At 31.5% G+C, this 144,179-nt stretch overlaps 3 protein-coding genes and 1 long non-coding RNA gene across 5 annotated transcripts; all 4 read left to right on the plus strand.

The window, feature by feature from the left end:
- The first annotated feature begins 36,259 nt into the window (after positions 1-36,259).
- LOC140044180 (uncharacterized) lies at positions 36,260-67,884 on the plus strand. The gene is made up of 22 exons (XM_072088658.1): positions 36,260-36,754; positions 37,433-37,529; positions 38,160-38,195; positions 38,559-38,810; positions 39,285-39,450; positions 40,505-40,611; positions 43,649-43,761; positions 51,444-51,518; positions 51,625-51,664; positions 51,776-51,810; positions 52,154-52,178; positions 53,865-54,016; positions 54,541-54,630; positions 55,490-55,669; positions 56,093-56,335; positions 58,240-58,437; positions 59,114-59,308; positions 63,931-64,242; positions 64,768-64,845; positions 65,168-65,369; positions 66,574-66,825; positions 67,477-67,884. Exons 1-22 carry the CDS (start codon positions 36,665-36,667, stop codon positions 67,731-67,733), a joined length of 3,195 nt encoding a protein of 1,064 aa, XP_071944759.1. The 5' UTR covers positions 36,260-36,664; the 3' UTR covers positions 67,734-67,884.
- Positions 67,885-79,798: 11,914 nt separating this feature from the next.
- LOC140045064 (uncharacterized) lies at positions 79,799-99,500 on the plus strand. The gene is made up of 6 exons (XM_072089801.1): positions 79,799-79,884; positions 87,481-87,538; positions 88,421-88,501; positions 94,497-94,595; positions 98,395-98,493; positions 98,642-99,500. The coding sequence occupies exons 2-6, from the start codon at positions 87,485-87,487 to the stop codon at positions 98,669-98,671; spliced, it is 363 nt and encodes a 120-aa protein (XP_071945902.1). The 5' UTR covers positions 79,799-79,884; positions 87,481-87,484; the 3' UTR covers positions 98,672-99,500.
- A 25,384-nt stretch (positions 99,501-124,884) lies between these two features.
- On the plus strand, positions 124,885-129,855 carry LOC140043729 (uncharacterized). 2 transcript variants are annotated; one of them, XR_011844373.1, is made up of 4 exons: positions 124,885-125,019; positions 126,071-126,141; positions 128,451-128,531; positions 128,980-129,855. It is a non-coding gene; the product is annotated as an uncharacterized lncRNA (long non-coding RNA). The 2 variants fall into 2 exon arrangements; XR_011844372.1 differs by lacking the exon at positions 124,885-125,019 and having other exon boundaries at positions 125,986-126,141.
- Positions 129,856-129,879: 24 nt separating this feature from the next.
- Positions 129,880-137,301, plus strand: LOC140044181 (uncharacterized). The gene is made up of 2 exons (XM_072088659.1): positions 129,880-131,320; positions 132,281-137,301. The coding sequence occupies exons 1-2, from the start codon at positions 129,880-129,882 to the stop codon at positions 137,299-137,301; spliced, it is 6,462 nt and encodes a 2,153-aa protein (XP_071944760.1).
- Positions 137,302-144,179: the final 6,878 nt, after the last annotated feature.

A 144,179-nucleotide genomic window follows, 5' to 3' on the forward strand; every position in this document is an offset into this window, starting at 1 on the left:
TATTGGTCAACGCGCTAGATGTTATACGCTCTACGCGCGGAAATAAAAAGTTGTTTACATTTTTGTGAGGTTATTTTTATTTTACACACAGCATGTCATTGGAATAAAAACGATTTTAATATTCAAAGTAAAGTGTTCTGCAATAGCTGTAGTGTGTATTTGTTTATTCCATAGTAAAATAGACAAGTCAAAAACAATTCACGTCATAAATTCAATTGTATTTTCTATTTTTTTTTTGGGCTAGTAGGCCCTAGGCCTAATTTTATTATGGTTGTAGGCCTACTACTACTGGGCCTAGCTTTATATTATTGTCAATAGTTTTATTTATACATTTTATATATCCAATCGGCTCTTAATTATTTATTTAATTTATTGTCCATTCCTTTAATATTAAATGTTTTTTTAAATCATTGGATTCAAGCCCAAACATCACAGCGAATCTTCCATGTTATGAAAAAAAAACCAAATGTAATCGTCAATACAGTGTATTAGCTTGCAATTAGCTGTGACTCTGCAAGGCGCCTAACTTGTCTAGACTAACGCTAGCCCCCGTGTCGATGCACCGCTGCCATACACGGCCTGATGAACACCCATCATCAGTAGGTCTTAATACAGGCGATGACGGCGAAAATCTGAATAGGCGCGCCTAGGCCTAGGCCTAGGCCTGCTTGGTTTTTTGCCGTTGATATCGTAAACACTTCCGAAACCAACATTAGCTTGGTAGTTATAATGCTGCTTTTCAATAGTGCAAAATAGTTAATTTGAGTGACTAAATAGGTTAAAACGGCGTCTGAAATCAGTCAAATTGACCATGTGTCCACGCTGCTGCTATATCGCACACACTTCCTGGTATGACGTCATTGTGCCTTAGACCAAAATAGCGCGTTGCTACGCGGAGTGAGTTTTCAGCGCGTATCAAAAAGAATTTCATTGAAAACTTCAAACGCGATTTTCTCGTAAACTAATTGAATGATTTGTAAGTTTTTAAAATATAATAACTTTTTAAATATTTACTAAATTTTTATGAAATAAACACCATTGCAAAGCTTATGATTCAAATAATCCAAATATATAAAAAAATACAAAATGAATATTTCCGACAAAAGTAGGGTTTGCCAGATCGGGTCACATATATGAATCAAAATAATAGAATTCAGCAATAACAACATATCATAGTCTTCAGTTCATGTCATAATGCCATAATCTTTTTCAGTGTGCAATATTCCAACGTATGGCGTGCACGTGGCGTTTGTCGTGCGGATAACTAACTCGTCAAAGTGACGAGTTTCATGTCTAGTTAGTTATCCGCTTCGTAGCGGATAACTCCTTGTAATCGTCCTGTTTCATCATATTTTTTTTTTTTTTCTGTATTATACTTCTTTCCTTCTGTCATTTTTGTGCGTCGCGTTTCTCTAAAACTTGTAAACAGAACATATCGTAACTTTGTCAACATATTGACATTTACGTGAACTTGTGCACCTCCTATTTTTGAATGACGTCAGAGTTGCGCAACGTGACTTACGCGCGATTTTATGAATTTCAATGATTGATCATAGACTAAAAACGAAACATAATTTTGTTTTGACACTTTGTGAAAATTTAAGTCACATCAAGCGCAAACTTTCTATGGATTAAAAATAGCATGTTTCACAAAAAGTTACGCGCGCACGCGCGTTTAAAATTTTAGAGTGCGAAAAATCAACTTCTAATCAACTTTCTATGCGTTTCATGTCATTTTGAGCATGTCAAAAATTCCCACGCGCGTGAAACTTTTTACGCACGCGGTACACACGTAGCGTTAAAAACATATTTTTTTCGCGTGATTTATGTTTTTTCAGCCTTTTATAGTAATGTTACCAACTTTTAAACAATTTCGACTTAAAATTACGTCATACGAGCACGTCGAATTAAATAATTTGCACGCGTTTCTGGTGAAAAAGTTCAAAAATTCGTCAAAATTATGCCTATTTTTAAACAGTCATAGATTCTAAACTACATGGAGAACTTTTTTTAAATTACATATTCTGGAAGTTGATGAGTTGTAGATATTGAATCATGCATTAATATGGCTAACCGGACATTGTGACGTCATCGTATGGCCACGCGAATATAAAATATAGGATTTTTGTCTCCTTTGTCATAGCTCATCACATTTAATAGAGCGCATCTCCACTTATTCGTTGTCTATTTTCACCCCGATTTTAATATATTCTAGGTCAATCAACTATCTTTTGCATGAATTAAAAATTTTTAAATTTTTTTAACGTCATCATGCCTAACAATTTAAATTACATTGGTCATTAATTTCATCTTTACAGTAAATTTTAATCTGTTATAGCTCGTAAGAATAAAATGTGATAATCACGATTAAAACGTTTTCAGGAAGCTATTGTATAGTAGATACAAAATCATGTGAAAATTTTGCCAATCGAATGTTGTGACGTTATCATATGGCCAGTTAAATACAAAAAGTCGTATTTTCATCTTTTGCGTTATATTTCATTACATTTAAAAGAGCGCGCATCAATATTTCACGTATTCCAATTTCTTCTACACGTTAATATGTTGTTGCTGAGATAATTTCATTCTGAAATTTCTACTTTTGCATTTCATTTTGAAACCGTCAAGATGTTAAAAATTACAATAAAATACGGGTCCCGTAATTTCACCTATTTTACACTGTTTGTGATATGTTTACAGATTGTACTGTGTATACTATGTATATGACACAAAATAACAGAATTCAGAAATAACAACATATCATATTCTTCAGTTCAGGTCATAATGCCTTAATATTTTTCTGTGTGCAATATTCTAACGTATGACGTGCACGTGGCGTTTGTCGAGCGGATAACTAACTCGTCAAAGTGACGAGTTTCATGTCTAGTTCTTCTTCTTTCTTTCTGTATGATTTTTGTGTAACGCTTTTCTCTAAAACTCGCAAACATAACATTTCGGTAACTATCTTAACATATTGACATTTACGTAACGTCGTCAAGCGAAGCTTTTCATGACGTTTACAATTGCACAACGTGACTTACGCGCAATTTAACGATTTTGTCGTATTTAACATAGCTCGACAACCAAATAACATTTCAACTTGAAAATTTGCAAAAGTTTAATTTATATCATGCGCTAACTTTCTGTTGAAAAAAAATTGCGTATTTTATACAAAGTTACGCGCGCACGCACATTTAGAATTTCAAAATGCGCAAAATTAATTTATAATCAACTTTCTACGCGTTTCATGTCGTTTTAAGCATGTCAAAAATTCCCACGCGTTCGCACATTTCTACGTGTGCGGTGCGCACGTAGCATTGAAAACGTATTTTTTTCGCGTGATTTATGTTTTTCCAGCCTTTTCTAGTAATTTTACCAAATTTTAAACAATTTCGACTTAAAGATACGTCATACGAGCACGTCGAATTGGACAATTTGCGCGCGTTTTTTATGAAAAGGTTAAAAAATTCGCTTAAAATATGCATTTTTTTAAACAGTCGTAATTTCTAAACTAGACGGTTAAATTTTTGTGGATGACATATTCTGGAAGTAGATGAGTTGTAGATATCGGATCAGGTATTAATATGGCTAACCGGACATTGTGACGTCATCGTATGGCCACGCGAATATAAAATTTTGGATTTTTGTATCTTTCGTCATAGCTCATCACATTGAATAGAGCGCATCTCCCCTTATCCGTTTTCCATTTTCACCCCGATTTTGATATTGTCTAGGTCAATCAACTATCTTTCGCATGAAATAAAAATATTTTAATTTTTTTGACGTCATCGTGCCTAAAAATTTAAATCACGTGTGGCATCAATTTCATCTTTACAGTAAATTTTAATCTGTTATAGCTCGTAAGAATAAAATGTGATAATCACGATTAAAACTTTTTCTGGAAGCTATTGGATTGTAGATATGAAATTATGTAAAAATGTTGCCAATCGGATGTTGTGACGTCATCATATGGCCAGTTAAATAAAAAAGGTCGTATTTTCATCTTTTGCGTCATAATTCATTACATTTAAAAGAGCGCGCATCAATATTTAACGTATTCAAATTTCTTCTACACGCTAATACGTTGTTGCTGAGATAATTTCCTTTCGGAATTGCTAACTTCGCGTTTCATTTTAAAACCGTCAACATGTTAAAAATTGCAATAAATAGCGGGTCCCGTAATTTCATAATAATGTTAATGTTGCACCACTTGCGCGGCGGATAACCAAACTCGTCAAAGTGACGAGTTACATGTCTAGTTATACTTGGCCTCTATGTTGACAGCCAAAACACAGTTATTGTTTATTGAACATAGGTCTTACAAACTAATGTCTGCATACTGTACATATCTCAAAGACCCTCTGTGCACAGTTTGAGTTTACAAATTCCCATTTAAACTTTCTTACCAGACGTGCTTTGGGGTGTGCTCATGCCCAGTTTGTGTTTCTAAATACCCATTTTTTCAGCCTCAGCAATCTATTATAAACTTCTGCATGGCTAATGCTTCCGTTCTCTTGAATGTAACCTGCCTAAAGGACTGGTGCGAAAATTATTGTTTACTTTTGAAAATTAACTTTTTTATTTATTTTATTTACTGAAGTATAAACAAGGCCAACAGCCATTAAGTCGCGTGCTACAATGCATAGTGATACCGGACCGACAGACAGACGACAGACAGACCGACCGACCGACATAGTGAACTATACTGACCGAAATTACTGAACATGTTTAAAAATGTTGAAATGTTTAAAAACATTTATATTTTTTTTAATTTACACGTGCGTAGCCTGTCACTTTTGACGTGCTCGTATAACGTAATTTCGAGTTGAAAAGTAAGTCAAGAAAACAAAAATCGGGCAAAAAGAGGGACCAACATTTAACGCGCAGTGCGCGCGCAAAAATATGCGCACTCATGGCAATTTTGTAAACGCTTAAAATTGCCTGAAACGTACTCTTATTTCATCTAAAATAAATTTTCAAAATTTTAAGCGCGCGTACGCATGCGTTACATGCGCTACGCACGTAATTGTATTGCGATATGATGATTTATGCCCTGAAATTTATGAGTACCAAATTTTATTTGATTGTGATTCATGGTTGTGAAGATATGATTACAAACGTGATTTCGTTAAATCGTGCGTAGACCGCGTAGTTTTTTATTGCGCACCGTGAAAACATAACCACATCGATTCCTGGCCATAAGGAATATACTGTGAAAAATTGACCTAGCTAGATTAAACTGATATCAAGATAAGGTCAGAAAGCGATAAAACGCATAGTGATACCGGACCGACCGACCGACCGACCGACATAGTGAACTATAGAGTCGCTTCCACGCGACTAAAAATGTTGATGGGATAAGCAATGATTATGGAACATACAGCACTTTATTTGTTTATTGGTATACTCCTGGTGAGCATGGTCTACTATGAAAGTTTTAGCCTCAGTGAATATTATTCACATCCTATACACAATATATTGAACTTTTTGTCTTCAATGTTCATCAAAATAATATATTAATATCAGATTATTTATTTTTGTTTTTAAATTAGTTATATAGGATTTATATAATTTTTTATTAGATAATTGTTAGTTGCATTAAATTTGTTTGAAATGTCAGTATGTATACATATGAATAAATAATGTTTATTATTTCTTTTATAATTACTGTATAATGTCTTATTTCCAGTGATTGTTTTTGTTATTTCCTTGAAATAAAAAGAATATAACATTTTTTTTGGTGTAAATTTTAATCATTTTAATAAGTCAATTCAAAAAATATAAAACACAAATAATAAAGATGTTATAAAATCTATTAAAATGTATAAATTTTAATATTTTTTACATTGATATGATTTGTTTGGCATCAGCCAAACCTTCACCCATTTTAAAGACAGGCTTGAGCTATCCATGGAGGTATGAAAATGGTCATGGTATTTCTAAAAACTGTCCATTTGATCTAACAAATTTAAAAAATGAAAACATGTTTATACATATATCTGTTATGTGGTTCAAAAAGATGTCTACAAAACTTGTTTATCTATTTTAGTCGTGTGCAACGTGACTCTACAGCTCACTATGTTGGTCGGTCGGTAAACACTAACTCAAATTTGCGCACACGACTGCAGCCATGTATATGGCCTTGTTTTTTTATCAGATTAAACTCAACATTAATATTGTTACAATCAAATGTGTGTATGTCAAACCTCTCAAGACAGACAATGTTTTGTTGGTACACTAACAAATCTTTCTTTAGAATAGTGCAGGCCATTATCTCTGATAATATAAAATAATAGATTTGCATTACATACAAAATAATAACCATGTGCAAGGCTTCCAATTGAAATGAAAGTACCAAAGCAATCGATAAAATAGGATATGCTACACTCACAATAACTTGTACTAGCTAATGCCACCATCACACCATAGAGCAATGAACTATTTCTTTGCTCTATGATCGCACAAAGGATAATTTAAATATTAAGTTTTAAACATGCCCCTGAAAGTAAAAGTTGGTACACTAAACCAATCCAGTAATTTAATATTTAAACAATATTAGATTAAAAAAAAGTTAAATAATTTAAATACCAGGCAACAACATTTTTATGTAAAAACTGGAATAATAATAAAAATGTATACAAAAGTAGAAATAAAATTTTTAAAAGCTAATTTGATAGTATTTGTGTGCATTGTGTATATGATCACACAGCAAATACAAGTTACAAATTGAATTTGAAAATTTGAACTTAATGGATGTATAATTATATAAAATATTAATTAACCAATAAATATGTAAAAGATGTAGGCCTAACTTGTATGATTTTATATTTTAGTTTGGACGCTCAGCTTTGCATTTGGCAGCTAGGACAGGTCACTCAGCCTGCTGTAACCTTCTGGTTGATGCAGGGTCAGACATCAATATTCAAGACATAGTAAGTTATACATTCTTTCATAGTCATATTTTTTGATATTTTGTATTTTAAATATAATGATCTTTTGAGTAGTAATATCTGCATGTTATAATGCTATTTAATGTTTTTATTTAACTGTATTGATGCTAGAATTGGCATTATTTGAAGTTTTTCAATATATTTTTTCCTCTGATATTTAGTCATAAAAATTGCTATGACACTATACATTTTGTCATATTTAAAATGGACCTGAAATGGATTTTCGATTTTTTTCATTTTAGAATGATGTTTTGGGGGCTATTAGGTGTTGCTAGAATGTATATTGTTACAAAATATAAATTGGCCCTTTTGGGGAAAGCCCCATTTGAAAATCAAAAAAATTCGCGGATGACGTCACTTTGCGAATATATTCCTATCCCTCCAATGGACAATTTGCAGTTTTTTGGCTATAACTCTTGAAATCTATGGAGTATTTTCTAAAAAAATGCTTGTGCATTTGCAGAAACGTTATTAGAATTTTTTTAGATAAAATTATTACCGTATAAACGGTTATTCATCGAGTAAATGACGATTTAAAATCTTAAAATCAACGGTTTTTTTCTGGCAATACCGAAGTTGGCCTGGCAACGTTGTCCGGGATACAACTCCGTGCGCAATGGTGCGTATCCATATTTTCCGTTCGTGTATTTTGTATCGTTCGTAATTTATACTGCTAAAATGTGTTAGTTTCTTTAGTTTTTAGTTTAGCAGAATTAAATTAGTAATATGAGATGATAATTTATTTGTCATGAATCAGGCAGTTCGAAAACGAATTTTATTCATATTTTACTTTGGCTTGACAATGAGTGCAGCAAGTTGTTGATATCGCTTTGGTCCTTGGATGATGCACATGAAACGGAGCCTCGCCGCATGATGTGGGTGGTGGATCGACTCCGCGCACTGGATTGGGGGCCTAGGCCTAGTAAAGGTTTGGGAGGTAGGCCTTCTAAATTCAGGTTTTAGAACAAACGAAGTACATTTTAGGGACCTATATTTCAAAAACATTAAATATTGAATAAATTAGTATTAGTGTCAACGCTTCTGCGTATCTTTCCAGGCCTTCGATCATTCACTGACTATTGGGCGGCATACCCCTTACCAAAGGAGAATGCTTAAATAGCCTTCGCTAACCATTCACTAGGCATTCGAATGCTAATTTACAGGTAATTTTTAGAATTTAGGCATTCATGGTTAAAACCACTTAATCGGAATGCTAAGAAAACTTTCCAAGCATTCTTTAGGAATGCTTACAAGAGTCAATAAGCATTCTGAAGCTATCCCGAATGGTAGTGTGAATGCTAAGTTCATTGGTAGCATTCAGGGAGATATTTTGAATGGTAGTGTGAATGCTGAGATCATTGGTAGCATTCAGGAAGAGATTTTGAATGGTAGTGTGAATGCCAAGATCATTGGTAGCATTCAGGGAGATATTCTGAATGGTATTGTGAATGCTAAGAACATTGGTAGCATTCAGGGAGATATTTTGAATGGTAGTGTGAATGCTAAGAACATTGGTAGCATTCAGGGAGATATGTTGAATGGTAGTGTGAATGCTAAGATCATTGGTAGCATTCAGGAAGAGATTTTGAATGGTAAACAGGGAAATAATTGAATGCTCAACCAATCAGATCAATCCTCACCAACTTCCAAAAAAACAACCACCAATTCAAATTCAAGAGACCAAATGGCTAGAGAAAGGCTGAGTTGAGTGAGTGAGGATGCCTACAGTAGACTGCAGCCTTCCTTCTTTTTACAGCTTACCTGCTGGCAACCCTGACACAGATTTTGCTGATATAAAAGGTATTATAGCTAGTAGCTATACTTGTTCTTTTATCATTCTATATTTGGCTACTAACTAGCTAGGCCTAATAATAATAGGAGGAGTATAGCCACACACAGCCTACTAAGTTGAGTTCAGCAGAGAGGGACCAGGGCTAGGCTACAGTAGATAGTGAGTGCCCTGGTTACATTGTGTAGCTGGCCTAGGCTAGTTATAGTATACTCTAGAACCACATTGTATCACTGATCAAAAAGAAGGGCTAACTAAACTATAAAAGCAATTTTAAATAAAAGCAGTTTTCACTCCATCGTTTATTTTATTATAAGACAATGGGATGGTGGAGGCATTTTTATGCCATGGCAGATTATTTCCTTAATTCCAACATTTGAAATGAATAAAAACAGTAACACAACATGTATTTATTTTAAAAAGGGTAAATATTAAATAAAATCCTTTTTATTAAACCTGAATGATACTAATATAATAGTCCTTCTACAGACTAGAGAATATAGTGCATAATTCAGTTTTATCTGCTATATACTGACTGTACATAAAGGAACATAGAAAACAAAACAAAGAGTCCAACAGGAGTGCATTGGACAAATCATCTGTTGATGCCATTAGAGGTTTTTAACTATAAATTTTAAATCTATTTTATCATGTTCATGTCTTATAAACATGCCTTCAATGATCAATTAAATATGAGGGAAAATTGAATCCCACCATTTCTCTTTGTTTTAATTGCTTAATCATTCTTTTTATCTTTAATTTTTTTTCACAGGGTGTCGGTTTTTATTTCATTAACATATTTCAATTTTTTTTTTTGCAGAGTATATCAAGGTCGTGGCAGTAAAAAATGATTGGACTCCTGTTAGCCCGGTAGAATTTAACAAGAAGTTTGTGTCTAAATGCACCAATGCACGCCGGAGTCTACATAAATAGATAAATATTTTATATATAATTTTTATTTTCATTTATCATATCTTTATATTCTCAATTTTGTCCAAGTATTCTCACTTGCACAGATAAAGTGCTAGTGTTGCCAATAGCTCTGCTAATTGATAATTTTTTAGCTTTTTGCTTACTTTAGTTTGTATCTCCATTGAGATCCACAGCATTGTCATTTTTTTCAGTAATTTGCCTTTTATATATATAGTGTATATATATATTTCTTTGAAGATGCCTCCATAAGGAAATTCATGGTGTCAATTGAAGTTTTAAATTAAATATTTTAAAGTAGTTAATTTTGATAATTGTTCATTTGTATATGGCCTTTTTGTCATATACAGTATAAGTAAAAATTAAAGTAAAGACATCTTTTATTTTAATGTCTCTTATTGTATATTTGAAGAATTTTTTCGCTTTTCATTTTAGATTAATCTTCATAAAAAAAGTGAGAAATCTGTATCACAACATTTCCCACTGTAGAATTTGAATGCTTTAGCATTCAATTCGCTCACTAGCATTCACAGTGTAACAGTTGTGTACCAATATTTGAATGTGTAGTTTTGAATGCTAGACCACGCCCACTAAAAAAGCTCACTAGCACATTCATCTACTAGCATTCGAATGCTAGGCTAGCATTCCCCTACTAGCATTCGAATGCTAGGCTAAGCCTTCCAGATTTAGCATTCGAATGCTAGTATAGCATTCAACTAGTAGCATTCGAATGCTAGTGCTACAATTCACATGCTTAGCTCATTTACATAATTCGGCTCCCTGGAAGGCTTAGCGAAGGCTTAGTGAATGCTAAGAAGCATTCGAAGGAAGGCTTAGCGAAGGCTTAGTGAATGCTAAATTCAGTCATTGAATGCTTATATACCACTAGTATTCGAATGCTAAGTATTAGCCCTTCGAATACCAATAATAGCATTCCAGGAGTAGCATTCGAATGCTTTGTGAATGGTAAGTGAAGGCATTCAGCTTTGGTAAGGGACACGCTCTCGATATCATCGTGTGTATATGTGACGTCGTGAATATAGACGCCCGTATTCTTAAACCGGACTTTAGTCGTAGTTCGAGCTAAAACTAAAAAAATGACGTCATTTTAATTCATAAACCGAACTTCAACTAAATCACTGACTAAATCAGGCCAACCTCGACTAAATCGAGACGGATTTTGATCGATTTTTTAAGATTTTATTTGTTGTTAATCAAATATACTTCACTGTTAAATTAATACTGATATTGTTCTAATAATTAACGATTACAATTATTTTTCATGTATATAGTCCTGATGCGTAAAAAGTGTTGTAAGAAATGGAAAGTGATATCAATGCGCAAAATTTTGTCTGCTCCTCAAATACTCTCTTGTCATTGGCCAATGTATAGCCTTTGTTACCCAGACGTGTGCAACTCGACTAAAAGCTCGACTTCATTAAGTCGAACTGCAAACTTCAACTACTTCGTTTTTGAATCGAATTTGAAGTAATAGCTCGAACTACGACTTTTCCAAGTCGAACTTCGAACTACGACTAAAGTCCGGTTTAAGAATACGGGCGAGAGGCTTCCGACGGCCGTTGAAATAGAATATTGCAATGGCGTGAGTAATTTTCGCTAATTTACCATGGTATCTTAAAATTTCGTTTTTACTCAAAATACTATACATTTTGTTTTTATTTGTATGGGTTTGTGTTAATTTGATACATTTAAATAACATGTGTGAATTTCTTGAAAATCGAAATTCCATTTCAGGTCCATTTTAAACATTTCCATTGAACTCTTTATAAAACAATGAAAACTACAGCAACATACTATTGAAATATAATCCTTATTCCAAAGTGTAGAAATACAGTAATTAAGTCGGAATTATGTACACTTCTATTACACAAAATTTCAATTTTTTTTAGTTCATTTTCACAAAACTGTTTAATAACTTTTGAAACACTATGATTCTACCTATATATCACATAGAGGTACAAATGATCAAATATGCTAGTTGATAGACATATAGACTATTCATTTATTTTATAATTATTATCATACTCATTTGCCATACTCTCCTTTATTCCTTTCAACAACATCACCACCAACTCCAACCACCTCCTGGTTATAGTCACCACCACCAATCCCAAGAATGATGATGCAGAATTTGGTTGAGAGCTAAAGTGATCTTTTAATACACACCACAATTATAGTTCTTTGTTATTAGGTTGTAATTATTTTTTCCATATAAAATATAAGATACAGAGAGTATATCTGCCACATTTATTCTTTCTTTATACTCAGGATTAACAAACATAAATAAAACTGAAATAGCGGCACAAATATAATTTTGTAAGTTATTTACCGTACCTAGTTTTTAACAAATCACCTTACATAATAATTACAGTATCAAACCACCATTACAATGTCATACAAAATGTAAAAATAAACAAATCATCATTAGCATGGTGATGATTGATCCATAGCAATATTTTTAGTCTATTTAAAAAAATGTTTATTTCTTAAAATTTATTTAGATATACATACACACATAGTAAATTATAGTAAACAAAAAATACATGGAAATTGTTTAACACTAAACAACCTACATTAGAGGTGAAATACCACTAAGAAACACAAGAAAGCTGAACTTAGACTTAAATGTACTACACAACTGTAACAAGTTCAGAGTGTATCCAACATTTAACATTATGACATATTTTAGACCACTGACAATGGTGATCACCAGTGCTTCGCAAAGTCTGCAGTTGCACTTTATATCATGTTTTATTCATTGATATTTATCTCCATCATCCAACTTTATCAAACAAAACATTTTTTAGGATAAACATACAGTAGCTATATGTAAGGTTCAACTTTAACAATTTTAAAAAGTTTAACATTTTCTAACATTAATGTTAAAAGATTACTTTTAAAAGAACTTATATTATAATTTCAATTTTCAGTACAAGCTATTTAACAATTTAAAAAAAATATATGCCAAGTTATTGTAGCATAACTTTATATTTTAATCAATGGATGTAAATGACTTTGCATTATATAAATGTATTACAATTGTTTATAAACTCTTAATTGTTGTAGATTCTATTTCAGTACAACCTTTTTTTAAAACTAATATTGACCTTGATTCATCCTTGTTTCAGTTTGATGGTCCTACCTTTTCAATAGAATTACATTCATGTTCACAGAGTAAATCAAGATTTATCTCCTTTAAAATTAAATTCAATAAAACTATATCCCATAACAATTTTCCTATGAATAAATAGATGGAATTATTCTTAGTTTATTGATTTGATTCAGACCAATTTCATACACATTTAGCAATATTTTTTTTCATTTTTTAACTAATAATATGCATAGAAAATGTTTATTTTACAACTACAATACCTCATTAAGTAATTCATTTATTTACTTTTTTATGGCTTTAACTAGTTGAATTCTCTCATGGTACCAATATAAAGTCTTAATCGGCAATACATTTCTATTGATCATACATTCTAATATGTTTCATAATTTTTTGGATTTTATTGTGTTACAATAAAGGAAAAATAAACGGTGCGGGAAAAAACATTATCAGATGACTAAATATATGTAATATAACGTTTTAATACATTTCTGGTGTTTTTGTGCAACTTCAAATTTTTATTTTTGTGCTATAGTTTAGTAGTAAACTAAATTTATCTTCTCATTTCCACCATTTAAGACAGAATAGTCCAACTTCCCTTCCCCTGTAGTAGAGCACCGTATCAAGAATGTTAAATAACAGACAAGAGACATAAAATTGCTTGTCTACATACACTTTATTCACAGTACACATATGGCTGAATGCATATAACAACATTACTATAAGCCCAACAACTGGGAAACCTTTAACATGTGGCTTACCTTTCCCTCGGTCATGCTTTTTAACAACCTACCTTAAACACCTGCGTTAGCGGCTAAGGTAACACCAACCCAGCGAATGCTACGCAATCCAAATAGATACTTATTGTACCCACATCTTCGTAAAATATCCTTAAACAGCACGGCAGCGTGAATAGGACATCTGTCTAGCATGTGGCTACTAGTTGATTTCACTGACTAAATAGTGCTAATGTGGTTCCATGCCTTCTACTCTCTATATCAGCATGTATAAAGACCCAGGTATCTGTGTCCAACAATAATGTCCAACCACCAATAGTTCTTGATAGTTCAAACACTGAATTATTTAATATTTTAAATAAACTAAAATTTACACTATGTAGTATTTTTGTAAAAAAATTAATAAAATATGCACTAAATGTTGATTTTCCTTTTACCCAAACCTTGTATTATTTTAGGTAAATACAGAATTTCATTTACAGTATTGTGGTACAAAACTATGGAACCAAGACCTTCTGTTTCTGAATTATTTCTTGTAACGTTAAATCTTTGATTAGTTTTACACCTTTTCACCTTCTGTCAATTATTTAAGAATTACTGACATTCAGTGATTGAAGTTTCTCCTTCATCTAATGTTCAAGCAGTATTGTTATAATGTTTTTTTATTTAGAATTGTCCTATAATTTCACACATAAATTAATTATTCCCTGAGATTTGAAATCAAAATAAAATGTACATTGACTTATTTAATAATTGCCCTGATTTAATGCACAACTATTAATTTAGATTGTATAGGCTTTTTCTTTTTATCCAAATGTACATATGAAAAACATAAGCACTCATTTCGAGGGCTTGTGATGAGTTGAAAATCAAATAACAATATTATCAAGTTAAAGTTCAAAAATTTTTTTTTTGTAATGGTCAAATGAATACAAAACAGAAAATATATTTAGGTTACATTAATTTCTTTAAAAAGTAGCATGAAAACATAAAATAAAATACATGAATAAAGGAAATAACTATACAGGAACCAAAACTTAAAATAAATAAATAAAATCAACAGAAATATAGACAATAGCATATTATTTTATCAGAAAAGTAGTTGGAGAGATAATGATTTTCAATTATTATACAAAAGTCTTTCTGATTAGAAACAAGGGTTGAATCAAGACAATTCCACCTATATTTGGGGTAAAACATTATTTTTTGTTTAAAATAATTGCCAAACTCTGCAATCATCCAAAAAACATAGCAAACCTCATTTAACTAACATAAAAGTGATTGAATTAGTGTACAACTCACTTGGTTTGTCAATTAACAAATTTAAATATATTTTTGTTAAATACTTAATTTTGTGGTTAAGCATCATTTTTTCGTTTAAAAACAATATTGATAAACCTTCACCGCCCCAAACAATGTTACAGTAATGTATAAGTAAAACATTTTATTTAAATTTCTTCAGAATACTAATATATTTAGATATTTTATTTGAGAAAAATTTTTGCCAGCCAATAATCTAATTAAAAGACCAAGGAATGATACTTCACTTTTTCAATTAATTTTCCATTAAAAAAATATAACAATTGTTGTGTCCTGTAAGTTCACTAATACAATTAGTTTTAGTCGTATTAATTAATTATTAGTTTGTAGTGAACAATTTACTAACTTACTTAAAATGGACCTGAAATGGATTTTCGATTTTTTTCATTTTAGAATGATGTTTTGGGGGCTATTAGGTGTTGCTAGAATGTATATTGTTACAAAATATAAATTCGCCCTTTTGGGGAAAGCCCCATTTGAAAATAAAAAAAATTCGCGGGTGACGTCACTTTGCGAATATATTCCTATCTCTCCAATGGACAATTTGCAGTTTTTTGGCTATAACTCTTGAAATCTATGGAGTATTTTCTAAAAAATGCTTGTGCTTTTGCAAAAACGTATTTATAATTTTTTTTTAGATAAAATTATTACCGTATAAACGGTTAGTCGTCGAGTAAATGACGATTTAAAATCTCCAAATCAACGGTTTTTTCTGGCAATACCGACGTTAGCCTGGCAACGTTGTCCGGGATACAGCGCCGTGTGCAATGATGCGTATCCATATTTTTCCGTTCGTGTACTGTATTTTGTATTCGTTTGTAATTTATACTGCTAAAATGTGTTAGTTTCTTTAGTTTTTAGTTTAGCAGAATTAAATTAGTAATATTATTTGTCACGAATCAGGCAGTTCGAAAACGAATTTGATTCATATTTTACTTTGGCTTGACAATGAGCAGCAAGTTGTTGATATCGCTTTGGATGCACATGAAACGTGGGTGGTGGATCGACTCCGCGCGCTGGGCACCGCCTAGCCTAGGCCTAGTATTAGTAAAGGTCTGGGAGGTAGGCCTAGGCCTTCTAAATTCGGGTTTTAGAACAAACAAAGTACATTTTAGGGCACTATATTTCAACAACATTATATATCTATATATAAATTTACGTAAGGGCAAAATTCGGTAAATCTCGGTTTATTTCTAGAATTTCTACTCGATGGTATATAAAGTTGGTTCATACTTTCGGTACTGATTTTAACCATCTGATGTAACCCTGTTTACTAATTAAATTGAGTTAGGTAATTAGTTATTGAAGATTAAAACGAATTTAGGTTCAACGATTTGCCCCAAATAGGGGTGTTTTCCGATCGTGGTATACACTGTCTAATGGATGTCCATCTTGAAAAATACCCGCCACAAAAATTCGAGGAGGCTTCGCATTTTCCTATCTCCTCCTACGATAATTGTTTTTAATAGCTGAAAACTGGTTGAACAGCTAGAGTACAGCATCATAATGTTGAAGACAGGCCGATTTTCGTAAAAAAATACTATTTTGATAGATTTAATATACGATTATACAAATGTATTGATTTGCGATGAATGGAACATTCCAATCTCTGTGTCGTTCCACAAGTGTCTATTCCCTCAGGCGTCGTAAAGGAAAGTACTCTATACTCATAACAGAAATTGGATCCATTTTTTTTCAATCTGTGCTGCAGAGGTTGGATATAAATTTTTTTAGACGGATAATGGTTTCAGTCGCCGTATAGTATGTACAAATCTTTATTATTGCAGTTAAACCACCCATATCATCACCCTTCCCTCTCACTGGCATGAGTAGCGTTGTAAAGACATAGTAGTACGGGGCGCCGTATGGGACATTGCTAATTTTGTCGAAATATTACAATTTTGTCTACACATAATTAATTTTGTCAATACAAAATTCATTTTGTTCAACACAAAATTCATTTTGTGTTGACAAAATTTATTCTGTGTGGACAAAATTAATTTTGTCTTGACAAACTTCATTTTGTCTAGACAAAATTAATTCTGTGTAGACAAATTTAATTCTGTGTGGACAAAATTCATTTTGTGGCGACAAAATGTATTCTGTGTAGACAAAAATTATTCTGTGTAGACAAAATTCATTCTGTGTAGACAAAATTCATTCTGTGTAGACAAAATTCATTTCAGTCTAATATGGAACTTGAATACTTTGCATCGAGTATAAGTACAGTTTATACTGATGTATAACACGTAGCCCTATATGCCTACCAATTTTGGTAATAAATATTAAAGATGGTTGAAGATTTATATCGATACCGATAATATTGATTAAGAAAATGACAACACTATTTACGATAACATCTGATAAGTTGAGTAGTAATGAAATGATTTTAGTTAATACATTTATTTTAATATAATAGTTAGTATAGGCCTATTTATTCTCATGGGAATTGCGTCGTCTATAGGCCTACCAAGTTTATTTGATAGGAATACTAAATTGCTAATAGGCCTAACTCAAGGGAACAAAACTATGAAATATCTCTTAACACGTTCACTGCCACGGCGTATTTATACGTCAAAAATTGCATGTCGCTACTTGCCAAGACGTAATACTACGTCAAAATCGTAGCACTTTTGTATTGTATGTAGAATCGCTGGCAGTGGTGATTGGAACAGGAATTATCGCATGGCAGTTTATGAATGATGTACGTAAACGATAATCTAAAAAGAAATGTCATATGTTTAATTGTGTTTATTCCCTCATGCATTGAATATGGTTGATACGATGGCGCCCTCACACTCAATATAATCATCTCAAACATGTCATAAATTGCGCTAATAGTAAATAAAAATAATAAAGGATGAAATGATTCAGTGTGGTTTACTGTTTTTATCTCTCGATGATAGGGTGGGTCAGAGGATGGGGGTCAGATATTGACCCCAGCTTGTGACCAGATGTTACACTTTCAAACTGTAATTTAATATGTAAACGGGACTTGGCACTGGGACAGAAATTACGGAAAATGCCTTGGCAGTCAATGTGTTAAGACATATATTAATTGTCTCTAATTGAAATAATAGAGATATCTTTATTGAAAAGATATCTTGGTTATAAACAGGGATATATCTCTATTGGAACCTAAGAGCTATGTAAACTAACTACATCTATTAAAATCTAAGATATTTTAGTTGCCTAAATAAATGACAGTTTGGTACGCCATAGATTATGATATTGCAAATTGTCGTTAAAAAGTTAAATTAAATTTTACTCTCGGTAGCATATTATTATATATTTACACCCTCGAAAGATATAATTCAACTTTGACCAAATAGTTATATGGATGTTCACACAACTGACATATGGCGCCTCTCAAGTATCCATTCCCATGGCAATGTATATAATCTTTCCACCTTCTCCATGATTGATTTTATTTATTATACATTGCTAATTGCAAATAATTGTTTATAAGTTTACATTGTTCTTTGTACTTTTAATGTACGTATTCAGTCTTTGGCTGGCTTGATAAGATTGATGTTAAATAAAAATGCATTTCCACTAATAAAATATGGAGTTGTATCGAGAGAGTATCGTGATTTCGGGCAGAATGGTTCTCGGTCTGGAAAGGTCATTATTACACTGTCTGGGGTGTTGATATTTATACATCGAATGTTTTATGGGCAATCAGTCCTGTAACCTAGCCAACGTAGGCTACCTGGCCTACTTACTACTGTAGGTTAAAGGTTATTAGGTTTCGCAGGGTGGATGACTGTTATATAAAACTAACGTGAGCAATCTTTTGTAGTCAGTTCTTTAAATGTTTTTTTTTTTCAAATAACGGACAGCTTTCAGCATCATTATTTCTGCAATGACTATTATTATCTTAAAGATATATTGTCCCCTGAAAAAATATTTTTTTAAATCTTTTTGTTGAATATGTTATTTTAATGTCACATAATAGTTATTCACTTTCACAAAAAATTAGGTCTGAAAAAAAATTATTTACCTGAAAAAAATGTAATTTAAAGCAAAAAATGGTCAAATTGTCTGGAAGCCAATGAGTTTTTGGGTAATTTAACTGTTTATTTTGTCTTTTTATAGGTGAAATAATTTTTCCCCGTTCTTTTTTCTTATGGAAGTGAACAACTTCATTAAAACTGCATAATGGCCTATTCAAAGTCTGATTTTAAAAATCTTTATTTTTCATGATTTTGGGAGACAATACATCTTTAATTTTAAAATAAAGTATATACATTTTATAAGAATAATAAATAATATTTTAAACGACAAAATTTTAAATAGCCCCATTACTACAATTTTACAGGGCTCTATAAAAACCATTTTCCGATTTTTTAATATAGAATACATTATGATAATAATTATTACTGACGACGTAGATATTAAATTGTCAAAGTATGAATACTGATCATATCTGATATTTTCAGGGGTCCCTGATATTATAAAATATATTAATATGATAGCAATAGAGACGGAGGCATGCTCAGCCATAATAACTGAACCAATAACAAATGTCAAAGATTCGCGCGCTGTCATCATTTATAGCTTCACCCTGTCTTGCCCTTTTCACGTTTAAACTCCGCCTTCTAATTTAAATGTTAAAACCGAGCCTACTCAAGCGTGGGACAAAATGTTTTAAAAAACGTTTTGTTCCACGCTTGAGTAGGCTAGGCTAACAAAATTCATTTTGTCGCGACAAAATGAATTTTTTCTACACAGAATGAATTTTGTCTACACAGAATAAATTTTGTCTACACAGAATAAATTTTGTCTACACAGAATACATTTTGTCGCCACAAAATGAATTTTGTCTACACAGAATTTTCGTTACAGAATGAATTTTGTCGCCACAAAATGATTTTTGTTGTTACAGAATGAATTTTGTCTACACAAAATTAATTTTGTCAACACAGAATTAATTTTGCCTACTAATTCAGTTGAGTTAGATAATTTAATATTTATTGACGATTAAATCGACTTTATGATTTTCCCCGAATAGAGGTGGTTTTCACAAATTGTTTTACATTATATAAACATACACGTCGTAGTGATGTATCGTTACATGTACTGCTATTTCAATCTACTAGGACAGTGATACTGATAGTTTCAACAAAGTATTACATCGCAATGTTTTACTGTGTTTAGTGGTATATTATTTTTAAAACATGAAAACAATTATTATTTTGTTACTAAATGGATAAAGAATATATTTAAAAATTGTTCCTCTTTGCACCCATCCTCTTCCCCATCCCTCAACCCTAATGTTACATTATTATTTCAAAACACAAATTAAGTTTGTTTAAATTTGACTTAAACAATTGGTCTCATTTTTTGACAAGTTTCTCTTTCGGAAGTAATTCCCAGGGTGCTAATTTTTGTTGAGTACATAAATCAGTGTCTATGTATTCGTTCCTGTGTAAACGACATGTATTATTGTACGTACAATTGAAATCGTCAGTTTTTTAACACTGAAATTATTATGTATTCGAGAACCATCTGTGGGCACGACCTAGATGGTACGCGAGCGAAGCGAGCGTACCATCTAGTTGAATAAATTAGTATTAGTGTCAACGCTTCGCGTATCTTTCCAGGCCGTCGATCATTCACGGACTATCGGGCGGCATACACGCTCTCGATCGATATCGCCGTGTGTATATGTGACGTCGTGAATATAGATACTCCCGACGGCCGTTGAAATAAAATATTGCAATGGCGTGAGTAACTTTCGCTATTTTACCAAGGTATCTTAAAATTTAGTTTTTCTCAAAAAATACTATACATTTTGTTTTTATTTGTATGGGCTTGTGTTAATTTGATAAATTTAAATAACATGTGTGAATTTCTTGAAAATCGAAATTCCATTTCAGGTCCATTTTAACTTTAAATTTAAAAAGTTTAACAAGACAATATTGTTATTAAAATGTAAAGTTGTATTATCTGCATAAAAAATTTGAAAGATTTACTAATTATTAATTTGAAATAATGATTACGATCTGTAAAATATCTTTTAAACCAATCTAAGAAAATACCATAACGAAACAACTTGAAAATATCATGGTTAACAACATCAACAGTTTTTGATAAATCTAGAAAAGTACTTTCAAATGCAGTATTAACCGAATTAGTGAGTTCAAGAAAAGCATGAAAAGTGGTATTGTATGCATACATTTTTTATTATTTTTTTGAAAAAATGGGTAAAAATAAGATTGGTATAAAAGTATCCGTTTTTAAATACAGGATTTACATTTAATATGATTAGGTACAGAACCCATCATGAATGATTAATTAATGGCGTATGTGAGATGGCTTATAATTAATGGAGCAACCTTTTTAAGAATCATGCTCTGAACCTTTACTAGAATTCAAATTATTAATTATATTAAGCACTTCTGTTTCAGATATAAATGAGAGGCTATATGGGAGGTGGTAATTAACAGATTAGGTCTTTGCCATTTTAGAATATAGAATTACAGAGTTTTACAAATGTGGCTATACTTTTTATATCTTGAAATATTTGAACTTTTATGAATTTTTAAAAGTTTATGCTAATGTTTACTAAATTTATTTAGGTGGGGTGTGTAGTGGGTGTCACCAATAGTTGTTTTAGTGTTTTGGGTTTTTTTTAACTTCAAAAAGTATATAAAAAAATGTATCCAACATTAGGATTAACTGTACAGTTTAGACGAATCAGTTTGAGAAAGATCAAAGCAAAATGCACCTATATCTGTAATTCAGTATCAATGGTCAAGAACGTCAACCTTATTGAAAGTTAATCATAATCAATTATTTTTGAAATAGGTAAATGATCAGAGATGTCTGAATTGTAATACCTGATAAAATATCAAAATTTGTAGGCCTATAGAGTATCATGGTGTGACGTCACAATGATAGAGGGCGCTGCATGGTTGCTAGCCAAACAAAAAATGCGTTCAACGGTACTATGTTGATAAACTGTAAAGATTTGTATTTTCTAATATTTTTGAAATAGGTAAATGATCAGAGATGTCTGAATTGTAATACCCAATAAAATATCAAAATTGGTAGGCTGGTAGTGTAAAAATAATCAATAAGTTCTGCATTTTTTTTTTGTAATTGTCATCAGTCGTAGGGAAAAACGTACAATAGTTGATAAGATGATATAAAATAATTAATAATTATGCTTATTAAATTTGATTAAAACAATAGTAAATTCTACCACAATATTACAAAATCTTCATGATTTAAATCTTGAAAACAATTAATTTATAATAACAGCAAAATGTTCCGTGTTATTGTTGAATTGTAAATAAAGCCAATTATAGTTTGTTTTATTGATTTATAAAAAGCGAATCACATATAGTTCTTTTTTCAATAATAACTGATAATATTTTGTAATAAAAAAAAAACAGTAATTGTGTTCTGGAATGTTCGTAACATTTTTATTTAAATACATTATGCGTATGACAAAGATATGGTGATTTGTTTTTTGATTTCTGAATCAAATAAATATTATGCAGAGCTATTTAAGTATGTCTTCACTCAGAGATGTCCATACTGTTCTACTACTACTAGTACTTCAATTTTACTGTAAAATAAGAATTTGAGTTCTCTACACTAAAGGTTATTATTCACATAAGACAGTATGTAATAGTGATACGTAAGAGGCATTTAATAAGAAATCATAATCACCAGAAATAGAAAATTAAACTTTTTCTGTACCACAATAAAAACTGTTCAATACAATTTAAAAGATTTAATATTCCTGGAGTATTATCACAAATAGATAATCATTTAAATTTGAAGCATTCAAAATACAGTAGGAGGGTTTGTTTATAATTTTATAATTTTATTACTTGATGGGTAGGCACCCAAAAAAATTATATGACAATTTTGTGTATGTATGCTAAAAATGCCTTAGTAAACATGTAAACTCACATGTTGTATACAAATACTATTGGGCTACTGGTTCAAATTTTGGTTTATATCTAGTAAGACTAAATAATACAACTAGATTTAATTCGTCACTATGACGAATTATAGGTTATATGCATTGATAATTAAAATAAAGATAATTTATTTTTAAAAGATATTTTGATTCATTGATTTTCTCAGATTCTTTAAATAATATATAATATATGATAGGACCTTGCTAACGCGAATACAATAGCCGGTATCACAATCCGATCAAAGATCCCTCTGCGTATAATGTCATAAACCACATTTGCTGTTACATAATAATAAAGACATAAGTTATTTTTTATCTAGATTTCATTATAAATCATGTGTATAATATATACACTAAGAAATAAATTTGAACAAACAATACGGATAATAAAAAAAAAATTTTATTTCGTTTCCCAAGGTGAGACTCGATCTCGGTACCTTGAGTGCCATAGACACGAGCACACACCACCGAGCCATACACAACTGACTAAAAATTGTAGAAAAATTCCTCCGTGTATTTACTATGCAGTAACCACTTTGGTGCAGATAGATTATTACATACCGCAATGAATTATAATTTTTTACTATGATGACATCTTTAAAAATGTACAAAAATGATGCACTGTCAAACTATATACTTTTAACTTTAATATATGAACTTTTGAAGGAAGAAAGTTAATGTTAAGTTTGTTATTTTGGCCTAAGAAAATGTCATAATTTGTTTGATTGTCGAAATGAATTTTTTTAAATTTAATATGCAATTAATTATGGCTTAATCAACTTTTGTTCCCTTAGTTTAATAATAAATCATACATAAGATACATACACTTCAAGAAAATGAAATAAAAAATATGTGTTCCCGAGCATTCTGACGATCTATATTAATTTTAAAATTTAGCATATTTTCACCATTTTGTTAACTTACACGTGCGTAGCCTGTCACTTTTGACGTGCTCGTATAAGGCAATTACGCGTTGAAAAGTGAATAAAATATGATGATATTATTAAAGAAAGGTTGTACAACCGAAATCGGACAAAAAGAGTGCGCATTAACGTATAACGCGCAGTGCGCGTGCAAAAATCTGCGCAATCATGGCAATTTTTTAAACGCTTAAAATTGCCTGAAACGTACTCTAATTTCATCGAAAATAAATTTTGACAATTTTGAACATTTTAAGCGCGCGTACGCAAGCGTTATATGCGCTACGCACGTAATTGTATTGCCATATGATGAAATATGACCTGAAATTTATGAGTACCAAATTTTGTTTAATTGTGATTCATGCTTGTGAAGATATGATTACAAACGTGATTTCGTAAAATCGCGCGTAGACCGCGTAATTTTTGATTACGCATCGTGAAAATATAACCACATCGATTCCTGGCCATAAGGAATATACTCTGAAAAATTGACTTAGATAGATGAAACTGATATCAAGATAATTCACGGACAAAATAGTGCTAAGGAAAGAATAAATAAATAAAGATTTTGACAGAATCAAGAGGTTATATGCATGATAATGCATATAACCTAATTAATGTGCATTACTAGAGTAAGCTAAGCTACAGTAGTGGCATGTTTTGAAATTAAAATGACCATTTTGATTAACTGACATATAAATGATGAAAGTGAAACTATTGTTTAATATTAATAGTGACTATGTGTGTATTCTATGTTATGATTTTCTAAAAACCAAGTGATGGTTACCTCACCAATAGAGGTAGCCTAGGCCTCTAGCCTTATAATACATAGCAGACAATATTTTTGTGATGAGAATAAATAAAATACTTTTTGTCTTTTTCTGTTTGGACATTTGGTTTAATCATAAATACATTTATAGTTCTGACTACATTACTGTAGGTGTCCTGTAAATCATTTTGTTTTTTCCTGTTACTTAGACATTTTTTCATTCATACTTCAAATTATGTCACTGTAGTAAAAGAATTGTCATGAAAGCATGTATTGTCATCCAACATGGAAATATTGCTGTTTTTGGACATGACATCATACCTCAGGTTTTCATAGCCATACAGTAAAGACTCTCCTAATATTAACCATGATTTGTATGGTTTCCTAATATCTGACATACTAATGTTGAATGTTGCACCATCTGGTAAACAATCACAATCTCTATACTCAAATGTTTCTTTAATATTTTTGAGCTGGGTCTTTAGGCTTTTACTGTTTTTAATACTGTATTGGTGTTATGTGTGTCTGTTATTTTAACTCTAAGCTTTTAACTGTTTATGATAATATTAATAAACTCCAACAGTGTATTTTCGTTTTTAAACATGTCACTAACAAAAAACCAAACTTCTTAAATTTTCTTAATGAACTCAGACTGTTACAATGCTAGGGCCTCACACAATTTTTTACATTTATTGTACCTTTCTTGCCTACCACAAGTGTCAATTGGAGTAATCCAATTGATGTGTAACTTATAGTGCTCCAGCCTCTTCTTTTTAGCATTTAAACAAAATTTCATATGTTTATTTTTTTAAGCAGACGTATATTTATTATTAGGTTATATGCATGATATGCATATAACCTCTTGATTCTGTCAGAATCTTTATTTATTTATTTATTTATTGGTTATCCGCCTCAAGCGGATAACCTTTGTTATTGTAGTGTTACTTTTTTTTTTTATTATTCTTCTTTCTTTCTCAGATTTTGTGTACGCGTTTTCTCTTGAACGTGTTAACATAACATTTTGTAACTTGGTCAACATATAGACAATTAACTGAAGATGTACTGCGAAGCTTTTTGACAATGTCAGATCCGCGTAGCGTAAGTTACGCGCGATTTTCTGAAAATCTTAAATCGGTCATAACTTCGAAACCGATAAATATTTTTTAACGAAATTTTCAGCCACGTTTTCTTCACATCAATGGCTAACTTTTTCGCTCTTCAGCAAATTTTTGAACACTAGAAAGTCTGCGCGTAAACTGCGTTTGAAATTTTAAAATGCTCCTAATTTGTGCACGCTGTTTCTCTGTAACGCGTTAACATAACATTTTGTAACTTGTTCAACATATAGACATTTTACTGAAGTTGTCCAGCCAAGCTTTTTGACGATGTCAGAGCCGCGTAGCGTAAGTTACGCGTGATTTTCTGAAAATCTTAAATTGGTTATAACTTCGAAACAAATGAATATTTTTTAACGTCATTTTCAGCCACGTTTGCTTCACATCAATAGTTAACTTTTTTAACGCTATCGCAATTTGTAACATTAGAAAGTGCGCGCGTAAATGGCGTTTGAAATTTTAAAATGCTTCAAATCAATTTCTGATTAAATTAGAGCACGATTCAGGTCATTTTAAGCGTTTAAAAAATTGCCACTGGTGCGCACATTTTTACGCGCGCACGGCGCAGGGAACAGGTATGAGCATTTCTTTTACACGATTTGTGTTTTTAAATCTTCTGTTAACAATTTTACGTTATTTTATTCACTTTTCAACTTGAAATGGCGTTCTACGAGCACGTTAAACATGACAGGTTGCGCACGAAAACGTCAACAAATTGTGAAAATGTTCCAAAATATGTCTACTTTTAAAAATGACACAGTTCATCAGAATGCAAGGTTACCCCCATTTTTTATTTTAATTTCTTGCAGTGTATGAATCATAGGTCTGATTTATTATAGTGTTGAATGCTAAAACGTGTTTGATGGCTACATTATTTGCATATTAAATATAATTTTTGAAATATTTATCATCAAACAAACATAAACTTATTCAAAGAGCAAAACAATAAACATAACATTTATCTTTTTTCTTTACATGTTAATATATAAAACTTGAAAGTATGTACTTTCATAAAATATCAGCGTTTAAAATTTGTGAAGATTTCATCATAGTAAAATTTATGATTTAAGTTTGATATGTAATAATCAACTTGCATCGAGGGGGTTCACGACATACCGAATGAACGAGGACTCTTTCTTCGGATTTTCGTCAGCAGGTGGTCATATGGCTCGATGTGTAATGCAACCGACTTTGGTATCAGAGGTACCGGGTTCGAGTCCCGTCACGGGAAAACAATTAATTAAAAGGGTTTAGTTGGTTATTACACTGAGAGGGCAGTTTTAATTTTGAATAGCCTACTTTTTTTGGAAAAGTCATAACTTGGAAGTACTTGAATACGCAAGATACGCTTTGTTGCTGGCGGATAACCAAACTCGTCCTCAAGTGACGAGTTTAAGTTCTAGTTTATTTATTTATTTATTCTTTCCTTAGCACTATTTGTCCGTCAATTATCTTGGCATCGGTTTTATCTATCTAAGTCAATTTTTCAGAGTATATTCCTTATGGCCAGGAATCGATGTGGTTATGTTTTCACGGTGCGCAATCAAAAATTACGCGGTCTACGCGCGATTTAACGAAATCACGTTTGTAATCATATCTTCACAAACATGAATCACTTTTAAACAAAATTTGGTACTCATAAATTTCAGGTCATATTTCATCATATGGCAATACAATTACGTGCGTAGCGCATATAACGCATGCGTACGCGCGCTTAAAATGTTGAAAATTGTCAGAATTTATTTTCGATGAAATTAGAGTACGTTTCAGGCAATTTTAAGCGTTTAAAAAATTGCCATGAGTGCGCAGATTTTTGCACGCGCACTGCGCGTCAAACGTTAATGCGCACTGTTTGTGTCTGATTACTGTTGTATAACCTTTCTTTAATAATATCATCATATTTTATTCACTTTTCATCGCGAAACAGCGTTATACGAGCACGTCAAAAGTGACGGGCTACGCACGTGTAAGTTAACAAAATGGTGAAAATATGCTAAATTTTAAAATTAATATATATCGTTAGAATGCTCGGGAACACCTATTTTTTATTTAATTTTCTTGAAGTGTATGTATCATATGTATGATTTATTATGAAATTAGAAGAACAAAAGTTGATTAAGTCATCATTAATGGCATATTAAATTCAACAAAATTAATTTCGACAATCAAACAAATTATAACATTTTCTTAGGCCAAAATAACAAACTTAACGTTAACTTTCTTCCTTAAGAAGTTCATATATTAAAGTTAAAAGTATATAGTTTGACAGTGCATCATTTTTTTTAATTTTTAAAGATGTCATCATAGTAAAACATTATAATTCATTGCGGTATGTAATAATCTATCTGCACCAAAGTGGTTACTGCATAGTAAATACACGGAGGAATTTTTCTCCAAGTTTTAGTCAGTTGTGTATGGCTCGATGGTCTGTGCTCGTGTCAATGGCATTCAAGGTACCGAGTTCGAGTCTCACCTTGGGAAACGAAATAAGATTTTTTTTTTATTATCCGTATTGTTCAAATTTATTTCTTAGTGTATAGATTATACACATGATTTATAATGAAATCTAGATAAAAAGTTACTTTATGTCTTTTTTATTATGTAACAACAAATGCGGTTTATGACATTATACGCAGAGGGATCTTTGATCGGATTGTGATACCGGCTATGGTGTTCGCGTTAGCAAGGTCCTATCATATATTATAAATAATTAAAGATTCTGAGAAAATCAATCAATCAATATATCTTTTAAAAATCAATTATCTTTATTTAAATCAATGCATATAACCTATAATTCGTCATAGTGACGAATTAAATCTAGTTTATTTTATTTCTTTATTTTTGTCAAATGTTAACGTTTTATTTGAAAGAAGAAATAATAAATGTTACTTGAAATGAAATAAATTTATAAATTACTATTAACTATAAAAAGAAAACAAATCAAATAGTTTATTCATATCAACGGTATTGCAAAATTAAATTCAAACGCTTTATTGAGTATGACAAAAATTAATCTATTTATCAATGTTTCCTTTTTTTTTAAGGTCATTTTTAGATTTTATTTTGCATGTGTTTTATGCACACATTATTATATTATAACTTATATTATCAAGGTTCTATCTTTTATTTTTAAATGAGATAAAATCCTCTGGATAGGAAATAGGGAAGAATAAACTCTTGAGATGGTGAAAAATGTTTGTAGAGCAAAGTTTTCAATTGAAATTTTATTTTATGACACCCCCCCCCCCACCCCCTAAAAAGTTTTAGATTACATCGTTCCTCTTGAGTTTTTTTAAGTATAAATGAAGCACGGCTTTTTGAGTACAATTTGATTCTTTCAAAGTTAAAATAATGTATTACTAAAAGGAAAATAATATGTGTTACTAAGTCACATATCCATGGTGATTGTGATGACAGGCCCCAACTCTATACTATACATGATATTACGATACTATCTGAATTAAATATTCAGCCAGTGTGCAAAAACTTCTGGATATTATTTAAAGTTGAGATTATCAATGAAGCATTCCTAAAATGCTAACACCTTTTTAATGTTTATATTATATAATGCTTTTTTTTAATATACACATTATTATACATGGATAAAAAGGTTAAAGAATAAACGAAAAAAGAAAGAAAAGGGGAGAATTATATTGGATAATAACAATTTAAACAGATTATAAAGATGCAGTATTTAGAACAACAACAAATATTGCGGATTGAATTGTGTCTTGTTGTGAATGAATGATTTTTGGTCTTTATTTTGAATATTATATGGATAAAGATATACAACAATTACGAAAAAAGGAGGATTATATTGGATAACAATGATCAAATAGATTATGAAGATTGTAGATTTAGGACAACTACAGTACTGTATTACATATTACTGATTAACTTGTATTAATCATGTCATTGAATGAATGAACAACAGTGCTGGTTCAAGCATGGAGGTATAACCTCCATGGTTCAAGCCACAAAAGAGAAAAAAAAGACAGTGCTAGAACCCTAGTGCATTTAACATCGTGTATAAAACAATGAAAGAGTATAAGAGCATGATGTCAATACAGAGAAGAGATTAGTGGTTTTCTGTAGTTTGCAACGCCCTTTTCATTAATTGGGTACGCTGTGTGTTAATAGAGCATTGTCACACATTGCATACAAAAACAAGTCATGATATTATTTTATGCTCACAAAACTGAATTCAGAAGAACATCAAACATATATTTCTAAATAAAACTGAAACAAAATGAATTAGTAGTTTCTATAATTATAAATTGCTTTAAAAAATAATTTGGGATTTACACTACCCATCTGAATATCATACACCTTAATCTGAATACCTTATCTACATGAATCAGATCATTTTTATATTGTCCTTTATTAATATTATAATATTGACAACCATTCTGATGTTTGTTCATGGTTGTGCAGAGCCATGATAAATACAATTGTCACAGCTTGAATAAGGTAACATGAAGACAATTAAATGAAAACCTTCCTCAATAATATTTCTCTGCTCAAATGCTGGTTTGTAATGAGTTTTTAATATTAAATGTGTCTATATAATTTATTGTTTGTTAAGTAGGTCTTTTACCACACTGATGTTTAATGTGAAATGGTTAAATGTATTCAGAGTGAGATCTGCCAATGTAAATTATCTTAATTAAAATCATTTACATTAAAAACTTTCAATTGTATTTCTATTATATTTTATCAATTTTAAGTGCTGTTCTTAAAATACAATTGCAGTCTACCAAATCATAGAGCTATAAAGCTCAATGATACTGAAAAACTGTTAACTTATGATGTACACAGCCTACTGTATTTAATACTTAGTTGAAATGCCATTATTAGACATTTTTAATCATTGATTTATTTAGAGAAATTAATAAAACTTCACCAGAAGTTTTAGAATGGTCATATCAGTTGTATTTTGATTATTTATACTACTATAACAATATGTTCACATTTTGTAGTAATACACTACCAACATGTATAGATAGTATTTACAATACCCATCTGAATACCTTATCCAATCTGAATACAGTGTTTAAACAGCGAATACTGTTTTGTAATTAATTCATTCCATAAGACCATAATTTAACATCAAATAAATAGTCAAAAAATTAAATCTTCTTTATTTTAATATATTCCTCTTTTTGTTTTCTTTTGAAAAAGATTTTAATACACCAAAAAAAAAACAACACAAATATAAACATCTACCCTGTATACACATGGGGTCAGATCATTTTTCTATTTGACCTATTCGCTTCCCTTCAATATCTACATCCGTCGCTAGGACAGAATAATCTGGATTTTTTTGTTTTACATTAATCCAAGTTAATCAACTACCACACTTTATTTCAAATAATAACATTTTTTAGCATAATTATTTTTTTTGGTTAAATGACTGCATAATTAGTTATCCACACCTTGGCGGATAACTCCTTGTGATTGTATAAAATCATCATCAACTTTTTTTATCTGTATTATTCTTCTTTCATTCCATATTTCATAACTTTGTATAGTTTTGTGCACCTCCTACTTTTTAAAAACGTCAGAGTTGCGCAACATGACTTTCGCACGATTTTATGAATTTAAATGATTGATAATAGATTAAAAACCAAACGTCATTTTGTATTGACACTTTTTAAATTTAAGTCATATCAAGAGTAACTTTCTGTGGATTGAAAATGCCATGCTTCACACAAAGTTACGCGCATAAGATTTTTTCTTATAACCAACACCTGCAATTGCTGTAACTAATAATGCGTATTTTCATTATAAGCCTTAAAAGAATTGAAAAGTCAATTAAACCATATCAAATTTTATTTTAATGATTTTACTGATTTTGTATTATGGCTACCCTAAGTTACTAAATGTTTTAGTTTCCTTAATTCACTTCCCACAACCTTAATCAATAATCACCTTGACAAATTTCAATATAAATTTACCTCCTGGTTCATCCTGTTTTTCATCACTGTTTTCCTCCTTGTACTCTATTTGCACAAACATACTTTGCCTATTACTGTATATTATTCTTAATAGTTGTTGTTTACAATAGTGATGAAAGCATTAATTTTGAAAATTTCTGTAATTTCGCGTGGAAGTAATCATATTTATCTTAATTTATGTCATGTACATCACACCAAAATCTGATGATGAAAACAGTTACCATGAAATTAGTACTTATGTAGAAACAAGGCTATATAAAAAAAAGGATAGATTCAGGGTTTAACAAAATATATGACATAATCAATTCTAACCGGCTGAAAACATCTATTGAAATCCTCCATACATTATGTAGAAGAGCTGACTATTGCAATATGCTTTATTAGTTGATGCCATTCCAAAAGATTGTATAAGTATAATTAAGAATCATAACAACAATATGTCAAATTCAAATTCAAATATTCTTTATTCATCCTCAATCATGAAAATATACAACAATATATGAGAACATAAAAAAGATGAAAAGGAAACACATAAAAACTCAAAAAGCTTGATTAGTTGTGTCCCCTTACGTCCCTAACTAGCCTAAAAAAACTAAAACATAAATAATAAAAAAGCTGTACATACATACTGTCTGTACATATTAAGGATGAATGTATTATAACAATTAAATAACACATAACACATAACAGCAAAATGTATACTCATGCTTTAAATCAAAAGCTATTACTTCTCGTGTTTTAAACAAATGGAATGTTGCTCTCAATGCCCAAAACATAAATCCGATAAAGAAGGTGAAAAATGAAAAAAATATACTAAATTATAAACCATTACATAAAATTGTTCCAACTAACTTACAGCTGTATCTGGAAATTAGAAAAAAATGAATGTTATATATGTGTTATTGAAAATGAAAAGCATATGTTCTTATATTGTATACATAACAAATTATGGAAGAATATTGATAACATTTTTATAGGAATAGACAATAGCAGAAGTTCATTTAAAGTAGGGCCTACCTCTTTAATGCAGGCTCAGATTGTCTACAGTATATACATACTGTATATACAGTGCAATGCTTTAAGTATCTAATACCTTGCAATTTTATATTCTTTTAACAATCATAAATCATACAGGTTTGATAATGCATTTTTTCTCATATTTGTATAATTTTCTAACAATTTGAATAAAATAGGTGTTTATCAAGTCAATACTGTATTCAAATTTAGGAACAGCTTAATCACAAAATAATGGGATCATTGTGCACTTTGTAATATTAATAATTCATTATACGATGTATTGATACTTTAACACTTCTTTATTGTATCTTGAACTTTGTTGTTATCATTGATACAATATTACATGAATCAAGTGTCAACAATTATAGAGCATTCATATTAACAGTTAATGTTGACTGATATGATTTTACTGTACCTTTCATCTCATCTTGAAAATTAAAAAAGTAAATAAAAATTAATCAAATATTAAAAATAATACAAATATAAATAAGGCTGATATTGATGATATTGATTGCAATTTGCCTAATGAGGTTTGATTATTAAAATGAGAATTCAGCAGGGTGAATTTTCAATACAAGATGTAGGCCTACTGTAAGTAATAATAACCTGTCATTTTTTTTAAATACAAAATAAATTGGCAAATTGATGGTAAATGCCACTTAAAAGAATTTATATGAAAGTATTTGTATGGAAAAATTAAATTATCAATATGCATTTATTATTTTTAGCATGGAAACACACCTCTGATTGAAGCTGCATATCAAGGTTTTCATGAAGTCTGCTTGGTCCTTCTCAATAAGGGAGCTGATGTAAATCAACAAAAGAAGGTACTTTCACTCATTGTATTTTACACATTTTTAAATACATAGGTGGACAGTACATACTAATAACAATTTATGTTTTTGTCATTGATAATGGGATTGTAGGATAATTCAAAATTAGTACTAGTTCAAAATCTAGACTAGTAGTATATTTAATTTGTTTGAAAATGTTTACCACAAATATTTGTTGACATGTGCACAACAAATAGTTTGTTTATTTTGCTTTGTTATCCTATTTTGTAAAGAAATTAATCAAAGCCTTATCATTAAAAGTTTACATTATTTATATATGCAGTATGTTTATTTACATATTTCTTGGTAGCAGAAATAAAGCTCACCTTATTCTGTCATATTTCCTCACAGTGGTTTGAATTCAGTACAGTACATTGCATTTCATATGCCATTTTTTATACCTTACTGTACTGTATATTTTTCCCCCTTGACCATAACAAATCTTTAAAACTCAATTTTTTAAAAACTGTTCTTCTTTTCTATTGTTTGTGACTGATAGTATGTCTTGTCACTCAATAAATATTATTTACCACAAAAAACGTACATTGCCTCATACTTACCTATATTTCCCGAGAACTTTAATTTTACTAGGAAAATGATTTAAATGAAAAGAAGAATCATTACCAAAAAAAAAAAAGGTGAAAATAATTATGTAGTTAAATGTAATAATGAGGGCACAATTATTGTTATTATTTTTTAGCCATTTCATGCATGGATTACCACAATTCTTTCTTATTTGTTATAATTTAAGAATCTGTTTTTAAAAATGATTTCATAATAAATATCTGCTAATTAATTAATTAATGTATGTTTAAAATAAAAAAACAAAAATGAAATTAATTCTAAATAGGCCATGTAGTTTTTCTTGGTCAGAATAGCATATAGCTTGTTAGATTGAATTAATTCATGGAGGTTTGCGCAGGGTTTTTGGGGTTTGTGCAGTTTAGCAATACCCCTGTGTTATTGATCTTGATCATCAAGTTAGTGAGGGTTGTAATATATTCCTGTCAGTCTGGATGGCAATATACTATATGGTGACAAAAATAATAATACATAGCCATGTCCTATATTGAATCCCAAATTCATAAGTTTTTATGTAGACTTTGACAATATTATTTGCATACAAACCAGCAGCCACTTCCAGACATGAGGCACTTTTGCGCTACCTAACAGGTAAAAGGCAACGCAATAGGGGGCGCAATTGCGTTTGCAAAGGAGTTCACAATAACACTAGAAGCTAAGTTTCTCAAAGGTATGACCCCTTTTAGCAATGGGCTTAGCATCCAGTGAAGCTAAAATCCTCTCTAAAACTGTGCGATAAATCGTGGCATTTTGATGCCGGACATAACTACTAATTTCACCCCATCATTTCCCACACTTGTGTTACCAAGTCCTTGGTAATATACCTCATAAATGCTGCACATCCCCGTATGGAAATAGTTAACAGTGACTTTTATATTCATACAGCAAAAACTGGATAACAAGATATGAAGCAACAAACAAAAATTTATATAAAAATATCTTACACAAAGAATGAATAGGTTCACATTACAAAAATATGATACATTCACTTTGTGGTGATTGGCCATTGTATTGGTCTAAGTTTAAAAATGACTTCACAAGCTTTGTTCAATCGCATTTTAAAAATAAACTTTCAATCAACAATTCTGATAATTATTAGAACTGTGCTTATACTGGACTTATACAAATGCACAGAGTAATTGTTTGTTTTTTATAATCGTCTACCGACTACTGTCTCATGTAAAACTTCTAAGTTCCTTACTCCAAACATGACTTTGAGTTAACAACTCATAAACTATTATTTTTTGATTGATGAAAGAGAAATTGAACTTGAATGTATCACCTGGTTTCAACCTTATACGTCCTTGAAACTCATCAAGACCCAGATACAATCACTCATAAATTTATACAATTTATTGTAATACTTCCTATTATATTGTATACACATAATTTTTTTTAATGCAAAATCAATCTGCACATGTTGCATGGTTCTTATCATCAGACCAGGTACATTGCACCTACTTTTATTTCATACCTTTTTCAAACTCATTGTCAACAGTTCTTAAACAAAATTGACTTCATTGTCTGTTTAAATATTTTGATTTTGATTATTATAATTTTTGATATGAATTGATTTTTTGTAAAACAACATAATATTAAGTACGATCTAGTGAGTGAGTGCCCGAGCGGTTAAGACAGTGGAACCGTAATTACGTAGCCATAACATCGGCAGGGGTTCGAGGCTCACTCACTCCATGGTTCTGGTGGTAGAACGAGTCTTCTCGGACAAGGACTATAAACCGTAGGTCTAGTGTACACATCTAGCTCGTGTGTACTTTAAAGAACCTAGTACATCTTTCGAGACGAGTAGGGGGTTACCCCGGTGTATTAGTACATCACAGCCACTGATCACCAACTGGGCCCTCTAGGAGACCAGTCTTTGACTTTACCCAGTATAAATATAAATTTCAATTTCAAGTCATTTTCTTTGCATCTTTTATTCACCACTGATGTAATAATGTTATGTTATTAATGCAACTCTTAATAGGTCAAGGGTCAAATAATAAATATATATTGTTATTCACAATGTGGCTAGAGCAAACTATCATTTAACAATGTTATTGCTGCCATAGTTTACTTTAACGTATCTATATTGATGTTCATTTATATTCATAGTAAGTTGCAGATTTAATTATATACTCTTTGGTTGTTTAGGAAATTGTGCAATAACCACTATAAAATGGTTTCATTTGAAGTTCACAGAGTATTTAAACATTTCATAAGTTAATTACATTTGTTTTAAACATGCTTTAAATGTCAAAATAAAATAACTATTAATATCTTGTTAATTATAATATTTGCATGATGATGCACAATAACACTGATATGTCTACATCATTCATGATTGTTTTTGTTTATTTGAAATTGGAATTTGCACTATTGCAGTATAGTAGAAGAATAGAGAAAGAGTAAAAAATTATAATCATAAAAGATTGCCTTTGTTAAAACCAGAAGGGATTTAATAGATTACAGTTATGTATTGTTAGGAAAATACAGTTTTAGTTTACAGAAGATTGTACCCCTGGAACTCTTTAAGTAAAAAAAAAGGTTAAATATTGGATGCCCATATTGTTGTTTGAGTAGTGGTTTCCTTGATTACTTTTTTCCCTCAAAAATATTCAGTATGGTTTTGTCTTTTTTTTCTAGGATGGTGACACAGCCCTGCATCACTGTGCTATGAGTGATCTTACTTACGATGAGCACAGAAACACTATGGTGTGTTTTATAAAGGCTCATGGTAGAGGTATTATTTCAAATAAAAATAAGGTAAACTATTTGAGTTAAAACAATTAGAATAATAACAATAATTTTATTAAATAAAAATTAAATGATATTCATTTTTCATAAGAGTACTCTTTTTGTAAATGTTGGACCTGTTTATTCCATAACATATTTTCATGGTATTTGTAAACCTCCATAGGCCAATTTATACTTTCCTCCTACCCTGTAAGTTATGACATAATATTAATAATTAGATTAAATCAGATATATTAATTCCAGGTTATGATCAAAGGTATTACCTTAATGATTAAATACGTGATAGTGTCTGCTTTTGCAATGATTATAATTAATATTTTTAGAATGAAGTGTTCTTGATAAATGTTGTATAGCTGTACCAAAAATACTTTGTTTCCATCTCAATATTGTTGTTCATAGTGCTAAACTGACCATCTAATTTGAATGCATTGAAATTTATACATTCACTTTTATTTATTTGCTTTTACATATTTATTATTTTATTAAATATGTCTAATTTGAATGAAATACAAATAATAATATTAATTCTACCGTATATCAATCATTGTTTTATTTACATTTTTAGTTTATGAAAATAGAAACTTGAGGATTGTCACAATCATGCCTATTATTGTATGTTATTATGATGAATTTTGTAATCACTAATTTTATTCTTGGATTCTTACATTTTATTTCTTTGATTGTCAGAATGGCAAATCTGTTATTGATTTGTACATTACAAATGTATGTGGAAAATATGAAGATGTCGAAGCCCAAAAGGAAGAAGTAATGAAATTGTTGAAAGGTTTGAAAGTTTAAATACAGTACAAAACAAGTTTGTTCCACAAAATGCTTTGATAAGTAATCTTGAAAGCAGTGATTACCCATCCCAAATTGAAATAATAATAATGCCTATATCAAACAAATAGAATTTATTACAGTTATAATAATAAGAATAATTTCTTTTATGTATTTATATATACATCGTTGATTACAGAAAGTAAAATAGATCAAATAATTTCAAAGAACACCATCTCAAAAAGAACCCCATCCAATTGCTGATTACCTAGATTGTTTTACTCATTTATTACATTAAACAATACTATTGATGAATTTGGTTAAAAACTGTTTTTTTTATATTAGTAAAAACAAAAACAGCATTCTTAATCTGTTTCTTGTAGCCTTCTTTGTTATTCTTATTTGTATTGTATTCTAATCTATAGCATATTATAATAAAAAATACAAAATTAAAATACAAAAATACAATTCTCTGATTGTTTATTGAAGGAATTAATATAAAGCGCTGCCTGTCTAAACGTTAATTTGCAAAATAAAATGTTTAAAATGTTGCTCCTTATCTTATTTCCAATATGGTATGTCTTTTTTTATTGTGAAAGAGCTTCAACTTTATATCATACATTCTACTTTCTTTTAGGTGGACCTTTACCAGAAATATATTTCACATCATCAGGTATGAATAATTACCCATACCATGTCATACTTTGTGACATGGTATGAGTATTCACCCATACCATGTCATACTTTGTGACATGATTTAACTGAAACTTTAGTGTGTAATAAAGAATGTAGAATTATTTACATTTTTTACGCAAAAAGTGTTGCTTTAAACTACATTGTCATTATTCAGTCTACAATCCTTTATGAGGAATATTTCAGCCCAGAGCTGCAATTTAACCAGGACTACATGATTCAAAGGCAAACATGTTACTTGGGAAGCTGGGATGAAATCTGTTTAAACCATATGGTACTCTCATATTTAAAACTGCTATGTATAATATATTATGTTTTGATCAGAATATCTTTTTTTTTGTAGATATAACAACTAAAGATTTTATACATGTAGCTACCAACATGTATGATCAGTTTGAAAACCTAGCAGAATATCTTGGATTCAAGCAGGAAGATATTGAATCCTTCCATGTCAATTCAAATGGCAAAATAGATGCAACTTTAGAGATGCTGAACTCCTGGTACAAGACAGTTCAAGTTACTGAATCCAGGCGTTCACAACTTTGTAGAGCTGTCAGGATAGCAGGTCGGCATGATTTGGCTGATGAAATTGAAAGTAAGTGACACATTACAGGTTAGGTTACTTCCCTCAAACCTTTAAACTGACTATTCCATAACTTTAAGGGGAAGATTTGTTAAGAGACAGCTGCAGTAAAAGTTTTAAAAAATCCAACAACACAATATTATCCTTGATTTTAAAATTAAACATATACAAATTAAGCTAACTAACAATATGAGAACAAATTAAACAAATGAATATAGTATACCATATAAGTCCATTTCTCCTGTCTCATGAAGGAAGAGGATTATCAACAATGGATTAACATATATACATTATTTTCATTTCAGAACTAATGAGCCTATTTTAATTTTGCAAAAATACTGAATACACAATATGTATACAACATTTTTTATTAATTTCAGATCTAGCTTTAATGTATTAGTTGTATTTTATTGTTTAAATAATAAAATGTAGAACTGTATGTGCTTAATAAACTGTATAACTAATACTTATTTTATTTCTGAGTAGAAATAGACATCCCTTATGCTATATCTGCTCGTGGTAAAGAAGTTGAAAAAGCTTACATTGAAGCATTGAAAGAAGGTCAAGTTGAAGTGAATCTTGGAATGGTTAAAGTGATTGGTCAGGAAGGTGTGGGCAAAACTTGCCTGATCAATGCTTGTCTTGGAAAGAAGTAAGTATAAGTTAAGCTTAGAAATAATGATAATAGTAGTTATAGTATTGTAACATTTTATCTGCCTGGATGAGGTATTTTCAAGTTTGAGTTAATTGGTATCTGGTAATAGTCTGGTATCTTTGGAGGATCAAACTGTACTGCCTACCATGTGGGTTTCTCCCTTCAAATCTTACCATACCTATCCACCAATCAGCAGTCTCACAACAGGACTGTTCCATAAATAAAGTGGTGTCAAAGTCTTAAGGCCCATTTAAACTACAACAATAGTGATCGACGATAAATAGATAAGCATGAATGTCTCATACATAAAACAAAAGAAATTAGAGAAGTTTTTGATTTATGCTGTTTTTGAAAATCCTATCAAATGACAAAAACAACAAAAAATCATTGTATTGTCACAATATTATTGCTCTTACTAATCATGACGTCATTTTTAATCATTGTATTGTCACAGTATTATTGCTCTTACTAATTATGACGTCATTTGTTTGGACGTGTGAAAGGAAGCAAAGATGGTTATCCTTTAGTTTTGCATTTTATATATATTTTGTTTTATGTATGAACAATGCATATTTATCTATCATTGATCGTTATCATCCTAGTGTAAATGGGCCTTTACATAGCGGTACCAAATTCGCTACAGCATAAACTTCAGAAAAACTTCAATCAGTGTATCTAATAATAAATGTTTTAATATATACAATGCTTTTACCTTTATATCTAATCATTAAAATGTTTTTGGATCTAATTAATAGCTTGACCACATTTTTCATAATATTAGGAAAGCTATACCGATTCAAATTAAATAATTAAATTTCAGTATATCACCGGGCGGTTTAGAATTAATGTTCTTTGCCTGATGTGTTTATATATAATATATTATATATACTTATGTGTTCTTTATCTGAAATATTCAAACAAACATACCAACAAGCAAATTGCAATTTTGATAATTTTATTTAACATGTATTGATATTATTCAATTTAAAATGTAAAACAACTTTATCTAAATTCATACTTGGATAATCTTTTTGTATAAATTATATTTCAGTTTTAACAAAGAGCATTTAATAACAGATGGTATTGCCGTGATTAAAACAGTAGAAACAAAGGCTGAAGAACAAAATAACTGGACAGAGGATCTTACAGATGATTGTGGTAAAAATGAATAAATTAAAGAATCATCATCATTAACCTCATCAAAGTATACAAGCCAAATGAAGGGGGATAGATCATAAAGTCAGTCCATTTTAAGTGTGGCATTGCATGTGTTTAATATTAGTGTTTATATACTGTAATTCACCAAGTTAGTCCATTTAAAGTGTGGCATTGTGTTTAATAGAAGAGCCAACAACAACATCGGCAAGGGTTCGAGGCCGACTCGCTCCTAGTTCTGGTGGTGGAACAAGTCTTCTCGGATAAGGACTATAAACCGTAGGTCCAGTGTACACAGTTATAACCTGTGTGTACTTTAAAGAACCCAGTTCATTATTCGAAAAAGAGTAGGGGGTTACCCCGGTGAACTGGTTCACAAAATAGCCTCTGTATCAGGGGGATTACCACCTATCTGATAGGACAGTGATTAATTCACTATTGGTAATCCTTGGCCACAGTGCCTAAAGACATAAAATAAATAAATAAAATAAAATAATATTAGTGTTTATATACTGTAATTCACCAAGTTAGTCCATTTAAAGTGTGGCATTGTGTTTAATATTAGTGTTTATATACTGTAATTCACCAAGTAAGTCCATTTAAAGTGTGGCATTGTGTTTAATATTAGTGTTTATATACTGTAATTCACCAAGTTAGTCCATTTAAAGTGTGGCATTGTGTTTAATATTAGTGTTTATATACTGTAATTCACCAAGTAAGTCCATTTAAAGTGTGGCATTGTGTTTAATATTAGTGTTTATATACTGTAATTCACCAAGTCAGTCCATTTAAAGTGTGGCATTGTGTTTAATATTAGTGTTTATATACTGTAATTCACCAAGTCAGTCCATTTAAAGTGTGGCATTGTGTTTAATATTAGTGTTTATATACTGTAATTCACCAAGTCAGTCCATTTAAAGTGTGGCATTGTGTTTAATATTAGTGTTTATATACTGTAATTCACCAAGTCAGTCCATTTAAAGTGTGGCATTGTGTTTAATAGTAGTGTTCATATACTGTAATTCACCAAGTTAGTCCATTTAAAGTGTGGCATTGTGTTTAATATTAGTGTTTATATACTGTAATTCACCAAGTCAGTCCATTTAAAGTGTGGCATTGTGTTTAATATTAGTGTTTATATACTGTAATTCACCAAGTTAGTCCATTTAAAGTGTGGCATTGTGTTTAATAGTAGTGTTCATATACTGTAATTCACCAAGTAAGTCCATTTAAAGTGTGGCATTGTGTTTAATATTAGTGTTCATATACTGTAATTCACCAAGTTAGTCCATTTAAAGTGTGGCATTGTGTTTAATAGTAGTGTTTATATACTGTAATTCACCGAGTCAGTCCATTTTAAGTGTGGCATTGTGTTTAATATTAGTGTTCATATACTGTAATTCACCAAGTCAGTCCATTTAAAGTGTGGCATTGTGTTTAATATTAGTGTTTATATACTGTAATTCACCAAGTCAGTCCATTTAAAGTGTGGCATTGTGTTTAATATTAGTGTTTATATACTGTCATTCACCAAGTCAGTCCATTTAAAGTGTGGCATTGTGTTTAATATTAGTGTTCATATACTGTCATTCACCAAGTCAGTCCATTTAAAGTGTGGCATTGTGTTTAATATTAGTGTTTATATACTGTAATTCACCAAGTCAGTCCATTTAAAGTGTGGCATTGTGTTTAATATTAGTGTTTATATACTGTAATTCACCAAGTTAGTCCATTTAAAGTGTGGCATTGTGTTTAATATTAGTGTTTATATACTGTAATTCACCAAGTAAGTCCATTTAAAGTGTGGCATTGTGTTTAATATTAGTGTTTATATACTGTAATTCACCAAGTAAGTCCATTTAAAGTGTGGCATTGTGTTTAATAGTAGTGTTCATATACTGTAATTCACCAAGTCAGTCCATTTAAAGTGTGGCATTGTGTTTAATATTAGTGTTTATATAATGTAATTCACCAAGTCAGTCCATTTAAAGTGTGGCATTGTGTTTAATATTAGTGTTTATATACTGTAATTCACCAAGTCAGTCCATTTAAAGTGTGGCATTGTGTTTAATATTAGTGTTTATATACTGTAATTCACCAAGTCAGTCCATTTAAAGTGTGGCATTGTGTTTAATATTAGTGTTTATATACTGTAATTCACCAAGTTAGTCCATTTAAAGTGTGGCATTGTGTTTAATATTAGTGTTTATATACTGTAATTCACCAAGTAAGTCCATTTAAAGTGTGGCATTGTGTTTAATAGTAGTGTTCATATACTGTAATTCACCAAGTCAGTCCATTTAAAGTGTGGCATTGTGTTTAATATTAGTGTTTATATACTGTAATTCACCAAGTCAGTCCATTTAAAGTGTGGCATTGTGTTTAATATTAGTGTTTATATACTGTAATTCACCAAGTCAGTCCATTTAAAGTGTGGCATTGTGTTTAATATTAGTGTTTATATACTGTAATTCACCAAGTTCAATTTTCAGGAATAAATCATACTATTTCCTTAATGAAACTAATTAATTTAATTAACAATGGCTCTAACAAACTTTTCCTAAAAAACTAAAATTGATTAAGCAACATTGTAAGAAATCCATCACTTAAATATCTCCTTAATATTCAGTAAAATATAAATAGTTATTAGTGAGAAACTGAAAACTAAATGATAGCACATATTGTTATTAAAGGCAGAACAATTTGTGTATTTGTAACTTGGAATATAGAAGTTTTTAAACCATTATAATACAGTATAACATGAATTGTTTGTATGTTTCTTTTCTTTTCAATTTCAACAAGGAATTTAAAACGTGATTAAAATAACTATTAATTTGATACAACCACACTTAAGTGTTAAAATAATAATGATAATACAGTCTTTTCAAAATGTGGATTAAGCTTGTTTCATGTTTTTGAGAAAATAAAGTTGAATATTTTTTACTTTGTAAAGAGTTCCACAACTTGCTATATTGTAAAGCCTCAAAATAAGATTTTATTAATAGACAATTACATAATAGAAACTGCTATTCATTTTCAGGAAATCCAATTGAATTGTATAGAAGACTTGCTGAAGAAAATATCAGTAAATCAATAGAAGATAATAAAGAAGGTGTAGCAACAGCAAGTAAGCCTCACAGCTCAACTGAAAAGGTATGTACACACTATAAGAAAAGGTATGTACACACTATAACAAAAGGTGTGTACACACTATAACAAAAGGTATGTACACACTATAAGAAAAGGTATGTACACACTATAACAAAAGGTGTGTACACACTATAACAAAAGGTGTGTACACACTATAACAAAAGGTGTGTACACACTATAACAAAAGGTGTGTACACACTATAACAAAAGGTGTGTACACACTATAACAAAAGGTATGTACACACTATAACAAAAGGTATGTACACACTATAACAAAAGGTATGTACACACTATAACAAAAGGTGTGTACACACTATAACAAAAGGTGTGTACACACTATAGCAAAAGGTGTGTACACACTAAAACAAAAGGTGTGTACACACTATAACAAAAGGTGTGTACACACTATAACAAAAGGTGTGTACACACTATAACAAAAGGTGTGTACACACTATAACAAAAGGTGTGTACACACTATAACAAAAGGTGTGTACACACTATAACAAAAGGTGTGTACACACTATAACAAAAGGTATGTACACACTATAACAAAAGGTGTGTACACACTATAACAAAAGGTATGTACACACTATAACAAAAGGTGTGTACACACTATAACAAAAGGTGTGTACACACTGTAACAAAAGGTGTGTACACACTGTAACAAAAGGTGTGTACACACTGTAACAAAAGGTACGTACACACTATAACAAAAGGTACGTACACACTATAACAAAAGGTACGTACACACTATAACAAAAGGTACGTACACACTATAACAATAGGTATGTACACAATATAACAATAGGTACGTACACACTATAACAAAAGATACGTACACACTATAACAAAAGGTACGTACACACTATAACAATAGGTACGTACACAATATAACAATAGGTACGTACACAATATAACAAAAGGTACGTACACAATATAACAAAAGGTACGTACACAATATAACAAAAGGTACGTACACACTATAACAAAAGGTACGTACACACTATAACAAAAGGTACGTACACACTATAACAAAAGGTACGTACACACTATAACAATAGGTACGTACACAATATAACAATAGGTACGTACACAATATAACAATAGGTACGTACACAATATAACAAAAGGTACGTACACAATATAACAAAAGGTACGTACACACTATAACAAAAGGTATGTACACACTATAACAAAAGGTATGTACACACTATAACAAAAGCTGTGTCATTGACGCGATTATTTGTCCATTGGTAAACACATTTTTATGTATTATTATTCTGAAAATAATTGAACTGTAAACATAATTCTTTTGAGTATTTGTTTATTTACATATCATTCCATCAGATCAACTATTTTTTATTTCCATTACATCCAACCAAACATGTAAGAAATGTAGTTAAAATACCGTACTATCTAGCGCGTACGACCATACGCGGTAGATTGTTTACTCAAAAATCATCGAACGGTCCTTACATTATTCAGGGAGTTGTAAAATCAACTCCCTGCACTATTCAACCTTGTTTTTGTAGTTGAGCCTCTCATGGCCTGAGATTTTTTTGTCTTCCTACGCCAAGATAATATAGTTCTACAAGCCATGTGCTTTTTTCTCTGAGAAATATTTATTATAAGTGCCAAAAAAATCGATATGAAGCCTTTATTATTCAATTCTTTTAAAGAAAAATCACACATACCATAAAGAAGGTTCATTTATTTATTACAACGTTCGTGGCTAAAAACGATCATTTTCGGCAATGTTTAGACCCTATATTTCAAAAACTACAACAAGTCAGATTTTCGTAATTCTTTCTTTATTGGAATATTGAAACAAAATACCAACAGATAATGTTTAAATTGGTTGAAAAATAACAACTTTTAATTTTGCATCGTTATCCCTGCTAATAAAGTGTCATTTCCGGCGAACTAGAAAGGTGCCATTTATCATGGATTTTGCGTGCGAGAGTGCCATTTCCGGCCATCTAAGTGTGTTCTGTAACAAAATTCGCTTCGCCACAACCCCCACCATGGAGGGGGGGGGGGAGGCTGTGGCTCAAATACTCAATGTCTGATGTGCCCTTTTTATCGCCGGACCCCCCCTCTCAAAAATGTCTGGATCCGCCCCAGAAAAGGTACGTACACACTGTAACAAAAGGTATGCACACACTATAACAAAAGGTGTGTACACACTATAACAAAAGGTGTGTACACAATATCACAAAAGGTGTGTACACAATATCACAAAAGGTGTGTACACACTATAACAAAAGGTATGTACACACTATAACAAAAGGTGTGTACACACTATAACAAAAGGTATGTACACACTATAACAAAAGGTATGTACACACTACAAGAAAAGGTATGTACACACTATAACAAAAGGTATGTACACACTATAACAAAAGGTGTGTACACACTATAACAAAAGGTATGTACACACTATAACAAAAGGTGTGTACACACTATAACAAAAGGTGTGTACACACTATAACAAAAGGTGTGTACACACTATAACAAAAGGTGTGTACACACTATAACAAAAGGTATGTACACACTATAACAAAAGGTATGTACACACTATAACAAAAGGTATGTACACACTATAACAAAAGGTGTGTACACACTATAACAAAAGGTGTGTACACACTATAACAAAAGGTGTGTACACACTATAACAAAAGGTATGTACACACTATAACAAAAGGTGTGTACACACTATAATAAAAGGTGTGTACACACTATAACAAAAGGTGTGTACACACTATAACAAAAGGTGTGTACACACTATAACAAAAGGTGTGTACACACTATAACAAAAGGTGTGTACACACACACTATAACAAAAGGTGTGTACACACTATAACAGAAGGTATGTACACACTATAACAAAAAGTATGTACACACTATAACAAAAGGTGTGCACACACTATAACAAAAGGTGTGTACACACTATAACAAAAGGTATGTACACACTATAACAAAAGGTGTGTACACACTATAACAAAAGGTGTGTACACACTATAACAAAAGGTGTGTACACACTATAACAAAGGTGTGTACACAGTATAACAAAAGGTATGTACACACTATAACAAAAGGTATGTACACACTATAACAAAAGGTGTGTACACACTATAACAAAAGGTATGTACACACTATAACAAAAGGTGTATACACACTATAACAAAAGGTATGTACACACTATAACAAAAGGTGTGTACACACTATAACAAAAAGTATGAACACACTATAACAAAAGGTGTGTACACACTATAACAAAAGGTATGTACACATTATAACAAAAGGTGTGTACACACTATAACAAAAGGTGTGTACACACTATAACAAAAGGTGTGTACACATTATAACAAAAGGTATGTACACACTATAACAAAAGGTATGTACACACTATAACAAAAGGTACGTACACAATATAACAAAAGTTACGTACACACTATAACAATAGGTACGTACACAATATAACAAAAGGTACGTACACAATATAACAAAAGGTACGTACACAATATAACAATAGGTACGTACACAATATAACAAAAGGTACGTACACACTATAACAAAAGGTACGTACACACTATAACAATAGGTACGTACACACTATAACAATAGGTACGTACACAATATAACAATAGGTACGTACACAATATAACAATAGGTACGTACACAATATAACAAAAGGTACGTACACAATATAACAAAAGGTACGTACACACTATAACAAAAGGTACGTACACACTATAACAAAAGGTACGTACACACTATATCAAAAGGTACGTACACACTATAACAAAAGGTATGCACACACTATAACAAAAGGTGTGTACACACTATAACAAAAGGTGTGTACACAATATCACAAAAGGTGTGTACACACTATAACAAAAGGTGTGTACACACTATAACAAAAGGTATGTACACACTATAACAAAAGGTATGTACACACTATAACAAAAGGTATGTACACACTATAACAAAAGGTATGTACACACTATAACAAAAGGTATGTACACACTATAACAAAAGGTGTGTACACACACACTATAACAAAATGTGTGTACACACTATAACAGAAGGTATGTACACACTATAACAAAAAGTATGTACACACTATAACAAAAGGTGTGCACACACTATAACAAAAGGTGTGTACACACTATAAAAAAAGGTGTGTACACAATATCACAAAAGGTGTGTACACACTATAACAAAAGGTGTGTACACAATATAACAAAAGGTATGTACACACTATAACAAAAGGTATGTACACACTATAACAAAAGTTATGTACACACTATAACAAAAGGTGTGTACACACTATAACAAAAGGTATGTACACACTATAACAAAAGGATTGTACACACACACTATAACAAAAGGTGTGTACACACTATAACAAAAGGTATGTACACACTATAACAAAAGGTACGTACACACTATAACAAAAGGTACGCACACACTATAACAAAAGGTATGCACACACTATAACAAAAGGTGTGTACACACTATAACAAAAGGTGTGTACACAATATCACAAAAGGTGTGTACACACTATAACAAAAGGTATGTACACACTATAACAAAAGGTATGTACACACTATAACAAAGGGTATGTACACACTATAACAAAAGGTATGTACACACTATAACAAAAGGTGTGTACACAATATAACAATAGGTACGTACACAATATAACAAAAGGTACGTACACAATATAACAAAAGGTACGTACACAATATAACAATAGGTACGTACACAATATAACAATAGGTACGTACACAATATAACAATAGGTACGTACATAATATAACAAAAGGTACGTACACAATATAACAAAAGGTACGTACACACTATAACAAAAGGTATGTACACACTATAACAAAAGGTATGTACACACTATAACAAAAAGCACGTACACACTATAACAAAAGGTACGCACACACTATAACAAAAGGTGTGTACACAAAATCACAAAAGGTGTGTACACACTATAACAAAAGGTGTGTACACACTATAACAAAAGGTATGTACACACTATAACAAAAGGTATGTACACACTATAACAAAAGGTATGTACACACTATAACAAAAGGTGTGTACACACTATAACAAAAGGTATGTACACACTATAACAAAAGGTGTGTACACACACACTATAACAAAAGGTGTGTACACACTATAACAAAAGGTATGTACACACTATAACAAAAGGTATGTACACACTATAACAAAAGGTGTGTACACACTATAACAAAAGGTATGTACACACTATAACAAAAGGTATGTACACACTATAACAAAAGGTACGTACACACTATAACAAAAGGTATGCACACACTATAACAAAAGGTGTGTACACACTATAACAAAAGGTGTGTACACAATATCACAAAAGGTGTGTACACACTATAACAAAAGGTATGTACACACTATAACAAAAGGTATGTACACACTATAACAAAAGGTATGTACACACTATAACAAAAGGTATGTACACACTATAACAAAAGGTGTGTACACACACACTATAACAAAAGGTGTGTACACACTATAACAAAAGGTATGTACACACTATAACAAAAGGTATGTACACACTATAAGAAAAGGTATGTACACACTATAAGAAAAGGTATGTACACACTATAACAAAAGGTGTGTACACACACACTATAACAAAAGGTGTGTACACACTATAACAAAAGGTATGTACACACTATAACAAAAGGTATGTACACACTATAAGAAAAGGTATGTACACACTATAAGAAAAGGTATGTACACACTATAACAAAAGGTGTGTACACACACACTATAACAAAAGGTGTGTACACACTATAACAATAAGTATGTACACACTATAACAATAAGTATGTACACACTATAACAAAAGGTATGTACACACTATAACAAAAGGTATGTAAACAATATAACAAAAGGTGTGTACACACTATAACAAAAGGTGTGTACACACTATAACAAAAGGTGTGTACACACTATAAGAACATTCCCATACGAGGGGGCTATGCGAGCGAAGCGAGCTTCACTAGGCTGGGGGCCGTAATCAACATGTTTTAGCGTCATTTGAGGCCACTTTAATCAGATTTTGGGTAGTCGTATCACTTTTTTTCCATTTTTTATAATGCATAAATAAAATACTGCTACTACTAAAAAACGATGCGCGATGACTGTTTAAATCCATATTTTTCAATTTAAAAAATAAAAGTTCAAAATATGCCTATTTATCGGGTAAATTGTAGCATAGAAAATATACGCGAACGTAAAACGTACCCACAGACCAAGAGGTAGGCCTGTATTGTTTATTGCAGAGGCGTAGGCTGGTTGCTGTCTGGGGGTGCAAAAATAGTAAATGGGTGCCTTGGGCTGATCTGTAAGAAAATTTTGAAAAATAGAGCTGCTAGGTCCCTGGAAGTTGCAATTATACATAATTTTGATAGGCCTACTATGAAACGAAATTACAAGTCTACAGAACGAGACAACCGTGGTTGGGATGGAGCTAAGAAAATTTAGAAAAATAGAGTTGGAGATCCCGGAAATTGGACTTTTTATACTTCAAAACATGAAACAAAATATATAAGTCCCTATCATGGTTGTGACTGAGCTATGAAATGTTTGAAAAATAGAGCTGTTAGGTCCCGGAAAATGCACTTATTGTACTTCTAAATATGACCAGTTTTATGGTTGGGGCTGAGCTAAGAAAACTTTTAAAACTAGAGCTGCAGGTCTTTAAAAATTGCATCTTATACTTTGAAAACATCAGGCCTAGAGGCTGAATAAAAGTGGTCGCAAGCGTAGACCCTTTTCAGTCGGGTAAATCAGTTTATACCTCCCAAGCGTATGCGTGCATACCATCTGGACTTCCGAGTGGTGAGAAGTTTATGACATACAGGACATTGAAAATTTAATAACTTACAGTAAAAAAGTTAGCTATAATAAGATGTTGGCTAAGCAAAAATGGCATGTTTTTTTGTTTAGTAATGTATGAAATATTTATTTTAGGTGCCCCACGGTACACAGGGTTACTTGTAAATTAAAAAATTGGTGAACATACGAAAAATTAACATAATTCGTTTTTGCTTTAGCGTACGTTCTAGGTTCCCCGACGAGGAGGTTAGATTGTAGTAATTTAAAGCAAAAAATAGTAAAATTGGCTGCTAAGCCAGTGGGTTTTTGATTGAATGTAACCATTTATTTTGTCATTTTATATGTGACCAATTTATTTATTTTTTCATTTTTTTTTTCATCCTATATGTTTTTTTGTGGGACAATAGGACTACATCTATAATGAAATTGTTGTTAATATAAAGTTGCTTTCAAAAGACATCAGACCTCCCAAATCTCTCCCTAAAATACAATTTATTTTGGATTAACCAACAAAATATCCAAAGGTGTTAAAAAAAATGTTACTACTTTAATTTTAGTGTTCTTGGATTAGATGTATTTTTTTTATAAGTAAATATTATAGCACTTTATAAAGTCTTCCAATATTTCATTTTTCTAAGTTAGAAAGTCCAAAACTTCCTTATATGGTTATCTTCTAAATTATAATAATAATTAGAGCATAGCATTTCATATTTGTATAGAAGCCTTTACCAGTGACATTGCTTTAAATCTTAATTACTTCACAGATTCACTTTTTTATTTCTTGCCAGGAAAAGTCACGTCCAAATAATAGAGACAAAGGAATAACATTTTTTGGTATTAATTGGGAAACAATTCGTCAAAAGGTAAATTCCTTTTTCTGTAATCAGTTTATTGAATTTGGTGATTTACGAATTGATTTAGAAATAAATATTCATGTACATTTTGATAAAGTAAATATATGTTTTTTAGTTCAAAACCACCACAAACAGCAAAACCACCACAAACAGTGGTAAGTTCATTTTATTTTTCTAACAGCTATACAATGTCTAGTTAACTCAGTTCATCTAATAGATAAATTATGATTTTCTTCTACTTTATTTTTTATTTAATCATATTTTAGAGGTGAATACGGGAACACCTGCAAAAGCTAAAGATGTGAGTACTACAATATAGCATTTGTTGACTGTTCTATTTAACTCAACTCTGTCTCCTCAAAAAGAATAATCCATCTTTCTTTTAACTCACAAATTCATTACTTGTATACTGTTTAAAATGAGGAATTAAATCTATTATACTTTTAACATTAGCAGTGTTTAACTTTTCCTTATTCTATTAAGATCCAGCCAATGATAACCATTGACAGTAATTTGCTTTTGAATTGATATACTTACTTTTAACATGGTATATAACATTATACTGATATGAATGGTTCAGAAAGTAAAACATTTACCTCTATGTTATTTATATAATATTTGTTATTTTTATTTTTGTGTATCAGGTTAGCAAGAAGTCAACTGCAGAAGGTAAGTGTGTAATTAACTTAAATTCTTAATACGTTAATTGTGCAATTATAAAATAATGGAACATGCTGAGTGAATACTAATACCGTAATAGAATTAGTGAATGATAAAACTGTGATGAAGAAAATTAATAACGACACTTAAAACCATTTTGAATAAAAACTGTTTTCCACTCAGTATAATTAATGACAACATTTACAGATATCTTAATAATGTTTTCTCTCCTTGCAATGTTGCGTCAGTTGAGTCGATTATTGAACAAAACAAGGTTCTTTATTTTAAATTACCTTACTTACAGTTTGCCAAATGCGCACAACAAAGAATATCGATAAAATTACACCTAAATGTTGCAAAGGTGTTTATATTAAATTAGCTTTCAAATCATTTAAAACTTTTTTAGTCTTAAGGACCCTGTCCCTGATGTGTTCAGCTCTCGTGTTGTATATAAATTTAAATGTATGGGATGTAATTCCATGTATATTAGTGAAACCAATAGATTGTTATCAATGCGGTTGCGTGAACATTTCAGGGACAAGGCTTCTCACATTTTTCAACATCTGCAGGATTCAGAACGGTGTAAGGCCCTCGCTAAGGCGGAATGCTTCACCGTTCTGGGGTCTGCAGATTCCGCTTTCAAGCTTAAGGTCAAGGAAGTCCTCCACATCACGTGGAGTAAACCTTCATTGAACAAACAAATCTATTAAAACTTAGGCGTCACACTTCCCATATGATTGGTTTTTGCTTACATTCCTTGTTGTTTTATTATGCTAATTACTTACTTATTTACATACAACCTGTCCTATTGGTATATAAGCACTCTAGGCGTTGTTTACTGAGAATAGTTTCTCGAAACATGTCACATTTTAAGGCAGTTTGCCTTTTCATTAAATGCCTCTCTATAGTCATTTTAACTCGTAAGTTTGGTGGTATTATTCATGATTTATCTGACAATGATAAAGTTGATAAAATTAATAGTGAAAGTGTTTACTACAATGATCAAGATAGCCTTTCTACCCAAAGCAGAACCATTTTAATCACTTTTTACATCTTTTCTTGTCATTTTATGTTTAATAAGTTTTATCTTTAAAACATTTTAATTGCTACAGTATATAAGTTTATTATAAATTTATTTTTTATCCTATATAAATATCCTGTTTAATATTTTACTAAAATGAGAAAGAGGTAGATCACTATTTTTGTTTCCAATTGATCGATACTTTCTTGGGTTTTTTGCCTCTTTCATTTTGTATATAACTGAATCATCTTTTTTTTATACATTTACTGTATTATATCTCTAAAAAAAATATTTATATATAAAGTATCAGAAATTATAATGTTTTACTCAAATATGAATATGAAAGAAATAAATGTTTATTTGAATTGAATTGAATTGAATTATTCAAATTGTCATTTAAGTGCAATAATGTTAAAAACAAAAACCAAAAATTAGGGTGAGACCACGAAACACAACCAAAAAAATGAATGTAAAGATATAATGATAACGATAATGACAACAGAGAATTACCACAGAGAAGATGTCATTGATAATAGTAACATTTAGACAAATGATAATAGTTGTAGAGCTGATAATGATGAATATATTCAATGCCTATTATCTTTTTACATATATTTAGTCTATTTGATTTGTAAACCTTATTTATTAAAAATTTTTCCCGTTGATTATTAAAGGAACTGAAGATGCATCAATTAATGCACAACAATCGTTGGATAAAGATATTATTCAGGAAATTTTTTCAAAACAAGAAGTAAAACAGTCTCCTTTGGAAACTTTTAACATTTGGGATCATGGGGGACAGCTAATCTATCAAGGAATACATCAGGTAAGTTTAGAACATTTTGTATGTCTGTATGGTCTATTGTTTGTGTATTAACAGTTTTAATGCCTAATTATGGCAGTATCTTATCTGTATCACATGGATAGCATTCTGCTGTGTGTAGGTAGGTGGGAACATGCCCACTGTACAGATTTTTGTTTAGGCCTTCCATCTATCCTAATGTTAAGAGATTACCCAACAAACCTCTGTGTATCTCTTCACACACCCAGTCTATAAGTTTTGCAAGCTATCCATAGACTTCTCTCACTACATGTGAAGTGAATTTGAAGAGCTTTTTCTCTATTTAGCACTCTGAACTATTTCTAAAGTTTACTTTTCTTTATTCTAATATATTTGTATTCTATTCACATTATTTCTATATTGCTGTTTTAAGAGATAAGTATTTCTTTGATGATATGCGCTCTATATGTTCTGGATAATATTTATTGATTTTTAGAAAACACTGCATTCTATAACATCAGTAGGCTTTACTATCCTTGACAAATAGTTTATAATTATTTTGTATGCAGATCTTTGTGACATCGGAGGCAGTTTATGTTGCTGTCTTTGATTTAAGTAAAGACCTCGATGATCCTGCATTAGTAATAGATCCCAATGGGGTAAGTATTTTAGGGGTATTAGATTAGATTAGATGTTGCTGACAATCTCATTCATTGGTTAAAAGTAAAATGCTTTCATTGCATTGCAATGTAGCTGTGTCAAAGAATGTCATACTTACTTATATATATAGACTAGTGCTGTTCCACCGTACCACACCGATAATGTTAAAGAGTCGCTATCCAATCAAGTTTGAACATTACCATGAAAGCCCCAGTGGTCTAATGGTTAGGACATCTGCATATCAAGCAGAAGGTTCCGGGTTCGAGTCTTGGTTGGGGCGATTTTTTCTCATTCTCACAGATTTCCTCATCTTATCATTTCAAATTAATTAATTCAATTTCAGTATATCACCGGGTGGTTTCGAATTTATTCTGTGCCTGTAATGTTTATATATTTAAAAAAAAGTATCTCTTCAGAGATCCCGTTTCATGAATAAAATACTGAAAGATCAATTTGATCTCTGGTGCGTGTGCGTACAACTGAGGGTCTAGTGCTGTTCCGCCGTACCACGCCGAGAATGTTAAAGAGTCACTATCCAATCGAGTTTGAACAATACCATGAATGGTTAGTAAGACATCTGCATATCAGGCAGAAGGTTCCGGGTTCAAGTCTCGGTTGGGCCGACTTTTTTTTCATTCTCACAGATTTCCTCATCTTATCGTTTCAAATTAATTAATTCAATTTCAGTATATCACCGGCGGTTTAGAATTTATTCTGTGCCTGTAATGTTTATATATATGTATATAATAACCTAAAGTTGAAATTATACTATTTTTGTTTGGTACTAAAATAATATATAATTTCTCATAGATTTTTATAGAAAAATATTATTTAAATTTAATAAATTGTTTTTTAAAGCAAGAACGTGAACATCATTGGACAAATCGTCAGTTTTTACTGTCTTCGATCCTGTCAGTTTATTCCCATAGTCGTATATTGGGAGAGAATATTGAGAAGGAAGTAAATTTACCTGCTATCCTTGTTGTTGGCACACACAAGGCAAGTCTGGGAGAAACAGAAGAAGAACAAAATAAAGAGGTTAGTAATAATCTATAATAGGTTTGTGTTTACAGTTAATACAAAGCTTAAAATATTTGTCTTGGGCACATGTACCACAGTGGGTATAGTACATTGAAACTGTAGGACTAATAATCAATCAATTTACACAGTTTTAAATCCACCAAATGTAATTTAGCTTTTTGTGCAAATTAAGTTGACATGAAATAAAACAAGTGATTGTCAAATTTGAAATATATAAAGAATATACTTGATGAAAATGAAACATAGAAGAGGACATTTGGACTTTATTAATATTACTACATGTTAGCATTTTAAGGTTTTAAAATAAACTTTTGGAAAGAAAAATTAACAATTTTTTTTGTATGTTTAAATACGGTGCTGTTTTTATTGTCTTTTGTTTGTATATATTATGTAGTAGTGTTTAATTTTTGTTTATTCTAGGCCGAGGTGGTTTTACAGAAAGTTAAAGATTCCCTGAAAGGAAAACCATATGAAAAACATGTACTTGGATACTATGCTGTTGAAAACAGTAGAGAGACTACAGACAAGAGCTTTAGTGATCTGAAAGAAGTAATTCAAGATCTTATGAACCATTTAAAACGGTCTATTCCATTAAAGTGGATGCGTTTTAGATGTGAAATGTATAATCTGAGGAAGGACAAATTGATATGTTCTGCAGAAGAGGTATTTTATTATAATTTTTTTTTTAGGGAAAGCAAAACTTGTTCAATAATAAATATTGTGAAGGCAAAGCACCTTTCTTTAACAACACATTCAAGACTGTCTGCTCTTGAAAACAAATCACCAGATTCAATTCTATTATACTTGTACTTGGTGATGTTTATAAATTTCACCTTAACTATCCGGGCTATGTTCAATACATTAATAAACCAACTAACTCCCGTACCACTTTAGGTGCCTCGAATCATAACACAATATGTATGTTGCCGAAATACAGGCAATACTTTAATAATAAATTTAAGCCTGCTACAATTAAATACCGCTCCTGGACAAGAGATGCAATGGTCAGTGTACTATGACAACACTGACATAAATGCTAGTGTGACTGTCATCAATGGGCCCGTTTCTGCTGCCAACCCAAAATATACCGTATAAATATACCGTATAAATATACCGTATATATACCGTATATGAAATTCGTGCACCGTTTCCGCTGCACATACTTCGTGGGTGAGTTGTAAAAAAGTTGGCTTTCATTACCCAAAATGCATTTCGTGAGACGGAAGTATGGATTGACCTCGTGCAGTGAGGTTTTAACCTACCGGTACATGCTGAAAAAAACAAAACAATGATGGTTTCTCAAAACGTCGTAGCATTGCTTTCTATTTTAAATCTAATGAGCAGAAGTGGCAACGAATTTACACCGCACATACAAGCACAATCTAGAAATGTCACTATAAATAAACTCTGTTATTCAAATTGAGTTTATATATGCTATATTATCCTATATTGCCGTTTTAATTTCCATTTTCTATTATACAGTATTTTAACATGATTTTACATCACGTTGTTGTCGTGTAAGAACATTCGATTTATTGTAATTAAAATCTCGGTATCTCTTCTGTTGCCATGCAGTCTCCCCTCCCCCTCCCCCCCCCCCCCAACTTTCGCTTCCCCCCACAATTGAATTGCAAAAATAGTGATTTGTTCGGTCCACAGTGACATTTTGATCTGTTGCTTGCTTTTACACGTGTTTTTCAACTTTAAATGCAGCAGAAAAACCAAAACAAACGCGTCGCGCTCTGTTAGTTTTTGACCTCGTGTCATGAGTCGGGTCACATTTACGGTATATTTTGAGTGCAGCAGAAACGGGGAACGAAATATACGGTATATTTTGGAATATACCGTAAAATATCCACAAACGATGGGGATATTTATGCAGTATATATACCGCAAATATATACGGTATATTTTTTATGAGACCCATTTCTGCTGCCAAAAAATATACCGTATATAAAATATACCGTATATATACGGTATATTTTTGGCAGCAGAAACGGGGCCAATGAATACATCAAGCAATGCCTCAACAATGTGATCCCAATTAAACATAAGAAGTCATACTTACACAACAAACCTTGAATGTCTAAAAATATTGCAACATACGAAAAACAGCGTGCCTTTGCTAATAGCGTCTACAATCTCGTGAAACAAAAAGAAATTGAAAATTCAAATACTCTCTGAAAACTATATTTATTTACTGTCATTATATGCATGAATAGAGTAAGGGATGAATAGCATGAATAACAATTGTATTCATTTCATACTTGCCACTTGTCTGACAAACTTAGTATGCAGAGGGTGAACATGTTTAAAACAGAATTGATTTTGATACACTGTCAATAGTCATTTAGAAATGCTTTTAGAAATTTGCTTCTCACTTCAAGGTAAGTATGGCACGCACAATAGAATACCATTCACAAAAATATCCGAATACAAAATTCGAGCCAGATGTGGCTTGTGGTAAGGTATTGTATTTGACCTTGAGTGCACATCATTATTGTGTGGGTTACAAAAGCTTGTATATTTATTTAAATTTTAAACACATGCATTTTTGTTGATTTTAGGTTAAAAAAATGGCCAGACAAAACGGAATTGATGATGAAAGCCAACAGTTAATTATGCTTAATTTTCTGTACGACCTTGGTGACATCATCTACTTGCCTGATAATGAATTATTACGGAATCAAGTGGTGTTGGACCCAATGAGTCTTGTTCAGTTTGTTACAGCATTTGTGACAGTGGTTACACCTGATGAGTTTAAAGTAAGTGGGCTTATGTTGATCAACAAAACACTCATTCGTTCAGAAGTTGACAGATAAAAAAAATGCTAGATTGGTGAAACTTTTAATTAGTCTTAAACTTTCTCTAATTTATCTGTAAACCCCAACACAATCAAGTTTGTTTCATTTGACACAAATGTTCCAATTGTGGTAAAACATGTGATGAATCTATATATAGGAGTACTTTTAGAATGTGGTACGCAATGTCGATGCTGAAACATACCCACACACAGTAATATGATGCTGCTTTGCAGCAGGCTATCTCCATCTACAATAATTGTTTTGTGTATGATATAATTGTGAAGGTCAACCCAAATTCATCAAAGGTGTCAAAACAAAATTGGCTTTGTTTAAATTTGTTTCAATATTTGGAAGATTTTTTACTACATACATCACCACCATCATAATTTGCAGGTATAGCCCTCCAGTACACATATACAATAGCTTTGTCTACATTTTTTTTTTTATGCCAAAGCTTCATTACAGTATTTAAGAACCATTTGAGGGCACTTCCTAGATACAGGATACGAAAAGCAAGCATACCCTCTAGTTAAATTAATTATATTGGTTCTCATAAAAATTCTCTTCTTTCTCTTAACATTCATTCACTACTGGTTCATGGACACAAAAGTACATTTTGATTGTTTTGTTATTTTAGACACCTCAGTACCGTGAAGCCTTTAGAAACCTTGACAAAGGCATACTGGATGAGATGTTGTTAAAGAAATTGTGGGAGAAAAAGGGTATTGATAGTGAGAAATTTCAATACCTTGTTGACCTGATGATTCGATTTGGTTTCATTTGTGAGAGAACAACCTCCATCAGCCAAGCCAACACAGCAAGTACATCTACAGTAGGTTTTTTTTCTTAGCTTTTTTACACAAATTTATTTTACGACCAATATTTTATATGGTTTTTTTTAAAGAACAACCCTGTTGATGACATACCCTTACTTCTGAGAGGTAGTTTAAATAGGATATAAAGGAATTTTTGTAATTGATGAAAGCTGCTTACGTTTTGCCCCAATAACGCAGTTAGGCCGTCTCAGTCTTGAACCTTCCTTGCTACTGGCCTGATTTTAACAAGACTTAGTATTAACTAGATGGTACGCTCGCTTCGCTCGCGTACCATCTAGGTCGTGCCCACAGATGTTTCTCGAATACATAGTAATTTCAGCGTTAAAAAACTGACGATTTCAAATGTACGTACAATAATACATGTCGTTTACACAGGAACGAATACATAGACACTGATTTATGTACTCAACAAAAATTAGCACCCTGGGAATTACTTCCGAAAGAGAAACTTGTCAAAAAATGAGACAAATTGTTTAAGTCAAATTTAAACAAACTTAATTTGTGTTTTGAAATAATAATGTAACATTAGGGTTGAGGGATGGGGAAGAGGATGGGTGCAAAGAGGAACAATTTTTAAATATATTCTTTATCCATTTAGTAACAAAATATTAATTTTTTTCATGTTTTAAAAATAATATACCACTAAACACAGTAAAACATTGCGATGTAATACTTTGTTGAAACTATCAGTATCACTGTCCTAGTAGATTGAAATAGCAGTACATGTAACGATACATCACTACGACGTGTATGTTTATATAATGTAAAACAATTTGTGAAAACCACCTCTATTCGGGGAAAATCATAAAGTCGATTTAATCGTCAATAAATATTAAATTATCTAACTCAACTGAATTAGTAGGCCTACCGGTTTTCAATTGTTTCTTAGAGCCAAGTCATACTTAAGTTGGTTCCTACCCTACCCACCAAAGTTGTTTTGCGTTTATGATGCACCGTAGGCATATCAAGCTCTACAATACGGGGCGCCGTTTGGGACATTGCTAATTTTGTCGAAATATTACAATTTTGTCTACACATAATTAATTTTGTCAATACAAAATTCATTTTGTCAACACAAAATTCATTTTGTATTGACAAAATTCATTTTGTGTTGACAAAATGTATTCTGTGTGGACAAAATTCATTTTGTCTCGACAAAATTAATTCTGTGTAAACAAAAGTCATTCTGTGTAGACAAAATTAATTCTGTGTTGACAAAATTAATTTTGTGTAGACAAAATTCATTCTGTAACGACAAAAATCATTTTGTGGCGACAAAATTCATTCTGTAACGAAAATTCTGTGTAGACAAAATTAATTTTGTGGCGACAAAATGTATTCTGTGTAGACAAAATTTATTCTGTGTAGACAAAATTTATTCTGTGTAGACAAAATTCATTCTGTGTAGAAAAAATTCATTTTGTCGCGACAAAATGAATTTTGTTAGCCTACTCAAGCGTGGGACAAAACGTTTTTTTTAAACATTTTGTCCCACGCTTGAGTAGGCTCGGTTTTAACATTTAAATTAGAAGGCGGAGTTTAAACGTGAAAAGGGCAAGACAGGGTGAATCTATAAATGATGACAGCGCGCGAATCTTTGACATTTGTTATTGGTTCAGTTATTATGGCTGAGCATGCCTCCGTCTCTATTGCTATCATATTAATCTATTTTATAATATCAGGGACCCCTGAAAATATCAGATATGATCAGTATTCATACTTTGACAATTTAATATCTACGTCATCAGTAATAATTATTATTATAATGTATTCTATATAAAAAAATCGGAAAATGGTTTTTATAGAGCCCTGCTTATTATACTTAAGTAAAATTGTAGTAATGGGGCTATTTAAAATTTTGTCGTTTAAAATATTATTTATTATTCTTATAAAATGTATATACTTTATTTTAAAAAGATGTATTGTCTCCCAAAATCATGAAAAATAAAGATTTTTAAAATCGGACTTTGAATAGGCCATTATGCAGTTTTAATGAAGTTGTTCACTTCCATAAGAAAGAAGAAAGGGGAAAAATTATTTCACCTATAAAAAGACAAAATAAACAGTTAAATTACCCAAAAACTCATTGGCTTCCAGACAATTTGACCATTTTTTGCTTTAAATTACATTTTTTCAGGTAAAGAATTTTTTTTCAGACCTAATTTTTTGTGAAAGTGAATAACTATTATGTGACATTAAAATAACATATTCAACAAAAAGATTAAAAAAAACATTTTTTCAGGGGACAATATATCTTTAAGATAATAATAGTCATTGCAGAAATAATGATGCTGAAAGCTGTCCGTTATTTGAAAAAAAAACATTTAAAGAACTGACTACAAAAGATTGCTCACGTTAGTTTTATATAACAGTCATCCACCCTGCGAAACCTAATAACCTTTAACCTACAGTAGTAAGTAGGCCAGGTAGCATACGTTGGCTAGGTTACAGGACTGATTGCCCATAAAACATTCGATGTATAAATATCAACACCTCAGACAGTGTAATAATGACCTTTCCAGACCGAAAACCATTCTGCCCGAAATTACGATACTCTCTCGATACAACTCCATATTTTATTAGTGGAAATGCATTTTTATTTAACATCAATCTTATCAAGCCAGCCAAAGACTGAATACGTACATTAAAAGTACAAGGAACAATGTAAACCTATAAACAATTATTTGCAATTAGCAATTTATAATAAATAAAATCAATCATGGAGAAGGTGGAAAGATTATATACACTGCCATGGGAATGGATACTTGAGAGGCGCCATATGTCAGTTGTGTGAACACCCATATAACTATTTGGTCAAAGTTGAATTATGTCTTTCGAGGGTGTAAATATATAATAATATGCAACCGAGAGTAAAATTAAATTTAACTTTTTAACGACAATTTGCAATATCATAATCTATGGCGTACCAAACTGTCATTTATTTAGGCAACTAAAATATCTTAGTTTTTAATAGATGTAGTTAGTTTACATAGATCTTAGGTTCCAATAGAGATATATCCCTGTTTATAACCAAGATATCTTTTCAATAAAGATATCTCTATTATTCCAATTAGAGACAATATATGTCTTAAGAGATATTTCATAGTTTTGTTCCCTTGAGTTAGGCCTATTAGCAATTTAGTATTCCTATCAAATAAGGCCTATAGACGACGCAATTTCCATGAGAATAAATAGGCCTATACTAACTATTATATTAAAATAAATGTATTAACTAAAATCATTTCATTACTACTCAACTTATCAGATGTTATCGTAAATAGTGTTGTCATTTTCTTAATCAATATTATCGGTATCGATATAAATCTTCAACCCTCTTTAATATTTATTACCAAAATTGGTAGGCATATAGGGCTACGTGTTATACATCAGTATAAACTGTACTTATACTCGACGCAAAGTATTCAAGTTCCATATTAGACTGAAATGAATTTTGTCTACACAGAATGAATTTTGTCTACACAGAATGAATTTTGTCTACACAGAATAATTTTTGTCTACACAGAATACATTTTGTAGCCACAAAATGAATTTTGTCCACACAGAATTAATTTTGTCTACACAGAATTAATTTTGTCCACACAGAATTAATTTTGTCGAGACAAAATGAAGTTTGTCAAGACAAAATTAATTTTGTCCACACAGAATAAATTTTGTCAACACAAAATGAATTTTGTGTTGAACAAAATGAATTTTGTATTGACAAAATTAATTATGTGTAGACAAAATTGTAATATTTCGACAAAATTAGCAATGTCCCATACGGCGCCCCGTACTACTATGTCTTTACAACGCTACTCATGCCAGTGAGAGGGAAGGGTGATGATATGGGTGGTTTAACTGCAATAATAAAGATTTGTACATACTATACGGCGACTGAAACCATTATCCGTCTAAAAAAATTTATATCCAACCTCTGCAGCACAGATTGAAAAAAAAATGGATCGAATTTCTGTTATGAGTATAGAGTACTTTCCTTTACGACGCCTGAGGGAATAGACACTTGTGGAACGACACAGAGATTGGAATGTTCCATTCATTGCAAATCAATACATTTGTATAAACGTATATTAAATCTATCAAAATAGTATTTTTTTAAGAAAATCGGCCTGTCTTCAACATTATGATACTGTACTCGAGCTGTTCAACGGGTTTTCAGCTATTAAAAACAATTATCGTAGGAGGAGATAGGAAAATGCGAAGCCTCCTCGCATTTTTGTGGCGGGTATTTTTCAAGATGGACATCCATTAGACAGTGTATACCACGATCGGAAAACATCCCTATTTGGGGCTAATCGTTGAACCTAAATTCGTTTTAATCGTCAATAACTAATTATCTAACATAATTTAATTAGTAAACAGGGTTACATCAGGTGGTTAAAATCAGTACCGAAAGTACGAACCAACTTTATATACCATCGAGTAAAAATTCTAAGAGTAAGGCGCGATTTACCGAACTTTGCCCTTACGTAAATTTATATATAGAAGATGTTAGATACATTGCTTTAAGCACTATTATTTTACTGTACTTGTTTAAAGTTTGATCAAAGCAGATTAAATTTTATTGCATTTTTACACATTTTAACATTAATTATTTCAGAAATCAGTTGTCAAGCGATCATTTTTTGTACCACTACGACTTGCTTTTGAGACGTCACCATCCAGTGAAGTGAAGTCTGTGCATGATGGGCACTATTCTATCAGCATCTATTACGACCTTTGTGGACATCTGCCTGACATGCTGTTTCCATATTTAGTGATTGATTTCATTAATGAATATCAGAAGGAGACAGAAAATAAACCACAACTATCCCATAATCATGCTGAGCTCTACATAGACCAATGTCATAATGTGATTCTGTCTCTTGTTCAATTGGTAACTAAAGAAGATGAACGAAAGTTCATGTTAAAGGTGACATTAAATCTTAAATTTAAACTATCAATAGTGTAATGTTATATTTTGGTGCTATTAAATATGTTATATACAAGTGTGCGACAATAATGCATGCAATAGCTTTCAAATCCTAAAATTAATATGCTACAACAGATCAAGTGCATATAAAAACTAGAATGGCACTCTGAGAGTTCATACCTCCGCCTACTGTAAAATTCTTAATGCTGCGTGTGATTGGGCTAATTTCACTACAACAATTTTTATGCAAGTTTGGTGTAAATATTATTTAACCAGCCTTTCAACTGACAATAGTTTCAGTTGACTATCAATAGAACAGCAACGACAAAAACAAGAAATTGAAATTCCAGTTTATTTGTTACTTTGAGACTGCTCGCCATCTTTTGAAAATTCTCTCTAATCTTTTAACACTAGCAGATCTGAAATAATAGTAAAATGTCCAGAATTTGCATCCTGAGATCCATAAGATTTATTACAAACATAATAGACAAATAAACTTATGTACTTTAAAATGTTTGTCTTTAGGCAACAATTAAAGGCAGAATGGCAATTGCAGAAACAGCTACCACAGAATGTGAACCTTCTCCTGAAGCATGTAAACAGGTATGTTATGATTTCTTTTAAAACATGCACCATTGATGAATTATTCGTCGATAAGTCCAGAAAATATGAATACACCGCACAATGAATATGTAGTACCGGGACGATTCGGCCAGGAGACGATTCGTGTACATACATCATTTCTGACAGGGGACATAATCATAATTGGCATATATTTCGCATCTTACAAGACTTATTTTCAGTACATGTTCAAATCTCACACACATAGTTTCCAGAGGCGTTGGCCATGTTTCAGAAATTCCCAGTAGAGTGAAGCGAACAAACTCTCTAGTTAAAAGGAATTATCAACTTTATTTTCTTACAGGTTATGTCAACGCTTGAGATGTCTTTCAAACATTCTAAAGATGGTGGTAGAAGGGGCATTAAATTCCATCGATGCATTCCCTGTGATTGTAGTAAGACATCTGAGAAGAAACACATGCAAGTTCTTGGAGATTTCCAGGAAGAGATGTTGCCATGCAAAGGAGATCGGATGAATGTTAAACGCTACAAGAGGCTATTTGGCAGTAAGTTCAGCAATACTAGAGTACAAATTATACAAATCACTGGTGCATTGTATTTCAGATTAAATTTCATGGGAAGGGGCTTTATTTTAGATTTTGGATCATTTGCCATAAGTAGCATTTAGTGTATACTTTTACGGCTTCCTTATCTATTATTTTAATAGAAGTGTAGATACATACAGGTAATGATTCAACAAATTACATGTAATAGAATTTAAACAATAACTATGAAGCGGTTAAAATATGTGCAACAAGATCATCATCATTATCACCCTACATAAATGAATAGAATAAACTTTAAAACGTCATTAAAGACAAGCAATTACCCATAATGTTTAATGTCTGGTAAACACGCATCGTGACACTAGCAGTGGTACTGTGGCTTGGTGTATTACTGTACATTAGTCCTTGGTTCAAATCATAATACTAAGATGTTTCTCATGACCCAACAACAACACCGCAATTTACATAGACGAGTGATAATGGTAAGCGGTAAACTGCATGCTTGTCCCACGTAAGATCTATATCTATCCTGAGTGGGTTTCCACTAAACCGCCATCCACGTTTAAAAAACATAGATTCTGTATTTTTGTTTTTCATTACCCCTTACAGTTCACGCTCATCTGTGTAAATTGGCCTTAAGCCTAATATTAATCCCGATTTATAAAATATGGATTTGTATTTCATCTGTAATTGGTGAGTTAGGTTCTTGCTTTTGGATCTGCTGCGTTAAAATTATATATACATACCATAATGGTATGTTACTAAACTTTACAGGTTTAAACTACTGTAGTATTGTATGACAAGCAATTGGTCATATGATGTAAACACAAATACCCTTTTTAATTCAACAGTGAGTTTAAACTGCCTAGTTAAATACATGCATTCTTTTTTATTTGTATCAGTATTGTTATCATCATTATAAATGCACTTTTCATATTAGTGTATCAATAAATAGGCCAGAAAATAAAGTTTTCATTCAAGTAAGCATTCGTAGCTGATGGGGCCATTTATTCAAAAGCCACTGCTGTCATCACACATAATGTTTACACAGAATACCACAATGATCACCTTTTCAAAGCAACATATTTTATTTCGTCATTAGTAGTCGCATTACATGTATGCACAGTATTTGTTGTGGTATGTTTCTAAATGTTAATAATAATTATAATTCTGAATCAAAGAAAAGTATATTCTTATTTTGTAGATGAAAGAACAAGAGAATTGATGAAGCTAGCAAAAAAGCTAGGCAATGAATGGGAACAACTGGCTGTGTTTCTTGGGTTCACTAAGGCAGAGCTTGATGGCTTTAAATATGGCAATCGTAACATGCTAGGAGCAATATTCAGCATGCTAGACACTTGCTGCAAGAAGGCAGGTACTAGCAAGTCATGGAATATACAACTCACTAAAGCACTCAGAGAAATTGATAGACACGATTTAGCAGATGAAGTCAAAAGTAAGCTATAAACAGTGTTCTAAAAACTGATAATCATTTTAGCCCTATCATCAGCATCCTTTTCAATTTTTTATAAATACATTTTTGTTAAATATGTTTTACGTTTCATTATAGAGTTGATGTCTATAACATAGTATATTTTCACAACTTCCCATACAATACATTTCTTTTTTTTTGTAACACCATTGTTGGTATTTTAATATTTTTTACGTTTCATTATAAGTCTATAACTTAGTTTTCTTCCCCGCCATTCCATTTTGTATTATATTAAAGTTTCTTAGCAGCTTTTGGTCTGATTTTAATAAATAAATAAAACATTGTTCCAACAACAGCAACTAAAACATTGATTGTTTTATACTTTTATACTTTTGTACTCATTTTCATGTGCTTACAATTTAGATAAAGAATCACAATTATTTTCCATCTATTTGGTTTGATAATGAACAACTATTTTGATTTTCAATGAATATATACAATTGCCCAGCAGGTAATTCAGTGATATTTTGTTTAAGTAATACTGTAGTAAGACAATGTATTCTCCACATTCAACTTGTTATGAAAAAATGTTATTCCTATTACATTAAATTTAATATCAGTGTGTGAAATCTCAAATGTGAAAGAAATAAGAGAAAAATCGTTTTGTTTTCTTAGATGAAGCATCTAAAGAATTAATGGAATTAGCCAAAAAACTTGGCAGTGAGTGGGAACAAGTTGCAATATTCCTAGAGTTTGCAAAGGCTGACCTTGATCGCTTTAAGCAAGACAATCATGGTTACTTGCTAGGAGCAATCTTCAGTATGCTGGATGCATGGTACAGGAAGTCGTCAGGTACTATGTCACAACTCATTGAAGCCCTTAAACAAGCTAACAGAAATGACTTAGCAGATGAAGTTAAATGCAGGCTATGAAAACAATGATTGTTTGAATGTCACTGCCTACAACCAGCAGTATCAGCAGCATCACTGTCATTGAAATAATGTTGACTTGTGCATTTATCTATTGTGTATATTAAAATTAAATGTCATTCACCAAGGCATTGATTGGTCTTCTTGGTTGTATTCTAACTTTCCAACTCATTTGTATTGTTTACAATAACTCAACAGTCTCACAATAGATTGTAAATCAATTAAATGTAATTTACCAAGGCATTGATTGGTCTTCCTGGTTGTATTCTAACCTTCCAATTCATTTGTATTGTTTGTAATAACTCAACAGTCTCACAATAGATTGTAAATCAATTAAATGTAATTTACCAAGGCATTGATTGGTCTTCTTGGTTGTATTCTAACCTTCCAACTCATTTGTATTGTTTACAATAACTCAACAGTCTCACAACAGATTTTAAATCAATTAAATGTAATTTACCAAGGCATTGATTGGTCTTCTTGGTTGTATTCTAACCTTCCAACTCATTTGTATTGTTTACAATAACTCAACAGTCTCACAATAGATTGTAAATCAATTAAATGTAATTTACCAAGGCATTGATTGGTCTTCTTGGTTGTATTCTAACCTTCCAATTCATTTGTATTGTTTACAATAACTCAACAGTCTCACAATAGATTGTAAATCAATTAAATGTAATTTACCAAGGCATTGATTGGTCTTCTTGGTTGTATTCTAACCTTCCAACTCATTTGTATTGTTTACAATAACTCAATAGTCTCACAATTAGATTGTAAATCAATTAAATGTAATTTACCAAGGCATTGATTGGTCTTCTTGGTTGTATTCTAACCTTCCAATTCATTTGTATTGTTTACAATAACTCAACAGTCTCACAATTATTAGATTGTAAATCAATTAAATGTAATTTACCAAGGCATTGATTGGTCTTCTTGGTTGTATTCTAACTTTCCAACTCATTATATACTAGTATAATGAAAACAAATACACAGTTGTGTGCAAAATTTAAACATTAAATATGACCACCTGCAATACCATAAGTTACAATTTACAACGTTCATATGAATTCGTTAAAATATTGGTATGTTGCAACTTGAATTGGATAAATCATATTAACAATTATGGCGGCAGTACACAACCACATTGATGGATTGGAAGTTGAAGGATTTTTAGATTTACAGTTGCAACCAATCAAACTGTACAACAGTATGTTTGTAAATATCATTCGTTTTGTATATCCTTGTTGTCCTTTATTATTAGTATAATACAGAATATGTGCATTTCCAGTTTCAAACTTATTAACATTCACTTGGAAACAGAATAATGTATACATTATAAAGTGTCGATCATTTAATCATAATTAAGAATAAATGTTAGTTACAATAAGAATATTCTGCAATTTTAACGCCACTTTGTAAACTTTTTTTTATAATTTAATTTGTTTACTGCCATATAATTAAATTTAGTTTTTAGATGTTTTACTTTTTTTCTCTGAATAAAGAAACCTTTATAATGTTAGTCTTTAAATGTGTATGGTGTTAACCAAATTAACCAAATGTATTTCTATGTATAAATTTTTCAAATTATTTTGTTAAAGCTAACTACTTTTCTTAACTATGATACCAGTTATTCCGATATTTACTGTTCAATTCAATTTCGTAACCGATATATGGCTAGAAATACCATTCAAAGGCATAGTCCAATCTAATGGATGGTATTGCTGCTTCTATACAACATTCTTATCTGTTAATACATTCAAATACAGTACTATTCAAAGGCATAGTACAATCTAATGCATGGTATTGATGCTTCTATACAACATTCTTATCTGTTAATACATTCAAATACAGTACCATTCAAAGGCATAGTCCAATCTAATGCATGGTATTGATGCTACTATACAACATTCTTATATGTTAATACATTCAAATACAGTACTATTCAAAGGCATAGTACAATCTAATGAATGGTATTGATGCTTCTATACAACATTCTTATCTGTTAATACATTCAAATACAGTACTATTCAAAGGCATAGTCCAATCTAATGAATGGTATTGATGCATCTATACAACATTCTTATCTGTTAATACATTCAAATACAGTACTATTCAAAGGCATAGTCCAATCTAATGGATGGTATTGATGCTTCTATACAACATTCTTATCTGTTAATACATTCAAATACAGTACTATTCAAAGGCATGGTCCAATCAGGGAGTTGTTATTAACAACTCCCTGGTCCAATCTAATACATGGTATTGATGCTTCTATACAACATTCTTATCTGTTAATACATTCAAATACAGTACTTTTCAAAGGCATAGTCCAATCTAATGCATGGTATTGATGCTTCTATACAATATTCTTATCTGTTAATACATTCAAATACAGTACTATTCAAAGGCATAGTCCAATCTAATGGATGGTATTGATGCTTCTATACAACATTCTCATCTGTTAATACTTTCAAAATTATAAAAGATCAATTATTATCAACCTATTGGTAAGATCAATATATATATATGTCATGTTATAAGCCTGTTATATAATCTGTCAACATTTTTTGTTTTAGTATTTTATGTTTTTAATATAATCATGTTTGTAATTGTTATCGTCTTTTCTTATTTCTTTTTAAGGTGAACACACTGTGTACGAGTTTGCTATTTTTAGGTCATTCTTTCCATTTAAATTGTCAGAAATCAATTGTGATACATCTAGTGAATCACACAAATCGATGAGAACATGTTATAGATTGGTTACCCTCTCATTATGCCCAGTCTCTCAGCTGAAATATGTCAGGAGTCAATTGTGATACATCTAGTGAACCGCACAAATCGATGAGAACATTTAAGAGATCGGTTACCCTCTCATTATACCCAGTCTCTCAGCTGAAATGTGTCCTATGCGTTTACATCCCTGATATGATGTTATATAGGCCTATATTCTAAAAAGAGAGATGGGAACAAATAAACTAACTCTGAAACAAAAATTATTAAAGTAAAACCTGCAACGCATGCAACATTCAACGTATTATGAAAGCTGATCTTACGCCTTGTTCATTTATCTATGAAAAGAGTATTCTAAAAAAAGTAAACAATATTATGAAAGACCCCACTCATCCGTTACATTACTGTTATAACTTAAATAGATCAGGCATTAGGCTACGACTTCCAAGAGCAAATCTTTGTAGAACTAGAAAATCCTTCGTTGTAAATAGCATTCATATTTTTAATTCTAATGTAAGACGTTAATGCAATTTTTAATAGTTTTACATTTTTAACAGTATTTTTAACTTTTTATCTTGTATTTTTAATCTGTTATAATACTGCACGTTTTTAAATTGTTGCAATATTGTTGTTTTAATCTACCAAGCAAAGTGAATTTCCATTTTTATGGACAAATAAAATTTCTTGAATCTTGAATCTTGAATCAAACTAGATTGAAAATGAAAGCCATTTATTCTATGATTGTACACAGCTAATTATTATGTTATGATACCATATTATATAGGAATCAGTTGTTAATATGTTATGATACCATATTATATAGGAATCAGTTGTTAATATGTTATGATACCATATTATATAGGAATCAGTTGTTAATATGTTATGATACCATATTATATAGGAATCAGTTGTTAATATGTTATGATACCATATTATATAGGAATCAGTTGTTAATATGTTATGATACCATATTATATAGGAATCAGTTGTTAATATGTTATGATACCATATTATATAGGAATCAGTTGTTAATATGTTATGATACCATATTATATAGGAATCAGTTGTTAATATGTTATGATACCATTATTATATAGGAATCAGTTTATAAAATGTAGTGTTAACTATCTGTCGGTTATTTTGTACTCCAAAGCAGACGTATTTTGTGATGTAGTTAAATATCTATGGACGTTTTATTACGAAGGGAAAATTATAAAACACATTTTAAATATTTTTATATCACTATTTTGAATATAAAGTATCTAATTTACAGTACTAAATTGTTTATATTTGTATGATAAAATAATTATAAATGAATAAAAGCGGGATGATATTTCCATGAAATATTTTTAATTACCGTGATAATAATTTGTATATTTTGAACTTAATTCATTTTAAATCTGTGTCGTTGTAAGAAGAGAATACCTCAATTATTGCATCCGCGTCTCTTTGGTTGCCGTTTAAATATCACGTCATCGTTCATCATCATTGCCGTTCGTGTTCATTATCATTGTCACTATCGACATTATTATCAAATCATTATTCGTCACCATCATTCGAAACTGTATATTAAAATGTAACGGATTCTTTCGGAATTCTGTGTGTCACCTCATTAGTGCAGCAATATGTACTAATTCGTGTCTTTAAATTTTCTCTAGACTTAAAAAGTACGTAATTAAATGCACCGTGCAGGAATCAGTAACTTCCAGAAAGAGATCCAAATACTTTGAGGAACTGTAAGCACGCCGAAAAATAACAACTCATCATGGTGAAGTGAACATGAACAAGGCCAACAGCCATAAGTCGCGTGCTAAAACGCATAGTGATACCGGACCGACAGACCGACCGACCGACATAGTGAACTATAGAGTCGCGTCCACGCGACTAAAAATAGTAGGCAAACATCATGAAAACTGGTGTTTAATACAAAATTGCTCAGTTGACCATAAATACAATAATATGATAATACGTCATAATCATCGTAACCAACAACATTAAATAGTTAGATTATTCCTCATGAATGTTATAAATAATAAACTGAATGAAGCTACTCTAAATAAATATAAAGTTTAGATAGGAGTTAACCGCTTAATGATGAGACCAGTGAGTTTGCAGAATTTGATATTTACCAACTTAATACAAAAAATAGAAATACAAAAAGGAGGTGGTCTATATTGCCAACGGAACTATTATGTGAGACACTTACCGACCACAACAAAAGGAGGTGGTCTATATTGCCAACGGAACTATTATGTGAGACATTTACCGACCACAACAACTGCCCTTTTGAATGCCTTTTGATTAAAGTTACATTACCAAGAATGTGCAAACTCTTTAGCACCAATCAGTCGAACCATCACAACTTTATTCTTATCTGCTCAACGAATGAGATAAACACTAAGATCATAAAATCACAATGAAGACACAGTTCTACGAGAGTTCGTCAGTTACATCTTTCGGCCAATGTATACAATGGAGATGATCCTTTAAATTTTCTCTTGGATGGTAATGTTAATGCCAAAACTAATTTATATAATTCAATTATGCATGATACTTACAATGGGCATTTCCCAGTGATTACTAGCAGTAAGCGGGTTACAGATAAAACTGACGCACAACATAAGAAAATTAGTTAATTAATTAAGTTGCTAAATTTAATTTAAGATAAATTTAAAAAACTGATCAATGGGCCAGACTTCGGAATTTGGTACAGAAAATAATTTAGGTTACCAGCATAATTGCCATCAAGAGAACCTCCCCAGTTATATTCATATACTTTTTTTTTGTATATTTTGTTCATCATTTTTATATTGTAATTGTATTTCTTTCATACGGTCTCGTGGAAGAACACATTTTGTTGTGAACGAGCCTCCGTTTTAAAATAAATATATTGTTATTATTATATATGCCTGGAAAGTACGGAAAAGGCTTAATATAGCTTGATTTAAAAACATCTAAAGCTGGTCATCCCGACAATTAACCAGTGAGCTTAATAATGGATTTTGCACCTGAACTAACTCCAATTATCACGAATATTTTGAACAGTGTAGTAGTGAAAGATACTTTTTTTTTAGGATTGGAAGAAGTCCACTCAGTTTACAATATGAAAGGTTAAAAATGCCAAGACTTTAAATGTGCTTAGACCTATCTCGCTCTCTTCATTTTTGTTTGAATATTTCATTTTTCAATGGATTCTCTAGAATAACAGTGACGGATAAGAGGCAATAGCTGCAAGCAGAGCTTGACAACTTTCCATCTTATCAGCGTCATTGACAAATCCTGAAGGGTTTTAAGAGAGATAGCTTTGATGCAAATATTTGTGTTCATCGTGTAGGTCACTCTGTATGTATCAATAGGTTAATTGAGCTTAGGATTTGGTCGTCAATGGCACATCATAAATACTCGATTTGCGGGAGTGGTCTCTGATACATACCAATTAACTGTGGAGTACCTCATGGTAGCCTACTTTAATAGCACCCAACCTTTTCCTGGTGTTTTTCAATGATGCACTCATTATGTGCTGTGGAGGTTACAGTTACTTAAACAAGTGGTGCAATGTAACTGGTAATATGACACCGAAACTATCTAAATGTAAGGTGATGTCGTTACAACTATTAAGATGTTATTAAATTTGAAGTAAAAATGATTCAGTATTAAAGGTGTTGAAATTAATTACTCGATATTGTTAGGCCTAGGCCTATTCATGATAATTTAAAATGTGATACGAATACTGAGGAGATTGTTTCAAGAGATCTGTGTTTGAAAATGATATATTGATAGATCTATTTATTGAACAAACAGTAGGCCTAGTAAAAAAAAGATGTGTGGGAATTGTATGTAGTTGAAACCGAAACACGACATAAACGCCTTGGTACAATATTGTGTGTATGAATTTGGCGGAGCGTTATTTGAGGGAAAATGCCCCGGGGCATTTATTATTTGAGGAGGTGGAAGGGTGGGCGTTTATTTCAAATGATGTTTCATGAAGGGGACGCGGCGCGTCATTCAAAGCGGGGCGTTTATTCGAATAAATACGGTAGGTTATTAGTTTTAATAAGTTAATCACTTCCGTAAAAAAACGACAAATGACAAAATAAAATGGTTACATTCTCTCAAAAACCCATCTACTTGTAGCAATTTGACTCTTTTTAAAATTACAGTTTTCCAGGTAAATTCAATTTTTGTCAAAGTGGATAACTATTAATGTGACATTAAAATGGCATCTGTAATTAACGTGGCCAAAATTACATTTCGATGATTATGTTGACACCTTAAATAATGAACAAAATATATATTGCGATATTAATTTGATTAAAAAATCAGGATTAAGATATGACATTAAACAAAATTTAAAAAAACGTTATCACCACTTAATACGAAACGATCTGGGAAGACAACTTTAGCTTATGGTTATAAAAGATATCTCTGATTATTTGATGATAAATAGATGATTATTGATGATGTATGAATTATTTGATCACAGTCATTCCAAATTACATCTTTCTTGCGTCTTTTAGTTAATAGATTATAATGATTAAGACATGGTTTGTTCTTCCAGGCCTAAAAGGCTGTCGATTGCTTGATGATCGATTGATGAATAGGGTCACATCCCTACCATAGGCCTAGGTCTGCAATATTTATTACACAATAGTATATCCTGACTTGCAATGATCTCAACCATGATCCTGTTTTAGAATGATTTTTTGTTGTTGAAATTAGATAAATTCGTATTATTAGGCCTACTTTTTAAATTTATTAACATCACGTCATTTCAGTAATTTCCCAGGGACGTCTTCTTAAAAGATTCCAGGTCATCTCTTTAGACTTAGACAAAAGAATATATATCACAAGAATGAGTATTCCGCGATTTTTGCATGAGAAATTTGTAACAGAGAGCTCCAGAGAGAGTGATGCCCGCCCTCATAAGGGCGGATGTATACATACTAAATAAGACTTGATTTAATAGATATTATACATGTCACATTACATAGAATTATGATAATATATTTTGCAATTGTAAACTATTTTATAATACATATTTATTAACAAACTAGTGTACATTCAGTTTTACAGACAATTATTTAGTAACATGCTAAATTGGTTCACAAAAAAGGCAATAGCAATAGGTGATTAGTGAAACCGTCACAAAAAGTTGTATACATCCCAGATACATCCTCACTCATGGCGGCGCCCTACCACATGGACAAGGAAAATCGCGGATTACTCATTCTTGTGAGTCGTCGGCAGAGGTCGCACACGTGTGTGTACTACCATGGAGTAAAGAATAAGGGTACTACATGTGGTGGCACAAAAAAGTTTTCAGGAATCATGACTGTTTGTGTTGACATATTTTGAACTTTAGTTCCCGGTAATATTTTACATATTTTATGGTAAAGTTAAGCTATCAGTGACTTTTGTAAAGGATAACAATAGGCCATTCCAACAATACAGGTGCCTAAGCCTACTAATAATTATTAAAGGGGGATTCTGGGTTTAAAATTGCTTTTAAATATCGTTTATTTATTAAATAAAAAATATTATAACAATATAGACATGTCAGAATGAAGAAGTAATAACGAGAAATTAAAAAAATTAAATTTCATATACATTATAGGGTAAATTCATGGAAAGTCTGTTTTTCAGCAGCTTAGGGAAGCTCATTAATATTCATGAGATATTCACAAAATCACGTCATCAGTGGATTCCAAACTCGCGACGTCAAGCTTGTACGTTGTGTTCTCTCTCCTCTGTCAAACGACGACCACCTGATCTTTGTGAAATACATTTTTTGTAGATTTTCTAAGCTAGGCCTAAAGTGTAATAATAACAGTAGTAGCATATATTTATTTGACATTTAATGAAATACAAAATTTAGTACAGATTACGGAGTCATAAATTATACTATTTTTATACCTCGAATTAATAGTACAGATCGTATATCGGCTTCACGTACTAGGCTAGGCCTAGACTAAATCATTTTATTCATGCCGGGGTGAGAGCCATTTCTGACTAGGGATTCCATGCCACGATGGCCATCATTCATGGGCCTAGCTAGCCTATTACTAAACGATTGGCCTATAAATAACAAAACTCAGTGGATTCCAAACCCATCCTATCAACCAAACTCCTAAACAATCTAAACCTAAAACGTTCTACAAAAATCGGCTGTAAATTTTGAGGCAAAACAAGGTCCGATCGCCGTCCGCACGTATGGTCTAATAAGTAGGCCTAGTTTACTCTCCAAAAAATCGTATACTGCATCAAGCAAGTAGACCGGTAGTAGGAAGGAGACCTAGCCTAGCCTAGCCGATCCGGCCCAGTTAAAAATTGAGCTAGCTAGTGTAGTAGACCCTATGCGAATTGATACTACCAGGCCTTTTACTATAGGCTGCACTTGTTAAAATTAGCAATACTGTACTTATGTTTACAAATATTCCAACTCTCTCATTCGAGCTATATTATCTATACCATTCTGGTAGGTTGAGTCGACCTTCAATCAAATACTGTACATCGTTCATGTTGTGATATAGACGGGGTATACTCGACCCGACCAGTTTGGTATTGTATACTGTATCTGCTTATCACGTGACGATGCCAGGCATGGGCAGAGAGAGCACGTGTATCGTCGTCTCGCTCTCCTCGCTCAGCAGGAATGTATACGTTACGCTTCATTGATTTTGAAGGCTTTCCCTAAGTCAGTGCAAAAATCGGCAAACGTAAAGTGCAAACTTATCTAATTTTTCACTGTTTTGATGGATTTTCATAGAAAATTGATTTTATAAATGGAAAGACCGACTAAAATTACATCAGATAAGTATAATTTTACAAATGTAATTGATATGGTTATTGATAACGAGTCGTCGGAAGATTGACCATTTCACGAATTTCGTATTCTGTAACCACAGTGTGATTTTGCCGTAGCTGCACTTGTAATCTGGCCTCATTTCACAGCCTTCGTTCTGCTTCACTGGGCGCTTATATAAATTGAAACTTTTACCGTTCAAGAGACAAACAGATATATTTTACATTTTTTACTATTCATTTTAAACCCGGAACCCCCCTTTAAGCTAATAAGACAAGAATGATTTTAGCCTTAGGCTACTATATTAAGCTGTGTAGTAAGTACTGTATGTAGGCTAAAGTTAAGCCCCCGATCCGGCCTCACTGTGGCCTAGCTAGCTGAGATTTAGGTACCTGTCTTTCTTACTGTAACAGCAGTCTATCACAGCTTTTCCGACTGGCGAGGTATGCAAGACTTGATAACTTTAAGATTGAATGCCTACAACTTAAGCAATAAATCTGTTTAATAACTTGGTAGCAAAAATGATACATTAGTTACTATACAGTGTGTGCCGCAATTGTTTTGAAGTAATTAACCACTGATGGAAGGTATCTCATCCTAGTCACATTGCCTATGTTTTGAAGTAATTAACCACTGATGGAAGGTATCCCATCCTAGTCCCATTGCCTATGTTTTGAAGTAATTAACCACTGATGGAAGGTATCCCATCCTAGTCACATTGCCTATGTTTTGAAGTAATTAACCACTGATGGAAGGTATCCCATCCTAGTCCCATTGCCTATGTTTTTTTAAGTAATTAACCACTGATGGAAGGTATCCCATCCTTTAAGTCGCCTATGTTTTTTATGTTAAAAGTTTTAAAACATGAAACCAGGTCATTCCGTGTCTTAAATGTACGTTTTATGGTAATATGATAAAAAGAAAAAAAACAATGCACTACTAAATTTATTAGAATCGATTATTTTTCACATTTTTAACCATTTAAAGCCAAAACAAGTTATCGCAATAGGATAAGATGAATGTAATTTGTGACCTTAAATTAAATCTAAAACACGTAGGGAATGGGACTTTAGACAGACTTCCCCCATGATTTTATTGTATACTCCTTGAGTGGTGGTAAATATGCAACAGTATTCATAAAATGGTTTTGCAAAATGAGGACCAGTGAAAATACCACTACACCATGACGTCATTTATATTAACTAAAAAGATTACTAAAAGTATTACAGTTACCTCTGACTTAATTAAAGTCTTCAGTCAATGTTGATCAGATTTTTGTAGATTTTGTATTTTGGTATGACCCACTATACTACAAGATTACATGGTTTTGTAAATATTTTTTTCTCTAATTTTTTTAATTCCACAATTTTTCCAGTCATCATCTTAATTTTGTAAAGCTCGGTTTAATACCTTTAGCAGAGCATCATTCTTTACATTTGTTTCTTGAAGGTATTTGTATCATGAACACATTCTCTACGTTACCAAACTGTTCCAAGCCAAACACACACCATTTAACAAACGACTGACACATAAAATCTATGAGCGTAGTCAGCCTAGACGAGTACTAAGTCTTACCATTTGCCTCTTTTTTTCATTTAAGGTAAAGATTAATAAGATAATAAATTAGTAACTTCTATCATAATTAATTATGGAAAACTACAGGGATATTGTAAATTAGAAATGTAAAAGTTTGAATATATCCACTGTGATGTAACACATACACATCTATCAGGCACACACTGCAGAATAAGTGTAATTTTCAGAATAACCATTAATTATATAGTTCTAGATAGTCTTTCTCCTTTTTTGCTGAAGTAGGGAAGGCCATTGTCCCTGTATCCCCCTCTTTTGATCCTGCATTTGCCCTCATGGTTTTTCAAGATTAAAAAAACATGTTGAAATACTTGCTGTTCTATTTAACTCAGTTCAACCTTCTTTTAACAATAGTCAATCTTTCAATTCATGACATTTTCTCACCACAACTCAATCATTCATTATTTGCATACTAATGCCAAGTGCCAAGCCATAATAACATTAATTTCCATAGACAGCTGCCAATACTGTAAACTATTTTATTTTGCAGGTTCATAACTGGGCAGCAGTGCCTCTTGTGGTTGTTACCTTGCCACAAAGGCAGAAATAGCAAAGCTTTGAAGAAGACTTCTCATAAAATTGCTGCAGCCAGGATATATCAGACAACATAATACGGTATGTTTTTGCTATAGGCCTACAGTATAGCAATGATTTTCTATTGAAACTTGTTTTAATGAGATGTGTATGATTGATATTATGTCTATTAGTATTAAGTTTCCATATACTACACTTAACAACTTCTTGTGTTTTGTAAATCATGTGTAGGAGTTTTGTAAATGGATTGTATAGAATTTTAAAGTGAAATTCAATAGAATACTTGTGTATTGTGCTTCTATATTTAATAAGTGCACAGACCGTGGACACGTTTTTGTGATATCAAAATTAGGTACTATTCATTGTGAATACTATAATAGAAATATACTCTAAAGAGTTAGACAGTTGGTGCTATGAATTGATTGAATTCAGACAACTAGAAAGTCAGTCCAGTTATTATGAATTACCAGATTATTCCAGTTTAGCCAATAATATGTAAGTTTGCAATGTAGACGTTATGTAAGTAAAGTAAGAAATACAGTATATTGCTGGTTTTTTAGATCAATTTTATAAATTTGATAAATATTATCTTATAATTTTGATTATTAAGAGTAAGAGTTTTAAGGAAGAAGGAAGCTGAAATAAGCTGGTTGAGAATTGAAATGTTTGGATAAAAGAGAAGAAAATTAAATGAGTTATTACAACAGGATATGTCATTTTTTTTGTCACCAGTATGTAGATTTAGGAGGACACTTTTATATAGTTTAACTCTATTTTCTTTAACATAACATGTTTGATAGCCTGATAAGTTTAGTAGACTTCTTAGTCAATGTAAAGAGTGGCCTACTGTATCTTTTAAGCTGCTTGGTCAGTTCTGTAGATCTGTCAGTCTTTTAAACATGTAACAGGTTAGATCTGATATACCAATTGATTCCTGTAGGTCTGTCAGTCTTTTAGACATTTAACAGGTTAGATCTGATATACCAATTGGTTTCTGTAGGTCTGTCAGTCTTTTAAACATTTAACAGGTTAGATCTGATATATCAATTGATTCCTGTAGGTCTGTCAGTCTTTTAAACATTTAACAGGTTAGATCTGATATACCAATTGATTCCTGTAGGTCTGTCAGTCTTTTAAACATTTAACAGGTTAGATCTGATATACCAATTGATTTCTGTAGGTCTGTCAATCTTTTAAACATTTAACAGGTTAGATCTGATATACCAATTTATTCCTGTAGGTCTGTCAGTCTTTTAAACATTTAATTTTCATTTATTTTTTATCCATGAATTTAAATTATAAACATTGTAACATACACATAATAATAATTATATCAAGGGAAGGGCTAAAAAATAGTTAAAACTAATCAAGTTCAGACCCTAAACATTGAAATATAAATAGTTATATAAATAATTTAGGGTTAGATCTAGTATACCAATTGATTTCTGTAGGTCTGTCAGTCTTTTAAACAGGTAACAGGTTAGATATAGTATACCAATTGATTTATGTAGGTCTGTCAGTCTTTGTAACAGGTAACAGGTTAGATCTAGTATACCAATTGATTTCTGTAGGTCTGTCAGTCTTTTAAACATGTTACAGGTTAGATCTAGTATACCAATTTATTCCTGTAGGTCTGTCAGTCTGGTAAACATTTATCACATTAGATCTGATATATCAATTGATTTCTATAGGTCTTTCAGTCTTGTAAACATTTATCACATTAGATCTTATATACCAATTTATTCCTGTAGGTCTGTCAGTCTTTTAAACAGGTCACAGGTTAGATCTAGTATACCAACAGCAGTACAACCTACAGGAATCAATTGGTATATCAGATCTAATGTGATAAATGTCTAAAAGACTGACAGACCTACAGAAATAAATTGGTATATCAGATCTAACCTGTTACCTGTTTAAAAGACTGACAGATCTACAGGAATCAATTGGTATATAAGATCTAACCTGTTACATGTTTAAAAGATTGACAGTCCTACAGAAATCAATTGGTATATCAGATCTAACTGTTTAAAAGACTGACAGACCTACAGGAATCAATTATTGGTATATCAAAACTAACATGTTACATGTTTAAAAGACTAACAGACCTACAGGAATCAATTGGTATATCAGATCTAACCTGTTACATATTTAAAAGACTAACAGACCTATAGAAATCAATTGGTATATCAGATCTAACATGTTACATGTTTAAAAGACTAATAGACATACAGAAATCAATTGATATATCAGATCTAATGTGTTAAATGTTTTATTTTTTCTGTCTTAACTTTCAGTCCTGTAGTTATCATACTAAGAATTGTTCTCATATGTGTAGTAATTAAATTAAAATACTATTTAATATTTTTGGCTAAAATAGCAATTATTTGCTAATAAAAACTGAGCTGAGCTTGTTTCCCTCTAGTACTTTTTAGGGGTTCTATAGAAATTTAATAACATAACTCTAAAGGAAATTCCACAGAGTATTGTGAATTGTACATCAACAAAAAGAAGTGCACAGACCGTGCAAAAGTTGTTGTGACATCATAGCTAAATTCAATAAGCATATTATGTGAATGGATGAACACTAAATATGAAAATAGACTGTAAGGAGTGGTAGGCAGTTGGTGCTACAAATTGGTTGAATTTTGAGTTGATTGGTAAAGTCAGTATAGTTATCAAGATTTCAAGTTGAGTCTGTAATTTGTAAGTTTGCATTGTTTGTAGTTCATATTAAAGCAAGAAATACTACCCTAACTATTATCAGATAAATTTATTTACAAATTTGTAATTTACAGTTTAGTATTGAAGGCTACAATAAGCAGGTTTGAAAATAAACCCTGAAATACTGTTTGGATGTGAGTGCAGCAAACAATTTTTGTAAATGTAAAAATGACACAATTGTGGAAAGGGGGTTAAAGGCCCATTTACACAAGGGCAATAACGATTGACAATAAGAAGATAATATGAATTTTTCATTTTCAAAAAGAAAAGAATTTAAAAAGGTTTTCACCCTAGAACTGGATTATCATCTATGCTGCCTCTAATGAAAATAATATTTCCACACTTCCAATCAAATGACGTCATGATTTAATAGTAAGAGCAATAATATCGGGACAATACAATGATTTTATTGTTTTTTTTTATCATGATGTCATTTGATTCGATTTTTAAAAATACTTTTTTTATCAGATACAGCATAAATTATTATCCTATAGTTCTAGAACGAAAACTGTTGTATCTATTTATCGTCGATCGTTATCGCCCTAGTGTAAATGGGCCTTAAGAGTATAGGAGGGGCATGTGCTTTCACCCCTAATTAGGAATGTCAGAGCCTAAAATCTGGGCAATTTCTAGGCTTTCTTGTTTTTTTACCTAGTCACCATGCATACAGATTTACGAAGCCAACTATAATTTGAAAGGAAATTCTAAATAACTGACCAAAAAGTATGAGTCAAATGTAAAATTGTCATATTAAACATTTTTTGAACGGCAACCTGATAAGTTTAGTAGACTTCTTAGTCAGTGTAAAGAGTGCATGGCCTACTGTATCTTTTAAGCTGCTTGGTTGGTTCTATAGGTCTGTCAGTCTCTGAAACATTTAACATTTTAGATTTAATATACCAATTCATTCCTGTAAGTCTGTCAGTCTTTTAAACATTTAACAGGTTAGATATGATATACCAATTGATTTCTGTAGATCTGTTAGTCTTTTTAACATGTAACAGGTTAGATCTAGTATACCAATTTATTCCCTGTAAGTCTGTCAGTCTTTTAAACATGTAACACAATACTGTAGATCTAGTATACTAATTGATTTCTGTAGGTCTGTCAGTCTTTTAAACATGTAACAGGATATAGATCTAGTATACTGTACTAATTGATTCCTATAGGTCTGTCAGTCTTTTAAACATGTAACAGGTTAGATCTAGTATACCAATTTATTCCTGTAGGTCTGTCAGTCTTTTAAACATGTAACAGGTAGATCTTATATACCAATTGATTTCTGTAGGTCTGGCAGTCTTTTAAACATGTAACAGGTTAGATCTATTATACCAATTTATTCCCTGTAAGTCTGTCAGTCTTTTAAACATGTAACAGGATAGATCTAGTATACTAATTGATTCCTATAGGTCTGTCAGTCTTTTAAACATGTAACAGGTTAGATCTAGTATACCAATTTATTACTGTAGGTCTGTCAGTCTTTTAAACATGTAACATGTAGATCTTATATACCAATTGATTCCTGTAGGTCTGTCAGTATTTTAAACATGTAACAGGTTAGATCTAGTATACCAATTTATTCCTGTAAGTCTGTCAGTCTTTTAAACATGTAACATGTAGATCTAGTATACTAATTGATTTCTGTAGGTCTGTCAGTCTTTTAAACATGTAACAGGTTAGATCTAGTATACCAATTTATTACTGTAGGTCTGTCAGTCTTTTAGACATTTAACAGGTAGATCTAGTATACTAATTGATTTCTGTAGGTCTGTCAGTCTTTTAAACATGTAACGAGTTAGATCTTATACACCAATTTATTCCTGTTGGTCTGTCAGTCTTTTAAACATTTGACACATTAGATCTGATATAATAATTGATTTCTGTAGGTCTGTCAGTCTTTTAAACATTTAACAGGTTAGATCTGATATACCAACAGACCAACAGAAATCAATTGGTATACTAGATCTAATGTGTTAAATGTTTTATTATTTTTTCTGTCTAAACTTTTAGTCCTGTAGTTACCATACAGAGAATTTTTCTCAAATGTGTAGTAATTAAATTAAAATACTATTTTTTTTTGTGCCTAAAATAGCAATTATTTGCTAATAAAAACTGAGCTGAGCTTGTTTCCCTCTAGTACTTTTTAGGGGTTTTATAGAAATTTAGTAACAGAATTCAAAAGGAAATTCCACAGAGTATTGTGAATTGTACATCAACAGAAAAAAGCGCATAGACCGTGCAAAAGTTGTTGTGACATCATAGCTAAATTCAATAAGCATATATGTGAATGAACACTAAATATGAAAATAGACTGTAAGGAGTGGTAGGCAGTTGGTGCTACAAATTGGTTGAATTTTGAGTTGATTGGTAAAGTCAGTATAGTTATCAAGATTTCAAGTTGAGTCTGTAATTTGTAAGTTTGCATTGTTTGTAGTTCATATTAAAGCAAGAAATACTACCCTAACTATTATCAGATAAATTTATTTACAAATTTGTAATTTACAGTTTAGTATTGAAGGCTGCAATGAGTAGATTTGAAAATAAACACTGAAATACTGTTTGGATCAGAGTGCAAACAATTTTTGTAAATGTAAGAATTACACAATTGTGGGAAGCGGGTTAAGAGTATGGGAGGGGCATGTTCTTTCACCCCTAATTAGGGATGTCAGAAACTCTAAACTCTGGGCAATCTCTAGGCTTGATTGTTGTTTTACCTAGTCACCATGCATACAGATTATAAGCCAATTATAATCTGAAAAGAAATTCTAAAAATGGACAGAAAAGTATGAGTCATTGTATTGTCATACTGTATTAAACAATTTTTTGCACGGCAACCAATTCTATGTAAAATATACCGAGATTTAATTAATTTTACAATGCTAAAGTAATTTTTTTTTCTCTTTTGTGGGGCAGCCCACTTTTATTGCACATATTATGATAAACAATATGATATTTATATTACACATTCTGAGGTTAAAAGATTATAGAAAATATTGTGATATTGTGTTGAAATCTAAATATGACAAAACAAGTATACAGAGAAAATTTATATTACAGAGCTAAAACGATATAAAGATTAACTCAGTTAATATTCAGTATTAACAAGCACGAATGTGCAATACTCGGGGTACAGCGAAAGAAGCTGTAATGACGTCATAAGACCGGATGTAACGTAACATACACATCAATAACCGCGCTACCAAATACGGCTATACGGTACCATCTTCGAGACGTGATATTGCTGCATCCGGTATGAAATTAAAAAATCCGGCTCTATAGCTTTGAGGACATGTCCCTGTAGTATATTCATGCTAAATCCGAGCTCAATACTACAACGAAAGGGAGGAGTATTTACCGATTACACAAAATAAATATTTAAAAAAATAATAAAAATAAGATATACTGTGTATAATTATCATATTGCGTAAAGGACGCCTTGAAACTTTCATCCGTCGGGCTGGTAAAATGATTGGTCTGGAACTGCCTTCCTTTACCGATGTGCACCTAGAACACCTCCAGAAAGATTTCGAACGCATTGAGTTGGATTTCTCTCATCCTCTCCACAAAGTAATCATAGACCAACTTAATCCAAGTGGTAGATTGAGGCTCCTCAGTGTGAAAACAAATCGATTTGCTAAATCCTTTATTCCCTCCGGTATCATCTAGTACAACAGGAAGTCAAGAAGATAATTTTATCTTGTAATTTTGTAGATGTTTTTATAAGAATGGTTTTATGCTACAGGTATATTTGTTTTTATTGTGTGTTCTTTGTTATTATGATGAGCAATGAATTTCCTTTTTGAGGATCAATAAAAGTTATCTTATCTTATCTTATCTTATCTTATACACTACTTTTCACCATAAAGTTAAATAAAAAAGGTTTCGCCCGGGCTCGAACCAGGTACCTTCTGCGTGTTTTTAAGTAAACGTGATAACCACTACGCCAACAAGCCGCATATAACTACATAGCGCTGTGGTGTGTGTCACACATTGTGGCTTCCTAATTAAAGAAATTAATTTAAAAAAAGCACGAATGTGCAATACTCGGGGTACAGAGAAAGAAGCTGTATACAGACGTATACAGTTAAAGTTAAAGAAAAATAGGTTTCACCAGGGCTCTAACCGGGACCTTCTGCGTGTTAAGCAGACTTGACAATCACTACACTACGAAACCCACTTACACTAAAAATGTGGGTTACAGAAAGTTTTTTAATCCATTTAAATTACAAATAAATATGGTAATAAGCACAAAGAAAAATAAACATGTGTAAAAGTGATAATTACCGATTACACAAAATAAGTATTTTAAAAAATAATAAAAATAAGATATACTGTGTATGATTATCATATTGCGTATACAGTACTTTTCACCATAAAGTTAAAAAAAAAAGGTTTCGTCCGGGCTCGAACCAGGTACCTTCTGCGTGTTAAGCAAACGTGATAACCACTACGCCAAGAAGCCGCATATAACCATATAACTACATAACGCTGTGGTGTGTGTCACACATTTTGGCTTCTTAATTAAACAAATTAATTAACAAAAAATTATATATAGCTTTGAGGACATTTCCCTGTAGTATATTCATGCCAAATCCCAGCTCAATACTACAACTAATAATGGAGGAGTAGTACTTTAAAAATCGCACTTTTTACTCAATAGTGTCCAGATGGAGGAGGAGAAAATGAGTAAGTCCTAGACTCGGGTACCCCGAGTAAAAAATTGAGATTCGGTATAATAATGATAAAATAGTATTTTGCATTATAAGATGGTTTGTTTAATTCTTTGATAAAATTGTATAGTTTTACATTGATAAAGTCATTTTGAACATAATATTGCAAACCTTGTTTGCTTTTTTACCTAAAATGGTAATTCATGTTGGTTTGTTGTTCAACTAAATGATAAAAACAAAGGAAACACTATTGTCATGCTATGTTGTAATTGGTATAGAATCCATTGAATTGTACTTGTTATCACTATATAAATAATGATATAAAAGTGTTTGGTCTTCTGTACAACAACCACTTGCATTCAACTTTTGAAGAGGAAACGTTGCATTAGATTTTTTGGATTTCTTTTATTTTAGCATTACCACTGTAAGTGTACATAGTACTTGTAGGTCTAAATAATGTTATAATTTTATTTGATAGAGGAAGCATTATTTAAAGAAATTGTTGATAGAGTAGAAATTGGATTGTATATGTACTGTATTTCAACATGTTTAGCACTTGTAGTATTTATGTATTTATTAATGCACTATCATGTTTACTCTATAAACTCTACAAACCTTTATTTAAATTGAGAAATTGTCTTTTTTTATGTTATTACATTGTTAACCCTTTTTTGCTTTGTTTTTTGTAAATCAATTGCAGTACAATGGATCAACTGAAAAAAAAACTTGTTGCTATATGCACCTTCAATGGCATTGAGGTAGGTACTGTTACCTTTACACTGTTTTAGGATAATACATAAAGAACTTGTTGCTATATGCACCTTCAATGGCATTGAGGTAGGTACTGTTACCTTTACACTGTTTTGAATAATACATTAAAGAACTTGTTGCTATATGCACCTTCAATGGCATTGAGGTAGGTAGCTTGGCACTGTTTTGAATAATACATTAAAGAACTTGTTGCTATATGCACCTTCAATGGCATTGAGGTAGGTATTGTAGCTTGGCACTGTTTTGAATAATACATTAAAGAACTTGTTGCTATATGCACCTTCAACTGCATTGAGGTAGGTACTGTAGCTTGGCACTGTTTTAGGATAATACATTAAAGAACTTGTTGCTATATGCACCTTCAATTGGCATTGATGTAGGTACTGTAGCTTTACACTGTTTTAGGATAATACATTAAAGAACGTGTTGCTAAATGCACCTTCAATTGGCATTGAGGTAGGTACTGTAGCTTTATTACTGTTTTAGGATAATACATTTTAACTAGCAACAATTAACTTAAAAGTAATTAATGCTTTGGAAACAAAAGAGAAATAAAATAAGTACTAATTAACAAACACAATTGTTGCCCATGACAGTGACTTATTTGTATTAGTAAATAAATTTGTATAAAATATATCATCATATTCTTAATAATATGTATTTGCTCATTTGACTGGCACTTTTTATTATTATGTGGTTGTGAGGTCAAATTTATCTTAATATATTATTTGACTACTATATAATGACTATATTAATACAACATACAAGTGATCACTGTTGTCTATTCTATATTCCTTGTGATAATTCCTTATATGATATTAATGCAATTGAATACTGTATTAATATACTATCTGTTCACATGTTTTTAGATGCCAAATATAGACCAAAGCAATCCTGTTGACATCTGTCAATATTTAATTCAATGTGAAGCACAGGACGTCCAGGATGAGGTAAACATCAGTTATTATTTCTTTCATTGTAATCGTTTTAGGATTACTCATAGTAATTTTCTTAATAAGGATATAAATTTATGTATAAATAATGTATATTTATTATATTTCTAGTTGAAACGTAGATTTGATAAAATTTTTGTCTTTTACAACGACAACATTTAGCGTTTACTATCGAAATTTGTGGAATCACAGGGTATTTTCACACACTCGCGCTGTTCAACTGGATTCCGGGTCCTGTAACTTCCCGCAAAATGGCCGTTGGTGGCGAAATTCAATATTTTTATTCGTCGATAAGTCCAGAAAATGCAAATAAACGGCAAAATGAAAACTCTTGATATAATTTGAATTATGAAATAGGGAGGCTGAAATGACAGGCTTTTACTTTACGTCTAATTCCAATTTGATTTTAGTTAGTAGTACTTAATTAGTTAGTAACTAATATTTATTTATTGTTGAAGGCCTTTACTTTTACGTAAACTAGGCCTACAATGTGATTTTGCGAGCGCAGCGAGCAACTGTAGGCTGGGGACCGGCAAGAAGGCCCCTGGAAGCTTTGGCTCTCGACAGAGCAATTTCGGTTGTTTTAATCAGCTTACACAGACATTTTTACCTACTAAAATCTGAGTTATGCAGAGAAATTATATAGTACACTACAGTATGGAAGTTATTAGTACTGAAATACAGCTTTATTGTTACAACAAAGTACATTATATTAGGCTCTTAAATAATTTCTTGTCCTACTATAAACATTAAAAAACACATATGTAGGAGGCCTACGTACATGTACCAATTTAACTCGGCACCATTTTTATTCAAGTTTACACAATTGAAATTCTTTGGTTTAATCATGGACCTATAGGTCCATGGTTTAATGAAAAATATTTCCAGGAAAAATGTATAAATACATAAATTATGTTGTTACAATGCATGATAAAAGTACAATTGGGCCCAAAAAGATTGAACTGAACTGAATGTGATGTTGTGCGTCCTGAAAAACCCAGCCGAAGCACGCGATTGGTTAGTCAATTTTTCTGTCATAATATAATATTTATAACCATCATCTCTCAACAATCTCTCAATCTCACGCTCAGTAAAATGACCAAAAAATCTGCTATAATTGATAATTAAATGCACAGTTTTGGAAGTGGGGCCTTTGTTTTTCAAGGGGAGGGGAGGGGTGGTTCGCTGGTAAAGGGGGGTTCGCCCCCCCCCCCCAAAAAAAAAAACCTGGTTACGGGCCTGGATATATAAGTAGGCTACGAAAGTTATTTGATCATTTTGTTCCAAAATTAACAAGATGCTCTTGTCATGATTTATTGTGATACAAATGTTAAAGCACTGCTCACCCTGTCACCCACTTGATAAACTATGCTTTTGGTCTCTTGGTACGGTTTCAGTGATTGATGACCCCTATTCGGTTTCCTCCTGTGTGTAACATTTAGATAATAATATAATATATATTTATGTATACTGTTCTTTACTATTATATTAATTGCATCTTACGTTTTTATGATTAGTACCAATTGTTGTAAGTTTTTACATGACTACAGGAGAATTAATGTACATTTCGTTTACAAATAATTAAATATATTGAGGAACTTTTCATTGCCCTGGAAGCGATATTTTTGGCGTACATAATTTACAGACCACCATGAAACATCACAAAATCAACATGCATTACTCATCAGTCATATGCATATGTGTCACCCGGGCCTCTAATTCCAGAGGCGTTGGCCATGTTTTCGAGAACCATTTGGGTACACTCACTGGAGGGTGCGTGAGCGAAGCCTCTAGTTATTATAATTTGTCTCCTATATTCAGAATCATTTCAAAGATATTTAATTGTGTTTATATTATCCTCATCCTGCAGATACTGAAGTTGTTACATATAATCAAAGTACAGTCGTTTCAGTACATATTAGACAATGGTCATGTTCTGAATTATTTTAATCTTCATGTTTCGTGTTTTTGAGGGACAATACATCTTTAAAGTATCTCAATTATAAATACAGAACATAGGATAATTTAACTTTACTTCATTCTAATACTATTAAAAAAAATGAATATTATGGATAATCATTAAACTGGACTGACATTACTGAAAAATATAAATATATTTTTTTAGCACTAATTTCTAAAAAGTTATATTAATCCTCAAAAGACAGTAAAATTGTATTTTCACTTTAAATCAACTTTTAGACAATTACAAAGCTGTATTTTTTATGAGGACACTTAAATGGTAATTTTAATTTTTAACATGTTAGGAATTTACTAAAATGTAGATTGGGCTACCAAATGTTTATTATGTTTTAATGAATTTTCCAGTCATTTTTATTACCCTGTACATAAATTCTATTAATGTTTCCTGTAGGTAGTCTACAAGATGATTATTTTTTAGAGAAGGAAATGTATTTTGACTAATGTGATGTATCTTGAAAAAAAATCATAATTTACTTTTATTTATTTATATCATGCGTCTGTCTTCTTCTGAGTTGTTTGTACACGCCGATTTCTGTATCAAATATGTCTAGGCCTAGGCCTGTATCAATTGCAATATCCTACGCCAGGAATGAACTGTTGCGGCTCAGGCGTCACGATAGCCCGAAACCTGAAGGCTATTGTCAGTTTCTACGGGAAGTCAAGTTAAGGAAAAAGGGTAAAGGTGGAGGTATTCGAAAGCGCCTTAGAAAACGTAAGTCTAAACCTCCACTTCCATCGATGATTTTAGAAAATGTGAGATCTCCGTCAAATAAAATCGATGAACTCCGAGCATGTTCTAAACACATGTTTGAATACAGAGAAGTTTCAGTGATGTGTTTCACAGAGGCATGGCTTAATAATAATATTATTGACAGCGAATTAGTACAAAGTAATTTTGAATTAGCTAGAGTGGATAAAACGATAGAGTCGGAAAAAAAAACGAGGAAGATCAGGAGTATGTTTTTATATAAATAAAGCATGGTGTAGTAACTGGAGGATACGTAAACAACTCTGTACGCCGGATATAGAATTACTGACCATAAGTGCAAGACCCTTCTATCTACCACGAGAATTTTCTCAAATTTCCCTTACAGTGTGCTACATACAGCCAAATGCAAATATTGATAATGCGAGTGAGACTATTTCCAGTACTGTTCACCGGTATGAAACAATGGCACCGGACGCTCCACAAATAATTCTAGGAGACTTCAACAAATGCACTTTGAAGGATGTGCTACCTACTTATGAACAAGCAATCTCTGTAGAAACAAGAGGCAGTGCTACACTGGACTTATGCTACTGCAATGTGAAAAAAGCATACACAAGCAAAATCTGTTCAAAACTTGGAAATTCTGATCATAACAATATACATATTATGCCAAAATACAAGTCAAAAGTAAAACAGTCAAAACCCAGTAGTTATACAACAGCAGTTGTGGAGTACAGAGGTGGTTGAAAAGTTGCGTGGCTGTCTAGCATGTACTGATTGGGATATTATGCTCGATGATGATGATACTCTTGATGTAAGTGTATCTACAATCTCAGCATACATATCCTTTTGTGTTGATATGGTTATACCTAAAGTAACAAAAAAGATGTATGCAAATGAAAAACCATGGAGCTCTAACCAACTAAGGAAACTGTTACAAGATAAGCGTATAGCGCATAGAGGAAAAGATACTCCTAAAGTCAAAGAAATTCAAAAGGAAATAAACAAGTATATAAAAAATAGCAAACTGAAATACAAAAAAACACTAGAAAATAAATTTAAAGACAAAAACCCTAAAGCAGCATGGAAAGCAATTAAAACACTAACTGGCTACAAAGAAACCATATTGCGTGTACATGGAAGTGAGAACTTCGCTAATGACTTAAACAACTTTTTCTGTCGTTTTGAATCCGAGATATTAGTTACCAAAAATAAAAATGAAGTAAACAATGCAGTCATAAATGTAGTTGATGTGGGTAATGTATTCGCCAAAGTAAAGCCTGGTAAAAGTACTGGCCCTGATGGAATTGGAAATCGTGTTATTAAATACTGCAACCAAGGTAGGAGTTGGCACCGATATATGCCAAACTTTTTAATGAGAGTTTAGCAAGTGGTACAGTGCCCAACCAATGGAAAACGGCCTGTATCTTACGAATTCCCAAGGAACTTAATGACTATAGGCCAATAGCTATCACATCCAATGCTGGTAAGTGCCTAGAAAAGATTGTACTCAGGCAGTTGCTTGATGAGACCAATTTCTTTTCTCGATCCTCTCCAATTTGCCAATCAGAGTAATAGAAGTGTTGAAGATGCTGTGCTCTTCCACTTACATAATATTTACCAACATTTAGATGTGCCTAAATCATATGTAAGATGTTTGTATATAGATTTTTCTAGTGCTTTTAATACCGTTGAACCTGGTTCATTAGTAAGCAAACTTAAAGAAATGAACGTAAACGACACATTGACTTCATGGATATATAATTTCTTAACAAAAAGGTTCCAGTATGTTAAACTAAACGGTATTTTATCTGATAAAAGAACTGTTAGCATTGGCACGCCACAAGGGTCTGTTATCTCCCCAATGTTGTTTTCACTGTTCACCAGCAGTTTCAGAGCCAATTCAAATGAATGTTGTATAGTAAAATATGCAGATGACACAGTCATCACTGGATACATTACTGGCAATGATGAAACAAGCTATAGACAACTAGGATGTGATTTTTATCACTGGTGCTGCAATAACAACCTGAAACTAAACATAAAGAAAACAAAAGAAATGCAAATTGATTTTAGGAAAATTAAAGAACCCTTAGAACCTCTGATTATAAATGAAAATGAGATTGAAGTAGTAAATGAGTACAAATATCTGGGTTGTATAATTGACAATAAGCTAAATTGGATAAACAATGTAAATAAAGCCACATGCAAAGCCAACCAAAGGAGGTTTATTTAAAAAAAAATGAAGTACCTACAAATTGACAAAACTATACTTAAATTGTTTTATAACTCTGTAATTCTCAGTGTAATACTTTTTTGTAATGTTTGTTTTTATGGTAATACAATGCAAAAAGATAAAATTTAACGTAATCGAATAGGAAATAGAGCAATTAGACTAGTAGGAGAGCACTTACCTGATGTTGAATCCTTGTATAATGAAAATGTGTTAAAAAAAAGTAAAAAGTATCATTGATGTTGAAACACATCCTTTTTACAAACAATTTGCCCTCATGAATTCTGACATAAGACTACGTGCACTTAATACCAAAACAAAACGGTTTAGGTGCTCTTTTGTACCTAATGCTATACACTTATATAACTCCAGAGTACAAAGATAAAATGTAACCGCTTTTGTTTATTTTTATAGCTCACGCACTCCGTAACTAATAGAATATATAAAAATATTTTGGGTCATTTTCTTGTAAAAGTTCTTATAGGACTGAATAGAAACATATACCTTCAGATTAATTTGAGCCCTATTTAAAGTTTGTCCAACTATTAGTTACGGAGTTATATGATATGTAGGTCAAAGGTCAAATATGCCAAAAATCATACTTCCAGCCATTTTTGGACAAACTTTTCCATTAGAACGAATATTAATATGCATCTCCCAAATAATTTGACACTAAAATTATTTCATTTAATCTAAGCGTTGCAAAGATATGATCATTTTGTTTTCAATGGGTCAAAACATTCAAATTGAGGTCAGAGGTCAAAGATGAATTTTAGAAATTTGACAACATGGGTTTTTATAACCAGCATGATTCAAATATTCATAAAACACAATGTTTACACTTTCCCCATGATCTGCACACGAAAATACATAGGGATCTGGACTAGAATGTAGATTTACAACATTTACACCATAGGCTTTGCACATTTCAATGCTATATTAAAAATAATAATTCAGTTGTTTGATGGAAAATAAGTTTGTTAAGATCAATTGACCAGAACATATGATAGCTTAGTCATTTGGCAGGATTAACACAATTCTAACATTTTAATGTTTTAATATTTCAATAGGATGGTACATCAGCATTGGGGTTGGCTGCATTATTTGGTAATATAAACATATGCAAAATATTGGTGGATGCTGGAGCTAATGTGAACCTTAAAAATAAAGTAAGTCATTTTATATTATTTAACATTTCAAACAAGTAAAAGTTAATGTAATACTAATTCACTGCATATTTTGACAGCTACATTATTGTAAGAATAGGCAGAGTAGTATCAATAGTAACATGTTTATTCCCTGATATGTATAACTACAGATATGAAAATAATTACAAGTATGTACATTAAAACTACAGTTTAAAAAAATTACACTTTTTTTTGTATTTAAACATTTGTTCTACCAAACATAGTGTAGTTGTGCAAGGAATGTTTATAAATAGCAATATATGAATTTAATTATTAAACATTTAAGTGTCTCCAAATAATAAGAGGAAAGATATGATTCAAGGTTTCCGTCTTTATTGGATCATCATCATCATGATCATCAGGAATGACAATAATTTCACAGGGAAACAATAATAATACAATGAAAGTATGCAAATGAGGAAAGATAAACAAAGTAATTACATATATGTAATAGTAATACCTTGATTTTAGTTTTAGATCTCAAATATTTTATTCTTAAAATCTATTTTTTAATTGAGCACTTTATACCTTTAAGCTTAAACTTGGCAAATGTTATAGTTTTTTGTTATAGGGCCTGTTTCTGCTCAGCAGAAATAATCGATTATTAACCGATTATTTTTTTAATCGATTATTTTTGTGCAGCAAAACGGTGCAAAATAAAATAACCGATTAAAAATAACCGATTAAAAACACTCCGGAACAGTTTTGAGCTGCAACACAAATATCGATTATTGACAACACTTTGACCTCTAGAGTATGGTAACCATCACTCACAGAGCATGCTGTTTATTTGGGCGATTGACGATCGACGATCAACAAAACAATGATGTGGACCGAACATTTGATTGTTATTATTTTTGAGGGAGAATTATACCGAGAGGATTCTGCATTACAAGTACACCGTTACATCTCTCCCAGTACAGGCTAACAATGTTTTGCATGTCCTTTTTTAGGCCTGTTGTTTTCGGTAGAAGTTATCCCAGCTACTAGGCTAGGCAGAGTAGAACCAACAACGAAACGAACTTTCTCGCCGACGTGCCTTTATTAATACATCATTATTCTGTTGTATGTAGGTAGTAGGCCTAGATGTTTATATTACAAATAATAAAGCTTTACGTAAGAGTTCAATTTTTTATTTTAAAATTTTAATTAAATTCAGACCTCTCCTGATAATCATGGGAGTTTCTTGATATTTCATTTCATCATCTGCTTTTCCGTAAAAAAAAAAGATTTCTGATTTTTTGGATAATTCAAAAAATGTCCTGACAATGTATATTTCTACTACTAGTATGAGAATAGATATAGATAAAGATAATAAAAAAACAAGAATATTGACTTGTAAGATATTTATAGTAAACTACTCAAGCCCGTAGCCAGGATTTTTAAAGGGGGGTTCTTTTTCAAAAGTATGAGAATAGATATAGATAAGATAATAGAAAACAAGAATATTTATAGTATTGCTTAATAGGGGACAATTCAGTCATTCAGCACTCGGGTAACAAACTCGCATGATGAATATACATGCTATCCTTCCCTATATATCAACTTCTGTAGTTTGGCCATGCTATCCCTCCCTATATATATCAACTTCTGTAGTTTGGCCATGTTATCCCTCCATATATATATATCAACTTCTGTAGTTTGGCCATGTTATCCCTCCCTATATATATCAACTTCTGTAGTTTGGCCATGCTATCCCTCCCTATATATATCAACTTCTGTAGTTTGGCCATGTTATCCCTCCCTATATATATCAACTTATGTAGTTTGGCCATGCTATCCCTCCCTATATATATCAACTTCTGTAGTTTGGCCATGCTATCCCTCCCTATATATATCAACTTCTGTAGTTTGGCCATGTTATCCCTCCCTATATATATCAACTTCTGTAGTTTGGCCATGCTATCCCTCCCTATATATATCAACTTCTGTAGTTTGGCCATGCTATCCCTCCCTATATATATCAACTTCTGTAGTTTGGCCATGCTATCCCTCCCTATATATATATCAACTTCTGTAGTTTGGCCATGCTATTCCTCCCTATATATATCAACTTCTGTAGTTTGGCCATGCTATCCCTCCCTATATATACCAACTTCTGTAGTTGGCCATGCTATCCCTCCCTATATATATATATCAACATCTGTAGTTTGGCCATGCTATCCCTCTCTATATATATATTTCCAAGTTGTGAAGTCTGTACATTTTGCACATTGTACACTGAATCATTAATACATTAAAAAATAATTACCGTATTTATTTGAATAAATCTCCCTCTCCCTCATCCTAAAAATAAAAATAAACATTCCAAATAGAACATTGTTTGAAAACTACCCCCATCCTATGCATACACACAATATTGTATTGTAACTCATTTTTATTTTTAGTAGAATTCATTATCTTCCATGATCTACATAATTACCAAATACTTGATCTATTTTTTAATGTATTTTTTCACTATTTTATATTAATTGTGTTTTTTTTCTTCATATCTAGTGATATTTATTTCATTATACAGGCTACCATAAAAAAAATGAATGCCTCTTTCAAATAAACGCCTCTCTCGCAAACACGCCCTTTTACAAACCATCTAAAACAGTAAATACCCTGGTGCTTTTAACAATTGTTTGATTTGCTAAAGCATTGAATCATCTATTTCTTATGAAACCTGTTGCATGTTCCTTTTTGCCTTTTTAAAACTGTACAATAAAGCTAGGTGCATATTTTATAGGATACCCCATAAATTGAATAGTGAGAAAAAATAAATAAAGACCATTTATTTCTTTTTAGAATAAATCAGCATCCTCAATATTTCTCACATTCAAAATCTAATTTGAATTATTAATTATTTATTATTATTATTATTCCAAATTCTTCAATAGGCCTACTGTTTTGATATTTACAATCTTAAATTGAACGTTGCCAACTCTAAAGTTCTTGCAATTAACAGAACTTTCCAATTTAACTTTTTATTCATAATACTGTACAACATTTTTTAAATCAAATGTTCTACAGTAAATGTGACGAAAAAATAGTCTCTATTTGTTAGCTAAAATTTAAAACCCAATGTGAGTTTGAAAGCAGAGGCTTGTTTTGTGTACTTAATATAAACTAATGTAGAAAAATACATATATTACAGTGGCTCAACTGTGGAGTTAAATTTGTTCTAGAATAGTATTTCTTGAGTTTATTAAATCATCAAGTAATTTGATAAACATTGAACAATAACAATTTATTTAAAAGTTGTTAAAAAATAAATGATATGGTGATAGAGTGGAATAATTCTAGATACTATTAAGCCATTTCCATACAGTAATAGCCTTATTCAGTTTAATTAAAACTGTATATTTTAATTTTAATATGCAGTTTTTTTTAATTGTTTGTGTTCACGTTTATAATTTTTGAACAAATTTGTAGGTTTACAATCTAATTTTGAAGTGTGTATCCATATCTTTTATGTATTTTTGTGTAATATTTTCAAACTTTTAGCTATCCGTCTACTTATGTATTGGTATACCCAAAAATAAGTAGTTTAATCAAGTGTATGATACACTACACGAAACAGTAGCTGTTATATTGGTTCGATGGGGTTTGCTATGTTTTTTGGAAGTTTGTGGGGTTTAGAAATTATTTTAAACCAAAAAATGATTTTTACCCCAAAAGTAAGTAAATTAGCAATGATCATACAGTTATCATTTTCAACTACATTTTGATAAATTTGTCTTTTAATACAGTAACAATACATCTACCTTTGTATAACATCTGTACTTAACATTTTCAGTATGGAATGTCACCTTTGCATATTGCTAGTAGAAAGGGACACAAGGATATCTGCCATTTTCTAATTGAAGCAGGATCCAATATCCATCTTGTTAGTCAAGTAAGTCATACAAACCTATTTATTTAGGTGCATATTGTGATTTTAAAGATATACCACTTTTGTTAAAGATGTTTAATTTTTTTAATAACAAACAATAATATATTTTAATATTATAGTTTCATTGAATTAATGTTTACATTTTTCATAGAATCTACAAACTCAAATTGAAGATCTTTAAAATAAATGATTCTGTCTGATGTCTTATTGTTGTACAGTATTATAGAAAGAATCAGTTCCTCTTAGACCTTATCTTTTTTCATTATACTTATATTTTAACGATTTACATTACTGTATATGTCGCTATTTTTTTATTCTTAGAAATTTTTTTTGGCGCATGATCATAATTGTGGCACTTTTTCTATAAACAATTTCATAGAGTTACGATAAATAATATTAGTAAGGAGATTAATTGAATCAATTTTAAATAAAAACCTGTTTAATTTAAATTGATTCCCCTTTTATTTGTTATAATAATAATGACAAGAACATTTTTCACCAAATGAAAGATGGGTTTGTGTCGATAGAGTTCAGGAATGTTCCCAAGGGTTCTGTAAAAAAAAAAAAAAAAAAAAAAAAAAAGAGAGAGAATAGTCCCACCATGTCAGATTTACATTTTGCTTTCACCAATACCGACGCACTAATGTATTTGTTTGAGCTGTGGCTCGCAAAGCATGTCTTTTCATTACAACATTCGTAGTTCAGGCAGACCTATTGAGCACAGCTCTGGGTCTATTAACTAACAGATACAAACCTATGCATTTATTTCGATATACTTTTCTGGGCGGAACCCTCTCTGCGAGTCGGGTTTTTGGCGTGTGTGCCCATAATAATTATATCTCAATTTGATTATGTATATTAATTCTACGATATGTTAGTTACGATTCTGTATAGACCTATAACTTTTATATTATATTATCGGTTATTTTACAAGTATATTAATGGTGCGTTTATCTATATAACAATGGGGAATGCTAATTGTTAATACTATATATTCAAGAGGGGCAGCCTTCACGTAATGTAAGGTATTAGATGTAATATCAATACCATAATCTACATAATGTAATGGTGGCTGCCCCCTTTGTTATTATTACAGTAGTTTTACATTATATATTTAGTTATTTCTTCATTTAATAATAAATGACATTTTCCATCCATTTCGGTGTTTTGTTTCCTTTGTTTTGTTCTGGACTCTGTTGACACAAAAGAACATTTTTCACCAAATGAAAGATGGGTTTGTGTCGATAGAGTTCAGGAATGTTCCCAAGGGTTCTGTTATTGCTTTTAATTGAGAAGGTCGTGTACTTTTGACCCAAGGGCGTTCAGGGGGAATATTTTGTATAGTGTTTAATGGCTTTTACCTTAGAGAAGGTCATGTCTTTGACCCATTGGTGTTCAGGGGATATTTTGTATAAGTGTTTTAGTAATGTACATTCTTTTCCTTTTGCCTTCCTTCGGACCAACACGTCAATAAATTGTTGTTCCCTCCATCCACCGCTTCTTTCCACCGTTTTATGATAGAATTAATTAGGTGATCATTTAGAATAAAATGATCACCTATTGTTATTGTACAAAATCTTTATTATTATTGTTATTGGTTATCCGCCTCAAGCGGATAACCTTTGTTATTGTAGTGTTACTTTTTTTTTTTTTTTTTTTTTTTATTATTCTTCTTTCTTTCTCGGATTTTGTGCACGCATTTTCTCTTTAACGTGTTAACATAACATGTTGTAACTTCGTCAACATATAGACATTTAACTGAAGATGTACTGCCAAGCTTTTTGACAATGTCAGATCCGCGTAGCGTAAGTTACGCGCGATTTTCTGAAAATCTTAAATCGGTCATAATTTCAAAACCGATAAATATTTTTTAACGAAATTTTCAGCCACGTTTTCTTCACATCAATGGCTAACTTTTGGAATGTTTAACAAATTTTTGGATATTAGAACGTTTTCGCGTAAATTGGGTTTGAAATATTTTACTCTTCTTATTTTGTGCACGCTGTTTCTCTTCAACGTGTAAACATAATATGTTGTAACTTGTTCAGCATTTAGACATTTTACTGAAGTTGTCCAGCCAAGCTTTTTGACGATGTCAGAGCCGCGTAGCGTAAGTTACGCGTGATTTTCTGAAAATCTTAAATTGGTTATAACTTCGAAACAAATGAATATTTTTTAACGTCATTTTCAGCCACGTTTGCTTCACATCAATAGTTAACTTTTTTAACGCTACCGCAATTTGTAACATTAGAAAGTGCGCGCGTAAATGGCGTTTGAAATTTTAAAATGCTTCAAATCAATTTCTGATTAAATTAGAGCACGATTCAGGTCATTTTAAGCGTTTAAAAAATTGCCACTGGTGCGCACATTTTTACGCGCGCACGGCGCAGGGAACACGTATAAACATTTCTTTTACACGATTTGTGTTTTTAAATCTTCGGTTAACAATTTTACGTTATTTTATTCACTTTTAAACTTGAAATGGCGTTCTACGAGCACGTTAAACATGACAGGTTGCGCACGAAAACGTCAACAAATTGTGAAAATGTTGCAAAATATGTCTACTTTTAAAAATGAAACAGTTCATCAGAATGCAAGGTTACCCCCATTTTTTATTTTATTTTCTTGCAGTGTATTAATCATAGGTCTAATTTATTATAATCTTGAATGTTAAAAAGTGTTTGATAGCTACATTATTTGCATATTAAATGTAATTTTTGAAATAATTAACAACAAACAAACATAAACATATTCAAAGAGTAAAACAATAAACATAATGTTTATCTTTTTTCTTTTCATGTTAATATATAAAACTTGAAAGTATGCACTTTCATAATATGTCAGTGTTTAAAATTTGTGAAGATTTCATCATAGTAAAAATTATGATTTAAGTTCGATATGTAATAATCAACTTGCATCGAGGGGGTTCACGACATACCGAATGAACGAGGACTCTTTCTTCGGATTTTCTTCAGCAGGTGCTCATATGGCTCGATGTGTAGTGCAACCGACTTTGGTATCAGAGGTACCGGGTTCGAATCCCATCACGGGAAAACAATTAAATAAAAGGATTTGTTTGGTTATTACACTGAAATGGCAGTTTTAATTTTGAATAGGCTACTTCTTGGAAAAGTCACAACTGAAAAGAACTTGAATGCGCAAGATATGTTTTGTTGCGGGCGGATAACCAAACTCGTCCTCAAGTGACGAGTTTAAGATCTAGTTATTATTAGGTGATCATTTAGAATAAAATGATCACCTATTGTTATTGTACAAAATCTTTATTATTATTGTTATTATTATTATTATTATTCTTCTTTCTGTACACTTTTTGTTTAGCAATTATCTCAAAAAGTTGAATAACAATGATCACAAAAATTTCACAATGTCTTTCAAGTACTTTAACTTAGCCATATTAAGCTTTTCATCGTGATCACTCAACCGTGACGTCACGTATACGCGATTTTGTGAAATCACATTATCAATCATATGTCCATAATTGATTATCACATATTTATGAAATTCTCTACACGTAAATTTCAGGTCAAGGTAAAAAATATTAGCAAATAAAAACTCGCGCGTCTCAAGGTCATGCACGTGAAATCGCGCATAAAGATTTTAAAAAGCTCAAAATTAAGTTTTGATCAATTTAGAGTATGAATTAGGTCAATTGCGTGTTTCAAAAAATTACTGCGCAAAAATACGTTTTTGCGTACGCAATCCTTAAAAAGCGTAAAAAATAAAATTTGATTGATACATCACATTCTACACACAATCCTTAGTACATTCTCCGATTTTGAGTCCAGTCCGACTTAAAATAACGGTATACGAGCACGTTAAACATGACAAAATGCGCACATTAATTGTACAAAAGTGCTAAAAATGGTAAAAAGTAGGGCCCTTTTAAAATGAATATAACTCTTCAGAATGGAAGATGACCCCCAATTTTTTTAACTTAATATGGAAGCCAATGAGTTGTAGATATAAATGTATATACACATTAGACGTACAAAATGGTATGACGTCATCAAATGGCCACTTGAAATTAAAAATTAGTAATTTTTATCTTTTTGTGTGGGTTATCACATTCAATAGAGCGCATCTCCGGTATTTGAACCCAATTTTAGCTCAACTTTTAGTATGTGCTTGCTCAATTAATTATCTTTCTCATGAGTTGTCAACATTTTCATTTTGATGACGTCATTATGCGTAAAAACTTGAATAACCTAGGTCGTGTATTTTCAGCTACACCATACATTTGAATATCTTACAGCTCTTCAGAATTAAAGGTGACCTTGAAGATTATAACTTATTATGAAAGCTGATGAAATGTAGATATGAATTCATAAAAAAATTAAGCCTATTGGATGTTGTGACGTTATCTTATGGCCAGTTGAAGTTAAAAAGTAGTTTTTAAATTTCTTTAGTTGAAGTTATACAAATTTCAAAGAGCGCGCATTGCGCTTCTACGTGTCAAAATCTCTTCCAATCCTTATATTTATTTGCTCAATTCATTATCTTTCGAAATTGTCATCTTCGAGTTTATTTTGATAATTCCATCATACCAAAAATTTAGAACACGATGTGGGTCCCGTAATTTCACCTATGCTACACTGTATATAGATATACAGTGTATACTGTACATATTGTATATGAAACATAATAGGTACAACTCAGCACTATAAGTGTATATGCATCATGTCATAGGATGGCGTACATCAACTTTTTACGATCGTATGTTAACGTACGTGCATGTTTAAAAAATGTTAATTTCATTAAAATAATAAAAATGATCACCTATAATTCGTCAAAGTGACGAATTAAATTAATTAGGTGATCATTTAGAATAAAATGATCACCTAATGTTATTGTACAAAATCTTTATTATTATTATTATTAGGTGATCATTTAGAATAAAATGATCACCTATTGTTATTGTATGAAATCTTTATTATTATTATTTTTTTTTTTTTTATTCTTTCTGTACACTTTTTGTGTAACAATTATCTCAAAAAGTTGAATGGCAATGATCACAAAAAATTCACAGTGTCTTTCAAATACTTTAACTTAGCCATAATAAGCTTTTCAGCGTGATCACTCAACCGTGACGTCACGTATACGCGATTTTGTGAAATCACACTATCAATCATATCTCCATAACTCTTTATCACATATCAATAAAATTCACTATACGTAAACTTCAGGTGAAGGGTAAAAATATTAACAAATAAAAACTTACGTGTTTCAAGGTCATGCACGTGAAATCGCGCATTAAAATTTTAAAAAGCTCAAAATTAAGTTTTGATCAATTTAGAGCATAAAATAGGCCATTTGCGTGTTTTAAAAAATTACTGCGCAAAAACACGTTTTTGCACGTGCGTACTTAGAAAGCGTAAAAAATACATTTTTTTTTGTACAAATTGCATTCTACTCATCTTCCTTGGTAGATTCACCAAATGTGAGTCCATTTCGATTTAAAATAGTGCTATACGAGCACGTTAAAAATGACAAAATGCGCACATTAATTGTACAAAAGTGCTAAAAATGGTAAAAATTAAGGCCTTTTTAAAAAGAATATAACTCTTCAGAATGGCAGGTGACCCCCATTTTTTTTAACTTATTATGGAAGCCAATAAGTTGTAGATATAAATATATATACATATTAGACGTAAAAAATGGTATGACGTCATCAAATGGCCACTTGAATTTAAAAATTAGTAATTTTTATGTTTTTGTGTGGGTTATCACATTCAACAGAGCCCATCTCCGTTATTTGAGCTCGATTTGCGCACAAATTTTAGGATGTGCTTGCTCAATTAATTATCTTTCTCAGGAGTTGTCAACATTTTTGTTTTGATGACGGCATCATGCGTAAAAACTTGAATAACCTAGGTCGTGTATTTTCAGCTACACCATACATTTGAATATCTTACAGCTCTTCAGAATTAAAGGTGACCTTGAAGATTATAATTTATTATAAAAGCTGATGAAACGTAGATATGAATTCATATAAAAATTAGGCCTATCGGATGTTGTGACATTATGAAATGGTCAGTTTAATTTAAAAGGTAGTTTTTTTCTCTCTTTCGTCAAATTTATACAAATTTCAAAGAGCGCGCATTGCGCTTCTACGTTTCAAATTCTCTTCCAATCCTTATATTTATTTGCTCAATTCATTATCTTTCGAAATTGCCATCTTCGAGTTTATTATGATAATTCCATCATACCAAAAAATTAGAACATGATGTGGGTCCCGTAATTTCACCTATGCTACACTGTATATAGATATACAGTAAATACTGTACATATTGTATATGGCATATAATAGGCACAACTCAGCACTATAAGCGTATGCATCATGTCATAGGATGGCGTACATCAACTTTTTACGATCGTATGTTAACGTACGTGCATGTTTAAAAAAATTTAATTTCATTAAAATGATAAAAATGATCACCTATAATTCGTCAAAGTGACGAATTAAATTCTAGTTGTTATTATTCTTCTTTCTGTACACTTTTTGTTTAGCAAATATCTCAAATAGTTGAATAACAATGATCACACAAATTTCACAAAGTCTTTCAAATACTTTAACTTAGCCATAATAACCTTTTCAGCGTGATCACTCACCTGTGACGTCACGTATACGCCATTTTGTGAAATCACATTATCAATCATATCTCCATAATTAATTATCACATAATAATGAAATTCAATACACGTAAACTTCAGGTCAAGGGTAAAAATATTAGCAAATAAAAAATGCACGTGCACGTAGGGTCATGCGCGTGAAATCGCGCGTTAAAAATTTAAAAAGCTCAAAATTAAGTTTTGATCAATTTAGAGCATGAATTAGGTCATTTGCGTGTTTCAAAAAATTACTGCGCAAAAAAATATTTTACGCGCGCGATACTTACAAAGCGTAAAAAATGCAATTTTTTTATACAAATCGCATTCTACTCACCATCCTTAGTACATTCACCAAATTTGAGTCAGTTCCGACTTAAAATAACGCTATACGAGCAGGTTAAAAATGACAAAATGCGCAAATTAATTGCATCAAAGTGATGAAAATGGTGAAAAATAGGGCCCTTTTAAAATGAATATAACTCTTCAGAATGGAAGATGACCCCCAATTTTTTTAACCTAATATGGAAGACAATGAGTTGTAGATACATATTCATGTACACATTAGACGTACAAAATGGTATGACGTCAACAAATGGCCACTTCAATTTAAAAATTTGTAATTTTTATATTTTTGTGTGCGTTATCACATTCAATAGAGCACATCTCCGTTATTTAAGCCCGTTTTTTGCAGATATTTTAGTATATGCTTGCTCAATTAATTATCTTTCTCATGAGTTGTCAACATTTTTATTTTGATGACGTCATCACGCGTAAAAACTTGAATAGCCAAGGTCGTGTAATTTCAGCTACACCATACATTTGAATATCTTATAGCTCTTCTGAATTAAAGTTGACCTTGATGTTTGTAACTTATTATGAGAGCTGATAAAATGTAGATATGAATTTATTTAAAAATTATGCCTATCGGATGTTATAACGTTATCATATGGCCAGTTGAAGTTAAAAAGTAGTTTTTTCATTTTTTTCGTCAAAGTTAAACAAATTTGAAAGAGCGCGCACCGCGCTTCTACGTGTCAATTTTTCTTCCAATTGTTATATTTTATTGCTCAATTCATTATCTTTCGATATTGTTATCCACAATTTTATTTTGACAACGTCATCATACCAAAAATTAGAATATGATGTGGGTCCCGTAATTTCACCTATGCTACACTGTATATAGATATACAGTATATACTGTACATAATGTATATGGCATATAATAGGCACAACTCAGCGATATAAGCGTATGCATCATGTCATAGGATGGCGTACATCAACTTTTTACGATCGTATGTTAACGTACATGAATGTTTAAAAAATGTTAATTTCATTAAAATGATAACAATGATCACCTATAATTCGTCAAAGTGACGAATTAAATTCTAGTTCTAGTTATTATTATTCTTCTTTCTGTACACTTTTTGTTCGTCAAATATCTCAAAAAGTTGAATAACAATGATCATAAACATTTCACAATGTCTTACAAATACTTTAACTTAGCCATAATAAGCTTTTCAGCGTGATCACTCATCCGTGACGTCACGTATACGCGATTTTGTGAAATCACACTATCAATCATATCTCCCTAACTCTTTATCACATATCAATAAAATTTACTATACGTAAACTTCAGGTCAAGGTAAAAAATATTAGCAAATAAAAACTGGCGCGTCTCAAGGTCATGCACGTGCATTTGCGCGTAAAGGTTTTAAAAAGGTCAAAATTAAGTTTTGATCAATTTAGAGCATGAATTAGGCCATTTGCGTGTTTCAAAAAATTACTGCGCAAAAACACGTTTTTGCGCACGCAATTCGTAAAAAGCGTAAAAAATAAAATTTGATGTAAACATCACATTCTACTCACAATCCTTAGTACATTCTCCGATTTTGAGTCAATTCCGACTTAAAATAACGCTGTACGAGCACGTTCAACATGACAAAATGCGCACATTAATTGCACAAAAGTGCAAAAAATTGTAAAAATTAAGGCCTTTTTAAAATGAATATAACTCTTCAGAATGGCAGGTGACCCCCAATTTGTTTAACTTAATATGGAAGCCAATAAGTTGTAGATATAAATGTATATAAACATTAGACGTACAAAATTGTATTACGTCATCAAATGGCCACTTGCATTTAAAAATTAGGATTTTTTTCCGTTTTGTGTAGGTTATCACATTCAATAGAGCGCATCTCTGCTATTTGAGCCCGATTTTCGCACAAATTTCAGTGTGTGCTTACTTAATTATTTATCTTTCTCATAAGTTGTCAGTGTTTTCATTTTGATGAAGTCATCACGCGTAAAAACTTGAATAACGTAGGTCGTATAATTTCACCTTCGCCGTAAATTTGAATATCTTACAGCTCTTCAGAATTGAAGGTTACCTTGATGATTATAATTTATTATGAAAGCTGATGAAATGTAGATATAAATTCATATAAAAACCAAGCCTATCGGATGTTGTGACGTTAACATATGGCCAGATGAAGTTAAAAAGTAGTTTTTTCATCTTTTTCGTCAAAGTTATACAAATTTCAAAGAGCGCGCACAGTGCTTCTACGTGCCAGATTCTCTTCCAATTCTTATATTTATTTGCTCAATTCATTATCTTTCGAAATTGTCATCTTTGAGTTTATTTTGATAATTCCATCATACCAAAAAAGTAGAATATGAATCTTTATTATTGGTTATCCGCCTCAAGCGGATAAGCCCTTGGAATTGTAGTGTTACTTTTTTTTTATTATTCTTCTCTATTTCCGCCGATTTTTGTGTTCAGCTTTTCTCTGCAACCTGTTAACATAACATGTTGTAACTTGGTAAACATTTAGACATTTAGCTGAAGATGTGCAGCCAAGCTTTTGGACGCTGGCAGAGCCGCGTAGCGTAAGTTACGCGCGATTTTCAGAAAATCCTAAGTTGATCATAACTTCGAAACAGATGAATATTTTTTTACGTAATTTTCAGCCATGTTTGCTTCACATCAATTGCTAACTTTTTTATCGCTACCGAAATGTGTAACATTGGAAAGTGCGCGAGTAAACGGCGTTTGAAATTTTAAAATGCTCTAAATCAATTTCTGATTAAATTAGAGCACGATTCAGGTCATTTTAAGCGTTTGAAAAATTGCCACCAGGTGCGCACATTTTTACGCGCGCACGGCGCAGGAAACACGTATGAGCATTTCTTTTGCACGATTTGTGTTTTTCAATCTTCGGTTAACAATTTTACGTTATTTTATTCACTTTTCAACTTCAAATGGCGTTCTACGAGCACGTTAAACATGACTGGTTGCGCACGTAAAATGTTAAAAAATTGTGAAAATGTTGCAAAATATGTATACTTTTAAAAGTGACACAGTTCATCAGAATGCAAGGTTACCCCCATTTTTTATTTTATTTTCTTGCAGTGTATGAATCATAGGTCTGATTTATTATAGTTTTGAATGTTAAAACGTGTTTAATGGCTACATTATTTGCATATTAAATATAATTTTTGAAATTTTTATCATCAAACAAACATAAACGTTTTCAAAGAGCAAAACAATAAACATAACGTTTATCTTTTTTCTTCACATGTTAATATATAAAACTTAAAAGTATGCACTTTCATAATATGTCACTGTTTAAAATTTTTGAAGATTTCATCATAGTAAAAATTATGATTTAGTTTGCTAAGTAATAATCTATTTGCATCGAGTGGTTCACGACATACCGAATGAACGAGTAAACTTTCTTCGGATTTCCTTCGGAAGGTGCTCATATGGCTCGATGTGTCGTGCAACCGACTTTGGTATCAGAGGTATCGGGTTCAAATCCCGTCACGGGAAAACATTTAATTAAATGGATTTATTTGGTTATTACACTGAAAGGGCAGTTGTAATTTTAAATAGGCTACGTTTTTGGAAAAGTCATAACTGAGAAGTACTTTAATACGCAGGATACGTTTTATTGCGGGCGGATAACCAAACTCGTCCTCAAGTGACGAGTTTAAGTTCTAGTTATTATTCTTCTTTCTGTACACTTTTTGTTCGTCAAATATCTCAAAAAGTTGAATAACAATGATCATAAATATTTCACAATGTCTTACAAATACTTTAACTTAGCCATAATAAGCTTTTCAGCGTGATCACTCATCCGTGACGTCACGTATACGCGATTTTGTGAAATCACACTATCAATCATATCTCCCTAACTCTTTATCACATATCAATAAAATTTACTATACGTAAACTTCAGGTCAAGGTAAAAAATATTAGCAAATAAAAACTGGCGCGTCTCAAGGTCATGCACGTGCATTTGCGCGTAAAGGTTTTAAAAAGGTCAAAATTAAGTTTTGATCAATTTAGAGCATGAATTAGGCCATTTGCGTGTTTCAAAAAATTACTGCGCAAAAACACGTTTTTGCGCACGCAATTCGTAAAAAGCGTAAAAAATAAAATTTGATGTAAACATCACATTCTACTCACAATCCTTAGTACATTCTCCGATTTTGAGTCAATTCCGACTTAAAATAACGCTGTACGAGCACGTTCAACATGACAAAATGCGCACATTAATTGCACAAAAGTGCAAAAAATTGTAAAAATTAAGGCCTTTTTAAAATGAATATAACTCTTCAGAATGGCAGGTGACCCCCAATTTGTTTAACTTAATATGGAAGCCAATAAGTTGTAGATATAAATGTATATAAACATTAGACGTACAAAATGGTATTACGTCATCAAATGGCCACTTGAATTTAAAAATTAGGATTTTTTTCCGTTTTGTGTAGGTTATCACATTCAATAGAGCGCATCTCTGCTATTTGAGCCCGATTTTCGCACAAATTTCAGTGTGTGCTTACTTAATTATTTATCTTTCTCATAAGTTGTCAGTGTTTTCATTTTGATGAAGTCATCACGCGTAAAAACTTGAATAACGTAGGTCGTATAATTTCACCTTCGCCGTAAATTTGAATATCTTACAGCTCTTCAGAATTGAAGGTTACCTTGATGATTATAATTTATTATGAAAGCTGATGAAATGTAGATATAAATTCATATAAAAACCAAGCCTATCGGATGTTGTGACGTTAACATATGGCCAGATGAAGTTAAAAAGTAGTTTTTTCATCTTTTTCGTCAAAGTTATACAAATTTCAAAGAGCGCGCACAGTGCTTCTACGTGCCAGATTCTCTTCCAATTCTTATATTTATTTGCTCAATTCATTATCTTTCGAAATTGTCATCTTTGAGTTTATTTTGATAATTCCATCATACCAAAAAAGTAGAATATGATGTGTGTCCCGTAATTTCACCTATGCTACACTGTATATAGATATACAGTATATACTGTACATATTGTATATGGCATATAATAGGCACAACTCAGTGATATAAGTGTATGCATCATGTCATAGGATGGCGTACATCAACTTTTTACGATCGTATGTTAACGTACATGCATGTTTAAAAAATGTTAATTTCATTAAATTGATAACAATGATCACCTATAATTCGTCAAAGTGACGAATTAAATTCTAGTTAGGTGATCATTTAGAATAAAATGATCACCTATTGTTATTGTATGAAATCTTTATTCTTCTTCTTATTCTTATTGGTTATCCGCAACGAAGTTGCAGGATAACCTCTTGTGATTGTACGAAATCATTCTGTATGATTTTTGTGTAACGCTTTTCTCTAAAACTCGCAAACATAACATTTCGGTAACTATCTTAACATATTGACATTTACGTAACGTCGTCAAGCGAAGCTTTTCATGACGTTTACAATTGCGCAACGTGACTTACGCGCGATTTAACGATTTTGTCGTATTTAACATAGCTCGACAACCAAATAACATTTCAACTTGAAACTTTGCAAAAGTTTAATTTATATCATGCGCTAACTTTCTGTTGAAAAAAAATTGCGTGTTTTACACAAAGTTAGGCGCGCACGCGCATTTAAAATTTCAAAATGCGCAAAATTAATTTATAATCAACTTTCTACGCGTTTCATGTTGTTTTAAGCATGTCAAAAATTCCCACGCGTGCGCACATTTTTACGTGTGCGGTGCGCACGTAGTATTGAAAACGTACTTTTTTCGCGTGATTTATATTTTTCCAGCCTTTTCTAGTAATTTTACCAAATTTTAAACAATTTCGACTTAAAGATACGTCATACGAGCACGTCGAATTGGACAATTTGCGCGCGTTTTTTATGAAAAGGTTAAAAAATTCGTTTAAAATATGCCTTTTTTTAAACAGTCGTAATTTCTAAACTAGACGGTCAACTTTTTGTGGATGGCATATTCTGGAAGTAGATGAGTTGTAGATATCGGATCAGGTATTAATATGGCTAACCGGACATTGTGACGTCATTGTATGGCCACGCGAATATAAAATTTAGGATTTTTGTATCTTTCGTCATAGCTCATCACATTGAATAGAGCGCATCTCCACTTATCCGTTTTCCATTTTCACCCCGATTTTGATTTTGTCTAGGTCAATCAAGTATCTTTCGCATGAGTTAAAAATATTTTAATTTTTTTGACGTCATCATGCCTAAAAATTTAAATCACGTGTGGCATTAATTTCATCTTTACAGTAAATTTTAATCTGTTATAGCTCGTAAGAATAAAATGTGATAATCACGATTAAAATTTTTTTCTGGAAGCTATTGGATTGTAGATACGAAATTATGTAAAAATGTTGCCAATCGGATGTTGTGACGTCATCATATGGCCAGTTAAATAAAAAAGGTCGTATTTTCATCTTTTGCGTCATAATTCATTACATTTAAAAGAGCGCGCATCAATATTTCACGTATTCAAATTTCTTCTACACGCTAATACGTTGTTGCTGAGATAATTTCCTTTCGGAATTGCTACCTTCGCGTTTCATTTTAAAACCGTCAACATGTTAAAAATTGCAATAAATAGCGGGTCCCGTAATTTCACCTATTCTACACTGTATGTGATATGGATACAGATTATACTGTGTATACTATATATGAATTTAAATAATAAAATTCAGCAATAACAACATATCATATTCTTCAGTTCAGGTCATAATGCCAACGTGAACACTTCCTTTTGTCCTCAACCTATCCCCTTAATGTTAATGTTGCACCACTTGCGCGGCGGATAACCAAACTCGTCAAAGTGACGAGTTACATGTCTAGTTATTTATTTCTCTCTGTACAAATTTGTGTAACAATTATCTCAAAAAGTTTAATGTAAATGATTACCAAAATTTTACAATGTCTTTCAAATACTGTAACTTAGTCCTAATAAGCTTTTCAGCGTGATCACTCATCCATGACGTCGCGTATACGCCATTTTGTGAAATCACATTGTCAATCATATCTCTATAATTCATTATCACATATTAATGAAATTCACTACACGTAAACTTCAGGTCAAAGGTAAAAGTATTAGCAAATAAAAAATTGCATGTTTCAAGGTCATGCGCGTGAAATCGCGCATTAAAATTTTAAAAAGCTCAAAATTAAGTTTTGATCAATTTAGAGCATGAAATAGGCCATTTGCGTGTTTCAAAAAATTACTGCGCAAAAACACATTTTTGCGCACGCGATTTTTAAAAAGGGTAAAAAATAAAATGTGATGTATACATCATATTCTACTCACAATCCTTAGTACATTCTCCGACTTTGAGTCCATTCCGACTTAAAATAACGCTATACGAGCACGTTAAAAATGACAAAATGCGCACATTAATTGTACAAAAGTGCTAAAAATGGTAAAAAATAAGGCCTTTTTAAAATGAATATAACTCTTCAGAATGGCAGGTGACCCCCAATTTTTTTAACTTATTATGGAAGCCAATAAGTTGTAGATATAAATATATATACATATTAGACGTACAAAATGGTATGACGTCATGAAATGGCCACTTGAATTTAAAAATTAGTAATTTTTATCTTTTTGTGTGGGTTATCACATTCAATAGAGCGCATCTCCGTTATTTGAACCCAATTTTTGCAGATATTTTAGTATGTGCTTGCTCAATTAATTATCTTTCTCGTGAGTTGTCAACATTTTTATTGTGATGACGTCATCACGCGTAAAAACTTGAATAACCTAGGTCGTGTAATTTCAGCTACACCATACATTTGAATATCTTATAGCTCCTCAGAATTAAAGGTGACCTTGAAGATTATATTTTATTATGAAAGCTGATGAAATGTAGATATGAATTCATATCAAAATTAAGCCTATCGGATGTTGTGATGTTATCATATGGCCAGTTGAAGTTAAAAAGTAGTTTTTAAATTTCTTTAGTCGAAGTTATACAAATTTCAAAGAGCGCGCATTGCGCTTCTACGTGTCAAATTCTCTTCCAATCCTTATATTTATTTGCTCAATTCATTATCTTTCGAAATTGTCATCTTCGAGTTTATTTTGATAATTCCATCATACCAAAAAATTTGAACTTGATGTGTGTCCCATAATTTCACCTATGCTACACTGTATATAGATATACAGTATATACTGTACATTGTATATGGCATATAATAGGCATAACTCAGCACTATAAGCGTATAATAGGATGGCATACATCAACATTTTCCTATCGTATGTTAACGTACGTACATGTTTAAAAAAAATTAATTTCATTAAAATGATAAAAATGATCACCTATAATTCGTCAAAGTGACGAATTAAATTCTAGTTAGGTGATCATTTAGAATAAAATGATCACCTATTGTTATTGTATGAAATCTTTATTATTATTAGGTGATCATTTAGAATAAAATGATCACCTATTGTTATTGTATGAAATCTTTATTATTTTTTTTCTTTCTGTACACTTTTTGTGTAACAAATATCTCAAAAAGTTGAATAACAATGATCACAAAAATTTCACAATGTCTTTCAAATACTTTAACTTAGCCATAATAAGCTTTTCAGTGTGATCACTGACCCGTGACGTCACGTATACGCCATTTTGTGAAATCACATTATCAATCATATATCCATAATTCATTATCACATATTTATGAAATTCACTACACGTTAACTTCAGGTCAAGGGTAAAAATATTAGCAAATAAAAACGCGCGCGCACTTAGGGTCATGCGCATGAAATTGCGCATTAAAAATTTAAAAAGCTCAAAATTACGTTTTGATCAATTTAGAGCATGAATTAGGCCATTTGCGTGTTTCAAAAAATTACTGCGCAAAAAAATTATTTTGCGCGCGCGATACTTACAAAGTGTAAAAATTGCAATTTTTTTATACAAATCGTATTCTACTCACCATCCTTAGTACATTCACCAAATTTGAGTCAGTTCCGACTTAAAATAACGGTATACGAGCAGGTTAAAAATGTCAAAATGCGCAAATTAATTGCATCAAAATGATGAAAATGGTGAAAAATAAGGCCTTTTTAAAATGAATATAAATCTTCAGAATGGCAGGTGACCCCCAATTTTTTTAAGTTATTCGGGGAGCCATTGGGTTGTAGATACATATTCATGTACATATTAGACGTACAAAATGGTATGACGTCATCAAATGGCCACTTCAATTTAAAAATTAGTAATTTTTATCTTTTTGTATGGGTTATCACATTTAATAGAGCGCATCTCCGTTAATTTAGCTCGATTTTCGCAGAAGTTTTAGTATGTGCTTGCTCAATTAATTATCTTTCTCAGGAGTTGTCAACATTTTTATTTTGAAGACATCATCACGCGTAAAAACTTGAATAACGTAGGTCGTGTAATTTCAGCTACACCGTAAATTTGAATATATTATAGCTCTTCAGAATTAAAGGTGACCTTGAAGATTATAACTTATTATGAAAGCTGATAAAATGTAGACATGAATTAATATAAAAATTAAGCCTATCGGATGTTGTGATGTTATCATATGGCCAGTTGAAGTTAAAACGTAGTTTTTAAATTTCTTTAGTCGAAGTTATACAAATTTCAAAGAGCGCGCATTGCGCTTCTACGTGTCAAATTCTCTTCCAATCTTTATATTTATTTGCGTAATTCATTATCTTTCGAAATTGTGATCTTCGAGTTTATTTTGATAATTCCATCTTACCAAAAAATTAGAACATGATGTGTGTCCCATAATTTCACCTATGCTACACTGTATATAGATATACAGTATATACTGTACATATTGTATGACACATAATAGGTACAACTCAGTATGAGTGTATATGCATCATGACATAGGATGGCGTATATCAACTTTTAACGATCGTATGTTAACGTACGTGCATGTTGAAAAAATGTTAATTTCATTAAAATGATAACAATGATCACCTATAATTCGTCAAAGTGACGAATTAAATTCTAGTTAGGTGATCATTTAGAATAAAATGATCACCTATTGTTATTGTATGAAATCTTTATTCTTATTCTTATTAGTTATCCGCACTATGGCGGATAACTCCTTGTAACTGTCCTGTTTCATCATCTTTTTTTTTTTTTTTTTTTTCTGTATTATTCTTCTTTCTTTCTGTCATTTTTGTGCAGAGCGTATCTCTAAAACGTGTAAAGTTAACATTTTATAACTTTGTCAACATATTGGCAATCACGTGAAGTTGTGCTTTCCTATAATTGAATGACGTCAGAGTTGCGCAACATGACTTACGCGCGTTTTTATGAATTTCGCGTATTTAACATAGATCGAAAACCATATAACAATTTAAATTGAAACTTAGCAAAAGTCTAATTTATATCGTGCGCTAACTTTTTGTGCACTAAAAATGGCATGTTTTACACGAGGTTACGCGCGCACGCGCGTTTAAAATTTTGCAATGCGAAAAATCAATTTCTAATCAACTTTATACGCGTTTCATGTCATTTTGAGCATGTCAAAAATTCCCACACGTGCGCAAATTTTTACGCGCGTGGTGCACACGTAGCGTTAAAAACGTCATTTTTTCGAGTGATTTATGTTTTTCCCGCCTTTTCTAGTAATTTTACCAACTTTTAAGTAATTTCGACTTCAAATTACGTCATACGAGCACGTAGAATATGATAATTTGCGCGCTTTTTTGATGAAAAACTTCAAAAATTCGTCAAAATTAAGCCTTTTTTTAAACAATCGTAGTTTCTAAACTAAACGGTAAAAATTATTTTTATTACATATTCTGGAAGTTGATGAGTTGTAGATATCAGATCATGCATTAATATGGCTAACCGGACATTGTGACGTCATCGTATGGCCACGCGAATATGAAATTTAGGATTTTTGTATCTTTCGTCATAACTCCTCACATTTAATAGAGGGCATCTCCACTTATCCGTTTTCCATTTTCACCCCGATTTTGATATTGTCTAGGTCAATCAACTATCTTTAGCATGAGTTGAAAATATTTTAATTTTTATGACGTCATCATGCCTAAAAATTTAAATTACGTGTGGCATTAATTTCATCTTTACAGTAAATTTCAATCTGTTATAGCTCGTAAGAATAAAATGTTATAATAACGATTAAAACGTTTTCTTGAAGCTATTGGATTGTAGATACAAAATCATGTGAAAATTTTGCCAATCGGATGTGGTGACGTCATCATATGGCCAGTTAAATAAAAAAAGTCGTATTTTCATCTTTTGCGTCATAGTTCATTACATTTAAAAGAGCGCGCATTAATATTTCACGTATTCAAATTTCTTCTACACGTTAATATGTTGTTGCTGAGATAATTTCCTTCCAAAATTGCTACCTTCGCGTTTCATTTTAAAACCATCAACATGTTAAAAATTGCAATAAATAGCGGGTCCCGTAATTTCCCCTATTCTACACTGTATTTTATATGTATACAGATTACACTGTGTATACTATATATGAATCAAAATAATAGAATTCAGCAATAACAACATAATTATCATAGTCTTCAGTTCAGGTCATAATGCCATAATCTTTTTCCGTGTGCAATATTCCAACGTATGGCGTGGACGTGGCGTTTGTCGTGCGGATAACTAACTCGTCAAAGTGACGAGTTTCATGTCTAGTTATTTATTTCTCTCTGTACAGATTTTGTGTAACAAATATCTCAAAAAGTTTAATGTTAATGATTACCAAAATTTTACAATGTCTTTCAAATACTGTAACTTAGTCCTAATAAGCTTTTCAGCGTGATCACTCATCCATGACGTCGCGTATACGCCATTTTGTGAAATCACATTGTCAATCATATCTCCATAATTCATTATCACATATTAATGAAATTCACTACACGTAAACTTCAGGTCAAAGGTAAAAGTATTAGCAAATAAAAAATTGCGTGTTTCAAGGTCATGCGCGTGAAATCGCGCATTAAAATTTTAAAAAGCTCTAATTTAAGTTTTGATCAATTTAGAGCATGAAATAGGCCATTTGCGTGTTTCAAAAAATTACTGCGCAAAAACACATTTTTGCGCACGCGATTTTTAAAAAGGGTAAAAAATAAAATTTGATGTATATATCATATTCTACTCACAATCCTTAGTACATTCTCCGACTTTGAGTCCATTCCGACTTAAAATAACGCTATACGAGCACGTTAAAAATGACAAAATGCGCACATTAATTGTACAAAAGTGCTAAAAAAGGTAAAAAATAAGGCCTTTTTAAAATGAACATAACTCTTCAGAATGGCAGGTGACCCCCAATTTTTTTAACTTATTATGGAAGCCAATAAGTTGTAGATATAAATATATATACATATTAGACGTACAAAATGGTATGACGTCATGAAATGGCCACTTGAATTTAAAAATTAGTAATTTTTATCTTTTTGTGTTGGTTATCACATTCAATAGAGGGCATCTCCGTTATTTGAGCCCGATTTTTGCAGATATTTTAGTATGTGCTTGCTCAATTAATTATCTTTCTCGTGAGTTGTCAACATTTTTATTGTGATGACGTCATCACGCGTAAAAACTTGAATAACCTAGGTCGTGTAATTTCAGCTACACCATACATTTGAATATATTATAGCTCCTCAGAATTAAAGGTGACCTTGAAGATTATAATTTATTATGAAAGCTGATGAAATGTAGATATGAATTCATATCAAAATTAGGCCTATCGGATGTTGTGATGTTATCATATGGCCAGTTGAAGTTAAAAAGTAGTTTTTAAATTTCTTTAGTTGAAGTTATACAAATTTCAAAGAGCGCGCATTGCGCTTCTACGTGTCAAATTCTCTTCCAATCCTTATATTTATTTGCTCAATTCATTATCTTTCGAAATTGTCATCTTCGAGTTTATTTTGATAATTCCATCATACCAAAAAATTTGAACTTGATGTGTGTCCCATAATTTCACCTATGCTACACTGTATATAGATATACAGTATATACTGTACATTGTATATGGCATATAATAGGCATAACTCAGCACTATAAGCGTATAATAGGATGGCATACATCAACATTTTCCTATCGTATGTTAACGTACGTACATGTTTAAAAAAAATTAATTTCATTAAAATGATAAAAATGATCACCTATAATTCGTCAAAGTGACGAATTAAATTCTAGTGAGAAATTGTTTTTGTAAAAAAAAAATGTTTCTTCGCAATTTCTTTCTGTACAGATTTTGTGTAACAAATATCTCAAAAAGTTTAATGTCAATGATTACGAAAATTTCAGAATGTTTTTCAAATACTTTAACTTAGTCCTAATAAGCTTTTTAGCGTGATCACTCATCCGTGACGTCATTTATACGCCATTTTGTGAAATCACATTATCAATCATATCTTCATAATTAATTATCTCATATTAATGAAATTCACTACACGTAAACTTCAGGTCAAGGGTAAAAATATTAGCAAATAAAAACCCACGCGCACGTAGGGTCATGCGCAAGAAATCGCGCATTAAAAATTTAAAAAGCTCAAAATTATGTTTTGATCAATTTAGAGCATGAATTAGGCCATTTGCGTGTTAAAAAAAATTACTGCGCAAAAACACGTTTTTGCGCGGGCGTACCTAGAAAGCGTAAAAAATAACAATTTTTTGTACAAATTGCATTCTACTCATCTTCCATAGTTCAATCACCAAATTTGAGTCCATTTCGACTTAAAATAGTGCTATACGAGCACGTTAAAAATGACAAAATGAGCACATTAATTGTACAAACGTGTTAAAAATGGTAAAAAATAAGGCCTTTTTAAAATGAATATAACTCTTCAGAATGGAAGGTGACCCCCATTTTTTTAAACTTACTATGGTAGCCAATGAGTTGTAGAAATAATTGTATATACACATTAGACGTACAAAATGGTATGACGTCATCATTTGGCCACATACATTTTTAAAATAGGGTTTTTTCCTCATTTGTCATAGACCACCATATTCAACAGAGCTCAACTCGCTTATCTGTGATTGATTTTCTTTTAATTTGTAACATATTCTACCTTAACCAAGTATGTTACTCATGAGTTGCCAATATTTTCATTTTGATGACGTCATCACGTCTTAAAATTTGAATAACGGTGGTTACGTAATTTCACCTACAATGTATATTTGAATACCTTACAGCTCTTCTGAATTAAAGTTGACCTTGATGTTTATAATTTATTATGAAAGTTGGTGAAATGTAGATATGAATTCATATACAAATTAATCCCATCTGATGTTGTAACGTTATCATATGGCCAGTTGAAGCAAAAAAGTAGTTTTTAAAATTCTTTAGTCAAAGTTATACAAATTTCTACGAGCGCTCACCGCGCTTCTTCGTGCCAAATTTTCTTCAAATTGTTATATTTTATTGCTCAATTCATTATCTTTCGATATTATTATCCACAAGTTTATTTTGATAATGTCATAATACCAAAAAGTTAGATCATGATTTGTGTCCGTAATTTCACCAATGCTACACTGTATATAGATATACAGTATATACTGTACATAATGTATATGGCATATAATAGGCACAAATCAGCACTATATACGTATAATAGGATGGCATAAATCAACATTTTTCGATCGTATGTTAACGTACGTGCATGTTTAAAAAATATTAATGTCAATAAAAAGATAAAAATGATCACCTATAATTCGTCAAAGTGACGAATTAAATTCTAGTGAGAAATTGTTTTTGTAAAAAAAAAATGTTTCTTTGCAATTTTTTTCTGTACAGATTTTGTGTAACAAATATCTCAAAAAGTTTAATGTCAATGATTACCAAAATTTCAGAATGTGTTTCAAATACTTTAATTTAGTCCTAATAAGCTTTTCAACGTGATCACTCATCCGTGACGTCATCTATACGCCATTTTGTGAAATCACATTATCAATCATATCTCCATAATTAATTATCACATATTAATGAAATTCACTACACGTAAACTTCAGGTAAAGCGTAAAAATATTAGCAAATAAAAACGCACGCACACGTAGGGTCTTGCGCATGAAATAGCGCGTTAAAAATTTAAAAAGCTCAAAATTAAGTTTTGATCAATTTAGAGCATGAATTAGGCCATTTACGTGTTTTAAAAAATTACTGCGTAAAAACACGTTTTTGCGCGTGCGTACATAGAAAGCGTAAAAAAATAACATTTTTTGTACAAATTGCATTCTGCTCATCTTTCATAGTACATTCACCAAATTTGAGTCCATTTCGACTTAAAATAGTGCTATACGAGCACGTTAAAAATGACAAAATGCGCACATTAATTGTACAAAAGTGCTAAAAATGGTAAAAAATAAGGCCTCTTTAAAATGAATATAACTCTTCAGAATGGAAGGTAACCCCCAATTTTTTTTACTTATTATGGAAGCCAATGAGTTGTAGATATAAATGTATATACACATTAGACGTACAAAATGGTATGACGTCATCATTTGGCCACATGGATTTTTAAAACAGGGTTTCTTCCCCTTTTGTTATAGACTACCATATTCAACAGAGCGCAACTCGCTAATCTGTGATCGATTTTCTTTTAATTTTTAATATATTCTACTTCAACCAATTATGTTACTCATGTGTTTCCAATATTTTCATTTTGATGACGTCATCACGTCTTAAAATTTGAATAACGATGGTTAGGTAATTTCACCTACAACGTATATTTGAATACTTTACAGCTCTTCTGAATTAAAGTTGACCTTGATAATTATAACTTATTAAGAGAGCTGGTTAAATTTAGATATGAATTCATATAAAAATTAAGCCTATCGAATCTAGTGACGTTATCATATGGCCAGTTGAAGTTAAAAGCAATTTTTTCATCTCTTTCGTCAAAGTTATACAAATTTTATAAAGAGCGCGCACCGCGCTTCTACGTGCCAAATTTTCTTCCAATTGCTATATTTTATTGCTCAATTCATTATCTTTCGATATTGTTATCCACAAGTTTATTTTGATAATGTCATCAGTGCCAACAAATTAGAACATGATGTGTGTCCGTAGTTTCACTAATGCTACACTGTATATAGATATACAGTATATACTGTACATAATGTATATGGCATATAATAGGCACAACTCAGTACTATAGCGTATAATAGTATGGCATACATCAACATTTTCCGATTGTATGTTAACATACGTGCATGTTTAAAAAATATTAATGTCAATAAAATGATAAAAATGATCACCTATAATTCGTCAAAGTGACGAATTAAATTCTAGTTATTTTTTTTTTTTTTATTCTTTCTGTACACTTTTTGTGTAACAATTATCTCAAAAAGTTGAATGGCAATGATCACAAAAAATTCACAGTGTCTTTCAAATACTTTAACTTAGCCATAATAAGCTTTTCAGCGTGATCACTCAACCGTGACGTCACGTATACGCGATTTTGTGAAATCACACTATCAATCATATCTCCATAACTCTTTATCACATATCAATAAAATTCACTATACGTAAACTTCAGGTGAAGGGTAAAAATATTAACAAATAAAAACTTACGTGTTTCAAGGTCATGCACGTGAAATCGCGCATTAAAATTTTAAAAAGCTCAAAATTAAGTTTTGATCAATTTAGAGCATAAAATAGGCCATTTGCGTGTTTTAAAAAATTACTGCGCAAAAACACGTTTTTGCACGTGCGTACTTAGAAAGCGTAAAAAATACATTTTTTTTTGTACAAATTGCATTCTACTCATCTTCCTTGGTAGATTCACCAAATGTGAGTCCATTTTGATTTAAAATAGTGCTATACGAGCACGTTAAAAATGACAAAATGCGCACATTAATTGTACAAAAGTGCTAAAAATGGTAAAAATTAAGGCCTTTTTAAAAAGAATATAACTCTTCAGAATGGCAGGTGACCCCCATTTTTTTTAACTTATTATGGAAGCCAATAAGTTGTAGATATAAATATATATACATATTAGACGTAAAAAATGGTATGACGTCATCAAATGGCCACTTGAATTTAAAAATTAGTAATTTTTATGTTTTTGTGTGGGTTATCACATTCAACAGAGCCCATCTCCGTTATTTGAGCTCGATTTGCGCACAAATTTTAGGATGTGCTTGCTCAATTAATTATCTTTCTCAGGAGTTGTCAACATTTTTGTTTTGATGACGGCATCATGCGTAAAAACTTGAATAACCTAGGTCGTGTATTTTCAGCTACACCATACATTTGAATATCTTACAGCTCTTCAGAATTAAAGGTGACCTTGAAGATTATAATTTATTATAAAAGCTGATGAAACGTAGATATGAATTCATATAAAAATTAGGCCTATCGGATGTTGTGACATTATGAAATGGTCAGTTTAATTTAAAAGGTAGTTTTTTTCTCTCTTTCGTCAAATTTATACAAATTTCAAAGAGCGCGCATTGCGCTTCTACGTTTCAAATTCTCTTCCAATCCTTATATTTATTTGCTCAATTCATTATCTTTCGAAATTGCCATCTTCGAGTTTATTATGATAATTCCATCATACCAAAAAATTAGAACATGATGTGGGTCCCGTAATTTCACCTATGCTACACTGTATATAGATATACAGTAAATACTGTACATATTGTATATGGCATATAATAGGCACAACTCAGCACTATAAGCGTATGCATCATGTCATAGGATGGCGTACATCAACTTTTTACGATCGTATGTTAACGTACGTGCATGTTTAAAAAAATTTAATTTCATTAAAATGATAAAAATGATCACCTATAATTCGTCAAAGTAACGAATTAAATTCTAGTTAGGTGATCATTTAGAATAAAATGATCACCTATTGTTATTGTATGAAATCTTTATTATTTTTTTTCTTTCTGTACACTTTTTGTGTAACAAATATCTCAAAAAGTTGAATAACAATGATCACAAAAATTTCACAATGTCTTTCAAATACTTTAACTTAGCCATAATAAGCTTTTCAGCGTGATCACTGACCCGTGACGTCACGTATACGCCATTTTGTGAAATCACATTATCAATCATATATCCATAATTCATTATCACATATTTATGAAATTCACTACACGTAAACTTCAGGTCAAGGGTAAAAATATTAGCAAATAAAAACGCGCGCGCACGTAGGGTCATGCGCATGAAATCGCGCATTAAAAATTTAAAAAGCTCAAAATTACGTTTTAATCAATTTAGAGCATGAATTAGGCCATTTGCGTGTTTCAAAAAATTACTGCGCAAAAAAATTATTTTGCGCGCGCGATACTTACAAAGTGTAAAAATTGCAATTTTTTATACAAATCGCATTCTACTCACCATCCTTAGTACATTCACCATATTTGAGTCAGTTCCGACTTAAAATAACGGTATACGAGCAGGTTAAAAATATCAAAATGCGCAAATTAATTGCATCAAAGTGATGAAAATGGTAAAAAATAAGGCCTTTTTAAAATGAATAAAACTCTTCAGAATGGCAGGTGACCCCCAATTTTTTTAAATTATTCGGGAAGCCATTGGGTTGTAGATACATATTCATGTACACATTAGACGTACAAAATGGTATGACGTCATCAAATGGCCACTTCAATTTAAAAATTAGTAATTTTTATCTTTTTGTATGGGTTTTCACATTCAATAGAGCGCATCTCCGTTATTTTAGCTCGATTTTCGGAGTAGTTTTAGTATGTGCTTGCTCAATTAATTATCTTTCTCAGGAGTTGTCAATATTTTTATTTTGATGACATCATCACGCGTAAAAACTTGAATAACGTAGGTCGTGTAATTTCAGCTACACCTTACATTTGAATATATTATAGCTCTTCAGAATTAAAGGTGACCTTGAAGATTATAACTTATTATGAAAGCTGATGAAATGTAGATATGAATTAATATAAAAATTAAGCCTATCGGATGTTGTAATGTTATCATATGGCCAGTTGAAGTTAAAACGTTGTTTTTAATTTTCTTTAGTCGAAGTTATACAAATTTCAAAGAGCGCGCATTGCGCTTCTACGTGTCAAATTCTCTTTCAATCCTTATATTTATTTGCTCAATTCATTATCTTTCGAAATTGTCATCTTTGAGTTTATTTTGATAATTCCATCATACCGAAAAATTTGAACATGATGTGGGTCCAGTAATTTCACCTCTGCTACACTGTCAGATACAGTAAATAGGCCTACTGTATAATATTTTATATACAGTATAAACTCATTACATATAAAAAATTAATAAACATACTAACGTACACATTGTTGAATGCGCATCACGATACGTATTTACGTAATGTAAATAATTCGGATTTGTTTACTGTAATTGGCTAAATAATGAGTACCTTATAAATGTACTACCGAGAGTAGTACGTAAATGGAAAGCTAATGACGCCCCTATCGTCGTCGTCCTTGCAAACAAAAAGGGAGGTTGTTGTTGAGAATTGAAAGAAATCATCAATCGAGAATTTTTAACCTAGGCATAGCCTATGCCTCGTTGGTGTTTGCCTAACACTTTAAATAACAGTTGAATATTTGTTAACAAAAAACATCGTTCATTCCAAGTGGATTGGTCATTTTGTGGTAAGTTCAAGAATAGTCGGTTATACTAATAATCATTGTAGGCCTAAATTAACCGTACAGTATATGTTTTATTTTAACTCGGTGTCTTACACGTGAGTGAGTGACACCACCACCGTACCCAGCCAGACCAGGAGGAGTCAAGTCAAGTAGGCCTAGGCCTATTATGCGGCTTGTGCGGTTAGAAACCAAACATTAATTAAAGAATAATTAATAATTTTATGAATATTGCTAATTTTACTATTACTAGCTCGTCGTGTCGTTTTAGTCCCGTTTTCTGTGTTGTTAGTTAGCCTCAGCAGCCTGGTTAGCTAGGGCCAGCTGGGCTAGGCCTACTACTTTACTATTTCTATTATAGCTAGGCCTAGTCTACTAGGCCCTACCTATATAATAAGCTATCTATAGGCCTAGGCTTACTGCACCCTAGGCCTAGACCACACTGATCTATATTGATTGGCCTACGCCACACTGATCTGTATTGATTGGCCTAACTAGGCCTAGCTAGGCCCTATATGTTAGGGACGGTAGTGAAATATTCTTCTGACCTAGGCCTAGCTAGGAAACACATTGCTCATTTATTTCAGTTGTGTACAGCAGCCTAACTATTCATGACTGATCTCTATTTATTAATTTATATTAAAATAATAATTAATCTAATGTAATAGGGACTGCATTGTAGGTCAATTGATAAGAGATGTGTCATTCTATTCTATTTACCCAACAATTACACTCCTCTATCCTATATATAGTCGTTAATTTCCATGGTAACTGGTCTAAGGTCACAAGGTACATTTAGAAATTTTTAATGTCAATAAACCGTATACTACTGTAAAAGCATACAGTAAAGTTAAATTATAGGACAATACAGTAGCAAATGTTAAAATAGTACAATCATCTTATTATACAATACAGTAGCAATAAAATGAGGATGTGCTTGTTTTTTTAAAGTAAAAATATTTCAACAATACAGCATTAACAAAAGGTTTTTAAGATGATTTTATCTTTACACATAAAAATCACTATAGCATAATTATTGATCTTTATTTTTCTATAGAAGTTTTACTAGTCTGCAACATATAACCAAGCACGCGTTGCTCCAGTCTTCAATTATTTTCGCAAACAGATGTAAGTATCTGAAAGAACCTTCAACTTATATACACCCCCTCTATACAGTACTAAACCTATCCATGTGTGTGACCTTAAATTATGTTGACAAAATGTAGGGGTTTTTTTTGCCTTACTATTGTAGTACAGTATGTATTAAGAAATTTGGATCTTCTTAATGCTCATAACACACTGCTAAATTACACCCTTCTATATCCTATTACATCTAATGCGATTAATTTCCATGGTAACTAGTCTAAGGTTAACTGTTAGGAATGTCTTAATGTCATAAAATAAAATCATTCAAGAAACTGTATTCTAAGCATACAATAACATTAAACTAAATTAATTAAAATAAAAAAGTTTGCTGTAGGGTAAAATGTATTGGCTATGTATAAGACTATAAGAGAACAATCTTTAGACTTGTGAAATACCATTGTTAGTATAAAGAATACAACCATCTCTAAAATAAATAAAAAAGAATAAAATAATAATACTTTTTTTTAAGCTCCAATATTCAAACTATAAACAGCATAAAAAAATAACGATGCTTCTAAAAGATAATTTCTTTCAGATCAAAAGCCCGGGGGCTCACTCTTAAATATTTCCATACTGGGAGGTGCCGCATTTACGGGTATATTTTTGAGGGCCTGGTAGCACAAGTGTGGGAAAATATGGAGAGTTGGTAGCACAAGTGTGGGAAATGACAGGGTGAAATTAGTAGTTTAAGTCCCTGACCCGCCCACCCGTGTAAAAATGTCACGATTTATCGCCAAATTTTGCAGGGATTGTAGCATACTGGATGCTATAAGCCTGGCTATATAAGCTCATCGAGGGGCCCATCGCTAAATACCTTTGAATAGAGTTTCCCCGAGAGTTTTCGCATCAGCAGAACACGAAACATAGCCGGCCTAGGACAAAATCATTCAACTGTGACCACTCTTGATCATATCGGTCATGCACAACGGGCGATAAACTTGTCAAAATTTGTCATGAACAATGGTCTCTTTGGGCATGCGCAGATCATGCCGGGAACTAGTACAAATATTGCACCCTTTCTGGCGTGGCCTTTTTTCTGCCGTCTTTCTAGAGCACACTGTATTTTGGTAAATGATAGTTCAAGTCCGTAGTATTTTTCAGTAAAACAGGTAGCGCAAGTGCCTCATGTCTTGAAGTGGCTGCGGCACCCTCCCATTTGGTTTATATACAAGTGATCCATTGCTAGCATAAGAAAGACCCTTTTTTATATATACTGTAGGTTCTTTCATGTATTCATGACATTAATATCATCCTTCAAGTTGTGCATTACAGTTACACTATATTTTTGTGTATAGTATTTTTTAATCAATCTGTGAACATCTGGGATAATCTTAAAAAGATCATAGATCTGAATGTATGTTTGTTAAAAACATCATTAACAAATTTGGTATTGTTAATGCTCACATACCAACACACCTATTTAACCAACAATGACATTCCTCCATCCTATTACTGTACATACAGTATATAAAGATTAATTTCCATGGTAACTGGTCTAAGGTCATGAGGTACATGTAGAAATGTTTTAATGTCAAGAAACTGTATACTACTGTATAAGCATACAGTAAAGTTGGACTATATATTGTTGAAATAGTACAACCATCTTATATAATATAATAGCAATAAAATGGGAATGTACTTGTTTTTTTAAATAGAAATATTTCAACAATATACAGCATTAAAAGAAAATTTTTAAGATGATTTTATCTTTACACATAAAAATCACTATAGCATATAATTATTGATGTTTATTTTTCTATACAAGCCTGCAACATAATAACCAAGCACGTGTTGCTGCAGTCTTCAATTATTTTCAAAAACGGATGTCAGTATCTGAAAGAACCTTCAACTTATATACACCCACTCTATACTAAGCCTATCCATCATCCTCCAATCATTGGAGAAATGGTTGTGCATAACATTGCATTGTTATAAAATTATAAATGACGATTTTAAAAAGCAAATTAAGTTAGACTTTACTACAGTAGCACCTATTGTAGGTGACAATCAGCCTAATATAATATCAATTGCTACAAAAGCCATTACACATTCAACTTAGAAATCATAAAGTCTGTTAAAACATATTCTAATAAATATTTTAACAGCAGTCTGAAATAGCAGTCTTAAATTTAAATCCCGGCTTTATAACGCCAACTAATAATCATACAATAAAGCCTGTTGCCACAAAAACTAATGTAATCCTACATAAGGCTGCCCTGTAATGTATATGATCCAACATATTGTAATTGTCTTGACAGCAGTCTTAGAATTAAGTATTTTTATTTTTATAGAGAAATCTATTGTTAACGTCAGTTACTGCAACAACAAAATAGAACAAATCACATGTTTTTATATCCTTCAGTTATCTTCTGGTAAGTATCTTAAAATAATCTTAAAAACTGTTAAAAATATGTTGTATAAACAATATTACTGACTTCCACAATTTAAACAATAACCAATGTCAAGATCTCTTAAACGATAAGAGACCATTCCAAATCCTTCTACAGATTAAGAAATATATGACGTTGTTTTGTTGAAAGGGAAAATTATGTGTTTATCCCCAAATTACTACAAAAGCTTAAAATTAGTTCTAGAACAATTTTTATAATTTCTTCATTCATAAGCCTATCTATATCATCATCATTGTCATTTCCAAAGTCAATTATTGTGCATGATGATGATTCAGCCAAGACTCTATTGGAATCTTGATATTCATTACTACATGACATAGGTTGTATTATCTTCTGTTCTATCTCTTATTATGTTCTATCTTTTATTATGTTAGTGTAAATGTAAATTTATATTGTCTTCTCTTTTCAGATTGTTAAAGTGTCAGAAGATATTTTGTATAAAAGTCTGTTTGTTGACAACTCAACGACAATAGCCACTAGACTTTAACTAGTTGGTGAGTCAAATAGGAGTTGTGACGGCAGCAGATTCGAAAAAGTCTGTTTATGAACAACTCACGACAATAACCTCTAGAATTTAGCTAGTTGGTGAGTCAAAGAGGAGTTGACATAGGTAGCAAAGAGAAAGTCTGTTTATTGACAACTCAACGATAATAGCCACTAGACTTTTAGCTAGTTGGTGAGTCAAAGCAGAGTTGTAATAGGCAGCAGAGTAAAAAGAGATATCAGAATTTCAAAAGAGTTATCAGAATTTCAAGAGTTATCAGAATTTCAAAAGAGCAACAGAATTTATCAGAATTTATCAATTGAACAAAGTTATCAGAATTAATCAGTATCTATCTATTTGCCTTGATCAGAATTTAACTAGCAAATATTGAGAAAACAATTGTAATACGGAACTGCACTGACTTTAAAATAATTCATAATATAAATTAAAAAACGTAAACAAAAACTTATTTAAACTTGAATTAATATTGTCTACAGATAAGTAAGTTTCATAGGAAATGAAATTTTTACTATCACAAACATGACATACAAAATCATGAAGTTGCACGGTGGAGGTGGTGAAAATAAACCTAGAAAAAAAGGTCGTTTTGTAAAAAATAAAACAAAAACAAGTTGTACTAATACAAATGACTCCTTGCATAGCTTTAATGAACAAACTGGAGAAAAGAAAATGAACATCACAGATGAAAAGAAGACTGTACTTACAGATGGAAATACACATAATCAAACAAATATTATTTCTCCAGATCAATACACAAATTGTCAAACATTTAATACAACTAATGAAGGTATTTCCAAAAATGAAATGAATTATGGTATTATAGCACGGGGAAGTTATCATCAAGGTGATTACAGATTTCGAGAACTTGCAGGTAAACAATGCGTATCTAATTCTCTTATAGCTATGCTTTACTGTAAAATAAAAGATGGAAATGAATTCAAAACTTTTGATCTCGATGAAATGCTATTACTAGGCAGTGAATTGTATTACTTCATTCAAAAAGATTCATCAATGAATGAAGAATTGTTAATGGTGTCAGAACTACCAAAAGAACTTCATATTTTAAATAACTCGTTTGAAATGAAATACAGTGAGGGACTTTATGGTACATTAGAAGGAACTGATGAAGGTGCATTCTTGTATGGAGCAAAATCATTAGGACAAGCCTTAGAATATGAATTATGCAAGTATGATGCATGTTTCATGACTTTTTATGGAAGTACTTTTGCTATAATCAAACGTCCTACTGGTTACTTTATATTTGATTCACATTCAAGAAATAATGAGGGCGTGTTAACAGAAAATGGACGTAGTGTGTTGCTGTACTTTTCATCTTGGCAAGGTATTCATAAACACTGTTTAACTTTAGCCAAATCAATGAATTGCCCCTTACATGCCACTCAGTTTGATTTAACAGGGATGAATGTATCTTTGAAAAGCAACAAAGATGAAAATGAATATGATTTACATATAAATGCGTCAAGAGCAACAAACCACTCTGAACAAGACACAGGTGTTGATAATTTATTTGATGATATAGTAATTGATATTGAAAGTCATATTGACAAAAATGAATCATTTGATGCTAACAAATATTCAAAGGCACCTACATTAGATGAAAATGACACTTTATTTGGTAATATTGAAAGCCATATTAAAGAAAATGAATCATTTGAAACTAACAAATGTTCAAATCCACCTACATTAGATGACAGTGAAATTACATATGTTTCAACTGAAGTAATAACAGAGAGAACTGATAAGTATTTTAAATACCTACCACTACAAGTACATTCTAAAGAATTGTTGTGTCATAAATTAGGTATTGATTACAATGGTTCAAATTTTGATACACCATTTGACCATGAACATGAATATATTACAAAACCTACTGCTACTAAAAAAATAACTGGTGATGGAAATTGTTTTTACAGAACAATTGCATATTTAATTAGTGGGACCGAAAGAAATCATTCTGTGTTCAGAAAAGCAAATGTAAAACACATGTTAGAAACTAATGACCGGTTTAAATGTACATTAGACACACAGATATATAAAAGTGTAAAACAGTATGTATTCATGAATAAATTGATGAATTCCGGAACATGGGCTTGTGACACGGATATCATTTCGATGGCAAACATGCTGGACCGTGACATATATGCATACAATGACCAAACAGAACAATGGCAAATATTTTGTGCAAGAAAGCCAGGCTACTATAACGAAATTACAACAGAAAGAGGTATATATATACAGTATACTGGAGGTAATCATTTTGAAGCAATTACAACAGTATCCACAATTAGTGAATCAAATGATGTTAAACAACCTGTGTACAACCATTTCAAATCCAAAGTGTCGATGAATGAATTTCCTTATACAAAAACTAAAAAAAGAAAATCAACAACAACTTATGAAGAAACTGATAAAAATTCATATTGTTTTGGTGAGGAATTTGAATCCATTTCCAAAAAAATTAAAACCATATGGGTTGATGATATTGATAAAACAAATCATGGGACAACCAAAAAAAGAAAAAGAAAAAAAAGTGATGCTGTAAAACGAAAACTAAATAAAGAGAAAATGAAAGCAAAACGTATCAAAAAACATTGTCAAAATGAACAAAATAAAACGACATCACGTAAAAAGAAAAACGCAAATGCAATGAAAAAGAAATATCAAACTGATATTAACTATAAATTAAAGAAACAAAGTACAGAAAAAAGAGCACAAAGAGACAAATATCAAAATAATCCAGATTTCAAAGAAAACACCAAAACAGATAACAGAGAAAAATATCAAAATAATCCAGATTTCAAGGAGAAGGCCAAAACAAATCAAAGAGAAAAATATCAAAATAATCCAGATTCCAAGAAAAAAAGCAAAACATATCAAAGAGAAAAATATCTAAATAATCCAGATTTCAAGGAAAAAAGCAAAACAAATCAAAGAGAAAAATATCAAAATAATCAAGATTTTAGACAGAAATTCAAACAAAAAATGAAAAACATATCAAAACAAAAATATCAAAATATTCCACAACATAGGCAGAAAGTACTAGACAAAAATTTACAAAAAAGACAATGTGAAAAAGTAAAGAAAAAGACAATTGAATGTGTAATAACGAACTTCAGAAAATCCATATCCCATGGCCCCGAGTATGTCTGTTGTGTGTGTTTAAAACTTCTATTTGAAAATCAAGTTATGAAATGCATAAAGGCAAAGTATGAAATTCCATCATGCATCAACGAAAGCTATTTACATACTTGTAACAGTGAATGTAATAATGAATGTGAAATTGCTATGTCTTCTAGGAACTGTCTATGGATATGTTACACATGTCATAGAAAATTAATAAAAGCAGAAATTCCTTCAGAAGCCTATACAAACAATTTGAAATTGCAAAATATTCCAGATGAACTTGAAACATTGAACAATTTAGAACAGCATTTGATTGCAATAAATATTCCGTTCATGAAAATCATGCATTTACCCAAAGGTGGTCAACAAGGAATACATGGTCCAGTTGTTTGCGTGCCATCAAACACGGTTGAAACTGTTAACGTTCTACCTAGACCTGAAACGGACGATCAAATGATAAGAGTAAAATTAAAAAGAAAATTGTCTTACAAAGGTCATTATGAATATAAATACGTAAATAAGACAAAGGTCTTACAAGCTCTGCAATATTTGCATCAAAATAATAAGTGGTACTCTGACGTGGTTGTAAATGAAGAATGGAATAATGTTTTACCCGAAATAAGCCAAGACCTTGATGACAAATCTTTATCAGAAAATGAAGAGCAAGAGGAAGATTTTGATTCACGGCTGTCTGGAATTCAATTAGATACATGTCTACAACCAACTGATATGAGACAAGAAATACTAGATCATTATTTTGATGACATTTTCTGTTGCGCACCATGTGAAGGAAATAGCCCTGTAGCACTTTTAAATAATAAATCACTGGAAGGAAAATGCTTTCCAACATTGTTTCCTACTGGACATTCAACATTCCATGATGCCAGAAATATTAAATTAACCCTAGGCCGTTACTTCCATAATAAATTGTGTCATGTCGACAACAGATTTGCAAAAAATACAGAATACATTTTCTTTGCACAATGCCTTTATGAAATAGAACAAGTATTGTCAAGTGTTTCTATTGCACTCAGAAAAAGTTCAGGTAAAAAAGATGATTTCACTTCAGTAAAAGCATCGGATTTCAAAAGCGCTTCTAAAGTCCAAGAAATTCTAAAATGTGATAGAGGTTATAAATTTCTTAAACAAATCAGAGGAACTTGTCCATACTGGCAGTCTACACAAAAAGATGTACTAGCAATGGTGAGACAGCTTGGTAAACCAACATGGTTTGCATCATTTTCTTCAGCTGATATGAGATGGCCAGAGGTAATGAAAACGTTGTTGCTTGAAACAGGTGACAAACGAAATATCAATGAATTGGAATGGGCAGACAAATGTACACTATTAAAATCCAATCCTGTAACAGTTGCACGAATGTTTGATAAAAGGTTTCATAACTTTTTGAGAAAAGTAATTCTATCTGATGCTCATCCTATTGGTAAAGTTATTGACTACTTTTTCCGTGTTGAATATCAAGCCAGAGGTTCACCACATATTCATATGATTCTATGGGTTGAAAATGCACCTCAATTGGGAATTGACGAAAATGAAAAGGTAACAGAATTCATCGACAAATACGTATCTTGTAAAATTCCATCATTAGATGAGGATAAAGAACTTCATGAAATTGTTTCTGGTGTTCAAACCCATTGTAAACGACACTCAAAGTCATGTAAGAAAAAAGGTACAACATGTAGATTTAATTTTCCCAAACCACCATCTGAACAAACATTTATTATACAACGAAAAACCACGGATGTTGATAACAATGAAACTGAAAACAATGATACGGATGAAAAAGACACTGCTAAAAATGAAGCTATAAAAGCAGCTAAAGATTTGTTGAAGAGTGTAAAAAGTGCACTTACTGGGGAAATACCTTACCAAGACACTAAACAACTATTTGAAAATTTGAATGTTACACAAACAGATTTCGAAGATGCTAATAATCTGATAGCCACAAAAGATGACTTTCTGTTACAAAGAAATCCTCAAGACGCTTGGGTTAATCAATATAATCCTTCTTTGCTAAGAGCCTGGAATGCTAATATGGACTTACAGTTTGTATCAAATGAGTATGCATGTGTCGCCTATGTTGTTTCATACATGTCAAAAGCTGAAAGAGAAATGGGACTACTTTTGTCACAAGCAGAAACTGAAATTAAAGATGGAAATGACGACGCTAAAGAAAGTCTTAGGGAACTTGGTAATATGTACATGCAAAATCGTGAAGTGTCTGCACAAGAAAGTGTTTATCGTGTTTGTAACCTCAGATTAAAAGAAGGTTCTAGAAAAGTAGAATTCATTCCTGTTGGACCTAATCCAGTAAGATTAAGTTTGCCAATAAATGTAATTCAAAACAAAGATGATGATGATGAAATCACTTGGTTGCCAAGTAAACTTGACAAATATAAATCACGACCCGACGGGCTAAACTTCGAAAAGATGTGTCTTGCAACATTTTGTTCCGAGTATAGAATACTCTCATCATCAGAATATAATGGAAATAAGAAGAAACAAAATACATTTAGGTTAAAGAATAAATTGGGATATATACAAAAACGGACACGAAGCAATAATGCCGTCGTCAGATATCCTCGATTTAAACAGCATATAGCACCAGAAAAATACTATATGAGTATAATGCAACTTTTCCTTCCATTTCGTACGGATCAGCAATTAAAACCACCTTCCTTTATGGCATATGAAGACTTTTATGAAAAGGGTTCTGTTAAATTATTTGGGGAGGATCTGCAAACAGTAAGTTCCATTGTTACAGAAAACATGCAACAATTTGAGCGTAATGCTGATGCTATTGAACAAGCACAGAACTATATAGATAAGTATGGACCACCAGAAGACGCTTGGGGATTGTTGTGTCCTGAAAGTGAATTAGACAGGCTAGAAAACCCAAAACCAAACATCGAAAATGATGATGAACAAGGCGAAAACATTATTCCGGATTTAGGACCCAAGGAAAAAGAACCGTATAGATTAGAACATACAGAAAGTAGAATATCAAAACAGGAAAGCAACAATATGATCAGATGCCTAAATGACAAACAACAGAAAGTATTTTATGAAATAAGACAGTGGTACTTAAACAAAGTGAACGGAAAACAGCCTGAACCATTTCATGTATTCATCACTGGAGGTGCTGGTGTTGGCAAGAGTCACTTGGTTAAATGTATTTACAACGAAGGTACAAGAATACTTGGAAAAATGATGCAAAATCCAGACGATGTTTCAATTTTGAAAGTTGCTCCTACCGGAATTGCAGCATACAATATAAATGGTAAAACAATCCACAGTGCTCTATCTATCCCTATTAATGTATCATTTCCATATCAACCTCTTGGAGAAGAGAAAATAACGCAACTTCGTAATCGCCTTGGTCAATTACAACTACTAATCATTGACGAAATATCCATGGTAGATCAAAAGATGTTATGTTACATACATGGCCGATTAAGACAGATAAAACAAGTACGAGATGATTCACCGTTTGGTAATGTTTCAGTATTGGCAGTTGGAGACTTTTTTCAATTACCACCTGTAAAAGGCAGTTCATTATATAAAGAATCGCTTCAAAATATATTATGGACAGATAATTTCAAGCAAATAGATCTCGATGAGATAATGAGGCAGAGGGAAGATGCTAAATTCGCTAATTTGTTAAACAGATTACGAACAAAGGAAAAAAATCAAATTTTGTCAAATGACGATTTACAAATGCTGAAATCACGTGAAACTGGTGAAGACTGTGAAGAAGCCATTCATATATATTCATATAACAAAGATGTTTCCGCCTGGAATAAGAAAATGTTGCACAAAAAATGCACAGACATAATATGTATTGAAGCAGAAGATACAGAAATGAATACCAAAAGGAAAGACACAATTCGTGACAAACCAATAAAGAAGTCTAATCAATGTTCACTTCCAAGTTACTTATGGGTTGCACCTAATGCCAGAGTAATGTTAATTAAAAATGTCGATGTAAGTAAAGGAATGACAAATGGATGTATGGGAAATATTACAGAAATAATTAAGCCTGACAACAATTCTAAACCAACTACAATCAAAATTAAATTTGATAACCAAATTGATATTCAGTCTATTGAAAAGTATCAAGAATCGATGGGAAAAAAATACAGTCGCAAACAATTTCCGTTGAAATTGGCTTATGCATGTACCGTGCACAAAGTACAGGGAATGACAATGAATAAAGCTGTTGTAAATCTTAAAAATACGTTTTTGTCTGGACAAGCATATGTAGGTTTAAGTCGTGTTACTTCTTTATCGGGTCTTTATATTGAAAACTTTGATCCCAAACATATACGATGTGACCCAACAATTAAAACTTGCTTAAACAATATGCAACCCTTTTTACAACCGAATAAACCTAGTACTGTTACACAATTTCAATATTGTATCACGTTGCATAACATACAAGGCTTGAGACAACATTTGACTGACTTAAAATGTAATACATCTTTTTCCAATTCCGATTTCATCTGTCTTACAGAAACCTGGATTAATGACAACAATATCAGTAATATTGGTATGGACAATTTCAAATTGTATCACCAGCCAAGGTGTCAATCATATTCTAATGACAACACAATTACTTCAGAATTAAAAAATAAGGGACACGGTGGTGTTGCAGTGTATACCAGAAATAAATATTGTAGTAGACTAAACATAAATTTTAAAGATATCGAATTCATTTCTTTTATGGTAACATCTCCATTGTCTGTTATTATCACAGTTATATATCGACCCCCTATATATGATATCAAGAAATTCTGTAAGGTTCTTGAAAATTTATTGGAAGCAATACATAAAGTGGGTACAAGATGCATTATAATGGGTGATTTCAATGAAGATTTGTTAAAAAACATATCCCATGTTAATAACCTACTGGCCAGACACAATTACCAACAGCTAATAACATCCAGTACAACTGAAGGCGGAACTCTTTTGGATCATGTTTATATTAGAAACCTTGACACAGTGCATACAGAAGTAATACCCATATATTATAGTTACCATGAAATTATTAAAATACAAATATAATAAATATACCCCTATAACAAATAAAACCCATTTCCTTGTATTCCAAATATACCATAATAAAATGTATTATATTAATTGCTGATTAAATCAAGTGATTAATTTTTAATATACAATAATAAATAGTATTTATTTCAACATGCTTCTAACACAACTACCGGTAAATTCCCCGTTAAAATATAGAGAACAATGAAAAATTCTGCAACTGCACTTTAGTCTTTTAATATATTATAAATACAATACAATAAATACAATACATTTTCTAAAGAAATATTTATACATACAATAGAATACCTATTATTGATATGCGGCCTAATAATGATAATTTAATTATCATGTTCGTATTCCAAACAATAACTATTGTTTGTTTTATGTACCCAAAAAACCGGGCTATTTAAAAAATAAACAAACTGTACCGCATTTTCTTGTATAAATAAAATAAATACCTATATCTTGTATAGTGCAATATTTTATATACATATTTTTGTAATGTAATTATAAATGGCCCTAATTGTTCCTTCTTCGCATTTTAAATAATTATCCAATCGCGTTTTGAACCGTGTATAATTTCTCTATGGTCGTGTTTATACAACACCCTAAATTTGAACACGGCTTTAATTTTTAGCGTGTTGTTCGGACCGAGGTCAACCCACCTTAACGTTTGCTGTTATACTAGAAATCACGATACCGTGTTATACCGGAAGTTTCATCAACACGCAGTGCATGCTAGGATAAAAGGTCAAATCGTTGATCGCGCTTGAATTGGCTGAGTTGTCAACAATCATCGTCGCCTCCTCGCTGTCGATTCGCGCGGTTTTTACCATTTTCATTATATTGTATTCGTTCACGTTTGCATTGTTGTTTATTTTGTTCTCGGTTCATTTAAATTAATAAAAGTTATTTTAAGGGTTTCATTGTTTCATCTATACACTATGGAAGAAGATGCCATTTTTGCGATGTTATTTTTTTTATTCTGTTTGGAGTGGGAAACGATAGATGCCAGTACTACCACTACGAGTTGGCCCCACTAGGCTACTAGGCGTAAGACGTGGTAGGAGGATGATTGCTGGCAGCGAAGCAGCAATAAATGGGCCCAATCTTGTTAGCAATGTCGCATGACATGATTGATATTACGACCTGTTTTAACGAGAGGTCAAAATATACCCTGAGGACACTTCCAACACGGTAACGGCGACCGGGAATCCACCAAATTTTAGGATTCAGCCAAGTAGCCTTTTTTGCAATTAAAATCTCATTACACGGAATCTCTTTGTTGTTATACAACACACTTTTCGTAGGCGTGTAGAATATGCTAGGCCTATTCCATCCCATGATATATTTTATAGTCCAATATTTAATATTGTGGCCATTTGTATAATGCAGTCGACTCCGCCTAAGTCGAAATTAATAAGACTGGTATAAAAAATCGAGTTATGCGAACTTCGACTTACAGATTTGAAAAAAAATAACTATAGATAGGCTAGACCTAGCTACCTAGGCCTAGGTTCACTCGCTACGGATAGTACGCCTAGTAGACCCTGTCGCAATCACGGCCCACACGATCGATGAGTCTTCTTTGATTGCTAGCTACCCTTAGGCCTAATAAATGCTAAGTCTCCTTTATCGGCAACGAAAAACTGTATTTTCTTTATGGTTTAAGCCGAAACAATAAAAAAAACGTACAATAAGTACATTTCGGTTCGTTCTTATTGGAAATCGGTATCCATTGTTTATTGCAATCTGTCTACCACAAAATGGGTACCCACGAAACGCCGGTCAACTCACAGCAGATAACTGTACTAGGCCTAGTGTAGTGCGCGAGTTTTATAGAGAGGATGCCGCCTATCACAACCTGCTTGAGAGAACCGATACGGGCCCACATTATCACCACCACTGTCGTTTGTTTATCGAATTTTTTTAATCGTTACCGCGTGATTTGTGACTTCGACTTATACGCGTCGATATATCACTAAAGAATGTGTGTATTCGGACCGCAAAAAGACGTTAGACGAATTTCGACTGGTAGTAGGCCTAAGTGTTTTGAATCAACAATATTTAGAAAATACGGGTAATACTATACATCATATTTCAAATAAATAAATTACAAAATATAGCCTAATATTTTTCTTATTTCCATCATCAAAATAATAAAGTGAAATATTACATAACCAAAAATGTTAACAACACATTCCCATGAAAAATGCTTTCTAACAACTAGCTTAGCACGCAATATTAATTAATGCTTATCAGTTGTTTTAAAGCGACGCGCCGACAAAGCACCGGCTCAAAGACGGTATATCGAATTTTCACGTTTGATCTCACTTTACCCGTATCATGATTAACTTCCGGTAAGTTCCCCGTTGAGACATGATCAAAAATTAAAGAATTCTGCGAATGCACTATCATTAGTAGCCAACAATACATTTTATAAAGAAATGTTTATACAGATAAAATAAAATTTCCAATTTTCTCTTTATTTCATAAAATATCACAATATCTCGTGCATTATTTATAATAATTTTAAAGTTGATAGCGTACATTTTTGATATAGGCCTACCTGTTATCGGTCAAATAATGATAATTTAATTATCATGTTCGTATTCAAAACAATTACCGCATTTTCTTGCATAATTATAGATCTTTGATAGTGTAATAATAGATGAGCCTAATTGATAAAATATAATATAATCTTCTTCGCATTTCTAACAATAATCCAATCGTGTTCTGTATTCCATGACATATTTTGCATAGTCCAATATTTAATACTGTAGGGATTTGTATAATAGTAATAGTTTTAAATCAACAATCTTTAGTAAATACGACTGTAATACTATACATCATAATTCAAATAAATAAATTACAAAAATATTATTTTTATATATCTTATTTCCATCAACAAATAATAAACTGAAATATTACATAACAAAAATGTTAACAACACACATTCCCATGGAAAAATAGTAGCTCAGCACGCAACATTAATTAATGCTTATCAGTTGTTTTAAAGCGACGCGCCGACAAAGCACCGCCTCAAAGACGGTATATCTAATTTTAACGTTTGATCTCACTTTACCCCTATCATGATTATGTAACCCAAGCCACAAGTGCACGTGTTTGTATCACAATCATCATTCTATCAATAATCATGGCAGCGTCAACATCGTCGAAACGTGCGCCTCCGACAATGAACTATTGCCACATAGTGGACCAATTTGAGAAACGATCAACCACTCAAGCTAACAAAACGAGACACTTTCTAAAGAGCGTTATCGTCACAAAGACACACAAAGCAATGCTATGCGAATGCTTTTTAAACGACTCCAACGCATTGCCGGAGACAGAGTTAGCCAAAATTTTGGATTTGCAGAGAGGCGCTTTCTTTGCTGTCAGAGGACAGGTCGTAATCGACACTGTCAGCAAAAGAATATCGATGGCAGCAGACACAAAGGTAAACTAAAATGTGCATTTGTTTACAGTATTCATATAATAAGTCCATATATAAATGTTAGAATTGAATGATGTAAAAACATTGGCATATGACTGGTTGGTTGGGCCACCGACAAGTTGAGCCGCCGGTGATTTCTATGAACGCCCAATGCATGCGTCTTTTACGACATTCCGCGTAGTGATTAGGGTGGTGTCCTATAGTACATAACTTCATGGTCTTGGTTTAGGTAAAGGGACGATTCAACCCTGAGATATGTAGATTAACTATATAAAGGATTGGATAACACATACCACTAATTTAAAAGTATATTCAATTAAATGTTTCTATAAAAACATCAAAATAAATTTATTGTAGATTATGCATAAAACATGAATGATTTATGATGTACGATAGGCCTTGTATAGGGCATTTTTTCCAATTACAAATATGGGCAACTTCCCTATGTTATCTTTCTTTCAATATTATGTAAACAAGACCTAATGTGTGTTTCATTAATATTCACAGGGTATGATCACTAAATTAATTTATATAGGGCCTATATATTTAAATAAACATACTCTAAATACAAACATTCAAATGTACCATTATTCTAAACAACATTACAATTTAATTCATTTCTTTTATTGTTTCTCATTTGCAGTTTTTTTTCAAATCGACGGCATTTGAGCTTGATCAAACTGTAATTGACAATTACCAACGTCCACCGATCTTGAAAATTGCCGACATCCCACGAAGTCCTACAAAACGTAGGGCTACCGTACGAGGAACAATTTCAGAAGTAAGTCAATAGATCATTATTTCTACATATTTCCTTCTTTTTATACAACAAATACTTTTTTTTCGAATATTTTATAACAGCAACAGGGTATAAGTGGTGATACCTCAAAATACCTTAGAATCTCATCTAAATACAACAATAACTTTGATTGCCTAATTAAGGAAATGTTGTGGAACAAAGAAAAAAGAAAAGACAAAAAAGAAAAACAAAAAACCTACATTCAATAAACAATCTGATTCCATCAAAGCTAGAATGTTTATCTAATTAATTAGCCCTCAGTAGCATTTACTGTCACCAACTTTCGTGCTTAGAGCACATAATTATTATTGTTTTCTATTCACAATGGTTCTATGATGGTACCGAAATGTCGATCTCTCTTTTTGTCATTAAATTATATATTGAAATTACTAACAATTGTTGGCTCCAAAATTGTAGTACGTACCAAATACTGTATGTATTAAAATGATACACCTTTCTTTAAAATTATTTCTATTATAATATTATCTATTAACAACAAATAATTTAAATTTATATTATTCTTTATCAAAGAATAATGAAAAAACAAATTACATAAACATATGCATTAGTTGTTTTCAAAATTATAAAAACAAACAAATTCTTTTCCATGTATAAACAAGTGTATGATCCACTACTTATTAAATAGCTTCTTATTTACATATAACATTTACCCTATTTATATATGATATGAAACAACAAGTGTATTTTTACTTTAAAACAACACAACATCATTAAGTCACTTTTAGGTATCAACAAATCCTTATTTTATCTCCGTATTGTGCAATTGATAACATGCCCATTGATCTATCCACATAGACAAAACCACTGTGAACTACTACTACAATTACCCCTTTTTCATTTTGAAATATGTACCAATTGTTTACATGCTTAGTCCCTATCTGAAAATACCTCTGTACAACAAGATCAATAAACCAAGAGGCTTTCAAACTTGTCACGCCAATTTTGTCAACTACCATTTACCAATCTATAAAGCAACTTAATGTCAATAATATTTTACGTAGTATACGTCTTTTCTGGTAAAAATACTTATCACGATGTTAAATTCTTTACCGCATACATGTTACATTCAATTATAATGTGTTACAATATCAATATTATGATTTGTTTTCATCTGGTATCCATTTTTTTAGATTGGTGAAATCATTCAGCTCGAAAATAACAAACTTCGACGAATTCAATTAAGTGATGGGCCAAACACTGTAGCCTTGTCTTTGTGGGGAACCCACACGTCAATAGACCTGGTTATGGGCCAAAGGATCCAAGCAAGTGGAGTTTTAGTCACTGAATATAAGAATGTAAAACGGATTGAATCCACAACTTCAATGTCTGTGGAGGTATGTATAATAACACTTGAAACATTTCAATCTTTTTATATCAATATAATCAATAATCATTAAATTAACTTTTATAATAAGCTTTGGACATTCCATTTACAGACAAAATCAGATGACTGCATAATTACAACACTGTGACTGCCATTCAATAATATTGCATTAATTATTGAGTTTAATTTCACCATTCTTTGCAATTATGTTACATTTTGACATTTTAAATAGCCTTGACAAAAAATAAGACATTCGTTCTAGAAACCTATGTACCTACCCAACAAATTTTAATAATTCATTTCAAACAATTCAATATTTTTTTTTTATCAGAATGTTTTGGAGAACATAGATGTTATTGCAGAAGTTGTGGCAATAACTGATGAGACGTAAGTATTACATTTGATTTAACATGAATGAATAAAATTGCCATAACCTTAATTTTTTTTTATTTCTCCAAATATATATATGTAAACTTTAAATCCAAAGGCAAATTACTGAAAAAATGACAATGCTCAGTGGCTGGATCTCAATGGTGATACAAAAAAAAACCGCAAAGCTATTATATACATATATTTATTACTTTCATTAATTTACCAACAATATATAAACACATCAGGCAAAGAACATTAATTCTAAACCGCCAAGTCTCATATATATATATATATATATATATATATATATATATATATGTTTCAAAAGTTGATTTAGACCATTTGCATGCGTTTTAATTGCAAAAGTTAAAAAATATTGTCAAAATTAATGTTCTTTGCCTGATGTGTATATATATATATATATAAACACAACAGGCATAGAAATAAATTCTAAACCGCCAGGTGATACACTTAAAATTATTTTAATTAATATATATATATGTATATATATATATCACTGATACATAATTAAAAAAATATCCAAATTATTAACTTCATCTTCTTTTTCTCTTTTCTTTATCCTACAGTTTAACACGTCCATTTGAGGCCGTAATTTCCACACCAGATGACGAATACCTTGTTACCATCACACAAGATACAACAGTTGAAGGCGATCTCCAGAACCTGCCACTACCAGTGCATGTCACCTTCCAAAACGGTGGTGGCTCAAACACATGTCTCGCCATGATAGTTATAGAAGACGACGAAGAGAATGAAGAGACCGAAGTCTAAATATTTCATATATACAATATTAACAATAACATAACAAACAAAATAAATAACAATTATTATTACACATAATAATACAATCTCCAAATTAAAATTGTACTGCTTTTCAATTATAAGTTTTAAATTTCCTG

Source organism: Antedon mediterranea, chromosome 3 (assembly GCF_964355755.1).
Source record: "Antedon mediterranea chromosome 3, ecAntMedi1.1, whole genome shotgun sequence".
In the NCBI taxonomy this organism is placed as follows: domain Eukaryota; kingdom Metazoa; phylum Echinodermata; class Crinoidea; order Comatulida; family Antedonidae; genus Antedon; species Antedon mediterranea.

Bases quoted from the DNA above. Each gene is read 5' to 3' on its own strand.
- LOC140044180 (XM_072088658.1), top strand. From the start codon at position 36,665: ATGAGTGATCTTACTTACGATGAGCACAGAAACACTATGGTGTGTTTT. The intron at 40,612-43,648 runs GTAAAAATGAAT...ATTCATTTTCAG, and splicing joins GGATCTTACAGATGATTGTG to GAAATCCAATTGAATTGTAT. The intron at 51,665-51,775 runs GTAAGTTCATTT...ATCATATTTTAG, and splicing joins CAAAACCACCACAAACAGTG to AGGTGAATACGGGAACACCT.
- LOC140045064 (XM_072089801.1), top strand. From the start codon at position 87,485: ATGGATCAACTGAAAAAAAAACTTGTTGCTATATGCACCTTCAATGGC. The intron at 87,539-88,420 runs GTAGGTACTGTT...ACATGTTTTTAG, and splicing joins GCACCTTCAATGGCATTGAG to ATGCCAAATATAGACCAAAG. The intron at 94,596-98,394 runs GTAAGTCATTTT...TAACATTTTCAG, and splicing joins ATGTGAACCTTAAAAATAAA to TATGGAATGTCACCTTTGCA.
- LOC140044181 (XM_072088659.1), top strand. From the start codon at position 129,880: ATGAATTATGGTATTATAGCACGGGGAAGTTATCATCAAGGTGATTAC. The intron at 131,321-132,280 runs GTATATATATAC...TTGAAAATCAAG, and splicing joins CGAAATTACAACAGAAAGAG to TTATGAAATGCATAAAGGCA.